At 47.4% G+C, this 118,590-nt stretch overlaps 11 protein-coding genes and 1 long non-coding RNA gene across 22 annotated transcripts; 7 read left to right on the top strand and 5 right to left on the bottom strand.

Annotated features, from left to right (window-relative positions):
* Positions 1-1,249: 1,249 nt before the first annotated feature.
* On the top strand, positions 1,250-14,150 carry D2HGDH (D-2-hydroxyglutarate dehydrogenase). Of its 2 annotated transcripts, XM_086754544.1 has the most exons (10): positions 1,263-1,382; positions 1,617-2,017; positions 2,603-2,660; positions 4,158-4,297; positions 4,971-5,164; positions 5,930-6,098; positions 7,092-7,235; positions 7,653-7,795; positions 8,591-8,756; positions 9,957-14,150. In XM_086754544.1, the coding sequence occupies exons 2-10, from the start codon at positions 1,624-1,626 to the stop codon at positions 10,214-10,216; spliced, it is 1,668 nt and encodes a 555-aa protein (XP_086610670.1). In that variant the 5' UTR covers positions 1,263-1,382; positions 1,617-1,623; the 3' UTR covers positions 10,217-14,150. The 2 variants fall into 2 exon arrangements, with proteins under 2 accessions (XP_086610671.1, XP_086610670.1); XM_086754545.1 differs by lacking the exon at positions 7,092-7,235 and having other exon boundaries at positions 1,250-2,017.
* A 1,821-nt stretch (positions 14,151-15,971) lies between these two features.
* On the top strand, positions 15,972-23,167 carry GAL3ST2 (galactose-3-O-sulfotransferase 2). The gene is made up of 4 exons (XM_086754551.1): positions 15,972-16,080; positions 19,906-19,992; positions 20,312-20,591; positions 20,683-23,167. Exons 1-4 carry the CDS (start codon positions 16,055-16,057, stop codon positions 21,511-21,513), a joined length of 1,224 nt encoding a protein of 407 aa, XP_086610677.1. The 5' UTR covers positions 15,972-16,054; the 3' UTR covers positions 21,514-23,167.
* Positions 23,168-23,554: 387 nt separating this feature from the next.
* Positions 23,555-27,064, top strand: NEU4 (neuraminidase 4). The gene is made up of 4 exons (XM_086754759.1): positions 23,555-23,635; positions 24,119-24,324; positions 24,542-24,797; positions 25,074-27,064. The coding sequence occupies exons 2-4, from the start codon at positions 24,124-24,126 to the stop codon at positions 26,123-26,125; spliced, it is 1,509 nt and encodes a 502-aa protein (XP_086610885.1). The 5' UTR covers positions 23,555-23,635; positions 24,119-24,123; the 3' UTR covers positions 26,126-27,064.
* On the bottom strand, positions 27,038-33,158 carry TM4SF19 (transmembrane 4 L six family member 19). 2 transcript variants are annotated; one of them, XM_086754760.1, is made up of 6 exons: positions 33,074-33,158; positions 31,009-32,174; positions 28,929-29,112; positions 28,739-28,816; positions 28,008-28,192; positions 27,038-27,702 (listed from the first exon to the last, which is right to left on the bottom strand). In XM_086754760.1, the coding sequence occupies exons 2-6, from the start codon at positions 31,071-31,073 to the stop codon at positions 27,516-27,518; spliced, it is 699 nt and encodes a 232-aa protein (XP_086610886.1). In that variant the 5' UTR covers positions 31,074-32,174; positions 33,074-33,158; the 3' UTR covers positions 27,038-27,515. The 2 variants fall into 2 exon arrangements, with proteins under 2 accessions (XP_086610886.1, XP_086610887.1); XM_086754761.1 differs by lacking the exon at positions 33,074-33,158 and having other exon boundaries at positions 31,009-32,193.
* Positions 33,159-35,359: 2,201 nt separating this feature from the next.
* On the bottom strand, positions 35,360-64,661 carry UBXN7 (UBX domain protein 7). 2 transcript variants are annotated; one of them, XM_086754393.1, is made up of 12 exons: positions 64,541-64,618; positions 61,517-61,670; positions 61,200-61,347; positions 59,499-59,566; positions 56,935-57,000; positions 55,452-55,564; positions 49,842-49,988; positions 49,347-49,437; positions 48,068-48,195; positions 47,244-47,637; positions 46,423-46,502; positions 35,360-41,817 (listed from the first exon to the last, which is right to left on the bottom strand). In XM_086754393.1, the coding sequence occupies exons 2-12, from the start codon at positions 61,614-61,616 to the stop codon at positions 41,656-41,658; spliced, it is 1,497 nt and encodes a 498-aa protein (XP_086610519.1). In that variant the 5' UTR covers positions 61,617-61,670; positions 64,541-64,618; the 3' UTR covers positions 35,360-41,655. The 2 variants fall into 2 exon arrangements, with proteins under 2 accessions (XP_086610519.1, XP_086610520.1); XM_086754394.1 differs by lacking the exon at positions 61,517-61,670 and having other exon boundaries at positions 64,541-64,661.
* Positions 64,662-65,697: 1,036 nt separating this feature from the next.
* RNF168 (ring finger protein 168) lies at positions 65,698-74,405 on the bottom strand. 6 transcript variants are annotated; one of them, XM_086754870.1, is made up of 8 exons: positions 74,023-74,405; positions 73,514-73,624; positions 72,561-72,904; positions 71,585-71,661; positions 70,242-70,418; positions 69,458-69,582; positions 69,067-69,154; positions 65,698-68,417 (listed from the first exon to the last, which is right to left on the bottom strand). In XM_086754870.1, the coding sequence occupies exons 3-8, from the start codon at positions 72,859-72,861 to the stop codon at positions 67,353-67,355; spliced, it is 1,833 nt and encodes a 610-aa protein (XP_086610996.1). In that variant the 5' UTR covers positions 72,862-72,904; positions 73,514-73,624; positions 74,023-74,405; the 3' UTR covers positions 65,698-67,352. The 6 variants fall into 6 exon arrangements, with proteins under 6 accessions (XP_086610996.1, XP_086610998.1, XP_086611000.1 ...); XM_086754872.1 differs by lacking the exon at positions 73,514-73,624 and adding an exon at positions 73,245-73,468; XM_086754874.1 differs by lacking the exon at positions 73,514-73,624 and adding an exon at positions 73,320-73,468.
* A 6,511-nt stretch (positions 74,406-80,916) lies between these two features.
* WDR53 (WD repeat domain 53) lies at positions 80,917-87,067 on the bottom strand. Of its 3 annotated transcripts, none has more exons than XM_086754379.1 (3): positions 86,933-87,067; positions 84,571-85,062; positions 80,917-82,225 (listed from the first exon to the last, which is right to left on the bottom strand). In XM_086754379.1, exons 2-3 carry the CDS (start codon positions 85,045-85,047, stop codon positions 81,638-81,640), a joined length of 1,065 nt encoding a protein of 354 aa, XP_086610505.1. In that variant the 5' UTR covers positions 85,048-85,062; positions 86,933-87,067; the 3' UTR covers positions 80,917-81,637. The 3 variants fall into 3 exon arrangements, with proteins under 3 accessions (XP_086610505.1, XP_086610504.1, XP_086610506.1); XM_086754378.1 differs by lacking the exon at positions 86,933-87,067 and adding an exon at positions 86,325-86,466; XM_086754380.1 differs by lacking the exon at positions 86,933-87,067 and adding an exon at positions 86,427-86,466.
* Positions 86,785-92,215, top strand: FBXO45 (F-box protein 45). The gene is made up of 3 exons (XM_086754381.1): positions 86,785-87,100; positions 87,297-87,653; positions 89,624-92,215. The coding sequence occupies exons 1-3, from the start codon at positions 86,840-86,842 to the stop codon at positions 89,807-89,809; spliced, it is 804 nt and encodes a 267-aa protein (XP_086610507.1). The 5' UTR covers positions 86,785-86,839; the 3' UTR covers positions 89,810-92,215.
* A 5,842-nt stretch (positions 92,216-98,057) lies between these two features.
* On the top strand, positions 98,058-100,715 carry LOC147599683 (uncharacterized). The gene is made up of 5 exons (XR_015259395.1): positions 98,058-98,296; positions 98,604-98,779; positions 98,909-99,069; positions 99,635-99,718; positions 99,854-100,715. It is a non-coding gene; the product is annotated as an uncharacterized LOC147599683 (long non-coding RNA).
* A 2,231-nt stretch (positions 100,716-102,946) lies between these two features.
* On the top strand, positions 102,947-107,577 carry NRROS (negative regulator of reactive oxygen species). The gene is made up of 3 exons (XM_010119832.2): positions 102,947-103,049; positions 104,529-104,652; positions 104,902-107,577. Exons 2-3 carry the CDS (start codon positions 104,545-104,547, stop codon positions 106,867-106,869), a joined length of 2,076 nt encoding a protein of 691 aa, XP_010118134.2. The 5' UTR covers positions 102,947-103,049; positions 104,529-104,544; the 3' UTR covers positions 106,870-107,577.
* A 2,439-nt stretch (positions 107,578-110,016) lies between these two features.
* CEP19 (centrosomal protein 19) lies at positions 110,017-112,045 on the bottom strand. The gene is made up of 3 exons (XM_010119831.2): positions 111,839-112,045; positions 111,216-111,380; positions 110,017-110,917 (listed from the first exon to the last, which is right to left on the bottom strand). Exons 2-3 carry the CDS (start codon positions 111,343-111,345, stop codon positions 110,556-110,558), a joined length of 492 nt encoding a protein of 163 aa, XP_010118133.2. The 5' UTR covers positions 111,346-111,380; positions 111,839-112,045; the 3' UTR covers positions 110,017-110,555.
* A 150-nt stretch (positions 112,046-112,195) lies between these two features.
* PIGX (phosphatidylinositol glycan anchor biosynthesis class X) lies at positions 112,196-117,711 on the top strand. The gene is made up of 6 exons (XM_086754552.1): positions 112,196-112,392; positions 112,952-113,015; positions 113,446-113,587; positions 114,489-114,702; positions 115,938-116,038; positions 117,135-117,711. Exons 1-6 carry the CDS (start codon positions 112,338-112,340, stop codon positions 117,291-117,293), a joined length of 735 nt encoding a protein of 244 aa, XP_086610678.1. The 5' UTR covers positions 112,196-112,337; the 3' UTR covers positions 117,294-117,711.
* The last annotated feature ends 879 nt before the right edge of the window (positions 117,712-118,590 follow it).

The following is a 118,590-nucleotide window of genomic DNA, read 5'->3' as shown; positions in this document are numbered from 1 at the left end:
TTTAATTTTTTTTTTTTTTTCCCCTAAGGCTTTATTGGTAGTGGTAGCACCGTAGATTAATAAGCATCTGATTTGATATTATCTCAAAATTCCATTGCACCTCTCTGGAGGTCCTGCTGGAAACGTGCCCCCGGGGAAGCACGCAGCTGACTGCCCTCAGCTCAGAAGGGGCGCTCAGGTAGGACAGCAACATGCCGTTTGTTAGCAAGTGCTTTCGGGGGCTCTGAGGAGCACACGTTTTCCGTTTTAACCAGCAAAGCAACAAGAAAAATAGCTCTAGAAGTCGGCATCGGCCCTCGAAAGGAAAGATACTTCACTGGGAACAGTGACCAGCGTGAGGTACAGCACAGTCCTCTTCTTTGGGACATAACGTCTCTAATGAGCGGGACATCTGACATCCGATACCAGCAATAAACCGTCCCGCTGGGAACAGGGGCGCAGGGGCTCTGACTGCTCGGGAGCCTCTCCTGGCCGCTTACACCTGGCTTCAGAAACTTTTTTTAAAACTCCTTATAGACAGAAATACCAGTAGCCTTCATTTTTGCTGACTAAAGGATTTAAATCTTTCTCCTGGATTTTGAATGTACAGTGTTAAATATACTTTTCTGGAGAAGGGTGAACAAGACTGTGATCTGCGTAAAGGAATGTTCCACTAAAGATTGTCGAAAGCCCCGAATACCCTGCGGGGTTCAGCTTTATTTCAGCTCGTCCAAACTGGAGGTGAAACGACTTTAACCCGAGTGTTCTGTTTTTTAAAGGAATTGGATCTATGTTCCCTTTGTGAAGGGAAGAGAATATAAATCTTTTTATTGCGGGGAAGAAAAAAAAAATGAATGTAAAGTAAAAAATGTATATCTGTATTTTTGGATCATGCGATAGATAATGGATATATTGTTATAAATAAAGTATTTTTGGGAACAAAGGCGTGCTGGAGCGCGTTGTGTGGCGATTGCCGCGGGGGTGAGTGCCCGGTGCCCCGGCTCTGCTGCCGTAGCGGGCAGGGTGCGCGCTCCAGGAGGCTGTGGGCGCCGCACGGGAGGCGTGGGCCGGCGGATGGAGCCCCGCAAGGACACGCGTGGGCGGGCGGGCTCCAGGACCCCACGCGGTCCCGCGGGAGGGGCGGGGGGGTGCAGCGGCGGCCTCCTGCCGCAAGGAGGCGCTGCCGGCGCTGAGCGCATGCGCTGTGCGGGGTCGGCGGTGGCGGCCGAGCCCCTGGGCCAGAGCGCATGCGCTGTGCGGGGGTGGCGGAGCCCCTCGGCCAGGCCGCCTCGGGGTGCGCGGGCCCGGCCTCGGCGCTGCCTGCACCGGGACCGGTGTGGAGCTGGAGCCGCCCGGGCCCGGGAGCGCGGCGGGCGAGCCGGGTTTACCCCCGCTCCCGAGGGGTGCGTGAGCCTGCCGTGTCCCGGCGGGGGTGTGGCGGGTGGTGGCCAAAGGCCATGGGTGCACCGTCCGCCCCGCACCCGCAGGATATCGCCAGGCCCGGGGCTGTCACACACCGACGGCCCCAGTCCCGGCTCCCCGCGAACGGCGAGAGCTCCTGAGCTGCTTCCTCCGGGAGAGGGAGCCGCGGGGCCCGGGCAGCGAGCTTGCACACGAGCCAGGCCTGTCCCTGTCAGGGTGACCATGGGCATTTGCTCTGCGGGCCCCCGCCGCGCCGTGCGGAGTCGCTGGGCGCCGCTGAGATGGCTGACGGGCCTCCGCGGGCGGATCTCGGCACAGCACGGCGGCCCTTCCGCCCCGGGGACGCTTCAGCGGAGGAAACCAGCGGGTGCACCCGCAAGTGCGGTTCCCGGGCCGTGGGGTGTGAGGGCTCAGGGCAGGAGAGCGTTCCCCGCAGCCGCCTCCGGCTCCCGGGAGGTCATGCTGACCAGCGAGCGCTACGGAGTGCGGCGGCTGCCCTTCTCCCCTGTGTCCGACAGCGACGTGGCTTTCTTTGAGAGCGTGATGCCAGGTAGAGTCATCACAAATCCGGAGGAACTGAAAGCGTTTAATGTGGACTGGCTTAAATCAGTCCGAGGTAAGCGAGGTTGTTTATTTTTCAGGTGTGGTAAAACCTCCTCTCCGCCTCCGTTAATGCACCAAAATGAAACGTCTGCCAAAGAAAATCCCATCTCTGCTTGTAGCAGACCATGTCTTTACAGACAGCAAAAGGAGTTTTCCTCGTAGAAAGTCCCCCTTTGGGAATTGCCTAATTTCTGGTAATCCTTCTGACTTGCATTTAAAAAAAACAAAACAAAAATACTGAGCCCTGTTAGCTTACCAGTTAACTTTTTCCTGAAACAAATAAGTTTTTACTATTTGGCTGAAGTTCAGAAAACAAGAATTGTGAATTTTCTGTTGATTTAGTAAAAGATTTCATGAAAATTTAGAACCTTTCCCATTGCCTCCACTGGCAACCAAGTCTGTGTATACATGCAAAATTTTTACAGTGCTTTAAGGGAAAGCCCGCTATTGAAAATGTTTGGTTTAGAACTGGTTAAGATTACTCTGCTTCACAGTGGAGGGAGCATTGCTATTTCAGAAATTGTGCTTTACTGCCTTTTTCTTTCTGACCTGCATAGAGCCTGCAACTTGCCTTCAGAGTCCCTTGCTTTCCTTGCAGGCTGTAGCAAGCTGATGTTGAAGCCGCAGACAACAGCAGAGGTGTCTCAAGTTCTCAGGTAACCTGCACCTTTTCTGCTGGGCTTTGTGGTGAGGAAACTCGGTTTATTCTGGGAGGATCCGGCAAGTGGAGGGAACACCTAGATGTTCAGGCACAACTACTCAAGCACTGGAATTACTGAAACTGTTTTCTTCTTAACTTTGTGTCTTGTGGTTGAGCTCCCGTGGCTTCACCTGTCCCTTCTGCTCTTTAAATCCTGACTGCCCTTGGGCTCACTGCTTATTTTTCATTCCAGCTGCCCCAGGACAGGAGGTGCTGCACGCTGTTGCTAGCCTGGGGGTATGCATGTGCTGGTGGGGAGGCAGTGTCCCTCATTTGAAAAAAAGAACTAGAGGTTCCTAGGGAGGAATATTTTCACACAGAGCGCTGAAGTTTTTCAAGGCAGAAAGGGGCTTGAACTTGGGTCTTGTATTTCCCAGGCCCAGTGCTCTCTCTGGCCCTCCAGCTTTTCAGGGGTGATGGTGTCCTGTCAGTATTGGGCAGAAACGAAGGCCAAACTCTTGTTTTACAAAACAAAATTCATCTTTCCTGGCAAGACCACCTTGCAAAGGCTAAGTGGGCAGCAGCAAACTTCTCAAATCAATATTAAGCAGGTGGATTCAGTATTGATGGCTTTTCTACTCTACTAAATTGTCCAGATTAGACACTGTACCGGTGCTCAAGAGGAGCAGTTGTGTTGAAGGATTCAGGAGGGTCCATCTGAAAAGGTGAAGAAGGTTCGGCCAAAATCAGGCAGTTTGAGGAGCTGATATTTTGTCCACTAAATCAGTAAGAACCCTTTCCTGGCTCCAGTTGGGCTTCAGTATGCAGGGTTGCTGTTTGGCTGAAGAGCTACAAGCTTGCACACACCTGCTCCTAGCTCTGATAAAGCAGATGCAGAGAGCACAGTAAAGGCAGGGCTTCTGAAGTAACCTTGTGCCATCTGTTGTGCGAGAACTTCTGTGAGATGGGAGAGGATGTGATGAGTGGTGCTTTGCAGGGATGTGGCAGGCTGGAAGGTGAAGCAGCTGAAGCAGAGGTGCCCATGCTTCATTGCTTACAGGACATTAATTTACTGGGGGGACGAGGAGGGCAGTAATGTCTTAAACGTTACCCACCACTGCCGGAGGTCATCTGTCAGAGCCCACTGAGGAAGTCAAGTTGTTAACAGAGCCTGCGACGTAAATAGCTTGTGTATAGACAGAATGAGCTGTGATTTCCAGGCAGATGTTGCGTGGCACGTCTGTTGATATGCACAAGGGTAACTCCAAGCATTCATTCCTTTGCTCAGTGTTGGGGTGCGTTTTGTGAGGAGTTGTGCTTTCTCCCTTCTGCAGTGAAAATGTCCCTTTGTATCAAGTTACTCTTTAGGCTAAATGCTGCTTAATGTTAAGGAGCGTTGAGCACTGTCACGACAGTAGATGTTCATGTGGAGGTGAAGCTGTTTTGGTAGGCTAGGGGGAAAAATCTTAAGGCCTTAAGATACACAAGACTTTGGAAACCTTTTTCTTTCCAGGTACTGCTATGAGAGGAACCTGGCGGTGAACCCACAGGGGGGTAACACAGGCCTTGTTGGAGGCAGCGTTCCTGTCTTCGATGAGATCATTCTTTCCACTGCTCTCATGAACCGGATCATCAGCTTTGACAAGGTGTCTGGTAAATATCATAGAGACGTGAGGGACGGAAACGAGCCCCTGGCCGTACACCAGCCATTTTCCTGGGAGCTGGTGACTGCAGGATCAGCAAGGTTCGGCCCAGCAGCATCATACGGGGTGTCAGAGGTTTGTTTCATCCAGGCTCCTGCTGCTGATGTTATAGATTATAACAGTAGCAGATGTAAAAATACAGCTGGTGGCAGAAAGAGAGAAGAGAGACATGGACATCCTGTTGCCTCTTTGTAGATCTAGATGAGAAACCCAGGTGGAGAAGAATGCCAGTGTTGAAGAAGGCATTTGGCAACTACAGTAGCAGAGGGAAAGGAGGGATGAGGACAACTTATAGGTTGTTTGCATTTGGAAAAACCAGGCTGGTTTGAGTATTTCAGTTCTGAAAACAGAGAGGGAACAACAGGCAGAGATACACTTCATGTCACTGTGTTTTACCAGGCGACAGTTATGGATGACCAGATGTTAAGGTGATGGCAAAGTTCCCCTCGGCTTGAAGAGGGGTTGGACAATGCCCTATAGCATGTGTGGACTTCTTGTGCGTTTAAATCAACCCCAGAAAGTTTTGGAGGAACAGATGGTTGCATCTGCTTGTACTTATCCCGCCTCTTTAGCAGGCACCTTCTTCTTGGGCATCAGCTTGTAGCAGGATGTTTGTGTTTCAGGAATCCTTGTGTGCCAAGCTGGCTGCATCTTAGAGAAACTCAACGAGTACTTGGAGGAGCAGGGCTTTATCATGCCACTGGACTTGGGAGCGAAAGGTAGCTGTCACATCGGTGGTAACGTGGCCACAAATGCTGGAGGCTTACGGCTCTTGAGATACGGCTCTCTCCGAGGGACAGTGCTGGGACTGGAAGTGGTAAGGCGAGTACCTGGCAGTTCCCTTCTGTGTTGAAACCTCTGCTTCTTACCCTGTTCCCTGCTGTTCTAGCCCTTAGCTATCCATTATGCAGACAAGTTCCTTTCCAGGCTTCCACTCTTAACTTTTCCTCCTATGGCTCTTTTGAGAAGGGTCAACAAGTGTTTTTAGTGGTTCTAAAAGATTTTAGGGCTTGGGAGCAGATTACTAATAGGAAATAAATTGAGTAGGTAACAAAAGCCCGGTTTAGTTTTATTGCGTAGCCCAGAAAGAAGAGCTTTTGACTCAGGTTTCGTCTGTAGTGTCAAAACAGCCTTTAATAATATATCTTAGAGACATTCAGTCTTGATTTAAGGCTGAAGTGGTGGAGGGCTTACTTCATTCTGCATAACTGTGTTCACTGTTTCAAATAGTGTTCGTTGTTTCTGTTGAATAATGGGAGCAAGGGCTGCAGAGAATGCCTGGCCTCCACCACTGATAAGGAAAGCAGAGCAAGTTCGTTCTTCTGTTACTTGTCGTTCTGGAACATGTACCAACAGCACTGTAAAAAAAAAAGAAGCAGAAAAATTTGGAGGAAGCCTCAGGTAGGATATAGAGGGGAGGGAGAGCTGGGAATGGAGGAACAGTCATGAGACTGCGGGAACGGGCTTCTGCTGGTGTCTGTTGCTCAAGGGCAGTGGCGGCCTTTCATCAGCTGGGTAGCAGAGAAGCTTATGACAGCAGATTTCTATGTAGGTGCTTTGACTGGGTCCCGTATTCCCACAGGTGCTGGCTGATGGCTCGGCTCTGGACTGCTTGGCGTCTCTGCGCAAAGATAACACTGGCTATGATTTGAAGCAGCTTTTCATCGGATCCGAGGGGACCTTGGGAGTTATCACGGCTGTCTCCATACTCTGTCCTCAGAAACCTAAGGCTGTCAATCTGGCATTCCTAGGTAAGAGCTGATATTAATAATTTCACACCTGAATTCAGAGTCCGGGAAAGGGATAGGAATGGAGAGAAGAAAGCACTGGTCAGCCTGCTGAGCTAGATTACGAGCTTGTTTCTGAGAAATAGTGTGGTGCTGTATGTTAAAACACCTGTGCAGGTATTTTATATCTGTGGTATAAATGTGTGAAATACCTGCAAGAGCAGGTTGCTCTGCAAGGGAAGGGGGGCCGGGAGCTTAGCAGGGTGAAGACGCAGGCAGGGCAACACCCTCACTGATGAAGGCTCGATCTGACAGTACTGGAGCGAGGTCAGCAGGGCAAGTCTGGTGACAGTAGGCAGAGACAGCTGCAATCCAGCGGTCACCAGGTGAGTACGCAGTGACAAGGTCAGGCTGGGAAGTCAGGTCTACAGGTCAGGATCTGGATCAGCAATGTACCTGGCCAGGCACAGCTGCTTAAAAGCTGCTTCTGAGTCTGCTTTTTAGCAGAGTTGTTTGTGGGGAGCCTTCACTGACACTTTTTTTCTCAAAAATGTCCACGGCCAGTAAGGGCTTCTCAGACAGCTTCCTTGTGTCAGACGTGGCCTTGAGAGCAGAGAGCTAGACTGCTAGGAGGGGAAGAGCAGGCTCGAAGTGCTGACAGACCTGTGGAATGTGTGCAGTTGACCCCAGAATTTACCTGAACTCTCACAGTGACCTTCTTGCCTGTGCTGAGAGCTGAGGGTGGGGCAGACATTTTGGTATCAGCTGTCTTAGAGCGTTCAAGAGGTCCTTGCCACAGCAAAGACTAATTGCCATGTCCTCGTGCTGTTCTGCTCTGAAACCTTCCCCAGGTCAAACCATTACAGGAACTGCTAATCTAAACCCACGCAGGGTAGCAGTTTACATTTTCTGGAGATGGGAAAGATGACTTGAAGCCTAATAGATGTTTAAAAACTCCTTACAATGTTTTGGGGTGCTGTTTTTTGTTCCTGATTCTTCTCTGTGTTCTCTGTGAAGGGTGTCAGAGTTTCGCTAAGGTTCTGGAAACATTTACAACCTGCAGAGCCATGCTGGGAGAGATTCTGTCTGCCTATGAGTTCATGGATGAGAAGTGCATGAAATTGGTTGAGAGACATCTCAAGTTGTCCAACCCAGTGGCAGGTACCAGTGTCATTTGTGCTGTAGAAAGAGGCATTGTACTGCTTGGGGATTTTTAGCCTGGTTTTATATACGTGTCAGTGAGCCTGTGGACATCCCTCATTATTTTTGTACCAATTGTATTCAATTCCAAACGCGTTTAGTGGAAGTGTTTAAAGATAAGACTTTTTTCTACTTGTTCCCACAAAACTGCTAGTTTTCTGAAAAGCGGTGGCTACGTAAAAGGTAGAGCATATAAGTGAAGTGCCCTGCAGATAAAAGATTGTCACTTGAGCTGCCCTTCTGCATGGCATCAGGGAATCTGGGCAGTACAGCAACCTCTTGAAGTGTGCCAAGCTTGGGAAGAGCTCCAGGACCTGCCCTGAATTCCTGTACTTTCACCCTAGAGCATCTGCTTATTCTGTTCTCCCTCACTTTCAGGCAGCCCTTTTTATGTTTTAATTGAAACTTCGGGCTCCAACTCGACCCATGATGAAGAAAAATTGAACAAGTTCCTAGAACAGACCATGACTTCTGGTTTGGTCACCGATGGAACTGTGGCAACAGATTCTAAGAAAATAAAGGCAAGTAATTGTTTCCTCTTGCACAAATCTCTTTGATGTGCTTCTCGACTTGGATTTGTATTTTTATTAGGGAAATGTTCAGACTGATGTTTGGTGTGAATGTCCTTGAGAGATCTGGTAGCTTATTTGGCATATTGAGTAAGAACACTAGAGAGAGCACTGCTGATTTTTCTCAGAAAGCCCAAGTGTTTGGTGTTTCAGTGGATGTCTTCTCTTTTTAAAAGATCAGAATAATGAATTATATCTTTCAGTAGTGGCTGGGGTAGGATCCAAACTGCCTGAAAATTATCAAAGCCAGAAGCTGGGTTTTCAGCGAGGCCAGGAGCGAGCAAAGTCCTGTAGGCCAGCGTGACAGTGCGTTAGAGCCACAGACTGTGGTCCCGGGCAGCAAGACAGACACACAGTGTCTCAGTGAGAGGGGAATGATTTGTGTCTGCCCAGTGAACATTATTCTTTTACACTGACCCATGTTTCTTCTAGCCTCTGTTCCCACACCGGCCCTTCCAGTGCTGAATGGGAGGAGGCACATCCCCACTTCTTGGGAAACCCAAAACAGGACTGGAGAGAATGCCCAGTTTTATGTTCTTTCTGTCCGGGGTACTGTCAAGCTTGAAGAGTTGGTGTAGCACGTTACTGTACGATGCTGCCAAGAAAGTGGTGTTAGTAGCTTCCAAGAGGCAGAAGATACCGAGAGAAATCCCTACCTGCAAAGAATCAGGGCTCTTTTTCTCTCCATGTCCCAAAGCACTGAACCCCAGAGGTACTTGGTTTATTTGTATTTCTTCACTTCATCAGATGCTGTGGAGCCTGCGGGAGAGGATCACAGAGGCCCTCACTCACGATGGCTGTGTCTACAAGTACGACATCTCCCTCCCTGTGGGAAAGCTCTATGATCTCGTGACTGACATGAGGGCTCGGCTGGGCCAGAGTGCCAAAAACGTGGTGGGCTACGGCCACTTAGGTGAGTGTAGGTGCTGGGAAAGGAAGTGATTGCTTTTTTGTGCTCTGGGTTTCCCTGTGCAACCTCCTAGGAGTTTTAAAGGTTGTTTTTAGATTAGTGAGAGGCATAGACTGAAGAGCTGAGAGCTGTTAGGAGGATGCATAAGGATCTTCGTGTTTGAGTGTCATTGCTTTCAGACTGTGTTCCGTGTGTTAATGGCAGGTTACCAGCCAGCCAGCCACTGAACTGGTCACTTGTATCTTCTTGCTCTGTACTTTCTATTTAACTATGTAGGTTGTTTAATTGGACCATCAGTTTGATTAATGTACTTAGACACATTTGGTAGATAAACACTTTATTGTCCAAAGATTTATTGGAAATCAATTTTGTCCGAGCCATTAACCCACCAAAAGAGAGAGATAAAAGATATGCGCAGGAAGGCCAGTGCTTCTGTCAGAATGCTTTGAAACTAATTTGATTTTACAAGCAGGTAAATCGGTAGCTTAGCGGAGCTGTTCTGTTTGGGGAAAAAAAAAAAAAAAGAACGTAACACTCTTCAGCACACTTGATTTGAGATGATTTGAAAGACATGGAAAGACAAGACTGCATAACAAAGGCTGCCTCTGGTAGCTCTTGGTGTTGAGGATTGAGCTGCGTACTGTGCGGGTTTGCTGGGATGCAGGAAGAGGTTCTGGCGTGAGAATGACTTTGCGTGTTCTGTCTTCCGAATACCCAGCAACTATGTGCTTAATCAAATACCGTCACACACAAGTGGCAAAAGGAGAAATTGTTCCGTTTGCTTTATTTCTGTTGACACAGTGCCAGAGTGCATGTCCAGCACTGCACAAACATAATAGGGAGAGAGAAAGTGATGAAGGGCTGTATTAAATCTAATGATCATTATGAAATACCACTGAGGAAGACTTTGGCATGCCATCGTGGTAGTGGGACAATAATTAATGCAGCACAGTTATTTGATTTGAAAGTAGCTTAACTCAGACGACTTCCTCAAATATCATACTGAAAGCACGGAAAAACAAAGATCCTGTTTGGATTATTTGTGCGTGGAGAAGCTGATGTTTGTAGAAGGACAGTGAACTTGTCCCTTTCCGCGCAGTCTGGAGACTGACAAAGGCACCGTTGTTTGAGTATGTGGAGGAGGCAGTAATGAGGGCCACTGAGTTTTTCTTACAGACCAACCTCTGAAATGTTTTCTTTCAGGAGATGGAAACTTGCACTTGAACATCACGGCGGATTCCTATAGCCATGCCTTGCTGGATGCCATTGAGCCCTTTGTGTATGAGTGGACTGCAAGATGCAATGGCAGCATCAGTGCAGAGCACGGACTTGGCTTCAAGAAGAAGCAGTTCATTCAGTACAGCAAACCCAATGAGGCAATCTTTCTAATGCAGCGTTTCAAAGCCATGTTAGACCCCAAAGGGATCCTCAATCCGTACAAGATGCTGCCCTCCCATTCTTGAGAGCCGCATGCCCTGAGAAGCGAGCAGATGCCATCACGCGAGGATGGCGTCTCTAGCTTGGTAACTGCACTTTAGCCATAAACAAACTGGTGGATCAGGCAAGCACATGGAATGCTCCTTGTTTTATTTCCTTACTGTGATGGAACAAGTAAAGGAATGTGGTTCCTCTTTTCAGGAGTGCCTGGTCTTTCTGAAAAAGAGCCTGTTAGTGGTTTTGACTGTGTGGGTTTCCTATTTAATACGAACACTGAAACCAGCCATGCAGATACTACGTGTGGATATTCCAGTTCTCTTTCCCCTTAGTTTGCTCTGATTTGTTAGTGAAGTGACACCAGCCACAGGAGGCATTTTCTCACTTGAGGTGTGCAAGTCAAGCATCAGAGGCACAGGAGAAGAACCTGTGGATGCTATACCACTGTCTCCAAGTGAAAATGGTGCTCTTCATCACTTGTTTTGATCTAATACGCTTGTCCAAAAGCCCACAACAGCATGAGGTTATGGCCTCTGTAGTGATGCCCCTGCAGGCTGTCCCCAGTGGCCATAAGTGTTGTCCGATGTACAGCACACAGATACAGGACCGGCCAGAGAAGAGAGGGTGCCTGGAGACCTGACTTCTGGGTAATAGCGATTGGAGGGGAAATGCCAGAAGCCAGGCTGAGGGAAGGGATCCCGGGATGCCTGGCAAGGTCAGGCTTTAGGCAAGCCTTTATTTCCTGCCTCCTTGTCTTCCCTGATCCCCTCCTGCAGAGGGCAAGAGCCATTATCCTGATGATTTAGAGGGAACTGTAAAATCTCTATCCCTCCCAGCCAGGAAACTAGACGAGGCTGGGTGGAGGTAATGACAGTGGTGGTGAAATCGCCCAGGTATTTCTCTGCACTGTGCATGTGGAGCATTAGGGCAAAAGAGATTTCTGCGCGTACCAGTACTAATTTATTTTCCTGAGGTGTCCCCTTACCCTGGCGTAGGTGGTTCTGACGCTGCCCAGCCAGAGGGCAGACTGGTGCCCACACCCAGCGCCCTGCTCCAGTAACGCCAGGCGCAAGCACAGACTGCGGGAGGAGCGGCTGGAGAGCAGCCCTGCAGAAAGGGACCTGGGGGTGCTGGGGGGCAGCAGGCTCGGTGGGAGCCAGCAGTGTGCCCTGCAGCCAAGGGGGCAAACCGCATCCCGGGGTGCATCCAACACAGCAGGAGCAGCCGGTCAAGAGAGGGGATCATCCCGCTGTGTTCAGCGTTGGTGCGGCCTCACCGCGAGTGCTGGGTGCAGATCTGGGCCCCACGGTTTGAGAAGCATGTGAAGGTGCTTGAATGTGTCCAGAGGAGGACAAAAAAGCTGGTGAAGGGCTGGAAGAAACATCCTGTAAGGAGTGGCTGAGAGCTTTGGGTTTGTCTAGTTTGGACAAAAGGAGGCTGAGGAGCGACCTCATTGCTCTCTACAGCTTCCTGAGGAGGAGATGTAGAGAAGGAGGTGCTGAGCTCTTCTCCCTGGGATCCAGTGACAGGACACATGGGGATGGCCCAAAGCTGCACTGGGGGAGGTTTAGACTGGACATGAGGAGGCATTTCTTTACCAAGAAGGTGGTCAAACACTGGAACAGGCTTCCTAGAGAGGTGGTCAATGCCCCAGGCCTGTCAGTGTTTAAGAGGCCTTTGGACAGTGCCCTTAATACCATGCTTTAACTTTTGGTCAGCCCTGAGCTGGACAGGTCATCAGCTGGACCAGATGATCATTGTGGGTCCAGTCCAACTGGACTATTCTATTCTAAGATGGGGAGTTTTGGGGGGGAGTTAAATTTTTTTTTGCTACAGCCTGTCTCTGCTTTGAGATGACAGGAGAGATTGTCATTTGGAGTTTGGTGTACAAAACCACATTGCCCCCCTTCTGTGGTCAAAGGGCAAGCCAAGCCATCTGCTAGTGAGTCATCTTCTGGTCTACTTAGTGTTTGCCAGTCACATCCGTATTTACCAATAAAGCTGCTCTTAACCCCGGCTCTATTATATCCCAATGAAGCAGGTGATTGGGAAAAGCCCAGGGATTTGCCAAAGGTAAATCCTGTCATGCTGACCTGACCACCTTCTCCAGCAAAGTAACATTTCCTGTCAACGTGCGGAGAGCGGAGGATGGTGTTTGCCTGGATGTCAGCAAAGCGTTCAACACTCTTTCCCACAGCCTTCTCCTGGGCAAGGTGGCAAGACACAGACCAGATGGATGGTGCACGAGATGAGCAGGGAACTGGCTCTCAGGCTGTGCTCAGAGGGTGGTGGTCGGTGGGTTTGGGTTTACTGGTTTGGGAGGCCTCCCTGGACTCCATCAGACTAGGAAAGGTGGTTGTCTTACGCAGTAGCTGTCTTCTCCAAGAGCTGCTTTTCAATAATTTCTGCTCTTCCACAGTGCAGTGAACTAGATGTTCCATCCAGAGGCTTTTTCTTAGAATAAAATAATGCTACAGAGTCTTTTTTCTGATGTTTTTAACCAGAACACCGTCTCTGCAAGGATGCAAGCTGTTTAATTGCGTTAAGGGTGACGCTTACGCTCAGCGCTGTGTTGTAGCACCCTTCACGGTGCAATTCTAAGGTCACAACTCTCTCAGCTTGGCCAGGTGGATGCTCCTAACAGAAACACCTCCCTGTGTTATGTGGCCTGTGGTGCCAATATCTAGGCCTGCCCTCTGGTCTCCTCCCACTCCCTCTTTCTCTCCGCTGTCAGTGTGCTCCCCACCTCTCCCTTCGTTCCTTGGGACCACCCAGAGAGGAGCGGATCATCTTCTGGGGTTAAGCAGAGTGAACAATGCCGTCATTAGCAAAGAGGAGACGGACTGTGAAACCCCGTCAGCCTGTGCTGTTTGTGTATCAGGTGATGCAAAAATATGGAAAGTCCACGATGTCGTTAGAGAAGAAACACACGGGGTTTGCTTTCTGCCAAGTTAAGCTGATGCAGCTCGTTCTTTCCGGATCAGGCTATTTATATTCTCTGCCTTTTTCCTACGCTACTCTTTCTCTTTCCCCCACCCCCCCCCTCCAAACCTCTGACCATAATTGTTTAAAATACAGGCTTTACACGTGAATGGTTCTTTTTGGGAAGCGGAACTTTCCATGCTGCTTTTTTTCAGCTACATATGGAGAGCGTGCTAGGGAGAGAGTCGGGGCTTGCAGATAACCTAGCGCAGTGGCCAGGGAAATTCTGGCGCAGCTACGTTTACCCATCTTTTTTACACATGAAGATCCTTAAGCTCAATGTAAGTGTGCCGTTTCAGCTAAACAACAGAGCGGTTACTCTGAGGGAAGAGAAGTGAGGAGTTGTTGTAGGGTTACATTATAGTATCTTTCCTAGACCTTAAACACCAGCGTTACCCTTCTCTTCCAAGTTCTCAGTGATCCTTTCAAATACTGGTTTACTGCTGTATATAGGAGGGAGAGACAGGGTGGGTACGTATTATGGGTGTGGGGGTTATTTTTTTTAAAGAATCATTGTGGTTGGAATTTCTTGTCCAAAATTGTATTTTTTTTCTGGGATAGACTTGAATATTGGAATGACGTGGATGCTCAGCACCTTGAAGCAGTAGTCTTCTGGCACAGTGAGGAAGCACTTGGCTCTGTACTGGGTTTGGCTGGAATAGAGTTTATTTCCTTCATAGTAGCTGGTATGGTGCTGTGTTTTGGATCTGTGACCGGGGCTGATAGCACAGGGATGTTGTAGCTGTGGCTGAGCAGTGCTTGCACAGTGTCAAGGTCTTTTCTGCTTCTCACCCTGAGTAGGCTGAGCTTGTGCAAGAAACTGGGAGGGGACGCAGCTGGGACAGCTGACCTAAGGGATATCCCACACCATTACGGTGTCCGTCTTCCAGTCACCGCTGTGCGCGATGGAGCTCTGCTTTCCTGGGGATCGCTGAACGCCTGCCTGCAATGGGAAGCAGTGAATGAATTCCTTTCGCTTTGCTTGCGCGTGCAGCTTTTGCTTTACCTGTTAAACTGCCGTTTATATCAACCTGCAAGTTTTTGCACTTTTACCCTTTCAATTCTCCCCCCCCCGGCATCCTGCAGCGGGGATGTGAGCGAGCGGCTCCATGGGGCCGAGCTGCCTGCCCGGGCTGACCCACAACGCTCTCCCCGAAGCAGGCAGGCACACGAAGCAGAGGCAGCGTGGAGCTGTTACTGCAGCATCCTGCCCAGCTAACTAACTCCGTGTCAGCTGGCTGACCTTTGCTGCCCCCGGTCCCAGAGCAGCCCAGCCTCACGTGAAACCAAGTATTTATGTATGGCAGGGTATTTTTCTGCGTAACCAGACCTGACGATTCGTGTACGACACCCCAGGAGAGAGCAATGAATCAATTGTAAAAGCGTAAAGAATGGTCTTTTGTGATTCTTGGGCTCTGCCGCCTTCTGAACAAGAAATCGCACAGCTGACGTGTATAATGTAACAGGAGAAAGAAACCTGTTAAACGTGACCCCCCCTGCCAGCAGCAACCGACGCTGTGCCCAGAGCAACCCTAGAAATTCTTCGTAAAACAGCAAGTTGGCTCATGTTCTACTAAGAAAAGAAAAGCAACCCTATACCTTGCTAGTCTCTGGATCTTGATGAGCACCGGACTAGGAGCTGTGATTTTAAAAGAAATGCTGTATATTTGGGCGCTCTGAAGACTTAGCAACGTAGGTGAAGGACACCAGAATGCTGAGGACTTGGCTCTTGGTGTGGCAGATTTGGGCCGCCAGCATACAGGGTTTAGAAAGGTGGCCCCGTGGGTGGGGAGGGAAAGGGGATCGTGTCAGGAGCTGCGTGGGAAGTGGCATGGCCGTAAAAGACCAAAAGCTACAGCTTAATCCTTTTCCAGGCTGGGAGATGTGAATAAACTTTTTGTGGCCCAAATGAGGAGAGCATCGACTTCATCCTCAGTGTGGGGAACGGGGAGATCATTCCACCTCCAGACTCGCAGGGTCAATCCTGCTCTCCTGGAGCAGTTTGCAGCCATCGAACTCAGTTTGTGACGTGCTGGTGTACAGGAGACGTGGTGGAATCTCAAGTTCCTGTGTAATGCGAGCTGTAATGGATGTTAGGAACACCAGAAAGTCACTTTGTAGACAAACCATAAAACAGCACCCATTCAGGGGCAGGAGATCTCTCTCCCAAGCCCTAGATGCAGCTAAGTACCTAGGCTCTTAACCTCTGACTACAACAATGGCATTTCACTGGGATGGAATTTGAAGTCTAAATATTTTAAGTGGAATTCTCCATAGGTGAACACCCTTCTTGTTTTGCTGTTGTCCCTAATTTCCTGTGGCCGAACGTGTCTGGCAGGGGTTTACAGTCCTGAGGCACCGAGCCAGGAGCAGGGGAAAGGCACGGCAGGTACTGACCACCGCACCAAGTGACGCGGCGGTGGGCAGGGAGGGGGCACTGAACAAACAATGTGACAGCGTGCAGGGCCACGAAGGGGCCGATGATGCTCTCCTCCAGCCCCTCGCCAGCACAGCACCCTGCCCCAATCCTGCTGTGAGCCCCCTACGCCTCCCTCCCACAGCCAGGAGAGAAGGGGGCCCCCACTAAGGGGTGCCCACTAAATTCTTAATTCCCTGAAAAACTGGTGCAAACCCCATCTCCCCTGGCAGCTCTTTGTACCTGTGTTAATTTCATGCCATACCAGAGTTTTTCATGGCTTATTGATTAACTTTCACCACCCCTGGGAACACCTAGCCACTCCCTTTGTCCTCACCTATCCCAGCCATTTATAGCAGCGACGGGATGCTAGAAATAGAGCCGCGCACACCGAGAGAGCCGTAGAGGACAGGAGTAGTGGAGTTGATTTGCAGAGGAGATAGCGTCTAGCTCGTAGCGGCGAGGCGGCATGAAAAGCCCTGGGTGCACTTCAAGGTAAGGGGAGAGGGAGGAGAACACTACGAGCGCAGGATTAAGACGCGGTTTGTAGAAAGGTCTGGTTCAGGCAATCCCTGTAAATTGTTAATAACCTGTAGAGTTAGTCACTGTTTGCTCCGGGGTGGAGGTTAATTTCGCCATGACTGTTTCTTTCCTGTATTCCAAGTCTTTTAATTTGAAAGAACCTTGTTAGGTCAACACAGAGGTGTGTTGTTTTCAGCTTAAGCCAAATGACAACAGAAGGTTGTCCCAAACCTTAAAGCATCCGTAGCCACACATCCAAGTCTGACCTGAGAGACAGTTTTCTGTGCTTTCTTCCTGTCTGGGAGATGGCGTGGCGCAGATCGGAAAGGCGAGTGGAGCCTCCAGCGCCGGCCCTGCTGTCAGCTCCGCAAGTTTTTGGCTCCTTAGGAGAATGTTGTGTCTTAGCAATCCGCTCCCAAGTGACTCCCCAAAGGGATCCCTGGCTGGCTGCACGTCTTGTGTGCTTGAGTAACTTCTGTGCGACGTTGGAATCATGGCTTTCTCTCTTGAACCGTGTTTTGCCAAGGACTGTATTAATGGGGTAAGAAAGTAGATGGTGGCCCTGATCGTGCCCTGCAGCTCTCAGCTACGTTGCACTTCACACACACCAGGTGAAATGTTTTCTCCCTGTCATGCGAGAAAGGAAGAAATTGCTGCAGCCACGATCCTGTGCATCATGCCCTCCATGCTCCCGTTAATACGCCGGATGGTTACAAAATCCCTCTGCTTACAACTGAAACTGTTTGTATAAAAGATCGGCTCTGTCTTCTGTGACACCAGGTACTTGCTCAGCTTGCCTTCAGCCTGTCGACACGTACAGATCTGGAAGTGGCTTGCTCGGAGGCTTGCAGTCTTGTGACAAAGGGTTTTGTGTGACACTAAGGAGCAGTTTTTAAGAGCAGTGCTGGCTTTCACAGAGGTGGACCAGGGCAGTGGGTGCAGGACGGATGGTGAAACCCCATGTGCAGGTTCGCAGGACGTGCTGAAGCCAGTGACAGCCCCTGTGAGTGCGGCTGCGGGTGGCCAGGCCCCAGGGGCGATGGGGACAGGACTCCCTGCGGTGACCAGGCAGGGGGCTCAGCTACACAAGTGCACCAACCAGCACCCCACGTACCTGCAGCCCCTCCTCTTATGCTCCCCCGGTCTCTGTTTTACTGCACTCTTCCCTGGGGATCACCTCGGTCCCTGCCCTTGGCCCTTCCCCTGCACACCTCCATTGCTCGCCTTTGCTGGGCTGAGGGGCAGCGGGGTAAAGGCCGCTGCAGTCTTCTCCCTGTCCCCACTCCCAGCTCCATCCCTGAGCTGGAAGGCAGATCTCTTTCCATCCATACATCGCGAGGCAGGGAAACAAGCACCATGGCACAAGGTAGCATCGTTTGGCACCCTTGGGACGAGAAGTGCATCATTTCTGCATGGGGACTGGCACCTCCATGGCCCCCGTGCTGCAGAAGTCAGTCACTCTTGCTCCTTAAAACAGGTCTGCTGGGAGCATCCAGTTACATCAGAGATGGGCTCGGTGTGCTCCACATGTATGAAGACTTGGACGCGGGACAACACCATGTCATCTCTTATTAAAGTAAACAAAATATCGTGGGGTGTCTTTGAAGTGAAAGATGTAGAGGTCTACAGAGCCTATCTTCCTGCAGTAGAAGGGACTGCTAATCCTTCTTGAGCATCTTGTGATCCTGATCTATCTTCAGGATTGGTTTAGGTGTATGCTGATTTGTTTGCCCCATAAAACATCAATCTATCCGAGTTGCCATTTTGGAGACACCACCCAAAAAAAATGCATGGACCATTATTGCATGCATTAAACTCCACAGAAAAGGTGCAGAAGGAGGATGTCGCCGGGCTGGCTTAGGAAGGACTTCCAGACAGGCAGAGAGATGTGTTTTGGAAAACCATCACGCCGACGTCAGCTTCACTTTACACGAAAGCCCAAGAAAATAGGGAAGGGCTGCATTTGACAGAGGTGAGCCTGCTTGCTGCCTCTGGGCCCCTCCGCATTCCTTCTGTCTCATCTCTACTTACATACACAGAGCGAACAAAGGAAAGGGGATTGTCTCACCCCCATCCTCCTAACAGGTCTGGGACCAAAAAATTAAGCAATACTGATGAAAGATTGCCTGTAGTTACATCTTGAAACTCTTCATGCAGAAGCTGTGCTGCAAATTCATGTTGGAGGTTGGTACCAGCTGCGGCTGCAGGTCTTCCCTGCCTTTGGGTTGGGCTCTTCCACCCAAGTATTTCCCACTTCGACTGAGGTGTCGTGGGACCAGGAAAGTGCTCTAGTGCAAAGCAAAGCTTGAAGCAAAAGTGGTTTTGGGCAGGTTTGCATGGCAAACAAAGCCAAACGGCTTTTCTGCAGTGCCGTCATGGTGTTGCAACATTGCCGCCCATCTCCACGCTTCCACTGTGTTTACAATTGGCTTGTAGCTCCTCACTCATAGCTAAGGCAGCTGGCTATGATAGCTCTGTTTTTATGTGCAGCTCTTCATGTTCTGTTGGACTTTGCTCCCATCCTTTCTCCAGTTTTCCATGGCCGGATCCAGGAACTGGAAGGAGCCATTTGGTGTCTTTCAGGTGACACAAGCTGGAGGCTATGAAAGCCACCACCCTGTTCAGCAGGACCATGTTTGAGGACCCCTTGGCCAGAAGGACAGTAGAAAGGACCATGAGGTCCAGCCTGCAGCAAGCCATGTGCCCCCATCGACCCTCAGACTGGGTGGGCTTGGAGCCTTCCTTACTTGCTTGGGAGAGCGGGAACCTCAAGTGTGACCGCCCTGTGCTGTGAATTGGACTGTATCTTCTCAAAACAACTTAAAGCCCAAGCCAGATCTGCTGCATTTTGAAAGTGGTGGCTGAAAACATGGAATTCACACTGAGTTAAAAAGCTTTTAGGATCAGAGAAGTCAGATCAAGCTTGGTGATGAAAAGTTCCTTTTTGGTGGGCATCGGGCCTTCAAAAGATCCTGTACGTGTCCCAGCTAGAATGCACTGCTGGTGTTAAATGGTGGTCGCCTAGTCAGTGCTGGAAAAGACTCACCCCTCATCATTATCCAGGCAAAGCATGGGGGATACGTGTGGTGCTTGGTCCAAAAGGCTGCCTCTGAGCTCGGGCGATTTGAAGTCTGGCAAAGGTGAGAAGATCTGAGGAAAAGGAGACCCGGGTGACGCTGAGCACGAGAGCTGGGCTGGGAGGAGGAGCTGTCGCAGCGGGGAAGCAGTCCTCTTGTTTGAAAGCAGGGTGTAATTAGTCTGTTACAGGTGCTGTTGGGTTATTAATTGGTTTTCTGTAGTAAAAAATCTCAGTTATATTGAAAAAAAAATCAGGTTACTGTTTCTTTGAGATCTCCATCTTCTGGAGTGATGTGCTTACAGGAGCCACTGGTATTTCTTACCAGGAAATCCCGGTACCCCTACAAAGGGCTCATTTTCTAGTGAATAAACTAGGCGTCTGAATAGTGAATAAGCTCTAAAGCCCCAGAAAAGCAAAAGAAAAGCAAAGTAAAAGGCAACAGAGTGTAGCGGGAGGCTGTCGGAAGAGCTTAGCAAGCTCTGCCTGTGTCCTGCCAAAGGCCAAAACCAAGAGAGCGAAAGTGCGATTTCCCACTGTCCTGCTTCTGACGCCAGAGCTGCTGACCCGGCTCGGGGAGCCAACAGTGGCTGGCACCAGGGAGACGTAAAATTGGGCTCCCGGTGACAAAAATCCCTGAAGGCAATATGCAAAGTTTGGTGGTTCACCTTCAGGGAAGGACTGTCGGATAAAAATCCACTGACACTCTGCTTTCTTTCCAGGCACATCAAATGTCTCATCTTTTTCAACCTTTGCCTGGGGCTTGTCTTCCTGTCGGGATTCTTCCACATGAAGAATAAAAATTATGTGTAAGTGAAGCAGAAGCCAAGTTGCATGACTTTGTCTGCCCAGGGCAGCAAGGATCTGACCTGTGACACGTGATTTGACTCTCATGGGGTTTAGGCTAATATTGGAAGGGCAGCAGCTGAAAGTTGGGCCCTAGATCCACATTTGGGCAGGCAAGGGATCGAATTAGCCAAAGGGATGAGGTTTGTTTGGGTTGGTGCCTTGCACCAGCTGCTGGTGTGGTAACAGAAGAAGAACCTGCTGCTGATGGGCTTTGTCAGGTCTCAGAGATGGGGTATGGCACCAGAGAGGTTGGTTTTCCCATCTGTTGCCTTCCTGCAGAATCATGAAGAGCCACAAGCCACTGCTGATACCTTCCACGCCTTGCCATGCCAAGACTAACGTCATGTTCCTGAAGACCCACAAGACAGCCAGCAGCACTGTCTTGAACATCATGTTCAGGTTTACGGAGAGGTACAACCTCACTGTCGCCCTCCCAGCTGACCAGCTCGTCCACCTGGGCTACCCGAAGACCTTTTTGGCCCACTTTGTGGAGGAATTTGAAGCCATAGGACAAAACTACAACATCATGTGCAACCACCTGCGATTTAAACTCTCAGAGGTAAGAAAGAGCTATGGCACCTGTGGAGAAACCTGGTTGAATGAGCAGCGCCTCCAGACTAACAGCCTCTCTTCTTCCTCCCTGCAAATAGGTGGAAAAGGTGATGGCAGCAAACACCTTCTACTTCTCCATCCTGAGGAACCCCATTCCTCTGATGGAGTCTTCCTATGTCTACTACAAGGATGATGTCCCTGCCTTCAGAAACTCCAAGGACGTGAATGAGTACCTGTCATCACCCATGAAGTATTACCATCTGGCAGATCATGAGCAAAATATCTATGCCAGGAATATCATGTGGTTTGACTTTGGCTATGATAACAATGCAGAGGACAACAAAAAGTACATCCAGACAGTCTTGAAGGAGATTGAACAAAACTTCCACCTGATCTTGATAGCAGACTACTTTGATGAGTCCATGATCCTCTTGAAGCACACTTTGTGCTGGGATCTGGATGATGTGGTTTACTTTAAGCTCAATTCCAGAAGCCAGGAAACTGTCCAGACCCTGACTCCGGAAAGCAAGGAGCAGATAAAAGCATGGTGCTCGCTGGACTGGAAGCTCTACCTGCACTTCAACCAGAGCTTCTGGAGGAGAATTGAGGAGACCATAGGACTCGAGGAGCTGGAGAAGGAGGTGAATCGCCTGCGAATGAGACAGAAGGAGCTCATGGAGACCTGTCTCTCTGACAAGGAGGGAGTGGGGAAGGATCACATCAAGAACAAGGCTCTCCTGCCTTTCCAGTCAGGGGCTGCAAATATCCTTGGATACAATCTCAAACAAGACTTGGACAACAGGACCCTGAGAACCTGCCAGAAAATGGTTCTCCCAGAGCTCCAGTACACGTCCCATCTTTATGCTCTTCAACACCCACACAAGAAAAGGAAGCAGTTAGGCTTGCCCTTGCTGTGGACCAGTTTCTAGGAGAAGATGCAACTCCCAGCTCCCAATTAGGGCATGTGACAACCCACTGTGGTTTCCTGCTGCTTTGCATCACCCCATGTCTGGCACATGACTCTTGTGCATGAGTGGGAGGTGTGGGGGGCTTTGTTCGGGACCACTGAGCTGATGGTGGGTCCCTTTTTGAGGACCTTGAGCCAAAGGCTCTGCATTGGCTGGATCTTGCGTGATCCCTGCTCCCAGGCCGGGGGACGGTCCGCTGCTGCTGAGCGCTGGGCAGGCTTTCAGCTGGCTTAGACATTCCTGCCTCTTAATCATTAATCACGGGCTTAATCATTTTGTTTGCAGTTGACTTTATTTGATAGCCATCATTATGACCAGGCTTGTCACAGCTCACTAGAGCAAGTCCTGGGTTTTGGCGTTTAAGGGAAAAAAGAGGAGAGGGAAGGAAACAAGGAGGAGAGCGTGACAAGGGGACGCAGCACTCAAAGGAGTAGGAGAGATGCTGGGTCTCGCACCCAGCAGCATCCACGCTTGGTGACGTCTAACCACCGTACGATGCCAGGGCTGCTGGCGGATGGGCGTCCCGAGCATTGTGCCCAAAGCTGGGTGTGTGGGCTGGCAGCCTTTCCCCACTGGCACGTATGTCCCTCTCATGCGTGTTATGAGGTGTGGGGGGCCTCTGCACCACTTGAGACCCCTTGGTGCTCCTCTGGGAGGGCCCATTTTGTGATTTCACCCCTCTCTTTTGGGCAAGAGTCCACGTTCCCTGGGTGTGGATGGTCCCTTGGGGCTCGACATCCCTGAAGCCCTTTATAAGCAGGGGCTTTGTTTGGGCTCCCCCTTGCTGTGTTGGCCAAACTCCCCAATGCCGATTAGCAGAGGGGTGTAGGGAGGCGCGGCTGTGGTTCCTTTAGGGCATAACCTCATTATTGAAGGAGGTAATTAAACCTGCCTGGGACATCTTTGCTCGTTTGCCTGCTCCCCGCTGCCATGCCGGTGCTGGGAAGATTCATCAGGAGGACGGCAGCACCGAGCCCAACAGCTTTGGCGTCACCGCGTTAATGATTGCCCATCCCTGGTTTCCAATGTGCCTGCCATCCCCATGGAGCAATATTTCAATGCTTAGCCAGCATCTCCTTGCTCACGCCAGTCTGGGATCGGATAGTGCGGCTGGGATGATGGATCCAGGGTCACCTGGCTTGCAGCTTCGCCTTGGGGGTGAAGCAGCCCCGCACCATCTTGGCCCAGGAAGCGGGAGGGATGCTGTTGGAAAGGAGCGGAGCTGGGATTTTCCTTGGCTGTGTTTAAACCCGGCAGGGAGCCAAGAAAACCAGCTGAGGCAAGAGTTAACTTCCTGCAGTTCAACCTGTGCTGCTCCGCAGCCCGGGCAACAGGAGCAGCGTGGACATTAACAGCACCTCCCTGGTTTTCTGCTCCAGCAACCCTCGCTAAAATTAACCGGGCTGGGGACGCCTTTGTAACCAGCCAGGGCGGAGGAGACGGCGGCCACGCGTGTTCACCCTGGGGGCCTTTCCCAGGCAAATCTGCAGCCGGATGCTGGGCTTTTGCCTTGGAGTTTCTGACCCGTGATCGATCGTATGAATTTCGTCAGTCCCCTTTAGCTAAGCAGATGCCAGGGCTGGAATATAAGCATAAAAATAATTTCTTATCAGCTGACCTGTGTGCGAGTGGGAGTCCTGGGACCCTCCGGACCGGAGCCCCCAGGCTGGGAAGGACCATGGTGAACGTGGGCTGCAGCACCTGGGTGGGGAGGTCTGGTCTCTTGCAGCCTGCGGGAGGAGGGAAACTGAGGCAGGAGATGCAGACACCCCCGCCACGACTCCCTTTGCGCTCCCTCCCGGGGGTCCGGGCAAGGCGGCTCGGCAGCCGGGGGGCCCCTGGTTCTGCCTGGGCTGATAATGGTGCCTTTGTGCCGCTCAGGAGCGGCTGCTGCTGACTCAGCGCTTTTTTCCAGCCACTGGGAGCCCCGTGACCCTTCGGTGGGGGGACCCTGCAAGGGGCGGGGGGGTGGCAGTGAGGCAGCGAGGCAACGGGCTCTACAGAACAGCGGTGGCTGCGGAAGCCGGCGTTCCCCCGCGGTGGGGACGTGGGACGGAGGGAACACCCAGCTGAGTGAGACCTGGTGAGTGCCTTTGCTTTCTCCGGGGGGTGTTCGATCAGCAGCAGCTCCCAATTAAAATGCGGGTGAAAGTCTCCTTTGGCCACTCCGGCAGGATGCCCGGGACACGCAGCCTGGGGGCAGCCGACTGGCCTCAATTTACCAGGAATTCCTTTTGAAGACCGTCTTGAAGATGGATTTAATTTTATTTCAGGGTAGCCCAGGTCAGCCTCTTTGGTGTTACTCAAAATCGTCTCCCACCTTTGAGCGGCGGTGCCTCGCCACCGCGGCAGCTCACGCTCAGCTCCTCTCAACTCCAGCCCTGCCTGTAGCAACCTGCCCTCCAGCCCACGCACCCCCGGGGCTCCCCAAACCCAAGCCCACCAGATAAATCCCAAACCCCTCCAGAACGACCCAGCTCCAGGCTTGCACCCTTGGCCATGCCCAGAAGCTGCTTCCCCCTCCTCCGTCAACCCCCCGGGGTGCGGGTCCATCTTTCTGTCGCAGACGCCATGGGCTCCCGCCACTTCCCCGCCCGGACCGTGCTCTTCGAGAAGGAGTCCAACGGCGTCACGTACCGCGTGCCCGCCCTGCTCTACCTGCCCTGCGTGGCCAAGCTGCTGGCTTTTGCGGAGGAGCGGCTGAGCGCCGACGATGCCCACGCCAACCTGCTGGTGCTGCGCCGCGGCACTGTCTACGGGAGCTACGTGGAGGTGAGATGAGAGACGCTCCCAGTGCTGGGGGGACACGCTGGGCTGGGGGAGCACGCTGGGCTGGAAGCACGGAAACAGTCGATGGTTATCCTCCACTGCTTGTGCATGGCACAGCTGAGCTCCTGGAGGCACCTGGATGGAGAGGTGAGGCAGGAGTGGGTGAAAGCAGGTGGTCTTCACCCCGCTCCATCCTCTCCTCCTCCTCCACCCCGCGCAGTGGGAAGACATGCGCGTGCTGGAGACGGCGACGCTGCAGCACCACCGGTCGATGAACCCCTGCCCACTCTACGACGAGTTCACTGGCACCCTCTTCCTTTTCTTCATCACTGTGCTGGGCAGGACACCCGAAGCCTACCAGATCGTCACCGGCCAAAACGTCACCCGCCTCTGCTGTGTCACCAGTGCTGACCAGGGCCTGAGCTGGAGCACGGCCAGGGACCTGACGCAGCAGGTCATTGGCGGGGCCATCAAAGGTAGCCCACCAGAGAGGGGCAAGGAGGGGGCGGGACAGCCAGCAGGAGGGTGCACCTGGGTTTTGGCCTCCTGGAGCCACTTGTGGTGTGGCTGGAGGTGGCCTTGGGGTAGGAAGCCCACGAGCATCAACAACAGCACTGGGCTCTGCTGCCCTCCCACCCCACCACCTTGCTTGGCTACGCTAGGGGGGATGCTCTGGAGACCCTTCCACTTTGGGAAGGGCTGGGGCACCACAGAGGCCGCTCTTCACCCCCTACCCCATCTCTGCTCCCCAGACTGGGCGACGTTTGCGCTGGGCCCTGGGCACGGGATCCAGCTGCGGTCTGGCCGGCTGCTGGTGCCTGCCTACAGCTACCACATCGACTGCAAGGAGTGCTTCGGGCAGCTCTGCAAGACCACCCCTCACTCCTTCGCCTTCTACAGCGACGACCACGGCCGGGGCTGGCGCTTCGGGGAGTTCATTCCCAACCTGCAGACGGGCGAGTGCCAGCTGGTCTCGGTGGATGAGGAGGACGGCTCCAATGTCCTCTACTGCAACGCCCGCAGCCCCTTGGGCTTCAGGGTCCAGGCGCTGAGCACGGACGACGGGGCTGTCTTCCACGGCGGGCAGCTGGTCCAGCGGCTGGTCGAGCCCCCCCATGGCTGTCACGGCAGTGTCATTGGCTTTCCCGCACCTTTTGTGTATGTCCCCAGCACCCCCCAGGACCCTGTGTTATCCCTTAGGGGCTCAGCTCGTCAGCTGCTCCCTGGGATGCTCCCTGAGTTTCGGTACCTGCCCACCCAGCAGGCAGCGGGTGATGAGCTGCCCACTGAAGCCACCACCAGCCACCACCAGCCAGCCGAGCCCAAGGAGGACTGTCTTACCCCAGGGCATCTCAGCCATGCTGGTGGTGTCACCTCCATCCGAGGGGACCCCACGGCGACACCCAACCCAGCTGCCTTCTTCCAAGCACCGACCTGGGTCCTCTACTCCCACCCCACCAGCTCCATGTCACGGGTCAACATGGGGGTTCACCTGAGCACCTACCCCAGGGACGTGGAGAGCTGGACCGAGCCATGGGTCATCTACGAGGGCCCAAGCGCTTACTCAGACCTGGCTTACATGGAGCTGCCCCACAACGAGGCCTCCATCTCCGGTGGCCCAGCCATCGCGTTTGCCTGCCTCTATGAGAACGGGACACGGTCGCCCTACGAGCAGATCTCTCTCAGCATGTTCACCCTGCACGATGTGCTCCAGAATATCCCCCTGACAGCCACTGTGTCCCAGCGGAATGGCAACCCCCCACATTGCGGGAAGCAAGGGCGAAGGAGCTGCCTCATCTCCTAGTTCCCCTCCCAGGTGAGCTCCCCCCACTCCCCCAGTGCCAGACCCCAGGGCACCAACCTAGAGCTTGGCGCGCTGGGGTTCTCACAGCACAGGATCCTGCCACTGGCCAGCACAACCACATCACACAGAAGGCGTGGACTACGGTCCCAAAACCTGGGTTTTTCTCATTTTTTATTGCTATTTTTTTTAATTATGTAGTTGGTCGGGCATGGAGGCTTGTGCTACCGGCCCAGCTCCGGCTCCCCGTGATGGCCACCCCATGAAATACATAATGGGGGGCAACAGCAGCAGTGCAGAGGAGAAATGTGGGGTGCAGGGCGTGATGCGCTGGCTCTGCCCTACCTGGTTCAATGGCTCTGCTCTGAAGGTTTTCCTCCCATTGTCACAGCTATTTACATTCGGGTTTTTTTTTATTGCTCCTTTGTAATGATCTTGTTCAAGCCAACTCCTCTTTTTCTCAACGGTCTCTCCAAAATCAGCCACTTACTGTTTAATCTAGCTGATCCATTTCGGGGAGGGTTTTTTTAGGCTACCATGGCCATTGCTATTTTCCTCTGAACTTTGTCAGTTTTGGGGCAAACGTCCTCCCAGCACAGGCAGGTTCAGCCTAGTACCCACGCTCAGTCGCTGTATCCCCACGCAGGGATGGGGATGTGCTGCAGCCGGTGACGCCCCCTGCGAGTGCAGCGGCGGGTGGTGCGACAGGGTCCTGGGCCGGTGGGGATGAGCAGCTGCTCCTGCCCTGTGTGTATGAGTGAGCTTTGGGGGGAACTACACCTCATTTCCAGCACTGCCTCCTTCAGCACGACTCCATCCACGTCCCCCAGTCTCAGACGGAGCCTGGCTTGGCTCCTCCACTCTCCTTCATCCCTCCTGCCCTGCGTGGGAGAGAAACACCAGCACACGCTGCCCTAAATACAGCTTGGCTAACAAAAATAAGTTAATGTTCCAGCTCTTATCTCTACAAACACTACCGTGTCACATTTTGCACTGGGGTGGGTGGAGGCTGATGAGAAGCGGCCGGGAAGCCGTTGGGCTCAACATTGGGATGCCAAGAGCCAGGTCCCCACCTCCATCGCTCGCGTGGCTGGTTTCCAACCCCAGACAGCTGCCAGCACCAAAGGCACCTGCTCCACGCTGGAGTAAGAGGTATCACCCAGGCAAAGGGCTCTGCGCAGAGGCAGAGCTTTGCACGCTGACCCCGCGCCCATCGCTTCTACATCTCGTGTGGGCTGGGGTGTCTGTCCCCCATGCGAGAGTCTGTCTGTCTTGCACCGGGCTGGAATCACAGCTTGTACCGTATCCCCGCCGTGGCATTTGCCACTGGCCAAAGGAGACCCGGGGACAACGCCTTCTCCAAGTGCCAGTGTCCTGGCACTGTAGCAGGTCCCTACTTCCCCTCGCAAAAGCCGCAGAGGCACCCGAGGCAGCCGTTGAGGATCTGGAGGGAGGCCAGCACCATCTCAGCGGCACTGATGAGCAGCAGGATGGAGAAGAGGACGACGTTCCAGGCCACGATGCCCACCGGCTCCAAGCAGATGCTCCAGGTGCGGCGATCGTGCAAGTAGTTCTCTATGCTGTGTGACAAGGAGAGGGGGAGATGCAAGATGCTGCCCTGCGGCGGGTCAGGAATCGCATCGCTTTCCACCATGGAAGTGTGCCCCAGCCACCCCATCCTTCATCCCGAGGATGAGGGGGGTCAGCAGCGCCCTGGGGATAGGAAGCACCACGTAGAAAGACATGGAAGGCGAGGATCTCTTAAGGTACCAGGGTCTTGCATCACCACCAGCAAGCCCACTTTCCCCACCCACCAGAAATAACACTGAATTGGTCAGCAACAAGCAGCTGAGGCGGCACCAGAGACTCAACCCCGCTGCCTCACCTGGTGTCAGGCTTCTGCCCGCTGGCATCCAGGAAGGGGTAACCCCAGAGGGTGCCGTGCCCGGGGCCATGCTCGGAGGCATTGTAGAAGCAGAGGGGTCCGTTGGTCAAACCCACCCCAGAGAGGACGAAGCAGGCGGCAGCGCCCAGGAGCGCCAGCTTGGAGAGCACAGCGGAGATGAAAGCCTGTGGGCAGCACCCGGGGAGGGTGGTGGAGGGGATTGAAAGTTAGGCACGCTCCAAAACACCACTGCACATGGTTGTTGGAGTTCGCTAAGGGAGCAAAACTCCCCTCCTCTTCACCCCAGGGGATCCAGCCCACACAGAGCCTGGTGGGGCAGAGCCCATGCCAAGCCATGTCCTCCAGTGAGGTGGCACTGTGCAGCATCCCACTGCAGGGCCACGGGAGATGTGGCACCCTGCCACGAGCCAAGACAGGAGAGGGGGTACCCTATCACATCCCACCACAGGATGAGGGGAGAAGGGAATCTGTGCCATGACCCACCACAGAGCCACGGGAGAGGTGGCACCCTGCCACAACTCGCCACAGGAGAGGGGCCACCCACCACATCCCACCGTGAGGCCGTGGGAGAAGAGGATCCATGCCACATCCCATGTCCCACCCCATGGGCGAGGTGGCACCCTGCCACGTCCCACCCTGGCGCCACCCGCCACACCCCACCATGTGCCGCTCGGGACTGTTTTGGCACAGGGGTCCCAGCGCTGCCTTACATTGCGACGGGTGCCGCAGTCGGAGCAGCCAGCGCAGCGCCAGCCCACCGCCGTGATGTGGGTCGCTGCCAGCAGCACCTACGGGGAGGAAAAAGCAGCTGGAGCACAAAGAGGAGCCGCCTGCTCCATCCCTTCCCTCCCTGCTCCACAGACACGTGAGGAAGGACACGATACAAAAAACGGTACTTACGGTGATGCCGCCTCCCCAGACGCCCGGCATGACCTTGGCGTGCTTGCTGATGTGCCCCTCTACCAGGTATCTCGACACCCCACCGGGGAAGAGCAGGAGGACGTTGGCTGCCACAGAGAGCGTGCCCAGCACCAGCAGACAGGGACCCACGATCCGGCTGCACGTCCCCACGCACATGGCCACCCTGCACAGGGATGGAGAGGAAGAGGAGGAGAGGAAGGGGCTGCCTTCAGCCCTGCAATGACCCATGGCTCCCCCACCCCAAGCCCATCTCACAGCCGCGGGTGGACAGGGGTTTACTGGTTCATGCTTTTGAGTCCGCAGCACTGGCCCTTACTTGAGAGCAATTTCCAGTGGAAACCCTGTTTTGCCCACACACATTATTTTAATTAAAAATAAATTCACAGTTAATACCCATCTACTGCCGCTGAACAGTTTTTTTTGAGGCTGAGCTATGTTACTGTGGAAGGAGCAGCCCAGCTTCAGACCTGCTAATATTTCTTTGCCACATGGGCAAGGGAGTTTGAGATGACGGCAGGTCCCACATTGAGCTGGGCTTAAAAACCGTGCACCCCACAGGGTCAGCTCCTCCAAAATGTTCCTGCAGGAAGGAGACGAACCACTGTGGCTCGGTTTGGCTTTGAGTGCTTACACCGAGCGGGAGGGAGCCAGGAAAGGGGCAAAGTCCTTGGACAAGGACTTGTGAAAGCACATCGATCTCCAGTCAAATCCAACAGCAGTTCCATCCTCATCACGCGCTAGTCCTACCATAGGTCTTAACATGCTGAAACCAACTGAAGTTAATTAAGAAAAGCTTATCAGCTATCCTTGGGCAAGCCATCCAGCTCTGCTGGCAAGTTAAGTTATCAGTTTACCTAGAAAACGCCTGCCCATCTCCAGGTGATACTTTATCAAAAATAAGTTTTCTACCTTCTGTTCCTGCAGCACAGGGGATGTCCATCAGTTGCTCTGGGACCACTGAAAACAACTGGATGTGCTGTTGCCCTGCCTTCCCACGTTCCTTCTGCCCTGCCTTCATTTTTGCTTCAGGGTGTTTTTATGCATTTTTCCCCCCCTTTCCTGGTCACTCGCAACCCATTTTGCACAAGCTCCCTGAATCGAGCCGCTTCTCACGCTGACTAATTTATTTCAGGCTCACTCTGGCTTTGCAAAAGCAGAAGCGAACAGGGGCTGTGTGGTGGTTTCCGTGGGAAGAACTGGCTCAGCCCCCCTCGTGCACAGCGTCAGCAATGGGGAGGAGCGGCTCAGGCTGTGCATCCAGCCCCTGCACAACCTGAGAGGATGGGGACACCAGCCCAATGGGGCTTCACATCGCTGTGACCTGCTGGACACCAGCCATGCCAGCCCTGACGAGCTGCTGGGGCCAGGAAGGGCTGAACGTGGAGGAACAGGGCTGCAAAACCGTGCTGCACAGAGGAGACGCAAGCCAAGAAGACCAAGGTGGACCACCAGCTCCACCCGTCCTGGAGCTTCACCTCCCCTCTGCTTTCTGTCCTCCCTGCCTTGGTTATAAGGAATTCAGGGCCTCTCACCCTCCCTGCGGTCCCACCTGCACTTCAGGAATTTTGCGTGGTTGTTCCCCAAGAGCTACAAGCACCCAGTGCTGAGTCCCACCTCCCCACTTTGGAGAACCTTCCAGAATAGCTCTTCCTCCTCTGGAGCTCACAGCATGGACTGCTTTCACCAGCCAGAGGCTTTTGTGATCTTCTGCAAGTCTTCCCTTAACCTCCCCAAGGACTGTCCTTCCCCTTCACCCCTGCCCTCTTCTTGAGGAAGGCAGGAGGTCTCCTTTCCCCTGGAAGCTCTCCATGGCTTGCTGTCCCCCCCAGCGCTCCCCTTTAGCAAGAAGCAAGTTTGCATTAGCTGCTTTCTTCTACCTCAGCTGATACAGACAGACAAACCCCCCTGTAAGGAGAGACAAAGCAGAAGTGCAGCCGAACCAGTGCCTGTTAGGACGTTTGAAAGAAAGACTCCCTTCCTGCCGGCACGTCTCCACGGCAAAAAGCGAGGAGATTCAAGAAAAGCCCAGGGAACCCGTCCTCCTGCTTTTCCGGCTTACCTGGGAGCAATGCCACGTGCAACCAGCAGCATCCACCACTCAGACGAGCCCTGTCCTGGAGGCATCACCCATGGGTGACTATTTATGGTGTCCCAGCGTGTGCTCCACGTCTTCCTCCTCCACCCCGAGGTCCACCCACCGCACCAGTCATGATCCTTTCCTCTCCCACACAACCGGTGGCTCAGAGGGAAGAATGACTGTCCTGTCTGAATGAGGCAGCCTCTGCCGGCATTGCGGCTGGACCGTCTCTTCTGTTATGCCCCCTTTCACTGGCAGAAGCCATGAGTCCACCAAAACACACAAAACTTCAGATTTTAAGGCTTCTACCGCGTCTGCCCTAAACACCTTGACCATTGCCTGAGTAGCGAACTCTGTTTCTCCTGGAACGACTTGCAATGACTATGTAGGGAGAACATTTTCCTCCCTTCTCTGCAACCCACTCAAACGCCGTGGTTCTGTCACCATGAGTCCAAATCCTTCACCAAGGGCTTCTTCCATCATGTTTCACCTTATTTCCCTCGTTGTGCAAGAACATTGTGCGTGGATGCCGAATGGTTCGGGTTTGCCTCTTCTCATTTTTATTCGCAGGAGGGAGCATGCTAATATTTTAATAAAAGCTTTTAAATATTATTGTGGCTCAGCTAATTCCTGCCCTTTGCTTCCTTGCAGATGGCCCACCTTTTCCTCTAGGTGTTGAGCATACCCCCATTACATATATATCTCACACCTTGGTGAGAACATTGAGAGAGAAAGGTTATTTCTCGAGATCTTAATTGTCTCAGGTCATCAGACAGCAGCGTTTCAAAGTCCTATCCAAGGTGCCTGTGGCTGCCAGTTCGTATGAAATGGGGACGCTCCTCTTCTCTCCCCAGAAAAAAGGTCTGACAGTAGTAGCTCCAGGATGGGAACAGGATGAGGAGAACATAACCTCCATATCTGAGGACAGGAGGTAGGAAAGATGTAGTACAAAAAATGGGAAAAATTGAGGGTTTTTTTTTTCTGGTAGGAGAGTTGTAGGCAGCACAAGAAAATAAGAATTTCTCATGGGCTCTGCAGGCAAAAGGAAGAATCTTCCCAAAGAAGAGTTTGGAGAAGGTTCATATTCCTCACACGCTCATCATGAGGACCTGAGGGACATCAGCTGCTTGGGACGTAGGCTTCCCCATCTGCAACAGGCACAGGAGACGAAACGTAAGTACAGCTATCTTATAGCCCTGACACAGTCTTGCTCTGATACTGTAAACTAAAAAAAAAAAAAAAAAAAGGCAACTAGAGTGGTATCTTCTGGTTTATAAGCCAACTTGCTCTACCTAGGGTAAGGCACACAAGTAGTGTTTGCCAATACTTTTCAAAGTGGCTTTTCCTGCTTTCAAATCGATGAGCACAGGACTGCTGAGCATATAACACCTGCTCCAAGTACAGCATGCCACTGTTTGTTGGAAGAAATGAAAAATGGTGTTGGAGTCCTTGAGTCCACATGGGAAAAGATGAATGGGTGAGGCTGGGTATACGTCAGTCAATTCCATTTTTCTAGAAAAAAGCTGAGAGGAGCAGATTGTCTGAATAAACATAGTTCCTCTAAAGGAAAATCAGAGTTTGCACCAGCACGTAAAACCCTGTTTGATTCTTAAATAAGATGAATTGGTCTCTAAAAAGCAGGCAGCAGCAAAGGCGAAATACGTGGGACATGTAGGATAGCAGACTGCGGAGAATAATCCAATTTTTCCTTCCTCTCTTTTTTTTACTTTGAAAGAGAGGAAACATTTTTCACTCTACTGGAAGAAAATGTTGCAACCTCATCTTGTGCCCCTTTCTACGTCACAGCAATATGAGCTTCCTACGTTGCCACACACATGATCTGGTCAATCATCTCCCACAGAAAACCTCACGCCATTCAGCCTGAAGCATCAGGGTGAATCTTTTCCCCAAGATCACTGTTCTTCCCCTTAGGCCTGCTCCAGCCTGATTCTGCAATAGTGATGATAATAAAAGGCTAATTTTAGCCCTGCACAGCTTCCCCAGCACCGTGAGCAGCTGCATGCCTGTTTCTCGCATGGGAACTTACTTTTGAAAGCGTCAGCACAGCAATTACGGGCAAGTAACTTGCTGTCAAGTCACAAAGCCACGGCACTGCCAAACGTGGTCCCAAGCAAAGCGATTCTGGCTCAGCAAGGTCCTCCTGCTAACTCCTTCTCTGACACCGGATCGCAGCTGAAGAGATGCCGGCCATCTTCATCCTAGTTATTTTGTGTCGCTTTATCCCATCACGCTCTCCCATCCACGGTTTATAGCTCACTTTCAGGAACGGGTCTTTCTGAACTTCAAGGTCTGTAAGCTTTTTATAACCACTGTGTCCACTCTCCTAATCATGCTTCCCTACTCTTTGCTTCACCAAACTCCTCTGGGACTGTGGAAATTGCATGGCAGGTTGGGTTTCAAGAGTGGTTTGGCTTCAAGGAGAACCAAAGAGCCTGAGTTGAGTTTGAATTGGTGAGATTAAAACATTCTGTGCCAAACCAACCCCCACCTCGATCCTGTCCAGACGATGCACAGCACAGATCGGTGCTCTCTCTCACTCCTCTCAGTAGCATCTGCAAATCTATTTCTGCCACTAGCTAGCTAAGACTTCTCTGAACTGAGGTGTGGGCACCTTCACTGCCAATGGTGATCCCGTTAGACAAGCCCCACAGGGAGTCTGTGGCTAGAACTCAGGCTGAAGAAATACCAACACGATGCTGCTAGACAATATGGCATTTGCTTTAGCTTCCTTATGAATTTCACCTGATTCAATACTTCAGACAAGATAAACCAACCCAGTTGAAAGTTGGAAGGAGTCTGCAGAAAGCAAAAATAAATAAATGAAAAATAAGAGGTATCTTGAGTCTATCCTGTAGTTCCTTGACCAGCAGACTGTGATGAAAAAAAATATTTCCCACTCAGTTGGAATGGGAAATATTTTCCTAAGCTGCATGAAGAGACTAGGCTGTTTTCCAGCCTTGAGAAGCACACAACAAAGTCTTCGTAACAGAAACTGGAACTGTCAAGTTAACACAGCGAGGAGAGGCACACATGCCGAAAACTAAAGAGAAAGTCACTTCCAAGATACCCCTGGAAAGGTGGCTGGCGCAACAGCCGCCTCCTGGGCTCCTCCAGAGGCCAGTGCTTGCCAGGAGGGTGTTAACCATGGAACTTGGACAGCCTCCCTCGGGAAAGCGTTGGGATTGGGTAAACCAAGCCAAGCACATTTGCCCTACTCTCCAAGGCATGCTGGAAATGAGTCATGATGAACACTGGCTGAAGGTTTTGGCATGACTGTTGGCACAGTCAGTCACCCTATTCCATACCCCTTTGGAGAGTTCAAACAGGGCAAGGCTTGGGGCAGTGTCTGAAATTACTGTTTCAGTGGAGACTCACCTACAGTCAGGAACACGAGAATGACCCAAGATCAGTTTCTTAAGCGTTTGTTTCCCCACTGTACCTGCTAAGCACTTGTCCAGAAGGGACTCTGCTCACCAGTATTTCATGCGAGGCCGTTACAGGAACGTCCCAAGGAGCCCAAAAGACAATTGCAGAAGTTAGAGGTTCTGTCTTGATAACACCTATACCAGGAGAACATTGATGGTTCAGAATAGAAAGCTTCATTTTCTCTGCTTTTCCATTGGGAAGGACGGAAAATCCTAGCCCTACCTCTTTCTGTTCCTTTACATAAGGGTTTTTTTCCTATCAAGATACCAAAAGCTTGTCTCACTTCAAGATTTTGCGGCCTCTAGAATGGGCTGAAGCTTTCTTGGTCTAAGCAAGCAGTTCTCTGTAATCAATCCCTTATCAGCAGGAACCGGATGCTTTCTGCTGAAGTCAGTGACCTGGTTGTATTTATTATCAGACAGCATAGTGCAAATGAGCTTCAAATTCAGGCAAGCCCTGCCCTTGCTTGCTAGGCAGACCTGGAGCTAGTATCTAAAATAACACACATTCGGGCTTTTTCAGCTGAGCTGCAGCTTCTGCTACTTCTTTTGTAAAGAGACTCAAGGCCAACGGAAGCACAGCCAGGATAGGAAAATCATAAACTTCCCATAGGCTCAACAGAAGATACGACACCCAGACCTGTTCTGCCGAGTCAAGATTCACAGACCAGGACGCAAAGGAAAAAAAAAGCACCCAGTCTGACAGTTTTACTAAAAAGTCAGATACACAGATATAGGGAACTCTGCTTGATTTTTTTCCTTCTACCCCAAATAACCTTAAGGAAAAAAACTCAGAAACTCTCCACGTAATGCAGGGACAGACTTTCATTAGAACTAAAACAACAAAAAAGCCCCAAACCCAAAAACCAAGAGATTAAGAAAGCTACTGAAAACAGTTCATTTTATTTCCAGGATCAAATATTACAATAGGACATTTACATATATTTATAAAAAAAATGCAGCAGTTGTGTATATAGATCAGAGGTTTCCTTGAGTTTGGTCCCTCCCAGCACAGTGAGCTGAAATCTTCAGAATGAATCCTCTCCCTCCTCCCATGTGAAGTTGCCATTGCTGAGGAAGAAAGTGACTACCATAAAAACTGACAGGCAAAGTCATAATTTTGAAACTGTAAGTTCACCAATTAGGGGAAACAGTCTCATTTCTAAAAATCATCTATTCTATAGTCTGGTGTCTCTGATGAGGCACCACGTCTCCGAGCTGAGTTTTACCCAGATGTTCTCTGTATAAATCTGTTCTATGAAATAGCACCTCGCCCCACTGCTCCACGTACTTTTACTATCTATCCCTCTATACCTTAAAGTTTCAGCACCATTTAACAACAGTTACAAAATGACTTCTCTCTGTACTGCAGACACTCACAGTAATTAAAGACAGTGACCAACTCCCGACCTTCGGCAATCACCCATAATACACCCACATCAAACAAAAGATAAAACTGAGGCAAGTAGAGGCACAGATGTTGTGCCGCATTCTCCAATTAAAAACACGAGAGTGTGTGTGCATATATATGTATATACATATGGCTATATTTACGGGGAGTGAGCAGACACTAAACATCTCATGGACAATAGGAGACTGGATTGCAAGTCATCCTGTACAACACCACAACAAGAGTATCCATTAACCTCGCTGGTTCTGGAGCAGACAGCAAATTATAACCAAACGCGGTAAGATCTTGGGCTCCGACAGCGAAAACCTTAGCAAGACTCTCTGCAGAACGCCAAGCAACACATCCCAACAGCTGGTCATCAAACATGTTCAGATCAACTCCAAACACACAACTGCGGGCATTTCCAACAACACAGATGGCCAATATAAGGTTGAAAACATTAGCTTTGCTTCACCTTTAAAACAGTAGCTATTCCATTTACAGAAAATCATTTCTGTTAAAATAAATAAATAGAAAAGGCTGAGGAAAGCAGAGGCTGCATTCAAATCCATTAAAACAGCTGGACAAGGCACATCCAGTCTTTATGGGACTGAGACTTTGAACTTCACCCATCTAACACACATCTCTGCTACCCCTCCCCCTCTTGGAATACAGACTATCTATTTTTCACTAACTTGACTAAAAAGGGATTACACAAGAAGAAAGTAGTGACATTTACTAAAAACTAAGAAGGGATAAAAACTAAGTGATAAGTTCCTGAAGTGACATGCGTCTTCCCATTCACACGGATGTTCCCACACAGGTCTCTACGTTACATTTCTTCTCATGGTTTAGAAAAAAAACATAAACATCACATTTTGTGCATCTCTGCAGTGTTTGATACCTGACAAAACACAGCCCAGGTGATGCCCTGCCCCCAAAAGAAAACTGCTTTCATTTTAGCTCTTGTTGCTCTTCAATCCCTGCAAACAAGCTTGGTGCCCCGGCACGAATGGACTCCAAAAGCCAGGATTCAGCATCCCAGCGTCCTGGCGGCTCCCAGGGGCGAGGAGCACATCCTCAGATCTGGCTGTCACTAGCTGCCCGCACAAGCTGCAAACTGCATGTCATGCCCTCTACTACAGGGCAGCTGTGTTCACAGACCTCCTGCACAGAGACAAAACTTTAAATTTTTGAGGATGCTGGCTTTTCTTTCTAGTTCTTCAAAGAAACTTTTCCTCTTAGCCACCAGGAACTGAAGTATACTTAATGAAAAAGTTTTCAATAGTCCAAAAGCGTATCAAACAGCAACGCACACAATTACGTGGAAGTTTTCTAAAAAGTGTGTTTGAGAAATCGGGCCCTTCAGCAGTGAGGTTTATTTATTAAAATACATACTAACACCAGCTACCAGTTTCTGCAAGGGTACAAACCATAGCACCAGCAAAAGTGGGAGCTAGCGTAAGCTGGTGCAGAGGAGTATATAAATTTGGTAGTCTTTAAAAAATGCATCTACAGAAGTAGTGGCCCATGTGAAACGCGAGCTGTTTGCAGCAGCGAACAACGGACATGCTTTACAGACAAGAGGTGTTATTCTCCTGTAATAGCAAGGCAGCAGATCTAGCGAGCTCTGGAAAGTACGCCGCTGCAAAAATTGCTGTTTAAATATACTTAGGAACAATGGTACCTTTGGGTGCCTTTTTATAGACAACTATATTTCACAAGGCTGTTACGCACATGCATGCACATTCTTTTAATAGTGATGTCGTCAACCTATCTGATTTATCAGGAAGGGCAACATACTTCAGTCCACGAACGTCAGAAATGTAAAAATCACAGACCTTAATTCAAAGCTTAACGGAAATAACGCAAGTACGCCCAGGAATGTTTGGCACAGCCTTTATCTGCTCTTCTTATGTCAGCAGGTAATGCTGTGAGGTCGATGCTGGTCAACCAGCTTGACTTAAGAGCATGTATCACCAGGAAGACCTGGAATTCTTCTCCAGGCCTCTGAAGGATCACGAGTGAGAAGCCAACAGTAAACACATCAACAGCACCTGGCAGGGAAAGCCAGCGCACACTTTGCCTTCTGTTTCTGAATACCAGTTGTGACTGTGACTAGTAGCTGCAATCAGACACTACATTTCAAACCAGAGCATTGTTAGATGAAGAGCACACGCAAAGGAAACTTCTCCGCAAGCAACAAGAAGCTACAGCATGAAACACATTAGCTCTGTTTAGTCTGCTACCCAGAAAGACTTCCACTGTCTACATGCTCTTCTGCTCCTCCAAACCCATGACAGTCCTTGCAACACAACACACAAATTATGGCCAAGTAACACCCAGCAGAAACCACAAACCACAGCCTTTGAAGGATTTTTTTCCTTCATCTTTCATATTTCAAGATGTTATTTTGCAAACGGAGACTGTAGGCATTTTTCCCAACCCTGTCAAAAGCAATCTGAACTTCAGATTTAACATCTAGAAGCTATTGTGGCAAAGGCTTTTTATAAACACAACCCAACTGGCTTACACCTTCACTGCTACAAGCTGTCACAGGCATAACTCGGTTAATGTTTTCAGCCACGTTCCTCAGGCCAGCAACACACATTCCTCCAAACTCTAGAAGGCTTCAACTTGAAGACCTGAAGAGGTTGTATCCTGGTTGGCGCTGTTTCTTAACAGCTTTCAGCCACCACAGCACAGCAGATTGATGCGAGTGCTGCAGCACTGCACTGTTTTTATTTGGGTTGGGAAAAAGGGGGAAAAAGGGGAGATGAATGAAGGGAGAGAAGAGCCACATGCAGGGATGTATGTTTCTTAAAAAAAATTTTCTCTGCCTCAAAGACCAAAGCAAAAGAAAACTGAAAGAAAGAGCACATCATGCCAGAAATACAAAGCAAAAGAAAATAAACAGGCTCATAATTTCTGGGAAGAGAACAAACTACTAGGAACTGCGAGACAGGAGAAAAATCTCATTTTCAATGTAAATAATTTTCACATTCTTCTTTCCTTGTTAGGGTATAAAAATATTAATATTTTTCTAAATAAAACCCCAAGAAAGAATAAAACTACATCAGAGCATAAGCACTCCTAGTCCCACTACACCAGCAGGCAAAACCATTCACCATGCTTCAGATGCACGTTTCTTGATGGTTTAAAAATAAACCCGCGGCAGCCAAGTCTGCTTCCTCATGAGAGAGGGGACTTAGCATTAGAAAAACAACAAAAAGCTAATTAACCTAGGGCGCTCTCAGTTTTGTTTTTGATAGCAAGATGCTGAGTGTAAGGGGCAGGGAGGAAGAAGAGGAGCTACCCATAAAACTAGAAAAGTTGATGTGGAAGAGTGTTCCAAGAGTGGATGCAAACCCAAGCCCGTCCAAAATGATTCAACCCTCCACCAGCAAACACAGCCCACCAAAAGCAACTCACAAGAGGAATTGGTGGAACCACGAAGGCTCCCTGCCTTACACTGGCGGGAACAGGCAAGCCAGCAGGAAAGGTCAATGTGCTCCCATCCCAGCCTGCCTGTGGGACACGAAAGGACTATCCACACACGGGCTGCGTGTAGATACAACACACTGTGTCCTGTTGGCAGCCTGCCTTAATTTTCTTGTGGCTAACCACAGAAGAAGAGGTAATGACTTTCAAGACAACAAACCTCAGAGTGAGTTACTCCAGCTAGACAGCTGAAGCTACTTCAGGAAGCATCAGACCTACAGAGAAAGTTTCCTTCTGTCCCGCTCTCTCGTACATCCAAGTCTGAGTTATGAATGCGGATATCCTAGAAACACAAAGGATCCTTCAGTCTAGAGGTGCCACCGCTGCTTCACAGGCCAAACATCACCATCCTCCCCTCCTCTGCTGGCCTTGCAATTCACTTTCTAATGCTAGGAAGCAGCCTCCACGACAGGGTCTCTTTACAAACCAAAACTGACATGCAATGTCACGTCAACCGTTGATCAGGAAACTGCGATCGGATTTTCCTGATACTGCTTCTTGCAGTGGAATGCAAAATAGCTTTTATGTAGAAGGGAAATAAATCTATACAACTGTATGATTACATGTAAAACCTCAATTACGAGCAAAAACCAGTTGTGAGCTAGTATTATCATGGGGAATGCAAGACATTGTCTGCGGTTTCCTACATTTAAAGATCCCAAAGTATGCAGGCTGGTATGAAATTAAAGGCAAAATATCTTGAAAAGTTTTAGTCTACAGTAAATTTGTGACTACTGAAGTATTTTTCCTTAACAAGAATAATTATCTGACAGTTGCAGAAAAAGTTAGCAGTTATGGTACATCTCACACGCCTGGTTCCTCACTGATGAAGGGCACGCTAAACAGAGTTCTTCATTGTAAATACACAAATTTGATATCCACCTTAAGGACGGCTTGTTAGTTAACTTTTATCCTGCTGTAATACCTACTGTAACAAAAACTGATCAACAGCTCGATGTCTAAAGAAGACACTGGAAAAATAGGGCACTCGGCACAGCCCAGTGTATTCACAGGATATGCCTGCAAGACTTCTGGGGCCAGCTTCCAGAGCTGAAAAGAAAGCCTGAACAAAGGAGTAGCTTTCCGTACAGCCTTCCAGGTTTAGAGATAAGTGACAGTAGATGAACATGAAAATAGACTAAAAAGCAGCCTAGAGCATTAAAGCCACCAGGCTGTGAAGTCTTTTATAAAACATTAATTAATTCCACAGTCTGACAAGGCTGTCTGTGTTTTTAATTAATAAGGAAAACCTGCCTAGGACTTGCTGTCCTGCTCAGCTGCAGCCAGTGCTCTAAAACCCCTGCAAAGCTAGTCACTCCTGGGGAAAACAAAACAAAACACCATGCAAAGGAAAAAAAAAAAAAGTCAACTGTCAAGTTTTTATGACAGTTGTTTTCCAGAGAGTCCAAGATCTTTACAGTATCCTGCCACCTTCCATCATCATTTGCAAAATCCTGAGAGACAGTAAGAAGTAGACATTTAGGGAATGTTGGGCAGAGAACAAATGGAAACTCCAACTCCTTCTACCAAGGAGTCAGTTCTGCTCCAGCAGTGGACATGCAGCTTTCCCTCTGGGCCAAGCAATTTCATATAGAATACAGATACGCTTGGGGTTTTTTTGGTTAGTTGGTTCTTTTGTTGTTTTGGTTTTTTTTCCCCACTATGTCCACTGGCAGCATTTAAAGCAGGAGGAAAGCATGCATGCAATCTAGAAGCCTTTAAATTAGACGGAGGCAAAAGTATCTCACCACAGCTCAACCCAGCTCCTTCCCAAAACCCAAGTTTTCGCAGAGTGCTAGATAAGTGACCTAGGCAAGAAGGCTGTAAGGTTAACGGAGGCTGTTCGTGTAGAGAATCCAAACAAAGGAAAGACTGTACTGAAGATTACACTCTCTCCTTAGAGAGATGACTCAGTGCCTTATCACACTCTATTTTCAAAAATAAATTAAACAAAACAGATTTAAGAATAGCAGCGAGAAGAGTATGTGTATTATGGCCACTCCAAGCCCCAGCATACTGGATACACAGATGACCGTTTTACTTTATTCCATTAAAACAAAGGAAAGATGTTGTTCCCAGTGCTCTCTGCAAGGCCCAGGCTGAGGAAAAAAACAAAACTCCGAACAAACTCATTTGGTCACTAGAGGAGGAGAAGGGAAGAAGAGAGAGAAGGGTCAACCAGCTGCCTGCCCAATTTCAGCACTGCAATCTTGTGACCCTCAACTGCATATTTAGTTAGTGTCCCAGGCAAAGAGGGAGGGGAGGAAGGCTGGGAGAACTCAGGCCACAGTGCTAATTCCTTTCCTGCACAAAGACAGTCTCTTGAGGACACAGGCCTGCCTCCTGTAACGTGGTCTCATAGTCCAGGTGAGACAGTTTCCTTCGAGGAAAGTTGGTGAGGAGTTCAAAGCGTTCATTGGGGTATCCTTTTGCCTGGACATGTTTCACAAGAGCCTGGAGAGAAAGAAAGGCAAAGAACTGTCATATAATTAAAAACAACATAAAAGAATGTAAAAAAAGATCCCTTTTTCCTTAAAAAAAAAAAGAAGTTTGTAATCACAGACAAAGGAAATCTTTAAATTTTGCAAACAGTATAGACCTTGTTTTACTTCAATGTCTAATGTGACCCACTCATGGTAAGCACAATCATAAAAACTAATTACCAAGTGATCTCTCACTTAACTGATTCTTTAAACAGAAGCCATACATAATAGCACATTAATTCCAGCAAGCTGAATTCCGTATCACACATTCAAATCACAGTAAAATAAGATTTGAAAAAAAAAAAAAAAAAAAAAAAATCTCCTTAGGTACCCCAAAACAGAAAACAGAAGCCCCCTCACTTGTTTATCAGGTATCACCCTAACATTAAACCTAAAAGCCATCAAAGAAGGATTTTTGTCAGGTAACATTTACAAAAATAAATGCAGTACTTTTACTAAATATTTAATTTTCTTCCTTGTCTTCAAGAAGCGTGAGGATTTGTGGATTTTTTTGTCTCTTTTTTTGAAGCTCTTTTCAATTCATTGACTTCTCTGTCTACAATAGCAATGGGGCAGGACAGAGAGGTCACTGAGATAAGGAGTACCAGCCTCACAACCCAGCAAGCACAGATATCAAGAAAAGCTAATGTCCATGCTACAGTGAGAGAGATTTCCCAAGTTCATCAGGAAACACAGGAGGTGAGAGCATAAAGTACAAATAGGCAGGGATAGAGAAACAGAGATTGGCACAACAGTAGGGGATACAGCAACAGAGCAAGACTCAGGCAGAATGAAAAGTCATAGCTTTTTAAAGAGGGGGAAAAGACAGTATGTAATAAAACAGAAAGGATGAAGAAATAAGGGGGTCCCAACCATACTGTTCGCACAGTTTTGGACAGCAACTTACGCCGGTATATTAAGTGCAAGGAGGTAAGCTAGCAGAATTAAGCTTCTACTAGTAGCTAATTATTCCACCAGCTTCCTCTTGCTATTTAGTTGCCACTTCAAGACCACAGCAACCCAGCACACAGATAAAAGTGGTGGCAAACAAGCACCTGGCAGTTACTGCCGCAGCTCACAGGCAAGAGGCTCAGGAGATCACTTAGGAGGCTGTTCATTTTAGTGTCTGTGTTTCAGCAGGAAAGCTGTCAGTCACACTGTGCAGACGCGACACAGGACATGGTCTCCCACAGCAGCCTGCAGCATTCTTCCTAATATTTCAGGGGCATCAATGCAGGTGGAGCACAAAGTCAAGGAGCTGCAGGAAGAGATCAGGATGTTCTGCTGCATCAGGGAAGATGAGCAGGGAAGCAGTAGGATGCTGGCAGCAACACTGCAAGGGCAAGAACTGAGGCCTCATGGTGCAGACAGAATGGGATGACCAGAAGCAAGACTCAAACACACAGAGGACAGCAACTTGAAGGACAAGGCACCTTGAAGACTCATGACCTCTGGCAGCAAAACAGCAACTCTCCCCTTATTTGGAAAAATTAAGAACAACAACAACAAAAAAAAATCAGTTGAAAAAAACAATACAAAGTCTTGGCAACAAATGGAGAGGACAAACAAGTTCCACTGGAAGACACAACTGGACCCACTGGTCCTACACAACAGGTCAAAACCAGCAGGGAGACCCAGCAGTACACACTGGTGGCGGGGACTCAGGCACCCAACTGCTGACTTAACTCCGAGTCTTTGAAGCCTGCTGTTTGCCCAGAGACAAGATCCAGGATTTCACGGAGAGACTGTCAAAACTCATCAGGAAAGCTCAACATGTGTCTGCAGTGCACCCTTGCAGCAGCGACAGCAAACCTGGGCTCCATCAACAAGAGTATTGCTGGCAGATCAAGGGATGCTGTTATGCCACTCTGCTGGGCCACACCTGGAATGCTGTGTTGTTTTGGTCTCTCCACATTCACAAGGGACAAGGAAAAACTGGAGAGGATCCAGTGGAGGGCCATCAAAATGACCAGACTACAAGATACACATTGGTACATGAAGAAAGGTTGAAGGACTTGGATTTGTTCAGCCTAGAAACGCAAAGACTTGGTGGGAATATCATCGCAGTCTTCCAGTATAGAGAAGATGAAGGCATTTCTTTCACAAAGATGCACAGTGACAAGAGACAACACACACAAGTTGCTCCAGAGGAAATTTCATCTGGATGTAGGGAAGGAATTTTTTACTGTGAGAGAAATTAAACTTTGGAGTAAGCTGCCCGAGAGTCTGGTCATGTTCCCTGCTGGAAGTATTCTAAAACCAGCTTGAGAGGGCCCTGGATAACCTCTTCTACAGCCCTGCTTTCGACAGAGGGTTAGACCAGATGATTTCCAGGGATCCTTTTCAACTTGCACTTTTCCAAGATTTGATGACTGCAGAACAGCCAGGGAAGTACCTGCATGGAGATTTCTTCCAAATTCATCAAAACCCACACACAAACCTTTGGTACGAGGAGACTGTCGCCCCAACCTGCTCTTTTACCTGGACCGTTCTCTAACAGGCTTTGCAGATGACAATGCCTGTGTCTGATGAGGAATACAAGTTAAGTGGGCTTGACTTCTTTTTCAGGTAACAAGGATGATGAAAATTCCTTTACAAAATACTACATTTAAAAATTCAGTAAAGTTTACTGCCCACATCTTCCCCTGACCTCTTTCGTGCACACTTTACAACACTTAGTAGACAACAAGTTATTCAGGCAACCTGTCAGCGATGCAGATGAAGGGCTGATCTGCTGAAGAGTGAAAGCAGCTACTGAATTGCACACAATGAGCAATTACTTCTATACAAAGGCAGTGTTCCCTTTTTTTTTTTTCCCCTGGGGGATAAAAAAAGGGTTATGGTAATACTGAAAGCATAAGCACATCCTGGAGACAACAGTGTCTAAAGAAGTCACTCCTGATCGATAACAATGCAATGATTAAAAAAAAAAAATTTAAAAAACAGGCAGTGTTGAGTGTTTGTGAGAGAGCAACACTGTATCATCAGTTAAAACTTCCAAAGTACAGCTGTCTCCTTAAACAATTTATTTTTAGAGTTCTGGACACCATTAAAATAGAAGTAACTAAGGGCTGAAAAAAATCAGCACGGAAATGATGCTCACAAAGAAATATCTGAGACTCAATGTTGATCAGACTGAAATGGCTTTAAAAGATCACATGACACAAAAGCTGCCTGTTCAACTCTGCAATAAAAAGGTATCTTTACCCACAAACCTCAAGTCACTTAAATTCCTCTGCTGACTATAGAGCAGGCAGCAGCAAAGGAAATCACATACCGAGATTAACATCCTTTAACTACCGCAGTCCATAAAAGGAGTCACACCGGAAGTAATTATCAGGAACATATCAATATTACACCTATGTATCACCGAAATAAACTAAGTGTCCAAAAGTGCTAAATGTTGAATAATACCTGCAACTTTATTTAACAGACTGCTTTCAAAAAGCACTTAGGATATAAAAGAGTACTTGGAAAAAAATATTATACACCGACGAATGCTCAGACAAAGCAAGAATGAAGGTCTAAAAGCAATGCTCTGCCAGTGTTCCTCCGCCTTTATATCTCAGTCCCAGGACTCCATGTGTAGCACTGCAGGCAGTCTACAACCTTATGCTTACACTTGGTTTTGAGAGATGGCAGTATAACAGAGAGAACTTTTTTTTCCCCTTTTGTTTTCCCTTTTGCTAAGGATGAGAATATGAGCTTGAGATACCGTAAACTTCCAGAGTGCTGCAGTCTTGGTTATAGTCTCATTTTCTGTAAGAGAGGTGATACTTTTCTTCTAAATCTGCAAGAAATCCTTCTGAAGAGGTGTGATTTTGCCTTCCCTAAGACTTCAAAACAGAGCTTTTAGGTTCATTACATTAAAGCAAGCTTAACTGGCCACTGTGTCACAAAAACTCATGACTAACAGGAATATATCGACCTCTTTGGTGGTCTGGAAGCTGATGCTTCCAGATAAGCACCTGCAAAATTTCGATAGCACACCATCCACATTGACTTCTCCAAGGTAACTAAGCCTAAAGCACTGTTGAGACATGCACCTGAAGCACAGTAATTAAATAATATCGTCACAAATTTCTTTTGGGAGAACTTCCTCCGAAGTCTGCTCTGTCATCCATGTGCAGAAGGAAGTGTGCAAGTATGGTGAAAGAGATGGAGAAAAAGAATGAAGAGTTTTGCCTTGGATTTTACCATTATCTGACCATGGGCAATGACTGAACTTCTCCATTTAGGAAAAAAAAAACATAAGCGAGTGAGCTGAGAGTATTTTACAGTAATTTAACGATTAATGCAAAAGCCATTTTAGAAAGGAAACTAGCAGTTTTGGGACTTCAGAAGACACTGGAGTGTACAGGCAACCCAAGCAGCAATGGAAACATACAGAGCCAGCAGAGACTGTTCATCGGAAGAGAGGAATGATACAGAAGAAACAACAGAATTATAGTGCAAGCGCTCCCTGGATTTATCACTTTCACTAGATTCATTTTCAATAGTGCCACCCCAGGATAAGAAATTCTACAGTTTCAACTCTCCTGTACTCAAAACAAGGATTCCGATTAACTCCACTCACCAGAAGTTTAGCTTGTTCAGGCAGTGAAATTTGTTCCCTCTTTCCATCTGGATACCTTAGCATCAGCTGTGCCTTTGGTCCTAGCATAAAGGAAGTTACTACAAGTTAACAAACAACAAGGAAGCTGAATTGAGCTCTTTTGTAGATTTTAGGCGGCATGATTTACTGCACAGCAGGGTTAAGGACTGGAGACAAATACAAGGCTCCAATCTATGAAGCTATACTTCTACCACATGTGTTTAAAATCTACATATCAAACTGAGGACTGTTTCAAGAGTTAATAGTAGTGAGTTAAAACAGTCAGCATTCCCAGAGAAAAGCACGCTGTGCTACCTCTGCCTCTGAGACCACCTCACTCTGCCGCATCCCAGCTCAGGCACCCCAGGGAGGAACAGAGACTCCAGGGACTCCTTTGTATCAGCCAAAGTTTCATTACTAAAAACTCAGTCCAGACCTGTCAAGGCACCCAAACTGACTGCGCACGAGGTGGAGCTGATGTTATGCTGCTTCTCTCCACCATACTGGTAGAAGCCCTGCCATATGCACCTGCGTTACACCAATGCGTACTTAATTCATGGACAAGATCTCAAACTAAGGAACTCGTGACTAACATGACTTAGCAGTTTGTGGCATCACTATGCCAAAGTGCTGCCGCTGGCAAGGCGAATCGCTCAAACATCTGGTGTCAAGGAGGAAGTAAGACAGAAGACTTAGCTTTTCAAAACAAGGGATGAAACCATACTTGTCAGCGTACTAAGATTTTCAGGGGAAAAAAGAAAACAAAACATAGGTCACAAAAAAAAAAAAAAGTGGCAACTTACCATTCACATCGCGGCGCTGAAATTTAATTTCAGGCTTGTCAGTTGACTCCTCCGGTATCCCTGCATCAATGCAGGGCAGTACTCTGTGATTTGATGTTGTCCCAGGCTCAGTCCTTGCAGGGGGCTCAGGTTGAGACCTCCGGCTCTCCTCTTTTTTATACCCCAAGTCCTTGTGTGGAGACTTCCTTAACTTGGCAGGAATCTCTGATTCCTCCTCCTCCTCAGATCCACAAACTGAAATAAACTCTTCGCTTCCAGAAAAAAGCTCTGATTCTGACTCCTCATCTGACCGACTCTCCTGCTTGGCCTGTGAGGAATCAAAATGCGTCTCCTGTAACGAGGCTTTGATAGCAGCTTCCAACTGGCTGTCCTCGCTGGCATCAATGAGACTCTCCTGTTGAATACAGACATAACTCAATTACACAAAAATTGCTTTTAAATGTGTACTGAAAATCAAGAGAACATCAGTCTTCCAAAGAGAAGTTGCTAAAACTGTCAGGAACAAACAGCATGGATAGCTAGTCCCGCTACAACTACTTAATGACTTCTCCTTGGAGCTTCACATGGAGTGACACATTTTCCTTCCCCACATGCACAATTCTGTGACTGCTAAATCCAAAACAAATGTCCAAAGCACAAACTGCACAACAAAAATAGTTATCGTGGGAGAAGGCATTCCCAGGTGCACCATATTTTTGCATGCTCTTGCACTAACTCATTAAGGCTGTTCATACTACTGAACGGGAAATCAGTCCAGCTGGATAAAGACAGGCTGGCATTTTCCTTCCCGTTCCTCCAGTCCTCCTAGAGGGCCTCATACTTACTGAGCGGGAGCATTTCTGGGGAGGGCTAGTAGAATGGCCATCCAGCTGTCCATGCTCACTCAGGAACCCAGTTACTTGGTCCAAGAAAGAAGTCACATCTAGCTGGTGCCACTCCACCAGTTTCTGGCCTAGGGAACAAAAGATGTCACAAAACACAATTCCAGCAAAAAAATTGCAGCTTAGTGGTCAAACACACCAATTCACTGCTGTGCATGCACTCTGCAAGAGTCCGTATTTGTGGAACTGCAGCTTCCTACAGGCTACCACCTGATCACTGCACAGCTTCCTCCTTCCACCCCCTTGAGAAGGTCTCAATCATGTGCAGATATATATACAGACCCTGTTTATTTCTTTTCTTTTCTTTTTATCTATGGGAACATGTGCCCGGAATGGTGAATTAGGCATCAAAATGAAAAAAAGCCAAACCACTAAGTTTATAAAGAAGCATTTCTACATTCTTGTCTGCTTTTATTCTACACCTTGGCAAACAGCATTTACTTCCATAAGTAAAGTGCTAAGAAAAGTCCCCTAACTTCAGTTGCAACACTAAAAAAAAAAAAAAGAAAAAAATTGTTTTGAGTGGTTTAAGTAGCAAAAAAATCTCAGCTCTGATTACAGACACAATTACTTCAGTCCTAAGAAGCAGGAGATCAGACAATTAATATAGTTGCATTATATGATGGTAAAAGAAGAGATGGAGTTGGAATACCAAAAAAGTAACAATTTCAAAAGAGCTGGAGGGGGAACAGAAGTTTGATTGCGCAGTTTAAAAAACCCAAAACCAAACAACAAAACTAAAGCCAAAATAGTATTTCAAAACTAAGATACAATTTAGTAATTCATCTCTCAGTCTCACAAAGCTGCTGTGCAAGGAGCAGGAAGCAGATTCATGTAATGCTTACAAATATTGTGGTTTATTCATCACATCAGTCCAAGCAGCTTTTAAAAGGACACTTTAAAAAATTAAAAAAAAAAAATCATTTCAGAATTTTACCACCAGGTGGTACTATCTTTACTTTCCAAGCAAAGTGCTAGCTAAGCCATACCAAATGTGATAACCAAATACACAAAATTTCAGCAAGCTTTGGGAGTTTTATGCCCAAAACATATTGCTTCACTTCTTCAGGGACAATAAGGTCTCTCAGAGAGCAAAAAAATGTAACTGAGACTCCTCAGGTGAATGTAACACATACTGCGAAAGATGGTATTCTAGCCTACAGCTGCCAGTCCTTCTCACGGGATATATGAACTGCAGGTAACCAACTGTCACTTATCTTACCTGTCCTGGGATCCAGGATGGAGACATAAGGGAAGTCTGCTAATTTATAAAACTGTATATACCTTTGTCCTTCCTCACTGTCATGGTATACCTACAAAACACCATGTTGGCAGCAGATTACTGGGTGCAGAGGGAACACAAACAAACCGTATCTTGAAAAATGTAAAAAGTTTTTCTCTATTTTACAGTACAAAATGGTACGTACATTTTACAAATGGTACATACAGTTCTCAGTAACTCTGACAAGCTGAAAATATGCCTCTAACGCTCCACATATGAGAAGCTGTGTGGTAACATACTGAAAGCACAAGTGAAAGGCAGTTTCTGCATTCAAATGCATATCCATGAACTACGTCTCCATGAATTACTGCATCTTTTCTGCAAGTTCACCAAGAGAACTGCAACAGTAGCATTTTATTTTAAGAAGTCTATTTTTTTCACTGCCCCATCTACCAGGACACCAAGTTACCTGCACAGCCCCATTAAATTTCTCACCTGCCAAAAAATGAAATGTTCCCGGATTACATTCTTCACAGTCTCATTGCTCCAGACATCGCGGTTGAGACACTGACAGGCAAAATCTTGCACGTTCTGAATGTTTATCATGAGCCATTTGTTCTGCATCTGACCACACTCCTTGGCCTGTAAGCAGAGACCAAAGCTCCATTAGCATTAGATAAAACTGAAGAGCCAGACATAACCAAAGCCAACAATGATCAGTGATGGCTTCTAACATTGTCAGATTTTTCACCATAACCCCTTCACAGTGAGAAAGATGGACAGTGCTAGTGAAAAGGCATCCACAAAACAGAAGGCAGGGATGAAAGACCTGCTTTAAATGAGACTGATTGAATTACAGAATCACATTGACAAACAGAGCTGCTGGATTTCAACAAGCTAAGCACAGGGTGGGAAAAGCAACTTGGGGGAAACACAAGGACACTGAATAAAGTATTTGTTCAGGAAAGAGTGTAGTCAGTCACACTGATCTGACAACAGAGGAAAGACCTGCTCGTTCTAAAAATAAAGCTGTGGATCACCTTCTATTTAAGTAGGCTGCATAATTGACAGAGGACTTGCATTAATTCAACAGGACCCCCTCTCTGCGCATTTTCTTTTTTCTCTCCAAGTTTTGAGTTACTCTATTACTGTGCAACTGCCGAATTAGACATCCTTTTTGGTGCTCGTTATCCGGACTGCAAGTGGGGAGGAAGACATGAAGGCACAGGAAGAAATCTTACTGGTTTGAGTCACAAAGCTGGCATTGTCTGATTGCTTGGTTGCAAGTTAATAGTAGGAGTTTGATCAAGAATGTAATTCTGATCGCTGAACTGTCATACCTGTTGAAAAAAAGAGGGCTATATCAACAGCAGGAATGCTCTTACCGCCTGGAAAGACTGCAACTAGCATGTGAACTCCCTTTCCTTTTAAAAGAGAGAAAAAAGTATTTCCTGCTGGTAATGAACTTAACAGCAAATTCAAGGAATTAAGATGTTATGCAAGATTTTGCTGTTCAGGGCAATATTTTGTTCCCCAAACCAGAGTTTTTACTTTTAAAATTAATTTTAGCCAGTGCACTTTCAAATAGTCAGCCTAGCCAATGTGTGATAGACAGGTGAAGCCCACACAATGAAAGCAGGTCTTTCATTCTTCACTTCATAAAGTGAAGAATCTCAGCCTACAAAATTAATCCGCATGGTCAAGCGACCTGCAGAGCCAATTTTTATTTTGCTTAAAGGAAAAAAAAAAAGGAATGTAGAAGCATGGCACAGTCCTCCTGTTCTCACGAGAGACTCACACTAACTACTTACCACTAGTATTACAGTGTCAGAATCCAGTATTTGCTCACCAGGAGAGAAAAGCAGGGCAGGTGATACCTAAGTAACTGGTAAGGGTCTTAAAATATAGTCATTATGCTTTTATTTAAAAGACTTGTTTTAAGCTAACTGTGGATTTTGAGAACTAATTCTAAGAAACTAGTTTAAGATGAGGTCTAGAGGTACTGCCCAAGTTTAAAGGGAACAAAAATCCTTACGTTATTTGAGTCCATTGGATTGCATTCCTATGTAATCCATGTTGGATTAAAAGAACAAACTCAAAAATACATAACGAGGAAGTTAGAAAGTGCATCTCACTCTTCTACACCTACTTTGCATATTTTTCAGTATCACTGAAAACCCGGCTCTACCTCTCCTCCGAGCAGCTAAGATCCTCAAAAGGATGCAAGCAGGAAATTCCACACAGAACATTTGCAAATACGAGTTTTCACTTGTAGAGCAGGTACAGCTTTTGCAACTACTTTTAACTTCCTTCTAAAAATAAGCTTCACATTTAACATTTAACAAAGGACACAGCTACATTGCTACCACCTCACACACACACAACTCTGCTCTTACACAGTTACTGAGGTTTTTCTGAGGGGGTGGAAGGAAAAGAGTGCAGAGGAGGAGGCAGGGTAAGAAATGCTGTGTGTTTGGAGATTACATGGGCAGGTCATGGCAGTGACAAAAGAAGAAGGGAAAGTTCAAAAGCTGTTTTACATATCTCAAAAGCTATGTCACATGGCTTTAGAGCCCCCATTTCTCCTCCTCCTTCAAGGTATAAAGGCCAGCGCCAGGCACTTAAAGAGCACACAGATAGGGTAAGTACACAATAACCACTCCTTGCAAGCATCTCTGTCCCAGCTTTCAGCAATCACCAGAGTAGGGAATTTCAAACGCAGAGGGAGTGAATCTCAGATACAGGGCCAAACACAAAAATACAATACAAAACCAATCTGCCCTAAGTTTACCTTTACCCTTTCTACTCATTCACATTTTTCACCACTAAGACCAGTTATAGCAACAAACCAGCACCCTGACTGGACAGTATGTGAAAGAAGTCTTGTTTTACACTCAGAACTGGATCTCACTGGATAACCTCTAGCTCTTGCACTACTAAAAATAACAAGTTTTCATCTCATTTGACTTTTCTGAACCATGTATGGTTTATAAATGTTGTGGCGGTTCTTCCTTGCTCAGCTTTGTTGAAAAGCACTGCTCCTTTAAGTCAGCAGAGAGAAACAAGGAAGCGGACCCAGCATCTCATGACCTTACAGACATCTGCTAATCAAGTGTGATTCAGTTTGGAAGACAACAGGTGACAGAAAGTCAAAGCACAAGATTATCTAACAAGAAATATCCTATCTGTGCTACACTTACACTTCTTGCCCGGACCAGGGCATATATCCTCTCAGCAGCCAGTCATTCCTGTGCCAAAGGTGCATCTGCAGGCCATGCTTATGCAAGCGGCCAGTCTAGGACCAGTACCCAAACATAACTGCGCTATTTGAGTACAATGACTAGATTAGCTTCCAAACTATTGCTGCTTGCTACACACAAAGAAAAACTTCAGTATCAGTTGTAAAGCAGGGAGCAGCAAGAAAAGGTTTAACTTGTCAAATGAGGAAACTTCATACAGATAGACTTGAAACTCTGCAACATTACATACAGATACTTCACAGAAGTACTGAAATCCTAATCAGTGCTAAGCACAGAACTGCAGGCACCAGAACTATCTCCTCCCTAAACAAGAAATGTAAACATAGCTCACATAATACGCATGAATAAAAGAACACCTGCAATTCTTGAAAGCAGTCTTTGAGATTAGAACAAAACTATGCTGTTCTTTACAACCAATGTTTGGTGTGCGATTTATTTATTTATTATACTCCAGTGATTTATTCCTAGTAGATTCTACATTAAGGAGATAACTCTGTATCATAATACACATTAAAGCCCAATATTACAGTCAGGAAATGACAGTTAAAAGTCCCTTGTGCAATCTTAACTGACTCTTACAAGCCTAATCATATAACCATGCAACAGCACTCAAACATAGACTTTTAGTGATACTGTGTATTTAAGCTCTGGAAGTTTCTCTGAAATTTTCTAATAGGACAAAAAGGCAATTCAGGTTAACATCTCTCTGGCCCATCACTCATTTGCCTCTGGTTTATATAGCCCCATTCCACCAGCCACTAGGTAACTAACCGTTACAGGCTCAGCAGTCGTGTTCAAAAAGCCTGCAGGATCAAAATGAAGTCTTGTACAGATTTTCTGTATCAAATCTTTTTCACCACATTTCTATGGTGTAATTAATTTAATAATACAATTAACTGTACAGGTATAGTAATCGTAAGTTGTTCTGTACATGAAGCACACATTACTTTTTAACAGATGGCAAACTGAAAAAAAAAAGTCATTCAACACTTGAAAATTTCTCTTCAGTGAAAGTCAACTCTCATCTACTCTTAAAAGCTTGTATTACTGAGTTAAATGAAATGGCAACTTCTGGCACCTTACTGATAAAAAAGTTTCTTTGTAATTGAAGAAAAATCAAGTTTCTTGGCAAAAACCAAAGAGAACAAAATAACTAAATCTACCTACCATCAAAATCAACCTTAAGAGTACCTGAAGAGGAGCAAGAAAAGATTAAGCAAAGATACATGAAAACCTTAGTAAGACCAGAAAGCACCACTCTTGCCAAGATTGAATAAAGTCATAAATCCTACACGATTCTATGATAAACGTATGCAGCACAACACTGGCAGACTCTTCTTGAACACCTGTCCAGAGGTTAGAACACATCACACACCAATAATAAGAAGAAAACTCCAATCAGATTAACACTAAACTACAAGAGCATCAAAATGACAGTATTTAGTCTTTGGTACTTTGGAATGCGATAAACATCTCTGATTTACTATACAGTTTATGTATGTTTATCTAAGCATACAGAGAAGGAAGAAGCTAATAGCAGCCTGCTGGACATTAAATTTTGACAGACTGGTTACTGGATTTTCAGGAGGCCCAACATTGTTGCAAGCTGAAGCAGAACAGCAGTCTACAGGCAAAAAGGTAAAATGGAAGGGGTAATGGTCAACAAATTGAGAAGCTTAAGATTTTTATCGCAATGAAGTTGAAGAGCATCAGTTTGAAATGAAGGGTATCCCACGGGACAAGGAACTGTACAAGAACACAAGAAGGTGAATACCAATACCAGAAAGTGTACATGTTTAAGTTACTGCAAAGAACAGGGCCAGGTGTGTATATACAAACTGCCCCCTCCCTTTTTTTTTCTTTCTAATTTACAAGACTGAAAAAGAATGCAGAGACTTTAGGACAACCAAATCAGTTATTTCATCTTCTGAAACTACTTTTGACTGTGGTGGATGCCACAATCAACACTGCTAAGGTCTTGTGCTAAGGCACAAGAAAAGACTAGCACACATCTCAAATTCTACAGCAGAGGTCAGAGTGCACTCGCTGACTGTGTACATTCGCTGGCTGTTTTCACGTGAATTCCCTTTACTCTTGCCTTCAGCCACATGTTCGCTTGGTTCACAAACAGCTCTGAATCACAGGCCCAGCAGGTATCATCAGCTGGAGGACCTGACACAACTTTGTTTGAAGTAAACCCAAGGCAGGGATGCCACAGCCCCAACTACTTGAGTCTGCTCATCTGCTTCCATGGCACCAAATTACTCGCTGAGGCAGACACAGCTATTCTCCATCAGCATCCTTTCAAACCTGGAATTTTGTCAGAAGATTAAACATACAGAGGGCACCATCAGAACACTGGAATTAGTGACAAGCCAACTGATCCCTGGTGATCTGAGAAGCATAAAAAGAGAGATGAGGGCAACAGGATGAGAGCTGGAGGCTCAATAGAGGCACGCAGCACTTCTCCAAAAATTCTCCAGCAGTGCTCTAGTATTTTTGCGTGGCAGTAGAGGCAAATGTCAAAAGAATGTAAATAATATTTTTGTTCAGCTCATGGAGTCAGATCTCCAGCACTGTTTGCAGCACTGAAGTCTTTCACCAAGTGTGACTTGCCACACTGACACTGAAACATAAACAGTGTGGTCTACCATCATTAGTTAAGTCCTTCAACAAGTCACCAACAATTCCAGACTAAGTCCATCGAATATTTATCACTATATGGGCCTTTGTAACTTTCTGATCATCCAACAATGATCATCCAACATGCTAGCAGCCTAACACAAAGCTCCCTCACTGTACACCATCATCACATAAGGAACTGCACCAAAATTTCAAAACTTACCGTTTCAAAGCTCCCTTTGTGCATCAGATCAATGGGAGGCCTGAAGAGGTCTGCTAGAGTAGTGAGTTTCTTATCTACTGCCCCTCCATTTCGTAGTTCCTGTTCTTGTCGAACTGCACAGCCCCAAGAGGAAAGGAAGCTGAATTAGACAAAATACTCACAAGAAGGATTTATTATAGGCTATACACTCCTACACAAAACTGCGGCACGAGAGTCACAAAGTTAGACCACGCTGAATAAGGTTAGCTGCTATGTAAGGTGAACCCCACTCACCCTAGCTATCCCAAGCACTGCACATTTATTTCACTTCTAAAAAACATCTTAATAAATTTAAGTATCAGCAGAGGTGGTCATATGCCAGTATTTGAAAACAAACGAACAAAACCAAACAAACAAAAAAGCTGCAATTTGTCCCCAGTGATGCTCTTCAAATGGGAAACTGAGCTAGATTGTAGCATCTTAACTTTTACTCAATATCCCATGACCAAACACTTCCCAGCAGTGAAAAGAGTTGTTAATGGGCACAGCATACAAACAATTTTTGAGCAGACACTGCATCTCCACACAGGAAAAAAAGCATCCTGGTGGAGCAGGCCTAGGAACATGGAAATAATCCTGACTTCCATGGCCAGGGACGCTTTTTCAGAGATAGCCAGGTAGTGATATTCATCTATGAAGTTCTACCAAAAAGCATGATAAAGTTTCATCATAAGCCCCTAAATGGTTTTAAATATCGTGCATCTCTAAATGTCTTATAACAAAGCGGAGATGATGAGAAAAAATTTAAGGCTATGATGATCCTGTAAATGGTGTATTTTCATTTACACAGCTGCCAGTGGCTTCAGTACTCGATAAGTCCATTATTACTGGAAAAACCCGACCAAACCCATCAGGGGAAAGAATGTAATTACGAACACTTATTTTCAGTTTGGCATCCAAGAGCACCTAACTATGTGGGAACCTGGTCCATGGTTAGACCTCCTGAACACTCCTGCAACATCAGCAATAACTACACAACTCTGACTCAGCTGTGAAACATCTGGTGTCCTGCTGTCAAAGAGTCATATTCTGTGAAACTTAATGGCTTAAATAACAGCCAATGCTTTGTCATTTGGAGATTCTGTATATGAATAGATAGACAGTGGTAAACGACAATTAAATTCATAAGAACCTTGTGTGTGGCCAAGGAAGAAGCATCATGTGTCTATTAATCAGTACTTTTCCTTCAGCCACCCCAGAAAAATAAACTAACAGCCTTAACTGGACCACAAATGTGGAAGAGATGTGTCAGCAACTACAACAATGAAAAACTTAACAACGTTATTGAAAAAAAAAATTGCTATACCATAGGCAATTTTAAAACCATTTAATTACTGAAAGCTGTCATAGCCTACAACAGAAACTATTTTTCTATTTTTCAATCTTACTTGCATAAAAAAAAAAAAAAAAAGAACCTCTCGCTTACTGATCTGTAGACACTTACTGGTTTCTGTTTGAAAATCCCGAAAGCCATCAAATATTGAGCGTGCAGGTCTGCGTCTTTTAGGAGCTTTTTTAAAAAAGAAAAAGATATTTCAATAATTATTTCCAAAGTACACTATCAAAATAATTACATATTAGAACTTTCCATCACATGTGTAGGACAACAGACTAAGAACCCAAAACATCCATGATGTGGGAGTAAGGTCATTAGGAAGGGCTGGAGGAGGACGGAAATCGGTAGTCTGTCAGAAACATTTCCTAACACATCCTACCTCCAGCAAACCTTACCCCAGAAACAAAACATCTATAAACAATACACAAACGGTTAAAGTTATCCCCTTCTGATGGGCTCACCAAGCACTCCAAAGCCCCATCAGTACGTAGTGGCTGTGCTGTCACAGTATCAACATGTCACGATTCCGGTCAAGATTTTTACAAAAGATCTTCAAGCAGATTAAAAACTTAAAATAATATTTTTGAAGAACATAATTTTGGGATAATATTTTATTTATTAGTAACCACATTCATTTTTTCCACAAAGCATTTCTACTCTTTTCCAATCTTTTATCTGGATCCTGTCCCAGCTTCTCGGCTGGACTGGCAACAGCCATGCTCTTCCATTGGATGCAGTCTCACTATCTGCAAGGAAACCTTCAGAAGAGCTGATGTGCAGCTGGGCAGAGACAGTGGCCCAGGCAGATAACTGGAATAGCATCTAAAAGTACCACTGAAGTCCTATGGTACAGCACAACTGCTGCACTTGGGATGCAAAACAGAACTGCCTGCCAAGACTTACTCCAACTATTCATCTGCATTACTATTAACTGAAAGCAGAACAATTTTAAGATAGAACTTCCAAAGTGTAATTGTTACAAGACAGAACAAATTAAACAAAGTAACACAAATACAGCATATATCTATCAGAAAACTGTAGTAAGAAAAATCCATTTACTGTGAAAAAGCATGACCTATGCACAGGTCACAAAGCAAGTACCTCTAAAACTTAATTTTAGAGACCTTTCTGGTTTTGCATCCTGTTGTGGTTTAACCCCAGTCAGCAACCTAGTACCATCCAGCTGCTCACTCACCCTCCCCAGGGGGACTGGGGAAAGAATCAGAAAGAAAGGAAAACTCATGGGTTGAGATAAAGATCATTTGCTAGGATAGCAAAGGAAAATATGATGATGATGATGATAATAATAATAAACAAATGCATAATTTCTCACTACTTGATGACCTGACGACTGATACAGCCCATGCCAAGCAGTGATCGCGTAACAGAACCAATAGCAATCTCAGAATAATCCCGAGAGAAAGAGAGCTGCTCACTGGCCAACCCCTCTTACATACTGAGTATGGTGCGTATGGTATGGAATACTTCCTTTGGCCAGTCTGCATCACCTGTACTGGTTTTATCTCTTCTAGCTTCTTGCACCTGCACATTAGCGAAACGCAGGAAGCTGAGGAAGTCCTTGATCTCTTAGCAACAACTGATAAGTTCAGTGTATTATCAACATTCTTCACATACCAAATCCCATACTAATTCCAAAACAGCATCTACTGGGAAGAAAACTAGCTCCATCCCAGCCGAAACCAGGACAAACCATTAGCAGCATCTTTCACCTTCTGACACACCAAGGGCACAAATAATGATATATAGTTCTTGTTCCTGTCAACAGGAGGACGACACTGCCTCAGAAGGCTAGAGGAATAAAGTCTAAAAAGAGAGTGCCTTAGATCTCCATACAGATATGGACACTATACAGAAGGAGAGGATAATGCACCAGTTAACCCAGTCCTGCTACAGAAGTTCCACGCCTGTGCTGCTGTAAAAGAACCACTACAGCAGAGGTTTGAGACTGAGGTTTTAAGATTCAGAACATTAGCGTATTACTTGAGTACTAAACAGTGTTTTAGACAAGCACCTGAAAGAAAATAGCACTTCCATCACTTGCTTCCTTAGAGCAAAAAAATGTTGCAAAAGCAAAAGTGATACACAGCTTCAGAAAACAAACAAGAAAACAAGCTGCACGGTGCAGTTTAAAGAGCAAATTAAATTTCAAATTGAGAAAGGGAGAAAATGATGAGTAACAATACAGTTTAGCCCTTCTTTCTAATCCATCATCTCCCTGAGAAGCATGCATTTGTCCTCTTCATTTTCACTCACCAGTCAAAGCTCAAGCTTTTGTCCCACCCTCTTGAACAGTTTAACAGCAGTATCACATGGTTCTAAGCCCCTAGAATGCAGATGTATACTTATCATAGCTAATTGGCTGTTGCTGCACAAAGTCTCATGAAACTGGAATTAGCAAATTGATACCACTGGGAATGTAGCACCTCTAATGTGCGAGGTTTTCAATAACACGGGTGTATTTCCAAGTATGCAATCATGTTACATGGCAGTAGAGTTGCAGAAGGAAAAAAAAAAAATCAAACAAACAATAAGAATACATGCAGTGTTTTCTTCATATTTGGCAAGTTCTGTTTTTGTTTTGTCACTTAGCCTACATCAGGGTAAAGAAAACAAAAAAAAAAAACCAAACCAAAATAAGAACACAAACCTACCTCCAAACAAGGGCTCAGGCTCTACTAAAATTTCTTGTTTTTGAGGAATTGGAGCTCGTACTTCATCCCTATCAAAGAGGGGGAAGAAAAAAAAAAATCAGAGAGATTATAATATTAGAAGTAGTATATAGACCACACCCGATTGTGCTCCAAAGGCTCCTGCAACTTGAACTAGCCAAGCATGCTCCTGCACCGTTGCACAAAGTCAAGAGATATGGGGTCAACAGGCACCTCAAGAGATCATCCATCCCCACCTATGGCACTGAAGCAAGACTTAGTACACTCTGCGTTAAGATCTGGCATGGATGACCTTTCTAAGTCTTGACAAAAGATTACACAGATCCCAGGCTTTGTCAATCTACTATTCAAACATTTTTTTCTTCTTCAATAACTGTCTTAAATCTTGGAAAAGTTTCTTCAAACTTAGCAAAGGCTGTTAATTAATCTGCTTGCCACCCTCCTTCCCCTGGTTATCTACACAGAGGGGGAAAAAAAAAAATTATCTTCCTTTGAAGAACTCTTTGTAGTTGTAAACTGTGCAAACTATGTGGCTCTTGACCACACAGGTTTCAAAAAGTAACTCATCACATCAGCAAGATGCGCTAACCTTGTTATTAACAACATCTTTGCTGTTATGAAGTTATTTATTCTCCGTTTTGTATCTGCATATTTATTGTTCTCTCCTTCTAGAAGTAACACTAAGCTGAGCAGCACCTAGATGGTGTCAAGTATAAAAAAGTATTCCAATAAAAACTTGAATCTTAAGTCACTGATGTGCCAGAAGCTGCCTAGAAAGAACTTTAACACCTATAGATACAGAATTTTAACTTCATTACCCGTCAAAGGCTCAAGCAGGATGGCACTTGACACCAATTATGAAGGTAAGTACTAAATAGCTGTTTACATTTATATATGTGCTTCAGAAGTATGAGTGGCAAGAATTTTCTCTAAAAGTTAGTTGTCTTTTTCCTAAAGTGGGAGACTTTCATAAAGACGAAAGCATGGCTAGGTTTAATTTAGAACATTTAATTAATGTGACTTATACCAATTAGCTTCCACTCAAAACATTCAATTTCTCCCAAGCAGACAAACTAACAGTCAGCACTGCAAGACTCTACCACACTCAAGTGGAACAACTCTTTTATTGGCATCTGATGTGTAAGACACTCGTGCAGACTTTATAGTGGCACACTATCTACTATTTCTCTGCACACTAGCGTACATGATCTAGCCTTTCCAGTGCCAAAGCTGGGTACACTTAAAATAACACAATCAAACCCTTACAAACTGGACTAAGGTCACTACATTTATAAGAACCAAAACCACCAAACTCTCTAACTGCCAAATTAATGTAAAGCAAGATGACTGGAACAATTTTAAAGTAAGAATCTCTTACTACTGCATCTCCAATTTAACATCTTGAGCTCTGCTTTCAAAAAATGGTATGTGTAAGCTACAGACAACTTCAGAGGTACATGCAAGAGAGACTAACTTATGCTGGTCTACATACCAACTTAGGTAACAAGAACTTAGCCAGAACAATACTGGAGCAATCAATTTAACAAGATCATTAAAGAAGCACATATTACAGTGAGTTGATAGCAGGTTAGACGTGACAATTGTCTCATTGGTTCTGCCTTACACTATTAAATTCTTAAGACAGACTACTCATTTATACAGACACGTTCTTCGGGTACATACTCAGTGTGTGGTCGAACAGCAGACACTCCTGCAGAACTGGTGCTAGGCTCCTCTGCTATGCCTCCACCATCCAGAAACATGGTGACAGCCATCTCCAGATTGTTGTTGCATGCTTCAAGCATGTGCTTTCCCACACTTTCACTGGCACCTGTAACGCCAAAGAAAATTTAAAGCATTATTAAGAAAGTATTTTGATCGGAAGCGCTAGGAACAGCTAATCAGCAAGCTTTCTCTCTCAAAGCATTAATAATTAGAAAGAACAGTTCATTAGTTGCCATTTATCTCTAATGTACAACTATGAAATGAGATAAACATACATATCTCACAGGGGAAGGGAATGCCCACGTACAGGACAGCCAGACTTCTTCCTTTCATCGAGAGAAAACTTAGTTGAAGCCATCTGAAGGGTTTTACCATGGTTTTTCTTTTTTTCTAGAGGTCAGACCTTTTCCTGGTACAATTTTCCAAACACTAGTAGGCATACACAAAAAAAAAAATGAAAATCTGACTTAACATTTTAACAGGGAGAATACTAAATCACCTGCTAGAGTTTCCTACCCACTTGTAACAGATACGTAGAGATGGAAGATACTCCATTTTACAGATTGCACTAAAAGGCAAAAAACAAACCAGCAGAAGCTCAGTTCACACAAGAGAGGAAAAAAAAAAAAAGCCAAGAGAGAGAAAGTAGTACTTGTCTACACAGTTATTTGTATAATGACTAACATTTATTAAAATCTCTCCTAAGCGCAACTAAATTCAGTCTTTTTCTTGCTGCTCAGGATGAAACAGAAGTTCTTAGCATCACTTGTAACTCCTTTCACAGAGGGTCAGCCCCTACATCCAGACTTCTCAAATACAACACCATCAACAGAAGCACTTCCGATGGAAGCTCTCCTGCACCCAACCCTTTAAATGTCTACTTACTACAGCTTCTGTCTCTATAGGTGGTGGACTGTCAAAGATTTTTTTTTCATATGGGAAGGCTGGTAGAGAGAAAGAGTGGCAAAATGCAGCTGAGCCAGTTTGGGAGTAGCTTTTGGATCTGTAGTAATTCCTACTAGATTCACTGCAAGTCACCAAAATGAAGAAAACACTTTCCCCAGCATCAGAACCGCAGATAACATCAGTCTGGGCAAAACACATCTGGGCATTTCTCAAATTTTCTGGAAAGACTCCAGAAACTCTAGTTCGAGCAGAGAATACACTTTGAAACTGTCAAGATACATCAGTTCTAAATGACCTACACTATTACATTAAATCATGGAGAGAACCAACCTGAGTGAGGGCTCTGGTTTTCCAAAACATCAGTCTGCCACAACAAGCGTACTGGGATGGCTGTCAGCTGTATTTTAAGGCCTTAACTAAGGTGAAGAAAGTGCAAAACAAAAACTACTGACAGTTCAAAAAATTATATGACAGCATCAAGTTCACGTTCCTCAAACTAACTGCTCTTTGGCATTGTTCAGGAGCTCATTTCAAGGTCAGCTGTAGCAACTAAAAAACACCTGGATAGTCTGGAATACACACACCACCCTACAACCTCACCATGAAGTCATGCAAAGTCATTTATTTAGAAGAACTAGAAGAAAAACTATATTCAACTCTCTGCTATTTAGAAATACCAACATAGAAAGTGCTTGTATTGACTCTTCATCACTCCTAAGGAAGCTGTCATCATATGAATCTTTACAGTGCTTGTGTTGGCAAACAGAAAACATTAAGTATTTGTTAAGTCTCACAGCAAATCTCAAAGAGATGGAGCTACATTTTCTTAGCAATACTGTTCTGGATGAGAGCGCCAAAGAAACACAATTCTGCCATCTGGATAAAAGAAACACAATCAAGGACTACTTCTCCTCATTCCTCACTGTCACCTAAGCTAGAAACAAACTGCTGGAGAGTATTCATTCAGCCTTTTCCCCACACACAGGAGTGATTTCATACACTTAAAACTCGAAGTTGAAAGCTGCTACCACAAACCACTGAGAGTGTGTGCTCCTGAGCACCTGTCAGATCAGGCCAGTATCAGCAAGACAAGCTCTGTAACAACACACTTTTAGATATAACCTTAAATTGTGTTAAGATGGAAAAACAAAACTTCAAAACTCTACTTTAATAGCGGATGGGTTAAGCCCAGCAGGTTCTTTTTTTCTCCTTTGTGAAAGTGTAAGACAGGTGCTCTTATGCTGAACATAAACCATCTGTATAAGCACAAAACGCTGTTAGGAACAGCAACTAGTATGACCCGCCCTGTTCTGGTTCATTTTTGTATCAAACATCTCAGGGTCTACTGGGAAAGCTAATAGAAGGCACACAGGGGTACATACTACAATGAAAACGTATTTACTGCAGTTCTTTTTATTCAAGAGGGTTTATTCTAAAAGGCTTCTTTAAGGATAGCTGAGCTATCAGTAATTTCCCAGGGTGCCCTCCCGTCATGCTCACAGCCTGCTAAACAGCCTCAGCATCCCTGATCAGGACTCGAGTGCCTCCAAGCCTGAGCAGAGGGATACAACCTGAAATTGAGCTGGTTAGAGTAACCGAACTACAACCAGTTTCACTTTACATCAACTAAAAAGCAAAAAATGTTTTATTAACCACTCCTTCAGTGTTTGATACGCAGTGCCGTAAGCAAGGGAGAACTATAGTGAAGCAGATTAAACACGAAGTGGGTCAAGTGCTGAAAGTACACAAGCTAAAGCAGGCATCGTCACCTGCTACAAACTTCAATTTAAAAACGATTCGCTGTTTTTATTAGCCAACTAAATTCTCAGTCAGTCCACCGAATCTTAAGAGATTTTTTTTTTTTTTTTTTTAAACACGAACTCGGGGGTCAGCTCCTGTCTCTCTTGGCCGTCAGCTTTATTTGCAGGAGCACGACGCGGTTCCCGGGGCAGAGCAGACCGGACGGCCAGGAGGGAGGACACACACCCGCACAACCGAGAGCCGCTAAAACGGAAAGTGATCCCACGAAACACGGAGCAGTGACATCGCGGGTGCCCGGCCCGGGCCTCGGGCACCACCGGCCGCGGCAGGCCGGGCCCCGCAGCGCGCCCGCTGACAGGCCCGGGCGTCGCCAGCGCCTCTCGCCTCCGGGGAGGCCACGGCGGCGGCGAGAGGGCTTCCCGGGAGACGAGGTGAGCGCGCCCGCCGCCGCCGCTCCGCCTCGTCCCGCGCGGCGCCTCACGCCCGGCCTCCCCCCTCCGGCCCGGCCCGGCCCGCCGTGGCGGCCGCCCCCTGACGCGGGGCGGGGGCCGGACGGGAGCCGCCCGTTAAGCACGCAGCGGCGACGGCGGCAGCGACAGCCTCGGCTGGGCCCCGGCTTCCGTGTGCCTCACCCGTGATGGCGGTGAACTGCTGGATTAACCCCTTCAGCGCCGAGGAGGCCGCCGAGCCCCCGTGGGCCGCCATCTTGCAGCTGCCGCACAACAACACGCACGCCGCCGAGCCGCGCGCTCCGCGCAGGCGCGACGCCCGCCCTCGTCCTTCCTCTGCTGGCGGCCGGGCGGGGCGGAACCGGAGTTGCCATGGCAACGCGGCCGGCCCCGCCCTGTCGTCACGACTACCCGGAGAGGCGGGGGTCACTATGGCAACGCGGTCAGCCCCGCCCCGTCACCACCACGGCCCGGAGAGGCGGGAGTTGCCATGGCAGCACGGCTCGTCCCGCCACCTCAGCGGCCTCCGCCGGTTTTCTATCGCCATGGCCGCTGGCAAAGGGCTTCGCCCCTGCATCTCAGCCCCTCCGCTGTCACTAACCACGGGACTGGAGGGCGAAGCAAGGGCTCCGGCAGGCCTCGGCCTTCAGGCGGAAGCGTGTGCAGGGGCCGCAGGTGCTGCAAGGGAGGAGGCAGGACCTGAGGTGGCCAAGAAGCAACTCCAAAGCCAGCGCTGCAGTACTGGAGTATAAGGATGGCCGATCTGAGCAACATACAGCACCTAACCAGGGTCAGAATTTGTAAGATACGCAAGATTTCTTAGATATGAGCACACCGCATCCCAAAACACTGAGATTCAGACTCTTTCCTAAACTTTAGGGTTTCGCAGCAGGCGGCTGCAGGGGTGACCTGTGTGGGAAGGGGCCAGGAATTGCCCTGCACCACTCCAAAACATTTACAACCTGCTCTGAAATCCTAAACAACCCGTTACAACAAAATTACAATAAAACGGAAGAGGAGAGTGAGAACGGGCAGCAGTCAGTGGGAGATGCAATCTGGGAAGGTGGAGCTCCATGCCAGAGCAGGGACCACCCTTCAACCAAGTTAAAAATAAACATCAGACTTCAGAAAGTGACTGTAAAATCAGGCTGAACAGAGACTTAAAAAATGAAGTCTTTCTCCTCATCTGTTTTGAAAACAGTTTACGTCTTGCAGGCCTATAACTGGAAAGGCTGAGTGTCACCAGCATAAAACCAGTATTTCTGTCTTAAAGAACACTTTAATTAATGAAGGATTACACTTAACTGCCTGGATAACACAGAAAACAACCTGCACAAAGGTAAGGATTAACAGAAGCAGATTTATACTGAAGGAAGGCTTCAAGCACAATGGTTGAGGCAGCAAAAGGATAAGTTAATGATTTGCAACTGGTCACCTGCTGTAACTTTCTCTAAAAGCATCTTAGATCATTTATTTATGAGAAATCCACCATTAACAGAGACATACCCACAAATGAAAAAACCAATTCACATTCTTGGCTTGGTGTCCTGTTCATGCTTATAATAAAATGTCAGTTTAGTTTTGTTTTTAACTTAAAACATCAGAAGATATGGCTTTGAAGTATTTTGTTACAAATTTCCCAGAACCAAGTTAAAGCCTATAGATCATCAATAAGGTTCCCAAAAAGTCCACATTTAAAACACTTGCAAACTTTGGCAACTAGCACACACACTTCAGCAAGGTAGATTGGTACTTTGCTCTCTTTCAAACATGTACAGTGGAAAAGTATCTAATTACAAGCAAAGAAAGGCCAAAAGATGGTTTCATAACAGCAATAGCTAAAACAAATCTAGCAAGAATACTTCCTCTGCTGAGCAGCAGCTGGCCAACTCCTTACCAGCCTCAACTTCCTATAGGCCTCAGCTTCCCCACGTCTAAATCGTAGCTCTTTTGAACGATACCTGTTTTAAACCCAACTGGAAGACAGCATTCGGTACCCCCTCTAAAACTGCTGGGGTACAGTTATAGCTAGGCCGGGTAGTTAAGTGAATCTTTAATTATAGCTATATCACTACTGACAACTCCAATTTTCAGTTGCTTTTCCCCATCTTGGTTTAACTTTCTCCATCACAACTGTCTTCTGGACAAACTATTTTTTTTTATATTTTGTGGTTTTAATCAGACTCAAACCAGCTTGAGTATGAAAATTAAATAGCACTAAATATAGGTAATATTATCATACAAGATTAAAGTTGCAGAACACTAGCAATAAGAAAACAAAAGTATCTTTTTCCTAATGACAGTGAGAGTCAGACCTGCAGAAGTTACCTCTATGAACAGAGGTAAATACAAGCCCACAACCCTTCAGAGATGCTACTGGCATCTCTGAAAGATCCTTGGCTTCGGCAGCAGGAGCATGACCTGTTTTTCCTCTCTTTATCTAAGAAAGGGGTCAGTATACGAGAGGGAAAGAGCACATCTGCAAGACTGGCTGTCTGGTTATACTCGTTAACTGCCGTGCGAACAATGCAATTCAACAAACAGCCTAAATCCCAATAACATGCTTCCATATAACAAAACCGTGGCTGCACCAAGTGAAGCTTCAACCTTGCAGTCGGCAGACAACTGGAAACACAAACTCATTTTTTCACTTTTTTCCTCCATGGAATATATATCCTTTCCATAAAAGGCTCCAAATTCTGATTTTAAGATAAGACCATCACTTATTTCTGTTTTTAAACACTAACAGTATTCACATTCAAAATTATGCAAATGGAAGTGCTAGAAAATAAGCTGTAGTCAAGAAAAGACAAATTGAATTTTTTTCAAGTCTGGGGGTGTACGCTATTAAACCTTCTCAGAACACACAGCTTCGTGACCCGAAGTGATCCCCCTCAAAACCAACAACTGTTTACAGGAAGCTTTGCCTAACACAGGAGAAAACATTGCCATGGTTTTAATTCTCATTCTACCACGTGTCTGTGGTTCTGTTGATCTACTCCGCAACAGAGCTTTTAAACATCTGAAGGATTGTCTTTTGCTTATTCTTAGCGAGTGAACAAATATCATTTGGGTCACTGGTATTAACCACACAATTCAAAACTTTTCCTCCCTTCATGCTGGGCAATTTCATTCGGACTGTGGTAGGGGACTGCCAGTTTTCATCGCAAGAACCTCTCCGAGTTTTGCGGTGATTTGTTTCAGCCTGTTTTTTTTGAATCTTGGAGTCTTTTGCCGTCTTAGAACTTCCCTTTCTAGCAGGAGAGTCTTTTACAGGCTGAAGTGGTTTGGTACGAAGAAGGTACTCATCTGGAGAGCCCTTTTGTCGATTAAGTGTCCTTTCCTCCTTGTTTAGCTGTTTTTGTAGCTCCAGAGCCAGAAGTCTGTCCTGCTCCTCTTGCATACGCCTTTCATAAAACTCCTGCTCAAAAGCTTTCTGCATTTGCAAATTAAAATCATTTATCTGCTCCCCTTGGTCCTCTAAACTTCCTGGAAATGTTCTTCTCCTTTTATCAAGCACACACAAGTCAATCACTGCTTCAGATGCTGGCTCCAGCAACTTCCTTTTTGGAGTCTCCTTAGTGTTCTGCAGTCTCTCTGGTTTCTCCTCATCTGAGCATCTAGCCACCCTCACATCACACATTACACTTTCGCTGTCAGACATCACAGAATTTGTTGCTGACTGAATAGGGGTGCAAGTTTCATCAGAGATTTCATGGTTTACGCTTTCTGCATGTGTTAAATTGCCACTGTCTGACTCAGTTCCATCATGATCTCCTTTGGATCCATGAAGACCTGTTCTAGACCATTCTCCTTTTGCAATTCCACCAAGCGCATCTGGAACTTCATCTCCTAGACAATTTGGTCCCGGTGTTTTTTCCTGCTTCACAGCGGTGGTTTCCCCTGAAGCTGAGGCACTGAAATAGTTCATGCATGATTCCAGAAACAAATCCTTAGCACTGGCATCTTTAACCACACCGGTCAGCTGTGGAGACAGTGTTGGCATTTCCTCTTGCTCATCTTGCCACACGGAACTGCTGCCTTCATTGCTATTAGTCTCCTGAAGAAAAGGGAGAGACCACCAATAAAATAAATTTATCAAAAGCCAACAGGTATGAATCAAATGTAAATCTCACTTCTCCCAGCTGCACTTCTCATAACTACTCCGGGATACTAACTTGGACTCTTCTCTTTTAAAAAAAACATTAAATTGTTTAATAATAATGAAAATATTTGAAACAACCTACAGAAGCCTAGCTAAAGGACACAACTGCAGCATTCTCCTTTTAACTTCAAAACAACTGTTCAAGGTATTAGCCTGCTCATCTTCTTCTGAAGCCTAACAGGAAAGATCAGACTGACACGACACATGGAACGCTGAAAATCAGGGCGCAACCTCCTCCAGTGAGCTCCAAAACCGTTGTTTTAGTTTTACACACTATCGGCTGCAACCCAGCGCTCGCTGAAGACATTTAGGTGCAAGGTAACTACCAAAGTAAGCTGTAGGTGTGCATCTGTGGACTGTCAAGCACTGTTTCTTCCCTTTCAACTTTGGGGAATCACGAACACCAAAGATAGTTCAAGAAGGGCGAGATAAACCGCCCAGTGCCGATGCACAACGGGAATATAGGATTGGCAATCCTGTAGACAAGGGGAAAATAACCCATCATTACCAACACTGAGATTTATTAAAAAATTACTCTGGTTACCACAGAGTCAGAGTCACTCCTTTCTCCTTCTGTTCTTCTAGAGAATGATGCTGATCCCAACGTATGATGAAGCTTCGGAGACAGATACCTTAAAGAGTAAGGAAAAAAAATACATCCTTTAAACTTTTTTTTTAATTGAATTGTCAGTCTTTTGCACTAATCAAGATCCGTAGGTTAATTTCGACAAAGAGAAACAACAAGAGAAACACAAGTGTTTCCCTTCTCCTCCATATCACCCTATGAGGAGAAGTTTTAACACTCAACAGTTTACATTCGCTTCAAATTATCCAGAGAAGTTGGACTACAGGATTCCAAGGAAGCAAATAGAGCAGAGGGACACTATACCAAGAAACAGACCAATAATTAAAGAAGAAAAACTTGAATTACTTACTTCTGGATGTCTCCAGAGTTGTTTGGTTTGTTCTTCATCTTGCACAGATTAGCTGGGGATGTTTCAGATGAGAGACTGCCTGCTGGTGAAAGACTGCTCAGCACGTGTCCTTTGGAACAGTCATTCTTCGATGACAAGTGAAAATAGCATTATAGAAAACAAAACACAACACAAACGGGAGAAAAACCAGAGAACTACTTTGCTTCTGTAGCAGAATTAGTTCCTTTTGTCAAAAGAATTCTAGAACTGTAAGTAATGCATAGACACGGAATAAGCAACATGCTCCATACACTTTCCTGGATCTGGCATTAAGAGACAAGACGTTTTGCTCAAGTAAGTACAGTTTCAAAAACCAACCAACCAACCAAAACTCCAAAACAAATTAACAAAATAAACACAACAAAAAACCCCAAAACATAATATATTTTTTTTTTCAGTACAGGTTACAAATTTATATTTCTTCCAAAGAAGTATTCTTAAAATCATGTGGAAAATGAAGTATTCAGAAGCAAACTAACGTTTTAAAATGTTGTGCAACTAAAATATCCAGCATGCATCTCAAGTTCATAGTATACAGGCAGAAGTATTTGGGGTATTTCACCCTCCTACTGGTTCTTCAAAAAATAATAGTCAATCAAGGATCTAAAGTACTGGAGGCTAATAACAGCTTCCAACTACAATTAAAATAAATTTAAATTATTCAACATTTTAACTTTCCTCTGAAAAGTCCAAGATGCTTGCCCTATATCAACATTTTCTATTGCCCCTCTTGATCTTAACTCACCAGACTGTTACTCAGCTGCCAGGCCAACTCCTCATCTTGCTTCAGCTGTTTCTCCATCTCCCTCCGTCTCTCCTCTGCCAATCTCTTTTCCTCCTCCTCTTCTGCTAGAAGCCGTTGGATGTATTCCTCACTTGCCTTGTTCTCCTCTTGTTCATGTGCTCGCCTTTCTGCCTCCACCTAAAAAAAAGATTTTTTTTAAAGGTTACTATTGTAGGACCACACTTCACAGCAGAATCTCTTGGATGACGATTCTTAAATGTGAACGATCCACTATTCACAAAGACACTGCACACTTCAAAGTCAGCACTTAATTACACACAACCGCCCAAAGACGTAAGAATCAAACTGATACTGTGTGTAGAGTCTTCAGTTTTATAACAGCGACGTAGCTTGCGGTTTCTGTAAGACTACACCACTAACCATGCTAGCGCACAAGGTTAAAATTCATTCACTCATCTTTGAAAATGTTAGTAGCAAAAACTAAGATATCCAAATACACGGATCACAGAGAAACACAAGATTCATTGTAAGGCTGGACGACAGGTAGACCACAGCGTTTGCTCAATCTCCAACTATAATTCCTACTACTACCGTGTCTGAATTGGAGGAAGAAGGATCCTTTTGATTCTCAGACAAACATTAAGATTTCTGAAAAATATTTTCTAATTTTCAAATGAACACAGATAACACAGGGAGTGAGCAATAGGAAAGGAAATGCTGCATGTTCATTACCCAAGTTAAATCTAATTGTGGTATGTTACTTAGGGAGGGAAATCCAGAAGGCAAGTACAAGACCAAAGCCAAAACAATTTAAAATTTTTGTATTTGCTAGTCCAAAATACTTTATGTGCACCTGAGGATGCACATAAAGGCATTTGAGTATATGTGGGCAGGGATGCAGACAGTGAAAAGTGACACTCCAACCCTGAAATAACTCTTCTGCAGAGTTTTGGGAAACGCAAGGCATTAACCAAGAGACCTGCCTGGACATTCTGCTGTGTCTGCACCCCTGCGCGCTTCCTAGCCTGCAAAGCACACCTACTTCAGGGACAAGACAGCATATGTTACTGGACTGACTGAAAGCGTGAGATAGGAGATAGACATCAATCAGCACAAGAAAACTTGAGAAATGTTGCCTTATGTCAAACATAAGGAAGTCTCTCCTCTTCCACAAAGGATAAAAAACTAATGTGTGCTTCAGGAATGAATAGTGTGCTCTTGCAGCAGCAAGAACCTTTTATGTATCTTTCTTTTTCATTCAGCATGATTACAGCTGTTTGTGGAAACAATTAAAGTAACTACATACAAAGCATTTATGCTTTTAACTATATTTTTAGACTTACCTTGCTAATCTCTGCTTCGTATTCCTGCCTCAGTTCCCCAGGCTTGCTCAGCCGGTGTTGCGGATGGGGGACACAGACTAAATGAGAGGAAGGAAAAAAAAAAAAAGAAGTGAGGAACAAAGCAAGATCATGACAGTCAACAACGAAAGATTTTAACAAAAGCTCACTTCCATACCCTGTCACAGGAATGATTTCACTTAAATCAAGAGCTATGGAAAAAACCACTTTGTGTTACCAAGGAACAAAATAAAAAAGCACTGTTACAGAGCGGCAAGAACAGCCAGCGTTTTCCAAGCACTGTAGATAAAGCAAACACGAATGCTGAGTATAACTTAAGCCTTTCGCTTTTTCTGGTTAAAAAGACTTCATAATACTGCAAGTGGAACAACATGTCATAGAGCTAACCTACCAATTAGCCCCCCTCAACGGAGCTTACAACATAATAAAACCCAAAATCCTTCTTCAAAGAGTTAATCAGATTTCACTCCCTCTTCTCTGACACCACAATTTTAGGCTCAGAGAATCCTGCATAGACTGCAGCCCTGGAATTTCTAACCGAACTAATTAATAACATTTAAGAGTTGAAAAACTTTTAACCATTTCACTTACTTGACACTGAAAAACACACACATGCAAATACTCCACTGACATTTTACAGCTGAAGGCATACCAGTAATTAATTACTGCCTTTGCCAGGCTAGGCAGCCATATACCAATGCTTTGTGCAAAACATTAACACCTATCCACTTCAACCATCAGACAGTGTAACTCACCCTCTACACTACAAACAAAAATGCACAGACAGCCACTGCTTTGCTTCACAAGCTGCTCTCACAGGCGAGCTCTGACACGGCGTTTTCTAGCAGTAACGCTGTCTGCCTACGCACAGGTTCTTATTTCACAACATCCAAAGTCCACCAACAGTAATTACTTTGGTAAAGCAGAGATATCCCAGGACAAGTAACGTTTAACTTACCTTCCTCTTCCAAATCCTGTCCGTTAATTCTACGCTCGCACTCCTTCGGGTAATTCTTCTGAATCTTTTCCCACAGTTCCCAGTTGACAAGAGTATTTCTGCGGGCATTGTATCGTGCCCAAGAAGAGACTCGACGCCGACAAAAAGGACAACAAAGGCTGGCCTTTTCAACAGTCAGCTGGAAACAAGAATTACAGAGGGTATGGTTGCATGGCAGCGTCACCGGCTCCACAAAGATCTCCATGCAAATCTGGCAGAGGCAGTCAGACAAGGAAAGTGGAGCCTTCGATTTCTTCGACATACTGACTTAAAGTAGAGGAACGAGACTAGTACAACGACAAGACCTGAAAGAAAAGAGAAATATATATTTTTACTTCCCATAATTAATATAAAATAAAATAGAAAATGCTCAGTTTTACAGCTACTTTATGAAAACATTAGTGGATTTAGGAAGTCTGCTTCAGTAGTTACTTTTGCTCACGATCCGAGAGATTCTCAGCTTACAGAGGAAGATGCAGGTTTTTCAGAAGTCATGCAGAAACTCTAACAGGTTTTCCTACCGCAGTTTCCTGTCAGTTTTAACAGGATAGCTTCAGGAACAGCAAGGAGGTGGTAAGGAGAGGGGAGAAAGAAGCGGAGAGTTCTTCCAGCATTGACTCTGGATTAGTGATGAGTTATGCTCACATCTGGTGGATATGTTACCACAGTTATCTTAACCTTCCACTCAGTCAATTCAGTAGAAGTCAATTCAGATTTAACCTTCCATTCAATTTTTCAGCAGGTGTGTGTCCTTCAAAAGCCACTTCAGGTATAGACTTGGTTCCACCCTGTTCTGAAGGTGAAATATCACATCCCTGTGCATCAGAGGAGGAGCTTCTTCCTTGTTCATTCATTTGCTTAAGCTGAGACTAAAAAGTCAAAATACTTTTTGTTAATATAAGCAAAGAACTAACCAATGCACTCAACACTTCAGTATCTTCTTGTACAGCTTAAAATGGTGGAGATCATCCAGCCTTTCTACCACCAACCCTCCTGACAGGATTTCTCCACTTGGCCCAGAAATACTGTGGAACATAAAACACACACACAGGAAAAAAAAAAAGGATCAAAATACTGGTTTTTAAATTACAGGGACTTAGGAAAATTCTTACAAGCTTCTCAAACACAGCCACCCTCACAGAGACAGAAGGTCCTTCTGAGAGAAAGGCTGCATTTCAGTCACACAGGAACTCGACATGGAGACAAATACACTTTAAGTTGGGTTTTATTGTTTCTGCTCTTCCTTTGTGGGTAAAACAAATCCTTTAATTTAAAAAAAAAACAAAACCACACACACACACAAAAAAAAAAAAAGCATGGAAACACTCAGTTTTGCAGGCGGTTTGCTGAAAAGACCTAGTAAGTCCATGTACACCTGCTCTGGACGAATTTCAATTTGTTTATCGATCGAAATAACGCTTACCAAGCCCCCAAGGTGCGGACACCCCGAGAAGGAGCGGGCAGGACGGGGGGGCAGCCCCAGATACCACCGCCGGGGCCCGGCACGGCGGGACGCCGCTAAGGGCGCGCCTGGCGGGAAGAGGCCGAGCCTGGCGCGAAGAAGCTGGGCCCGGCAGCCGCCCCTCGCCCCCGCCTCAGCCCCGCGACCCCCGGCCCCGGAGCGGTCAAAGCAAGAAGTCTGCACCCACCGAGCAGCAGCTCCGCGGCGGGGGCGCGGCGGCCCTCAGGCCCGGCGGCAGGCACGGCCCCGGCCTCCCGTAATGGCCGCCGCCGAGGCGCTCCCCGGCCGCCCCGCCTCGGCCTTCTCCCGCGGCCCGGCCTCTCGCTCCTCCTCCTCCTCCTCCTCCTCCTCCTCCTCCGAGGCGAACCCGCCTGGAAACAGAGATCGAGAGGCGTCAGGCGGGGAAAGGCGGGCCCGCCCCGGGGCTAACGGCTCTGCTCCGCCTCAGCCAGCCCTCCGGAGCCTGCGGCGGGCCCGAGGTCGCGCGTCCGCTTCCCCGCGGTGCTGCAGTTGTATTGCCCCAACAGTATTTCAGCCATAAATAATTACCGGTGGATCTTGCCGAAAGGAGCCTGACTAAAGCCTGTTTCCTCGGGTGTGCAAAAAGCAAGAGCTGCTGCAGGAACTCGTGATCAGCAGATGGGAAGACTATAAATACGTGTGTTAACAGAGCCTAGCCTGGGTGCTAAAAATGTGAATCTTCTGGCATTATTTGCCAGTAATCGCAGTGAAATGTTTGGTTTTGTTTTGGTTTTTTTTTTCCTTCACTTACTGTGGGACAGTTACACAAACAGGCTTGATGTCCGTGGGATCTTGGAAGCAGCATGGCTGTTTTTAAACCACATAAATATTTCATAGACTGTGGTTCTTTTTTTTTTTTAAAGAAACAGCTATCAAAGGAAACATACATTTCCTCCTATTGCCCATTTCTGCAGTAAATCGCAATCTCGCCCGGGAAAGGTAAATACATCAGTTCGGGTTGTACGGCCTCGTGTTGGAGTGCGCCCACAGTCACACCAGTGTCACCTGCGCGTGCAGGACAAGGGCTGACCCATCCCTCCCTTGTGCTCACCTCTCCTCCGGCCCCCGCGTCCAAGGGGCATCCTGGCTCATCTCCTTCTCCAGCATCTCGGCCTGCAGCTCAAACTTCTGCGCCAGTTTCTGCAAGCTGGAGTCCAGCTCTGTGAACCGAGCCTCTACGGTTTGCAGCTTGGTTTCTACTCTGAGGGATGGAAAACAAGGGCATTTCATAAGGACTTGGGCATCAACTGGCGGTGCTTTCTGCCATACAGTGGGTTACACTTACATTGCAATGTGAACGGCTCCAGACCCCATTCGTTGGCTCCTCCCAAGCTGTATGAGAACATTCACCACTAGAAATGACATTTTTTTGACATGGCCCAGGTCTTTTTGGCCTTTCCATGGTGCAGAGGTCTTATAACTTGTAAGTACAGATGCAAGATTTGTATTTAGACATGTCTGCAGGTCTCAACCCTTTGCATTAACATTAGTGGTGCAGTCTTTTTCTCTAATACATTTTGAGCTGATTTAGACTTTTACTTGTAGTGTCACAACCTTTAGAACCATTTTCATCTGACATCAAACAGAACTTCTCATTCCTCCCCAGATTCAAAATGATGCAAATAATAAACAAGGCACCCGCAGTGTTTCTATTCTCTGGTCAGCCTGTCCTGCTGTGGTTTTCCTTTTTCTAGGACTGTCCTTCCACAGAACAACTGTGTGATAAGAACTGCTTAGTAAAACATCAGTAAGAAAAGTGCTTCATAGCTGGTATTTATTAGCTGCTTTTTCATTACTTAGGATCTGCTGTGGTTTTCCTTATTTAAAAAAAAAAAAAAAAGGAAAAAAAAGTGCATCTTTGTAGTCTCTTAAATAAAATCCTAAATATGTTTTTTGAAGGTTGAGCTACTCTACACCACTTTTGCTTAAGAAAACTGCATGGCTTAAAAGACCTTGCTGTGTCTAGGGACAAAGTATGAGGGGAATGCAAGTATTTATGCTTTGTACCTGGTTGCTGCTTTTTACTCAAGGAGCAGGGTACCCTAGGCTTCTATCCTTTTGGGAGTGGTTTTCATAAAAACAGTTTTCTCTAAATTTACCTCAGTTAGCTGATTTACATCAAGGTGTGTTCTTGAGAATCCTGAGGATCTCAAAGCTATCAAAATATGAATCATTCAAAGTTCCTTCCTAAATACTGAACAAATACCTTGGTACTATGTACCTAAGAAGTGATTTAGTAGCAGAGCATCAGCTACTCCTCATATGTTTTTCTGATTTTTCTTTGCATTTTACTGGCAGAACTTCGGGCTGTGTCAGTTGAATGAAAACTATGCCATTGTTAAATTTTATTACGGGCAAGACCCTACATTTTTTCCTTTAGTCCCTCTTTCTTCATCCCCAGTTTGCTCCACTGCTTCTGTTACTATCATCATTGTATTGTTCCAAAGTTTAGGGAAGCGTACTCTGAATTGTGACCTTCCTGTGTTAAACACTGTATTAAGGTCTTTACTTTGTTTATTGTGGCTCTATTTCATTTATCTTTGGCTGGACTTTTTTATAAGGACAAAATATACAGTAGCTTTCAAGTGATGACATTAAAAAAAAAAAAAGCATCTCCCCCAAACAAAAAAAAAACCAGAGGTTAATTTTAGATTGTATATATAAACAGCAAATTTAATAATTTACGAATAGTTTTCCTTTCTTTCGCACATACTCCACAGTATTTTAAAGCCTGTCAGTTGCAAGAAAAGGACCAAGAACACCATTGCTTCACTAACAGTAGCTCCCTCTCTACCTGCCTTCCTCTTCTCCTGCTTCGGGTATTGTCTGCAGTTGGCCTGCATGAGGAGAAAATAAAAAGGCATCTACAGTGGCATATTTTTCTAAGTCTCCCTGACCTTAGTTCATTATCTGTGTGGCAGCTTCTGCAGATCCTTGTCTAACAATTTTCTGTTGTTTCCTGAGGCTAGGAGACTTCCTTTGCAATCTTTTGAAAGCTTCTTACATCCTGATCTTAATTTGGGAGGTCTTCTCTTGCTTCAGCAAGATTTTTATTTCTCAGAGCCTCCTGTCTCCTGCTGAGTCACAGGAGAGATTTTGAAACTGGGCATAGTTGTTACTGGGTGTTGGATTTCAACTAATTATCATCCCTCATATTGCACATCATTCCTGGACTGATTTTTTTTTTGGGGGGAGGAGGTTCCCCCATTTAAATGTATGTATGTGTGTAGGCTTGCCATGAGAATTTTAGGACTAAAATAGAATTTTAACTGGAAAATTGAGCTTGTGTGATGTGGAGATGTTAATAAGAACTGGAAGAGTTGATGTGTCATGACTGGCTCAAGTCTGTCAACACAGAGAGAGCAAGTGTGTAAGCTGAGGTGAGGTGGGTCCATATTTGTTGTGAATAAGTTTCAGGTCCACTTCACACCTATAGCTGCATAAGCAGAGAACAACAATCTAATATGATAACACCATGTGGTAGCACAGAAACTCCAATAGTAGCAGTTTTAGCAATAACATAGTGCAAGCACTCTTTTAAAGAGAGGGGGGAATTGCCAGAAAATGAGTATATTCTTCAAGGTTTGCTGAGTGGATAATGAGCGCTGTCCTGCGGGAAATACTTGCCTGGGAATCGCTCCCTGTTCGCAGCTTTTTATCGAGGTAAATAAGCTTTCTAATGGCCCATTCTTGCGAGCCTTCTCTTCTACAAATAATACTAAAGTTATCAAAGATCTCATCATTAACGCTGCTGTCAGTGCTGTGGTTGTTTTTCAGGAGCCTTTTGTCTAATGCTTTATATTTGATCCGTTTTGTCTTCCCAGCACTTTTTTGAGATGGGGCATATTGCCTGTCTGTAAATTACTCTTGTGCATTTTTAAGCATCTGTAGCAAACATTTCAGCATTTGCCAGTTTTGGCTCTAAAAATGTCTGTGCGGTTACACCGTGGTACGATCAATTCTCCATAACTAATCTTCTGCAGCTTTGTGTAAATTCTAATAGGTGCTGCTGTCTCCTGATCCAAGTTCTGAATGAAATGAGGATGAATGGATTAAACCTTCTGCTTTAATTTCAGTCGCAAACTCTAAATGCTTTCTCTGTTAATGTAAGTGAAGTTAGCACTGAGTTGGTGACCTCTAATGTCTGTCTAGCGTACGCACAAACCACATCCCCATTCTTTACCAGGAAGCTTTTGAAGTTTTCTCTCCTTGTGAGGATATAGAAGACACTCGCAAGATTTGCAGTAAGAGATCTAGCACTCCTGCTTTTCTGAAAGTGTGACTGTATGCGTAACCTTATTTCCGCTATTCAGGCATTTACAGAAAATGAGATTTTTCATTACTTTAGAGCTGTCACATGGGTTTAATTTTCCAGGCCGAAGCAGAGCCCCCACGCTTCTCCACAGCTCTTCCTGTGCACTCACTTCATGGTACCAGTTAGATGCACACTTCTTCTATCGGTTTCCCACAGACTTAATTTTCACTTTTTCTTTCAGGAGTGGTTCCCATGTTTTTGTTTCTCTCTCTGGTCAGGTCTCTAATTTTTTTTTTTTCTCCAGTTACCGTTGTGTGAATCAGAGTCATAAAAGCCATTGATGAACAATGTTAGTATCTTGACCAGAGGAGCAGTTTCTTACCAAGCCTACCAGCTAGTGTTAGTCTATAATAATGAATTTCGTAAACAGAAGTACTGCATTCCATCAGCTGTAATACTCTCCATACACAGTAACCATTTTTACTACAGGTAAACCAGAGTTACATATATGACACCTAAGTTGGCTGATAAATTTCTTGGTTGATACCATTTGCACAGTACCTTTAAATGTAGTGTATGAAAATCCATATGTGAAAAACCACCGAGAGGGAACACTGTTTCACCTGTCTCTAACTGTGGAGAATTTCACATCCTTTTCCAGCTCTTTTTCCTGAAGAGCTGTGCTCATGGCTTGTATTTGATCTTGTGATTGTTGTCTGCCCAGCTGGTTAGAGACACCATCTACCAGCAACGGTGCTGTCGCACTGCAGCTGAACGTGTGGACTGGTGCCAGCAGGGGCAGCTTGGGCCAGATTATTTTACACGAAGCCAATGAGCCTGTCAGTCAAGCGTTCCTCTTCTGAGTACACGCTTTGAAAATGGAAGGTGAATCAGCGTCACCTACATCCCAATTCCTCAGCAACACTGACTTTCTTTTTTTAAACTTATAAGAAAGGTCCATTCCCGAGGTTTTTTTTTTTGTTAGTGATAACCATTTACTTCCTATCTTTGAACCCACCAAACTCTGAGGCATTTTCCCCACATTCAGAAGTTCATCCCAAATCTCCCATTTACAACAGGACTGGAGCAGAGCGCAAACCTGAATTTCCCGTTACCCATAATCGCCCAGCAGCGCCTCATGCAGTGACAGGCCTTTGCTTATGGAGCAGTTGCGCAAATCCGGCAGCAAACTGCCAGGACTAGCAGCTTGCAGGCTGACCAGAATGGCGTTCGCAAAAGCGTGCAACTTGTGGCACTGTCCCACTTCCCTCCCCAGCAAGTAAAGGAGAAACAGAAGATTCACGAGCCGCTTCCTTCCCATGTACACACAATGTGTACTTACATCGTGTTACCCATGAAAATTTCCAAGGAAGTGTAGGTTTGTTGCACTAACAGATAGCGTTGTCTCCTCTCCCCTGCCCAGTCCCTTACACCCCTCGTCCTTCCCTGTCCCTTAGCGCAGTGCTCGCACAACCCTTCAGTGACCTGTTTAACGTCTCGTTCAGGGAGCGCAGAGAGATGCTGGCTTTAGCCATCTTCCTGGAGAACACGAAGAGAAGAAATAAAAGCCGGAGTGGGCTCGATCCTCCCTCCTGAAGCAGGCAGCTACAACAGGGACAGGGGATCTGACTCCTGCCAGAGGTTGTTTGTACCGAGGCTTTTTATAGACTGTATTTCCAAATATAGGTCAAAGATACACAGATACATGCTCATCAACATATCACATATGGAACTACACATCCAGATTGCTCCCTCTGACCCACTGGTTCTGTCTGTCTTCACACATAAAATAAATTTAGAGGTGATATGACAGGGAGTACCTACATTATTCTGCTATTTTTGGTTGTGTTTTGGCTTCATTTTGCTGTCCTGCTCACCAGTTAGTGTCTTGGGCCAAAGTCTCCTGCTGTTAAAGGCTGTACAAACAGATTCCTTTTTTTTTTTTTTTTTTTAAGGTATGACGGTAAAATCAGATTCAGATGAGAATGAATTGTATTAAGTTGCACGGAGCTGCTTTGAGAATGAAGGATAGCAAAACCAAGATGTTTGGAATCTCTTCCATAAAGGATGGACAGCTAGCACAACTGGCTAATGCGTTTCAGGAGCTGGATACGCAAAATAAGAGCTGGAATTTTTTTCATCAAAAAGAAAAAAAGAAGGTGGATAATGTGCATCTGGTAACAGCACAGCTAGTGAAACAAACAGCACAAACCCCGCATCAGTGAAGCAGGTCTTCAGCCAGTACCAGGCGTTCAGTTTTGTGAAAACGACAACCTGAAAAAAAACCCAACTTTTTTTCCTCTTAACTATTTGCCCATTCCATGGGCATGAATAGAACACATCAAGAGCTGCAGCATTCCCACTTAGTTAGATTCTCCCCACGTTCACCTTGCAAATTAAAAGATGCTTCTAGCAAGCTGCTGTGTTTCTAAAGCTTTGGGAAGACAGTAGAAGTATTTGGGTAAGGAGGAGCCATGCATTTGGCCCTTTATGTTCCCCCCGTGATGGGGGATACAATACCCTTATTGACACCATTTTGTGTAAGTTTGGCTCATTAGAATGAGTATAAGCACATGGGATTAGTGAGAGAGAAAGCATTTATTAAGACACGTGTAATAGTTATTTTCCCTGGGATAGACAACTAAGTGCATAAGACAGCTGACCCATTAAACAGATGTTAACATTTTCCCCTGCTCTTTCACTCACTGCAGTGTGAAAAAATCCAATTGACAATGACAGTTAAAGTAATTTGATTACTCATTAGTTGGTGCTTCTCTAGTCTTACATGCAGCTGCTGACAAACTAATGAAGAGTACATTTCCACTATGGCCAATTTAAGCTAACTGTGACACAGTTTAATAGGGAGAGTAATGTAAAGCACTGCCATAGTTCAAAACGCAAGGAGCTCAGACAGCGACATCTCTGTTAGGGCTGCATCCTCATTTAGCATTGTGGGTGTCCCCATTAGTGTGAATTTCTTCCTCCAATCTTAATTATGTCAGCTTAGTCATGAACTAATATTACCCCTAAGTCTACTGAAACCCGTTTCACTTGAATTCAAGAAGCAAACTGCCACCCTGCAAAAAACAGCTGCTGTGAATACTAACAGCCGTTGGAAATGTAACGCGAGGCCAGTTACATCATGAGTACTCGTGTGAGTACACAGCAAACCCCTTGCCCTTCCGAAGGACGCAGCAGGTTTCACTGTGCAGTTCACTGTCAGCGGATGTGACTGGATTCATTTCAAACGCTCTGAGAAGTGGTTTTTTCCCCCACAAATTTCTTTAAACATCTCAGTGTCTAAGATTCTAGCAATGGATATACAGATATAGAGCTACTCTGATCAGCAACTAATACTCTCTTGGAGCCTTTGATCTCCACGCATGCGATCCAGTTCACCTTCTCTCCGTGCTCAATAGTTAGCTTTGGTAAAACTCCACCATGTTCATTTGAAGCCGTTTTGTTGAGCTTCCCATCTTTTCTCATGGAAGCAGGTGCTTGGGCCTTCCTTCTGTGCAGAGATTTTGCTGGACTTTTCTGCTGCTTTCCAGTGTCACTGCTGACATCCCAGAGCAACACTTTCCCATCATTTCCTCCAGTCAACAACCAGTACGCTCCTGGCATAAAGAGGACCTGCGATACCCCCAAGCTGTGACCTTGAAACTCCAGCTCACGTTCAAACTTTACACCGGTGACTCTGAATATTCTGACTTTACCGTCTTGAGCTCCGCAGCCAAAGATGTTGCCGCACGATGCGACAGACAGGGAATGTGCAAGCGGCGGGTTGAAGAACTGGCCAGCTGCCTGTGGACTATCTTCCTCCGTTTCACACTCCTGCAGGTTTGTGGTCCACAAGGGGCGAGCTTTCTGCAGGTTCCACAGCATAACCTTGAAAAAAAAAGCACCAATCAATAATTTGTTCATTTTACGTAAAATCAGATCTTTCACAAAACAAAAAACACAACGTATTTCTTACTCTAACAGAAAGGCTATACATGAGTGCAAGAGATGTAAGATGCGTTGTGAGGAGTGGTTGAACTTCACCTGATAAATTCGGCAAATCTTTACGGCACGCTTTCCAAACCCTCATACTGCCCTATGCACCAGAGTTAATGACTCAGGCGTTAGACCATGAAATGGATGCAAAAGCTGTTCTAAATGCTTTTGCATTCATCTCAGCAGTAGTAATCATGACATACTGCACATCAATTATTTAAAAGGAGGGATGCAGAAACGCTAGCAGTAAATAGAGATCATTATCATTCTAAATTTTAGTTCTGTCTCTGCTATGTACTTGTCCTAAAATAATCAGTTCCATGAATGCGTTTGAAAGATGGAACAGCAAAATGCAAATAGTAGTTCAGGCTCTCATTTTCAAACAGACATATATGGGTTTTTTTTTAATATCCAGTGAGTAGATCTGCTTTGTGCTATTACCGTATTGAGACAGGGCACGCTTTCCCTGATGAGGTGGGGAGGAGGTTGTGCTTTTAGACTTGCTCTTAAAATGCCACCCATCCTCAAGCCCCTCAAGAAGCAATGACTGTGCCTTCAAATTAATCCTGCGTCTCTCATACAGCAATTCAAGGACTACAGATTTATACTGTGCCAGTTAAAAATATTTTTCTCAGTACTTCTGTAGGATCTGAATTGATGATAAGCATTTTCAAGGCCAACAGATATGAAAGCACAAGTCCGTCTAATACAGTACTAGTGTGCTGTTTACTTTTTTAATCAAAGGTTTAATTTGTTATTAATAAAAATATTCCTCCACTAGTAATCTCTGGTAGAAAGTATAGGAGTCTTTAAATTTGGGCCACAAAAGAGTTGTCACACTGGCTCTGTGTTACTGGAATCCAAATCACATTGACATCTAAAATATGTTGGTTCCTGTCACTTTTCCATTTTAGCGACTGCTGTTGCTGCTACATTAAAACTACTTTGCTACCGATGAATGGGAAGACATTCCACGATGACTGTGCAGAGCAGAGTAAATCAGAGAGGCTGGGTCCTACTGCTTAAGGCAAATACTCCCATTTTTACCAGACAGCACTGCAACAGTTTTATTAATTCATCAAGTGCTAACAAGTTTTCTGCCAACTAAGTATTTTCTGTCCTCACAGCATTTTCCATGCTTCCATGACACTTCTGAAAAAACACCAGCAACAGAAATTTCAGTTCTCATCAGCTACGGCCTCACTGAGGGTTTGACACACAAGCCCAGAACATGTTTTGATGCTCACAGAGCTCGTAACTTATCCAAAAAAGAATTTGGAAAATTTCTGAAAATTTGGCAAAGTCTAAAGCTGGCAGACTTCCATCAATCAGCCCCCGTTTGCATATATATAGTTACTGAATTTGTATGATCCATGGCTTTAATATGGAAAAAGAGCACTTACACTAAGTATCAAAATGTATTTGTTCTAATGGGTGTTGATGAACTTTGGTTTTAAGAACATACAGTGAAACTGCTCAAGACTCTCAAAGCAAACTTCACCCTAAACCGCCAGAACCACAGAAACCTTTGTGGAAGTGATAGTTTTAATCTTGGGCTAAACCAGGAATGTGGTCAGATCTCACCCACTGGAAAGAAATTACTGAAAAACAGCTGTTCTGGGTGGCCAGCCCTGGCAACCTAACTCAAGACTCCATTAACTCCTAGCACAGTTTTTCTCACAATGCTTCCACAAGTGGCGTGCAAAGGACAAAGTTTCCTCCTGATGAGGACAGAGAAGCGTAAAAGGCAAAGAACATTTAACGCTTCCAAGAGGTTAATGAGAACAAAGCATAAATTATAAAAATGACTTGTCCTTACAGTGATATGTACCACTTGGAAAGATACTTATCTACCTGTAGTAAAGTATTCTTGCTAGCATCCTGCCTGGTTCAAGCATTTTGCATTTTCCTAACTATCATCTGCAGCCATAACTGATTGCTAGGGCTAACTTCTGCTTTTAGGTCCAACAGGGGGCTAATGCGTGTGCTTTGTACCGTATTCTGATCTCCCCTCGACCTGCTCACTTTAGGTTGTAAATACTAAGGAAGATAAAAACAGGGAGAGGAACTGCCGAGTAGAAAATGGCACAAACAGCCTCAACACTTAGTTTCTCTGCCAAAACTACTTTACAGGCTGTACACCCTCAGTCTTGGAGAAAGTCTGCTGGCGCCTCGCTGCCCAGGTGGGTAGTTACTGTTTCACTTCTCCAATAACCATCTACTTGTATGCAAATCACCTGCATGTCCAGTCCACAGGAAACAAGGCTTTGAGGCCTCTGAGGTCGAAAGACAACAGAGGAACAGATGTTTGAGTGTCTCAAGGACCGGCTGACTTTCTTGCTTTCCAAGTCCATAACCTTTATTGTCCCCGAGTCATCTGCCGCAGCCAAGAAACTGTCGGTCTCGTTCACTGAGAGGCAGTTGATCTCTTCCTCATTCACACGGAAGCGTTCAACGGGCTCCTTGAGGGATCGGACATCCAGCAAACTGATGGTTTCTCCATGAGAAGTGTACAGCGTGGTGGGACGATGAGGAGAGAACACCACGGAGGTGACGTCGTCTGCCTTCGGGAGCTGGAGCTGTCCTGCTGGAGTGCCTCTTCCATCCCAGAGCGTGAGCTCACCTTGCTCTGCACCTGAAGCCACCAGCCCTTCTGTGTTTACATTCAAGCACAATATAGAGGACGAATGTCCACCAGTCCATTTGACTGCCATGTTTCAGGGACACCTCTGAAACAAACAAACAAACAAAAAACCTGACTTGAGCTGGTGTTGGTCACATTACAGCGGAAAGCTTATTGAAGCAGCAAGATCATCCCATTGACTGTAATGCAAATGACTTGAAACTCTAGCGTGCAGTTAAAGTAGGCACCTCTACAGATCAGTACCCAAATGAAGCTTTGGCTCAAATAGCATCAGCATCGGCCACAACAGCGTGGAAAGGCAGCGGTGCTGGCACGCGTACCCGTGCAGTAGAGCTGCTGCTCTGATGTGGCTGCCTAGGTGAGAGCTGCTTCCTCAGCGCACAAGGACATAGCGTGCCTGACAAAACAGGGGCACGGATCCTAATGGGATGTACTGGAAAGGAGCAAGCGGTGGACAGCAAACTGTTGAAGTCCATCTGCAGAGAAGTCCCATTATTTCAGTCTGGGTAGGAGCAGATGCAGACATCCGTCTTTCATCCAGCTGCCAAAGTGCAGGGGCTCAGCACCTAACATCAATTCGTAAAGCAGTCTCGCAACACCTGGAGCAAGAAACTTGCGCCGGTGAGAGCAGGATAAACTGACTAATGCTGCAAGCGACTGCCTTAATTACGGTTTAAAAGCACACATTTGTGTGAATAAATCTTAAACTATTGTGCATATATGTACTTAGTGTTCCCAAAGTGACGGTAATTTTCTTGTGACTGGTAAACACTGTAACAAACAGATAAACAATGGCATCTTTTTAAAATAAGCGTTACCAGTGTAAGGCAGGTAGTTACGAGGTTTGCAAAGCATTCAATTGGGCCTCAAAGTGCATCCATCCAGCTCACCATGCTCCGGGCCCTTTCCTTGGCGTGACCGCCCACAGCAGCCTGTGCAACAGGACTGTTTAGGAACCAAATCAGCAGAAAATGAAGCAAGTGGGGCAGGAGAAGCGAGCAGCACAAAAGCATAACAAGTTCTGGAGAGACCAGCGTGCTGCGAGGAAAAGCAGAACCAACGCCGGGGCAGGGGCGCAGGCGGCAACGCGGGACGGAGCTGCGGCTGTCCCGGCAGCAGCTTCAGTGCCCGCGGCGCTGCCTTGACGCCTGCGGCTTTACGGCGAAATTGGGCAATAAAGGGTTTTCGTTTGGGTTTTTTTTTTTTTTTTTTTTTTTTACCATGTTATGTTTTGCATGTGATGTTTGTTCAGCCTGGTCTAAAGAGCAGCTAGAATTCATTCACCCCACCAGGAAAACGTCAGTCTTGCCGAGCAAACAAAACCACAGAAAGCGCCAGACAGCTTACCCGCAACCCGGGCGCGCAGCCCGCGGCCAGCCGCTCCCCGCACTCCGGGAACCCAGGGAACTTTTTCCCGGCTGCCCCCTCCCGTCCCGCAGCCCCTCGCACCCCTAGGCCCAACTCTCGCCTTTTAGGAAGACAAACCGCGCCGGCGAAACCGGTTCCTTTACGGGAGCCGAGGCGAGGGGGCGGCGGCGGGCCCGCACCGGATCACCGGCAGCAGCGGCGTGGGGAGGGGGTCGGCGCCGCCGCCTCGCCTCACCTCCGCCGGCCGCTCCTGCGCATGCGCGCCGGGCGGGGCGGGCTGCCCGCGGCTGTGATGGCGGCGCCGGGCGCGCGCGCCCCCTCGCCGTGAGGGGCCTTGGGCGGGCTGCGGCGGCGGCGGCGGCGGCGGGCGGGGGGAGAGCAGAGCGCTCGGCCCGGGGCCCGCCGCCACCGCTGTCGCCGGCGAGGGGAGAGGAGCAGCGCGGCCCCCGCGACCCGGCCCGCCGCCCGCGGGGCGCGTCTCGGGGAGGGAGGCGATGGCGGCGGGCCCCGGCGGTGGGGGAGCGGCGGCGGCAGGAGGCCCGGGCTGGCGGTTACCGGGGCGGGTGCTGGAGCTGGTCTTCTCCTACCTGGAGCTGCGGGAGCTGAGGAGCTGCGCGCTGGTGTGTAAGCTGTGGCACCGCGTCCTGCACGGCGACGAGAACAGCGAGGTGTGGCGCAGCTTGGCGGCCCGCTGCTTGGCGGAGGAGGCCCTGCGCACCGACATCCTCTGCAACGTGCCCACCTACAAGGGCAAGGTGAGCCCCGGGCCCCCCCCCCCAGCCCCTCAGGGACACCCCTCCCCAGTCCCTCAGCACTCCCCCAGCCCCTCTGGGACACCCCCCCGGCCGCTGGGCCCACCCGCCGTTGGAAACCAAGGCGAGGGCCTGAAAAACATGTCAGGATTTTATCTTCCACCTCCCCCCCTCCGCCCTCCTTCTTCTCCTCCCCTAGGTCCGTGCCTTCCACCACGCCTTCAGCACCAACGACTGCTCGCGGAACGTCTACATCAAGAAGAACGGCTTCACGCTGCACCGCAACCCTATCGCCCAGAGCACGGACGGAGCGCGGACCAAGATCGGCTTCAGTGAGGGCCGCCACGCCTGGGAGGTGTGGTGGGAAGGCCCGCTGGGCACCGTGGCCGTCATCGGCATTGCCACGAAGCGGGCAGCCATGCAGTGCCAGGGTTACGTGGCCTTGCTGGGGAGCGATGACCAGAGTTGGGGCTGGAACCTGGTGGACAATAACTTGCTGCATAACGGAGAGGTGAATGGCAGTTTCCCCCAGTGCAATAACGCGCCCAAATACCAGGTGAGTGGGACTTGGCACGAGCTGGAAGCTCCAAGGTGTCTGACAGCAGCTGGCTGTCAAGAGCCTCCCTTGCGTGTCCTGGCTGTCTGCTGAATTGGTCCTTAATGTGCACCTTAAGGTCCCTCTGCCTTCCCTGCAGAAGGCAAATGATTCCGTGTAGTGAGGCCTTTCCTCCTTCACTTACTGCGTCTTCGGGCTATACCTGTGTGTGATGTTCAGCGCACCTGACCCTCAGTTGTTTCTACATTTTTATCTCAAATGCTGAGTGCGAAGCATGTACCACGGGTGTCTGTTTAGATGCCGTGTTGCTTTTTGAAGGAAAAGCTGACAAGACTGTTGTAGCCTTCTGAAGTAATGACTTGCCCCATAGCAAGGTGAATGTCTGTGGTATTTTACCCCTTTGTTGTATGGCAGTGTGAGCTGAGGTTAGCACTTGGGTAAGAGTCTTCCTGCAAAAACCTGCAGCAGTGCTGAGTGCGGCTTGTTTGCTCGCTGGCAGCGTTCCCGTAGGTGACATCCCTTGGCTGGGATGTTGGGATGTGATGTTCAGATAATTTTGGTTTATTAAAGAGCAAATGCCGTTCCGCCTTTTTGTCCCCTTTGTTCTTCTGGCTGCTCGCACAACTGCATTTTGAGTGCTGGAATTCTTCGCTTTACAACTTAAGCTTTATGCACTATAATTTCCATCTTGTAATGCTATGGCATTGTTACGAGTATTTCAGTTCTGGGTGAAGATTTCTGTAGTAACTTGGATCTGATATTCCGAAATTCTGTGTAAAAGTTCACTGCCAAGCACTTAACTCTGTCTGAAGGTTATTCCTGCTGATTTTGGGAATAATATCTAAAATTACTGTAATTAAAGAGATTTAGATCTCTTTCCATTTGCCTGTTCCCTAGCATGCAAATTGGGTTGGCGCTTTCCAGACTTGACCCTTTGTGGTCGCTTTCTGCTGTCCTTGTCTAGGCTTTTCTGCAGTAACAGAGTGAGGAAAGGCTTTGAAGCTGAGCGTCCCCAGCTCGTGTGGGGACTCAAGGGTGAACGTGGTTGCTACTTTCTCTGTAAAAATTGGTGGGAGCTCGAATCAGTGAGTATAGTATAGTATAAGTATAACATACTTAAAGGAAACATGTGTGTGTTAGTGTTGGTTGCAAGAAAAATGTGTTGGCTGGAAGAAATCCCCAGCACTGGGGCTGGCGGGTGAAAAATCAGAAGTTTGTGCAGCATCCTGCTGTGTTTGCTGCTGGTGACTGGGACTTCTAGTTATGTCTAAAATAACGTGTACTGGATAAATGCAGGGAGCACTGTGCATGCCTAGATCTGAGTCTCTTGCTGTGATCGGTGTTGGTTTCACTCGTGTGTGTTTGTGTATATATATTAGGTTTTTCACACTTATTTTGCCTGAGCTTTGCACTGGAATTTCCCTCTGCCTTAGTGAGGGAATACCTCTGTCAGCGACAGCACCTGCGTAGTAGTGTGTTCTGATATATTTTGTGTGTGGCACTTACCTTTCTAAAGCAAGTTCATTGTCTTTAAAATTGCTCTTTGCAGAGCGATTCCTGCTCAGCGATAGCAACAGCTGAATACAGAGTTCAGGTAACTTGGAGGCTATTACAAAGTTGCCAAAACTTTGCAGTATTCCGAAGCATGCACGTGATATGTCATATGCTCACTCTTGGTGCTCTTGCAGGGTTCAGGTGAGAAGGGTTCCATTTATTGTGTAGGTGGTTAGGTGCAGGCTGCCCGCTGGAAACAGGCACCAGAGGTACTCAGCATTTGAGCGAAATTGAGAAATTCCCGTCATAAACGTAATGCAATCAGGAGAAACAGGAAAGCCTTGCTTTAAAATTACCTGCTGCGTTATACGTGGGCTGTGCTTTATTTTTGTATCTGCATTTAAATGTGCTGACTCTTTCTATGTATTTTTTTTTTTTAATTTTATTTTATTCCCCTCTCCTGTCTCTGTTTCCAGATAGGTGAAAGGATTCGAGTTATCCTGGACATGGAAGACAAAACATTAGCCTTTGAGAGGGGCTATGAATTCTTGGGAGTTGCCTTCAGAGGACTGCCAAAAGTTTGCCTGTATCCAGCAGTGTCTGCTGTGTATGGTAACACAGAAGTGACTTTGGTCTACCTGGGAAAACCTCTGGATGGATGACGTGGATCGTTTCGTTGGGACGTCGAGATGTGGATGACTGGGAGGAGAAATCTGCATGTTGGTTAGAGGGAAATGTGTATTAGAGGAAAAACAAAAAAGTGTGGGTGTGTGTCCAAGAACCATCGAGGGAATCACACAGAGTTTTGAAACGGAGGACCAGCCATACTTCAGGAATTGTGTTACATTTCCTCTTTCTACCAGGCCAGAAAAATCCTCAGGGTTGCAGTTGGTTGAGTGGGAAGCTGACACATGCATGTTGCAACAGATTTCATTGCTAAGACGGCAGTGCGTGACCTCAGATATTTAAGAAAGGATTTGATATAAAACTGCTTGAGGAAATTAACCTGAGATTTGTAAGTAGCGTGTTTTGTGAAAGACTCCCATTTTAAAACTGCTTGTTCCTTCCCTTCCCTCCTCTGGGCCAATGTCGGTGCCGGAGGAGAGCGAGTCTGGTTGGGTTTTATTTACAATTTTTAACGTACTGAGAGGCATGGTCTGTCTGGACTGCCCTTCTCTAGTATAATGATACAAAATGTGTGCAGCTATTTTTAAGTGTATTTTAAGGATTGTATATATAGAACACGTTGAAAAGAACAGTTAAAAGAAAGGGTTTGCTTTATTCTAACTGGGACATAATTTCTTAAAGGGAAAAAAAAAGCCCCACTACGTGGCATCAGAAAATATACCTCAGACAGGTATATAGCGTTCATGTAAGCATACTACTTCTGTTGTATTGTAAAGCATTTTGGGGTGCTCTTGTGGAGTACGGTGCTACAGTGGGTCATTTTCTGTGAAAGTTTCCATAGCTTTAGCAACAGTTTTCTTCTCTGTAGGAAAAGCAAAACGTTTTCCCCACGAATTTCCTTTAGCCAAAATTTGCAGATGCCTTTAGGAGAGGAAGATGAAGCATGATGGGGAGCTTGTCTTCCTTTCAACATGAAAAATACAAACTTCTAAAGCATTCTTACACTTTCTAATCACTGTTGCAAAGTGTTTCAAAATAATGAGGAAGGAGCATTCAGTTTCTTAATCCAGACCTTGTTTTCGGCTTAAATGGCTTAATGAGGCTTTAAGGCTTGGCTGAACCTTTCTTTAATTAAATAAAATACCCCGCTACCCGAATATTCACCTGCCTGTTTTCAGTCAGGACAAGCAAAACTCTCACCAACCCATTGATGGGGATTCTGGATTGAGTTCAATATTTGGGCTTTTCACTTGCTCTGGTTTTCTAAAAACCGTGCACAAACCCTCCTGGTGTGTTGGCATGCTGGCATACGCAGGCCAAAGCTGAGGGGTGTAGTAAGGAGGGACTTTCTGGTGAAACCGCTTTCCTCTAAGGTCGAAAGGTCTGTTAGGAGCCCAGAAGGGCTCCTTTTAATGGGACATTACAATCTGTAAGCCCTATGGCTAGCTCCTGGCTCTCCTTTCTTCTTGGTTGGTGTTTCCCGGAGCTGTCTGAACTATTTCCGAGTTGGGCATGCTTTTCAGAGAGGGAAGAAGAAATGTCTACACAACCTCTTTTTGCTTTATTTGCGCTACGGAATGTGAATTGCTTAATATTGGACACTGGCAATTCTCTGAGCACCGAAGAGAGAGGAATTCCTCTTAGGCTGTTGCTCAGTTTCCCCCTCCATTACTCGAGTAATACGAGGAGAGCGGTGCAAGCAGGCGAGCGAGGCTCCTAGTCTGCTGCTGGCAAGCTGTCCTTGGAGTGCTTTTTACATAGTAGGTAACCAAGTTCTGCACTGGAACAGAGTATGTACGTTATTACCATTTAAAAGGATTTAGAAGTATTTATTTGTTTTATTTGTTGTTTATTGCTTAAAGGCAATATTGAGGTCTGTTCCTCTTGGCTGCGTTAAAGAAACAAAGTAAGCAGTGAGAAATGAAGATGTTTTAAGTGGTGCTGAGAACAACCAAATAAATGAAGTGAGATGGGCATACGAGTACCTTTTGGAAAAATCTGTTACAAGCATTGACTGTACTGGACTGTAAAGTGTATATCTGCATAGCAGAACCATGGGGCATGAAGTGGGGGAAAAAAGAAAAAAAAAAAAACCAACCTGTCCAATTTCAGAAGATAAATTTGTCCCTGAGATGAATGTATTCTCAGTGCAGTCCTGAAAGATGTCACCTCTGTGCTCATTCATGAATCCAATTAGATACAAGTAAACCCTGAGAACTTCTGAGGAGGAGTTTTATTCACTAATTAGGATTGATTTCCATTCTTCAGACTGCGTCTTACCCTTTAAATAATTACACTTTAAATTAGAAATGCTGAAAGCTGAACATTCCTTAAGGGTGGGTTTAGGGGGACTCACTTATTTAAGATTATAACTTATTCCTGGAGACCAATGCTGGCTGTACAAAATATTAAAATAAACTCTGCTATAATTCAGAAGGATACATTGGTGTGGATTGCTGTAATGACATCTGTGGCGTGGTGACAGGAAAAATGGAGTAGCAGTTTGGTGTACGAAGAAGATGGAGGTGTTGGGGCTGTGTGATTTGCTGGGTGATTGCTGGAAAAGAGAGAATCTGATGAGTGGTTAACGAGGACTTGGAAACTCGGTGGTCTAATAGCTGTGCTTGGGAAATTGCATCCTCCAAAACAGGGATGCTCACATGCGTGACGCTGTGGGGAAAAGGGTTTCCTGACTGCTGGAGGTCTCTTGATTCGAACTGAGATGTTGTGCTCACTGCTGTGGGTGCCCTGCTGTGCTGAGGTGCCTCCTTCCCAGGTCAGCTTCTTGGCTTCTCCTGGTTTCTTTAGCTTTCCGTATGGAAGTTCAATATTTCATGGTGCTTTTAGGAAGAGGTAGGTGATTTTAGGAAAAAGTACGAGACTCTGTTGTGGTTGTGAGCTCTGAGGCACTTCCCAAACTCTCTCCATCAAGACTTTGCTTTTAAGCAATACGCTTTTGGCTAACATCTCTGTGAGCTTCTGAGGAGCAAAGAGGTTTGATGGTGGCTCACCAAAAGTGTAGAATCACTTATTCTAGCCTGAGGTACTTCACAGTCAGCCAAACAGCTGCTTGAAGGATTTTCCCTACCCTGACTAGTGATTTGGTCAGGAAGAACATCAGCTGTTCATAGCTCCCATAACAGAAATCAGTCAGATTCACAGGCTTCAGAATCCCGCAGGACATCCAGAGTTTTTTTTATAAGTGAGCGTTTTGTCTATCATTTGAATAAAAGTCAGAATTTCTTGTGGTTTAAGTGTGCTGTGAAATCTGTTGGGAGCTTAATGGTTGTCTGATCTGGTCTCATTTCTATGTCTGAGGAAGTGAAGAGCTCAGTATGGCCATTTGCTTCGGGACAGAGCCTGTTCTTGGCTGTGGTGGTAGCTTGTGTTGGCCTGCAGTCAATCGTGTGACTTCGTTTTCCATAAGAGGACAGAGGTGCTGCTGGAATTAAGTAATAAATCAAAATGTCATGGGAAGCCCACCCTGGTAGGGATATTTTCTTGAAAATGTTTTTTTCCCCGCTTAAAATGCAGTGGTGAGTCTGCATTTCTGGGAGTCTCGTGTGTGCCTTCTAGCAAATAGCATGTGGTTTTGGTACTTTTGGCTGTGTTTCAGGGGACAGAACTAGCCAGGAGCAGATGGCCCTGGTCCTGTAGGCTGAACTTCTGCTGCCTTGGATGTGGCTGGATTCTTCTCTGCCTGCCTCTGAATCCGATAGCAAGTTGGAACATACTAGCTTTTCTCTCTGCTTACCAATGATCTACATTTTTAAACTTCCTTAACATGCGGGTGTGTTTTCCAGATGGCTGCCTCTATTTTTTTTTTTTTTTTTTTTTTTTCCATTTTCACTGGGATGATGACAGCAGCGATGAATTAAAATAACGCTCAGCCTGATAACAGTTGGATCATACAAAACTTATTTTCTCTAAGTATTTGAGAGGTAACCTGCCCTTGGTTATTCCTGAACTTGTCTATTTCAATACTGACGTGTCAGTTCTAGCTAAACCTTTATACCTTACAAGTATCTTCCGACGCTGGCAGGAGCGCAGCTGTAAGTGCTATATGTGCTGCTCTTCTCTGGAACAGTGCCAGCTCTTGCACAATACGGATAATTTGGTGAAATCTGTAGCCATGTGATGGTTTAGCCCAAATCACCACACAGTTTCTCGCTCACTCTCCCCCTCCCCAGGGGGATGGGGGAGAGAATTGGGAAGGAAGGAGAACTCGTGGGTTGAGATGAAGACAGTTTACTAAAATAAAAGGGAAAACTACAATAATAAGAGAATATAAGGATATTAAAAATATACAAAGTGAACAATATATGTTTTCTCACCACCCGATGTCCCAATGACCGATACAGCCTGTCCCGAGCAGCGATCACAGAAACAAAACCGAGCAGCAAGCAAAGGAGCAAAAGGGAGCCAGCAAGGTAGAGGGAACGATGCCAGCAAAACGAGGAGCAAAGATGGATGCCAGGAAGGCAGATACCCATCCTGGCCTGCCCCCACTTATATACTGAGCATGACGTTTATGGCATGGAATCCTCTCTTTGGCCAGTTTGGATCAATTATGCTGTCTGTCTTTCTCCCAGCTTCCTGCATCTGCAAATTAGCGAGACTTGGAAAGCAGGACGGTGTCCTTGGTCTCATTCACAACAACTGGTATCATCAGGGTGTTTATGAACATTCTTCACACACAAAATCCAAAACATACCAGCTACTGAGAGGAAAAATTAACTCCATCCCTGCCAAAACCAGGACAAGCCAGAAAACTGCATTATTGAAATCTGCCCTAGGATTCTTTCTACATTTAGAAAACAGGTTTTTAAATGGTTGGGAGTATGACGTGTTCGATTTCTGTAAGTGATAGTAGACCACCTCCCACTAAGGTATAATTCGATTGAAAGGAAAATTAATTAAGTGGTAAATAAATACAGAACGCTTTTCCTGAAGTGCTGCTGAACCTGCGAATTTATCAGTTAAGCAGCTTTTTTCACACTGCTGTATGGTGCCGTACGTGTTGTGTGACTTCCCAATCAATTCTCACACCTCCCCACAAGAGGGCAAAGTTAACAGCGCTGGGGGAGCTTGGACTTTGAATTTCCTGAGTGGTGTGCAAAATAAATGTTTAATGTGGAACCTTCTCTGTTAGCATTTCCTTCTTGCTCTTAAAAAAAAAAAAAAAAAAAAAAAAACCAAACAAAAAAACCTCAACAAAACAGATGATCATGGAGAAGTGGATAATGGACATAAAATTTTTACAATTATTTGAACCCTTGATCCAGAAGCTTGGCTGAGCAAATCTTTGCAGTTCAGAAAATTATTTTCAGTGACAGTGAACTGAGCTGAGATGCCGCGATTACCTTAAAAGACAGGAAGGGACTTCAGAGGCTCAGACGAAATGTCACTGGTGCCATGGGATGGGAGAACGTACCTGTAGTCAGCACTCATCAGTCTACTTTTTCCCAGACTTGCTTTTCTTCCCCTTGGGCATTTGTGATCAGGAAATAGTGATGTCATAAAAAAAGAAAATAATTTAAAAATATATACCAATGTGGTTGAAAAGGGATTTTAAAATAAAACTCATTGTATATTGCAAGTGTTGTTTATTCTTCTGCAATTTTACCAGCTCAACAAACAAGAGTGTCGTTTTCCTTCCACGCCTGCTCTTGCAGATTTGTTGTGAGCTGGCTGGAGCTGTTTCATGTTTGCTTGATTTATTTGTCTCTTTAATCTGCATTGTTCTACCTATGTTAAAAGCTATATATATTGACCTGCAGGCAATGTCTGAATGGGGAAAAGCGTGAAGGTATAACCTTGCCTTGTATTTTGTGTAGTGTCTGATCTTCTTGAGAGCTCCCGGTGTCCGCAGCTAAACCTGCGGCAGTTTTACTCAGAAACAGCAGGAGCCGTGCGTGTGAACGAGTGACCAGCCCGCAACGCGTGACCTTTAAAAGCTACAGTGGTTTATTGCTCAGGACGGGCACTATAACCCCAAATGTTTCGCTGTATCTTTTGCGAAGTGATATATATATATTTTTTAAAAAAAATTCATTGGGCTTTCTTGAACTTCTGATTTCAGCCTGTGAGCGTGCTCTCGTTTGCACAGTGCAGCCTGTGCGTCTTTAGAGGCACGCTACAAAGCCAGGGACAGATGTGAGAACAGCTGTCGTACAACAGCTTGAATGCAACAGCTACAAAATGGCATTCTTCTGCAAACCCTCGAGCTCGGTTACCTACCTGCAGCAAGGCACACTGGCGTCCTTCCTTCCTGATGCCTTCGTTTAAAGCAGTCCATTAGCTTCGGTTTGCAGCAGGTGAGTTGAAAACTGAGGCAATTCAAAACCTTCTCAATATCGGGAAGCACAGACCTGTCTTCAGCTCAAGCAGGTGAGTGCGTGCTGTGTGTACGACCTTCCCTAGGCTCTCCATAGCTCGATAAGGCGTTAAGTCTGAGAGCGAGCGGGATCTGGACTGTTTTGCATCCGCAAAACCTCCATGGCACGGGATTACATGTAACAAACTGCTGGCTGCAGCTTCGGCTGCAAGAAAGGCTTTGGTGACTAGAGACTGAAAGCCTGTAGGCGAGTTATTAAACCGAGGTGATGGAGTTCTTTTGCTTCCTTAGCATCCTACACTTTGAATAAGTAAGCCATATCCAATCGCTTTTAAATAGTAATTTGGGAGAGTAATGCTGCGCCAGCTTCAATGTGTGACTTAATAATTACAAAGTGCTGGACAACCTGCCAGTAAAGGAAATGGATGTTGACCAAAATGCTTTTTGTTTGATACTCCAAATACTGCAGTGGTTAAAGCTTTTCAGCCTCTATGTCTGCCACTTCTGAATCACCTTTTTGAGTTTTTTGTTGACTTTTTTTTTTTTTTTTTTGATTGGTTGGTATTTTTTGGTGCTCAGGTGACAGAGAAGGCTTTTCTCACACCGGATCCCATCTGAGGGGGATGTCTGCGAGGTCTTGTGCAACAGCAGTGTGCTCGAGGGTAGGATCTCACGCTTTGTAAATGGCCAACAGATCTTCTCTCAGCTTTAGCACACAGTTTTGTCTCATTCCTGGAAAAATAATTGACGCATGCAGACCTGAAGCAGGGTTGAAACAAACATTAGTGGGACTCAGGAGAGTGTGCAGTATGGAAATAAGTTGGTTTTAAGCATCGATCTGTGGCCTGGTGGTCTCACACTACCGTGCTGTGTGTCTCTGGGACACGGCTTGTCTTTACTGGCAGACTGTTGGCTGCTCTTCTCGGATGGAAAATGGAGTAGAGGAGGGGAAGATCCACTTTACTAATCAATGCATCTGTGTGAACTGCCCCCCCCTCTTGCATTCCTGTGTTAGTTCAGATCTCAAATTGAAAGGTGAAAGCCTGCTTTGTGTCTCTCCCAGATGTGGGGGATGAGGTTTCCGATAAAGCAATCATGTCACCTTTGTGTTACAATTTGTTGAAAAATACCACAGAAACTTATATCCTGGTGTTTTTTTTCAGTTTTCTTAGGCGAGAGCAAGGAACGTGTCCTATGTGCAAGAGTGTGCTCCAGTCCTGAAACCCTACAGACTGGCTTTTCTCTGTCACTTGTCGCAAAAGTATCACGCTAGAAAGGAGGGCTGCTGAGCCCCAAGGCTGAAGACCAGGGAGAGGAAGACTTTGGAGTGTGAACACTCCAGCTTGCTTCCAGCCCTGATTGCAGTCCGCTTTGAGAAGAGTTGCTTGTGAGACAACGCCACGTAGCAGGGATGTTGGCTCTCTTGGCCAGAGGAGAAAGCTGGGTGGGCTGTGCTTAGCTCTGTAAGGAGCCAAGATAGTTTCACTTCCCTTCACATTAATGACACAATTACTCACTTCTCTTAAGCGGAACGGCAGCAGGAAGGGAGTAAGTGTTGCGAGTTGTTTTTCTCGCCACAATTTGCATTGCTGAATGATGTCACAGCAGTGACTTGCCCTTACCTTGTTCTGGTGACTTAGAGCCTCCGGTCCTGACAGTTTTATGCTAAAAGCCTTGGTAAATGTGCTGGAGTAGATAAGTTGGGTGTTTTTATTGCTTTTATTGCTTTATTTTATTGTACAGTACAAAACGGAGATCAGTTTATCCACATCTGGTAACCCTGTGGGAAAAACTTGGGCAACACCTTCAGATTTAGGTCCCACCAAAGACCAGACTGTAGATCTAAGCAAGCTGGCCATGGGGTTTTCCAGCTCTTGAGGAGATCTGGGAAGAAAGGTCGGTTGTCTTCTCTGGCTCCGGGCACTTGCTTCTCCTGCAGATGCATTGCAAGGAGTTCTCTAGAGCATCTGGACTTCCAGTAGTGTCTGTCTCGGATGTTGAGTCGTAAGGATGCACTTGGCTTCCAGTTGCTACAGAAACACAAAGCTCTGCTACTTCAACACGTGATGCGTCCTGCTGTATGCTCTGCTCCAAAGACCTTGTGGTCTGGATGCTCGGCTGCTCTCTGAGGAGGAGGTTCGCTTCAGTGTGGTGGCGGATCCCTCAAACCTCCGGCCTGGGAAAGGTGGGTGGGTGAAGGCTACAAGAGGTGGCAGGAAGCTGGCCGCAGGGTGGGCTTGGCCGCGCGTGTGGGTGAGCAGAGGGGGAAGTGAGATCACTTCTGTGGCTCTCCCTTCTGCGGCTCGCTTCCTCCTTATTTACATCTCACACGCTGTCAGATGTGAGAGAAGGAAGAGCGGGGACGGCAGGGACGGAGCTGCCTGTGCTGGACCTGCTTGAGGGAGGGGAATGGGGAGCAGCCTTGCCCCCCAGTGTGGGGGTCCGGGAACTGGCTGTGGCCAAGCTGCTGACCAGCTCTCCTCCCCACACAGGGCTGCACTCTCAGAAACGTGGTTTTGCTTTCTACTATGACCTACTTCTGCCTTTCTTCTGAGCTCTGTAGAGGACACTTGCACTTCTTGGAGACTGAAGTGTCAAAGGGAGGATCTGAAAATTGCTGTTGTGGGCTCCTGGTTGATGTCTGGCCAAATGTCCTCCAAGCCCAAAGGTGCCATTTTCCCAGTCGCTCATCCTGGAAGCTCACCTGGGACCCTGTCGGCTTGTTGTGTGTTGTCAGTCTGGTGGGGTTATTTCCTTCCCCCTCCTCCCCGAGGTCACGCAGCCCCGATGTCTGCAGGTGTCAGCAACCAGCGTGTCACTGCAAAGGCAAGTGAGCAAGCCCTGCGCTCTGCTCAGAACAACCCAGAATTGATTCTGAGTTCAAAGAAGTCTTCTCTCTCCGTCAGAAAGCCTGGCAAAGCTAGGAGGGTCCTGATGGCCGAAAAAGGGAGAGGAAAGGTGAGCTTGGCTGTGGATAAATGGGGAATCGGAGAGCGAGCCAGGAGCGTGGGCTGCTGCTGGAAAGGGAGCGGGAGCCGGGCGGAGGAGTCAGCCTGGAGGAGGATGCTCTGGCTACAGAGGTTCACGAGCCGCTGTGAAACCAGAGCCTGAAGCTTTAGTGTAGTGACCAAGCATGGCTAGGTAAATGACCAAGCAGGTTGTTTGACTACAGCTGGTGGGGGGGGGAATAAATTTCAAGCTGATTATAAATTGGTAATTTTTGTCTCTTGGTTTCCTCTGCATCAAATACATTTGAGGGAAGCTGTGCTTCTTGCAGAGCTCCAGTTCCAGTGCAGCGCTGGGGCTGTAGAGATGCCCGTGCACATCAATGCATCTGTGCCATCCTGGGACTGCGCATGCCCTTTGTTATTCCCTGGGGATAAACTGGGTGGATTCCTGTTGAGAAATTCAGGCAGGCAAACTTCCAGAGCTGTAGTTTAAAATTTAGCCATCCAGCTGGCCATTTTAGCTTTTCCTTTTTGGCCACATAATGAATTACCTGTTTTCTTTTTTATATTGATAGTTCATCTTAAATTAGAGGCAACTACCATGACTGGCAGCTTCTGATGTGGTAGATCTTCAGCTTCCCTTGTTTTATCCAGAGCAGGTGATTAAATTAAATAACTTCTTCACTTGTGTCTTCTTGATATGTTTGCACTTGATGTGCACGCTTCAGCCAAGCACCAAATGAAAACTTGATGTGGGTTTTAAAGACAAATTTTGGATTTTCTTTAGTTTTCAGAGTTGTTGCTGACCACAGTGCCTGGGAATGAACAGCTGGAGGGAGATGCTGGTCTTCACCCTGTGCCCACTCCTCCCTTTCTGATGACGTCCAACAGGCGAGACACTGCTGCGACAGTCAGTTGCTCGAGCCTAACTAACATTTTCTGTTACTTTGCAGTTCCCATCAGCCTGGAGATCATGGTGTTCCTTCCCAGGCTCGTTTCCCAGAGCAGCTGGTTTTTCTCCCTGTTCCTTTTCCCTCAGCAGGAGCCGGAGGCTTTCCAGGGACGCTTTGCACCATCCTCCCTTGCATTCTCTCCAGTTCTCCAATGCAGCAGGAGCAGAGGAAGCCCATGGAGAAACATTTCTGTTTCGCTTTGCCCCGACTCAGCCAATGCCCTGATCCTGCTGGTGTGTGAACCGTGAGTGACCTTTCTCTTCGTGCTTCCACTCTGGAATAAATCACATTTCCTGCAGGAAAACAAGGGGCACGCCAAGGTGCAGCGATGGGGTTGCCGTTTGCTGGCACAGTTTCTGCTTTCCCATGGGGTCCTGCGCTGGGTGCAGCAGTCCAGGGAGAACCAGGAGGCTGCCCTCTCGTTGCAACTTTTCTCTTGGTTTGTGCTTGACAGTTTGAGGGTTGTTAAGGGAAAAAGACGGTTTGGAGGGAAGAGGAGGTGGGAGGAATAGAGGAAGCTCTCTGGGTGTAAAACCATATGGGGATTCCCAGTCCCCTCCTACAGCCACAGGAGTTGCAGCTGCATGTGTGGACACCTCTCCAAGCGACTGAATCTCCTTCAGTTTAATCCACCTACACCGTTGAGCTGGACTGGAGCTTCGTTTCAGGAAGAGCTGATCAGACCAACAGCTCCTGGAAGCTCAATCCCTATGTCCTTACTGTGCTATTAAAAAATAAATTAAAAAAATCTCAACACACACATCCCTTGCTGGGAGGGTTGGGTGGGGGCAGAATGCTGCTTGAGAGGAAGAGGAGGGGAGCAAGCAGTGGCTTTGAGATGTTTTCAGAACCATCTGGCTGCAGGATGTGGGGAAAGTGTGAAATGCAACGCTGCCGCCAGCTGCCCCAGAGCAGAGCCGGTGGCCGCTCCGCGGGGAGCAGCCCTCACGTGTGGCTGCATTCTGGGGAGAAGAGGGTGGGCAAAGGGTGGCTGGGTGGCACGGGGGCTCTCCCATCCTGCGGTGCCCCGTCAGTGAGCACTTTCGCTGCTGGGGAAAGGGGCTTACGCTGGCTTGGCTTTGGCCAGCCAAAGCGATGGGCTGGGGATGAAGCACATTGTTTTTTCTCCCAGCTCCTCCTGCGCTACAGGGAGGAAGCTGGTTTGACTCGTGGGGCACCGCACAAAGGAATCGCATTGGAAGGTCTCCCAGGAGCCTCCGGATCAGCCAAGAGTGGGGCATCGTCACAGGTGAGGAGTTTTACTCCTTCAGGACTTCCCAGCCCCGAGGTGAATCTCTGCTGGCTCCTGCCTCTCCAAGCATCAGATGAGTGATTTTGGTGCAGACTGGGCTCGTGGCGGGGTTTTGGGGATGAGGAGCGGGTTTGTAATTGTCAGCCTGGCTCAGCCCTTCATGTGACCTTGAGCAATGCCATGGGAATATTGCCCCACTGCGGAGTTTCTGCCATCTGCTCCGGTTCATTTGGAGGAGGAGTGCTTCTCTCTTTTCCTTCTTGATTTTTATACTTCAAACTTCCTTGAAAATTGAGGAAATGAAACCACAGGGCTTTTTTTTTTTGTGAGTGACATGGGAGAGCTCAGTCTTCTTCCAGAGAAGAAATGAAATTTAGGGTGAAGGCAGAAAAAAATACCTCCCCAGTCATTTGTGCTGGCTATACAGGAGTTTGGGGGCTGCTTGGTCTGGTGGGTGGGGGTGACCCACGCTGTGATGTCCCTTGGAGGGCTGCTTGGCATGCTGTGATAACATGGTTCATCTCCCAGCTGCTGCAGAAGGCCCCGTTGGTGCCGGTGCCTGGGATGTAGAGCACAAGATTTTGTAGGGTGATACCTGCTGATCCCACCACACAGGGTCCTGTTGCAGGGCTGAATCCTTTCTCCATAGTTTTGAACCCTTTCCCAGCTGGGTAAATCCAGGCAAACCATTTTCCCCTCAGCAGCTGGGTTTGCTGAGGATTTGGGGGTGCATGAGAACCCTGGGAGAGGGGAGACATGGGGTGGGAAGGGAGATGGAGAGCAGGGGTAGTTGGGGATGAGGAGGAAGGGGTCTCCCTGTTCATACTGCCTTGGAATGTGGACTTTTGTCTTCCTCTGCCTTGGCAGTTGTGGGGAAAAGCCATTTACTCTGGCTTTCACATAGGGATCAGCACTTGGGAGGTCCCTGCATCTGGATGAGTCTGACTTGCGCTCTGGGCGCTGGGTTTTCTGAAATCCCGAGCAGCCCTAGGAGACCCAAAGGTCTGTGGGCAGTGGCATCCGAGCATCCCGAATCTCACCTAGACAGCACGAGGGGCTGGGCGTTGCGTTCCCACCGTGGGGACTCAGCACCTGAGGACATGTTCAACCCTGGCTCGGGATGCAGCAGGAAATACCAGCACCTTCTTCCCGTGCGGGAAGCGCGCTCCTGGGCTCCCGGAGAAGGCTCTCTGCTGGGTGCTGGAGGCAATCGAGGGACCAGAGGGATACAATGGGAGTAGGTACCATGCAGCGGAGCGCTGCCCAGCTGCTGGCTTTCCTTCATCCCTGGCAGGGTTGGTGCCGTGGCGTTGAAGACAAGAAACCCCCAGGTCACCAGCTCTGCTGCCTGGAACCCCGTGAGAGTTTTGCTGCCGATGCCAAGAGTCACGGTGCAAGGGTTGTCCGCGGCACTGGCTTGTCCCCGGGAGCAGTGGGAGAACCAGGAGCTGCGTGACCCTTGGCAGGGTCCGCTTCCCCCTGGCATCGCCCTGGCATGGCCCCCGTGGTTTCTCCTTGCTGGGGAGCCGTTTGCAAGTGCATGACCTGGGTTGTAAGTGCTGAGATCAGTAAGCGAAGTGCCTGGCCGCGCTCGCTGCCTCCATGTGACTGCAGTTTCCGTTAGCTCTTTCCGCAAAGGCTATATTAGTGCTAAGCGAGAAAACGGGTGGGAGAGAAACCCAGCGGGTTGCACCTACTCTTGGCCCCAGGAGCCCTCCGAGTGCAGCTGGAGGGACCGCCGGATGCAGGATGAGTTGCGGAGAACTCCGCGCGCCGTCCTACGCGGTGAGTAACTGCCCCCCGATACCTCTGCTTGGGGGAAAAAACCCTGCCGGGGGTTTTTGGGGAGCCCTTTTCGCCTCCTTGAAGACTCATGGCAGCCATTCATCGCTAGTGCTCATGCCCGCAAGAACCGCAGCTGCGTGGGCCCGTGCCGGGGCTGGCTGGTGCCGTGGGGAGCACCCTGGGTGCTCCCAAATCTCTTGCATGTGGGCTCCCGTGTGCGGCTGCGGGCAGGGGTTTCCTGCCCGTGCTGCTGCCCACTCTCCGGGCCGGGCCAGCACCGTCCCCGCAGCCCCGGGGAGGAGTGAGGGAGGATGGACGCACCTCTGATGTTGGGGGAGGCCAACGCTGGGAGGCAAAGAAAGGCTGAGCTGGGTGAAGGCAAGCGTGAGTTTCTGCAGAGGGGTTCAGGGTCTGAAGGTGAGCAGGAGCCAAAGCCCCTGTTTTTTGGGCATAGCGAGGACACAGCAGGGTCCCTCTCCTGCCACCGTGCCTGGGTGCAAGGCGCTGGTGGAGACTGAGGGCTTGGGAGGGCACAAGCTGCCGTTTGTCAGCTCCAGCGCAGAGAAGGGGGACTTCCTCTCCATCCCCACCAGATTAACAAATGCTGCTTTGATAAGACACCGCCTTAATGCTTCTGGCTGTCCCAAGGAAGGAGACAACCCAGGACATGTCCCCTGCTCCCTCTGCTGTGAGGCTCCAGCTACTCGGGCTGCCAAAAATAACCCCCCATTTCTTCTTCAAGCACTGGCAGTTATGAAAACGCTGCATGCTGAGCCCTCACCAAGACCTCGCTGCTCATTTGCCTGAGGTTCAGCTTTTCCCCAGATGCAAATGCCGTCAGCTCTGGTTCCACCAAGGTAGTAATGGGGCATCTCGCGCTGGAAAGCCTCTGCTTCCCCAGGAGGACCTCTGGCAGGGACGGGTGCTGGAAGGGACTTGGTGGCGGCTGGGTCGGTGTCCCCCAGGGGAGCGTTCGGCACTGGAGAGAGGGGGACGTGAGCCCTGGCCGGGGGGGAAGCCTCTGCTCAAGGGTTGCAGTTCAGTGGCGTTTGCGAGCAGCTGTGCAGCGATGACGGTGCCTTTCCCACGTGCGCTGCCCTGTGCAGGGACCAGGCTGCCACCTCCCCGTACCTTCTCTTCTCCTGCTCTCCAGGCTTTCCTTGGTGGAACCCCATGAGGGCTCCTGCTGGGAGGGTGGGCTTTGTGCTGGGGCTCTTTGCTGTTTCTCCACGGGCAGCTCATGGTGGCCCAGGTGTTGTGGGGCATGGTGGCCACCACTGGGTCATGCTGGGAGCCTGTCACCTCTGGATGCTCCTGGGAGCAACGACAGGAGCTGTGCGCTTGCCTGCAGGCAGCAGCCATGGGCAGGAGGCCAGCCGCGCACAAGGATCAGTGCTGTCATGATGGGCTTGCTGGCAAGATTTGGGCCTTTCAGCATGAGCAGTCTGCAGCTTTTCACCCCTGTCTACATCTCTGCAGGAGTGCCACTGCTGAGATGGAGGCCCAGCTCCCTGGTTTCTCCCTGCTTCTGGTCCTCCTGGCAGCGGGATGGGGAAGCAAGGTGGTCACAGCCTGGGCAACGTCTCCTGGCGGCTGTGAGCTCGTAAGTCCTCTATTGCAAACCCTCACCCTTCTGATTGCTTGGTCTTGCCCTGCAAAGCCCAGGCACCTCAGCATCTCCAGACCTTCCCCCTCCCAGCTACAGGCTTAGGTAAGGAGTGGACAGGGGTATTGAGGCTCTAACCATGGAGCCACCTCCTCCATCCTCACCCTGCTCCCTAAATTTCTCCCTTCTCATCTCCCGCACCTCCTGTCTCTTAGAGCAGCATTATGTAGCCACTTCTTGCTTTAGGTGCAGAGCACCGTGGACTGCACTGGGAGATGGCTGAGCTCTGTCCCCGGAAATCTTCGAGGTGAGACCGAGGAGCTGTTGCTTGATGACAACACTATCCAGGCTCTGGGTAATGCCTCTCTGCACTCCTACCACCAGCTGCGGCATCTCAGCTTGACCAAGAATCGGCTGGAGCTCATCGAGCCTGGTGCCTTCCTCAGCAGCCAAGGCCTTCATGTGCTCTCCTTGGCAGACAACCTCCTCTTCACCAACTACTCACTGACAGCAGCTGCCTTTTCTGCTCTGCCGGCCTTGAGGACACTGGATCTAGCTGGAAACCGCCTCACTGAGGACATGGTATCGGTTTTGGTCTGGAACCTGTCTTCCTTGGAGTCTTTGTCTGTGGCCAGGAACATCATCATGAGGCTGGACTCGTCCGTCTTCCCGAACCTGACACAACTGTTGGAGCTGAACTTGGAGAAGAACTATATCTTTGAGATTGACCAAGCTTTTGAAGGGCTGAAGAGGCTACAGAGGCTCAACATAGCTTACAACTACCTCCCGTGCATAGTGGAGTTTGGCCTGACCCAGCTCAGGGTGCTCAACGTCAGCAACAACATCATCGAGTGGTTTCTGGCCCTGGAAAGTGATGACCTCTTTGAGCTGGAGGTGCTAGACCTGTCCCACAACCGCCTCCTCTTCTTCCCTGTGTTGCCCCGGCAAAGCAAGCTGCACTCCTTGCTGCTGAAGGACAACGAGATGAGCTTCTACCAGCGCCTCCCCAATGGCACATCCTTGGCAAATGTCACGGTGCAGTTCCTGCTTATTGATGGCAACTCCACCAACATCACGACAGTCAGCCTCTGGGATGAGATCTGCCACAGCAACCTCTCCTCCCTGCGCTTCCTGGACATGAGCCAGAACCAGGTCTGGTACCTGCCAGAGGGCTTCCTGGCCCAGATGCCCTCCCTGACCCACCTGAAGCTCAACCAGAACTGCCTGGAGATGTTTCACTTGTCAGAGGGGGACCCCTTAGCCATGCTGACGGAGCTGGACCTCAGCCAGAACCAGCTGGCAGAGCTAGGGGCAGAGGCGGATGCTGGAGATGTCCTGCCCAACCTGCAGCTCTTCAACCTCAGCACCAACAGGCTGCGGGTGCTTCCTCCTGGGGTTTTCACCTACACCAGGAAGATCGCTACTGTGGACCTCAGCCGTAACCGGGTCAGCCTCTGTCCCCAGCCAGCTGTCGCAGGTGAGGCGGAGAGTCCCCCCTGTGTGGACATCAGGGGTATTGAGACCCTGACTCATCTCTCCTTGGCCGGCTGTGGTCTGCAGGGACTGGGCGGCCACCCCTTCCAAGGGACGTCACTGATGCATTTGGACCTTTCTGACAACCATCAGGCTCTGTCTGGGCAGCTGGAGTGGCTGCAGGACATTGCTCTGACGCTGCAGGTGTTGTCTCTGAGGAACACCAGCCTCTCCTCCACCACCGTGGACTTCTCTGCCTTTAACAGCCTCGTGCACTTGGACCTGTCGGGGAACTCCTTGACCGCCCTCCCCACCTCGCTGAGCATCCTGGAACTGCGCAGCCTGGACCTGCGGGACAACTGCCTCCCAGCTCTCCCGCTGGATGTGGCGCGGACACCACTGGGGAGGAGCCTACGGGAGGTCTCCCTCAGCCGAAACCCCTACAACTGCTGCACGCTGGGCTGGTGGGACGCCCTGCAGCGGGTCGAGGGGTTGCACATCCCCGACAGGCAGGAGGTGACCTGCAGATACGACTCCCGCACGCTGAGCCCCAGGGCGCTGCCCGATCCCGTGGTGCGGAGCTGCCGCTGGCAGACAGCCAACCTGGCGCTCCTCTACCTGGTGCTGGCTCTGCCCACCTGTCTGACGCTGCTGGTGGCCTTTGCTGTCACCTTCCTCATGCTCAAGCAAAAGCTGCTGAAAATGGTGAAAAGCCGATGCGGGGTGTCCAGCCCTTACTGATGGCTGAGGAGGAGGAAGGGCTCGGTGAATGTGAGCGGGTTGTCAGGATTACAGGTGATAATCCCTCCAAGGTGGGCAAGATGGAGACTTGCTGGATTGGAGGACCAGGGCGTGCTGGAAGAGCTGCTGTTCCTGTTATGGGTGCCCTAAGGGTACCCAAAGGGTGCCGGGCTGTGGCCGGTACTGGAGCCTGGGGCTGTGCTGAGCATCCTCAAGGGACACATCTTCAGCAGAAACCTTCAGCTGATGTTGGTGAGAGCCAAGCAGACGTGACACTGAACACCTCTTGGCCAAAGGGGCACGGACAGTTGCCCCCCAGTGCTGCTTTTTGCCCCCATTCAGGTAGTTCCTTTTATTTATTCGACCCTGTAGCCAACTCTCTGCTGCAAAACTTCCTCCAGCTCTGCAGCCAGCCTCCACAAATTGTCCTGGGCTGGAGCAAGCATTGCCTGGATGCTGCAGAGAAGGGCTGCAACTTCCTGCGCTGCTCTTGCTGGCACCGGCAGGCTCGCGGGCAGCTCTGGGCATGCACCTACGTGCGTGTGCTAATAAGGCAGGCAGCGTCAGCAGGGCTGAAAAACACATTTTGGGGTGTCGTTGCTTGGTTAAGTCATGATCCTGGCTAGAAGAGCCCATTAAAAACAGCCCAAGTTGCAATGATGTCAAATATTGACTAAAAGACAGGAGAATAAATTATCTCAGCGGTGATATCAATTTATTTTCCTCCAGCAACTGCCGGATTAAACAGATGCACTGGAGATAAAATAAGAGAAAGCCTCCCTCCTTGTTGCGCAAGCCCTGCTCTTGTGGGCTGTTGGCTCTGGCAGCGTGGGGGGGTTTCCTCCACCCAGCCCCGGTCGCAGCACGTACTGGCTCTCCCGTACCAGCAGCGTGCTACCTGGGGAAGTGCCGCTTCGTTCCTTGGGGGGTTACTGTGGGTGGAAATGAGAAGTGGTGGTGGTGGCCCTGCTGAGAGCTAGAGCAGCTTTATTCCTGCGGTGCCATCAGGATGCCTCCAGTGAAACGCGTGTCTGAGTTTAATGGGAACACAGGGTGCGGGGAAGCAAATGGTGGCGCAGGCTGGGAGGTGGACTGGTGCGTCCCCGCCTGGGTTTGGAGATGCTGCTGGGCAGCCATCGGGTGAGGATGGGCTGTGGCAGAGTGGAGGGGCCAAAACGGAGCTGCAGTGAGTGCAAGGGGGGTCACTGGCGAGCCTCGCATGGCTGATTGCTGTGGCTGGAAAACACGGTGTAGGTTGGACCACGCTGGACCATCCGGCAGCACCGCTGGGGTCGAGCGCTGGCAAGGATCTGGAAACCCAGCTGTCAAATCTGCCTCAGAAAACGGCTGCTTTCTGGCCCTATTTTAGACCGAAATAGCCAAAACCAAATCAGGCCGCAGCTGGGGAATCCCTCAACCTATTTCAGCCACTCTTTTGCCCGTAAGCCGCAAGCCTGAAGGACAAAAATTACCTATAAATACGTCCCTGCAATGTCCTTCGGTGGGTCAGCACCGAGTACCGCAGCTGCGTTTCAGTGTCTTCCCACTGGCAGGGTGGGCAGGGTGCCCCTCTGTGCACCCCACTTTCCTGGGGCCATTTCTCCCCACAGTGGGTGCCGGGCGCGGCCTTGGAGGGTGGATGTGTGCACTTCCTCCACCGCTGTGGCCGCTCTTTTTGGCAGGGGGATGCGGGGTGCAGCCGTGGGCGTGCATGTAGGTAGGAACCCATGCGCCTGGCACTGCCCGGGTGTGGATAAATTGTCGGCGTTGTTGCTCGTGTCGAGCTGATGAGGGGCATACTCAACGCTCCTCCATCACAGGAGGTGTTGGCAGCTTTGCCCAGGCACAGGGGCATGGTGCTGGGAAAGCCGAGACACACCCAGAAGTGGGACCTGTAAGGGATGTCAGGGAAACAAGATGAGCTTCTGCTTTTAGAGTGGTGACACCCTTACAAAGCTGCTGTTCATCAGCTTTGCACGGTCACAGAGATCAGGGGAGATCCTCAGTGGCTGGAGGAAGCCAAATGTCATACCCATCGTCAGTGATGGCCAAAAGGACATCCTGGGGAGCAACAGGGCAATCACCCTCATGTGGGAAAACCACGGAGTGTGCTGTCTTGGAGCACGTTTCTAGAAGAGAGTGGCTGGGAGCAGTCAGCATGGATTGACCGAGGGTGAGTCATGCCTGACCAACCTGCTTGCCTCTCACGAGGAAACGGCTGGACTTGTAGGCAAGAGGAGAGCAGCAGGTATGATTTACTTCAGTGTCAGCAAAGCTTTCAGTACTGCATTCCACAACGTTCTTGCATCCAAGTGAGGACGTAATGGTCTGGATGGGTGGGCAACCAGCTAGGTAGAAACCAGTTGGCTGACCAAGCACAGAAGGTTGCAGTTAGTAGGATATGCTCTACCAGGAGGCTGGTGAGAAGACACATATGGCAGGGGTCTGTCTGGGATCTGTCTTGTTTGATGTCTTTGTCCATGACCTGGAGGAGGCCATGGAGCACCTTTGTGTCAAGCTCACAGATGAGCCCAAATTGGGAGGACCAGTTGCTACTGGGTAGGGCTGCCACCCTGAAGGACCCAGCTGGAGGAATGGGCCAGCAGGAACCTCATGATCCAGGGAGATGATTACTTCTCCTCAACTCGGCGCTCATTAGACCTGATGGCCAAGGAGGGGGAGCAGGCTCCACCCCCCGAGCCCCATGGGGATGAAGCCAAGTGCAGGCTGGCCTGACTGTGGGGCAGGCTGGGTATGGATGAGAGGTCCCCACGGGTCCCCTCCCACCCAAACGGGAGATCTTTATATGCTGTTACATTGCAATTTGTGGCTGGAAACAGACTTCAGTGTGAGAAGTACAATATTCATTTGCAGACATTAATTTCTCAGTGACCATCAAAACACAACCTGGAGGACCTTTGCTGTAGCTTTACTCGCCACATCAGGTTCCCCAACATTATTCAGAGTGAGCTGGGAACTGTAGTCGGAGGAGGCAGCAGGGGTAAAGGTTTTGTTTTACTCTAAGACCACCCCATGCCTTTGTGAGTTTCTACCCCATTACTTTTTGGGGGATAGTTTAAGCACGTTTTCCCAGAACTGAGCACTTACTGAAAAAGCATCATCTAGGAAGGAAAACACCTCACTTCATCAGCTTGAAATAACTGTATTTTCAAAAACTTACTTTCTAGATATTCAGTTTCTTAAATTATAAGGATTTATATTTGTGTAAGCTGAAGCTGGGGATAATAAATACCATACACACAGAAAAAAAGCTTTAGCACTGCTTTCAAGACATAAAGCTTTAACGCTTCATTTTCGGACAAAGCTGAACAGAAATCACAGCGAGGCATGCTGGTGAGGCTTTCAGCCAAAGCTGACGGAAATGCAAATGAATGAAGGAGTACATAACTTAAAATTATTTAGGCACTTATACAAGGGAAAAGACTAAAAACATTAAGTTAAGCTGCCCGATTTCCATTTCATCACGTCTGGCTTCTTCAACAAAGTTCACTTAAACTTGGAATTGCTGTAGCGCCTCAGGCTTTGGGTTCTCCGTAGCCAAGGTAGCGCGCATCAATGTCATGAACCGAAAATGATGCAGCAGAATACCTACGCTGACACCGTTCTCTCTGCTAGGACGTGAGATTTGTCTCTCAACTGCCCATCCAAGACATCTTTGTCCGGAATCAGATTTCTTCACCTGACTCCACGTCCCAGCCACAAGACTCCAGCTGCTCGTCCTGTGGAAACTCAACCTCGATGTCATAGATGAAATCTGGGTCGTCCTTCTTCTTCCTGTTCTTTTCAAAGAGCTCATCCATTATGCTCTTCCTTTTGGCTAGTTCCTTGTCATCTAGTTTGTTCATATCCTCTTCCGGGTCAATGGTCTCTTCCTGCTGAAACTTTTCCAAGCTCTCAGCCAGGCTCTCTCCTCCCAGATGACCTTTCAGCAAACTGTACAGCTTCTTCAGCTGCCGCAGCGAGACCCCTTCTAGGTAAGCCTTGTGCCGGGGGTTATTCTTCAGCTGCTCAGCAGCCAAGCTGCAGTCTAAAGAGAAGGTCACCATGAAGAATTACAGCTGCAAGTAAATCACTTCCCATAGAACAGATCCTCTTCTCCTAAACCCTCACAAGCGAGACCTCCAGACTTAGCAGAGCCGCTGCTCAGTAGAAGAGTAGCCCTGGGCTCCTCAGGGGAGATACTGTTACCCCAAAACAACCCTTTGCACTCCCTGCATGCTGATGAGATGCTACCCAGCGGTTACCAAAAACGCTGTTACCAACTATCTGTTCCTCTCACTGTGTGCGGAGGAGACTTGGGGAATGCTACAAGTAACGCACCACACCTGAGAACTTGGAGAAATTTCTGACAGGCATGATGCGCTGGCGAGTCTTATCCGTGCTGTCGTCTTTGTAGATCAGGATAATGGAGGGAGGCTGAAAGCAGATGCCACACTTCTTTGCAAGGTAAGTCATCACGGCTGTCCTCAGCCTCAGTGAGTCAAAGCTCACTGAAAAAAAAAACAGGAAAAGAAAAAAGGGAAAGAAAGCGTGAGTGTCTCTTGGTGCTGTCCTTTTTATCAGGGTTAGGGTGACCTAAGTTCAGCAAAAACACGCAGCCAGGGCGTAAGTCTCTCCAATTTCAGTGGAACTTGAACATGTCCCTGCATGCTCCGTGAGCTGGGTGCCAGGGGGCAGAGCGACTCCCAGCTGCTAGTTTACGCTTTTGTCACTACCTGGGCTTTGAGTCGGGATTATGTATCACACACAAGTTAATTTTTTTGTCTACCTGCTAAGTAAAGTACGACACAGTCAAATGATACCTAAAAGACGGAAGTTTTAATATTTATTCCTTTTTCGAAGTAAAAAATGTTACAAAATAGTAAATCAATGTATTACAGTTTCTTCACAAACACCGCTTGCTGCATGTTACATCCATTGCTCTGAAAAGCCAGAATTGTTTACCTACCAACCCTTTTTCTGCTCTAACCACCAGGCCCCTCGCCCCTTCCCCTTTGCCGTGGAAAAGCCGCTTTTCTGTTGCTTGTTTCCGCCAGACGAGCAAACCCTCGGGGTCGTGCGCCGCCCAGGCCTAAACTCTGAGAGAGAAGGGAAGCGGGGCAGGATCGGGCTCATCTTTCCCGCGGCGGCGGCCCGGGCCTGGCCCGCTCCCCCGGACGCCTGCCCTGCGCTGTTGCCATGGTTACAGCCCCGCCGCCGGGCCCTTGCACCAAGGGCCCCTCTGCGCTGTCCACGTCAGAGCCTGAAGGACGCGGAGGCGGCTGGCCGGTCCCTGCTGCTGTAAAGCCGCGCACCGGGTCGGGACAGCGGCGAAGTTGAAGCGCCGGCGCAGCATTTAGCGGTGGATTTCGCCGGCGCCGCGGAGCGAGGGTCAGTAAGCCCAACGGGATCAGGCGGGTCCCGTGGGCGCCCGGACCGGGAGTGAGGCCGTGCGGAGCGGGCCCGCCATGGCGGGCCGCGGGCTGCTCCGCGCTGGGCTGTCCGCGCTCCTCTGCGTCCTCCGTAAGTGCGGGCCTGGCCGCGGGGGAACCGCTCGCTGTTGGCCTGGCGGGGGGAAGCCGGGCCCCCCGGCGGCCCCGGGCCCGCGCAGAAGCGGTGGGGTTGCACTGCGGGCTCGGGCGGGCCGCGGTGCTGGGCGATTAGGGCTGGCCGGGCGGTCTGTCAGTAAATACCGGTGCGGGGCAAGTGCCTTCGGGCAGCCCGTGCCCACCGCGGCCGCTTAACGCACGCATGAGTGAGCACCGGGGAGCCGGTTGTGCTGACAGCAAAGGCTTCCGGCCAACTTTTCCGGGTTTTCGTCTTGAAAATATTTACCCCTCTGTGGAGCTGCGTGCACCTGCTTGTTTGTAGGGCTGGGTTCTGGATTTGGGGAGCACGGCTCGGTCAGTGATCCAAGAAACCTCCGCTGCTGTGAAATACTGTTTCTCTTCTGCTGTGAAAGGCTTTGCAGATAATGTGTTCGTAGACGATATGACTTTGCTTGTTGAAGCTGTCTGCCCCTGTGATAACTACATGTGCTGTGCTGTAAATGCCGTCACTCGTTCGTTCTGTCTTATCTTAGATGTGCAGGCTGCTTGTCAGGATGCCACTGTCACGCAGGAGCTTCTGAAAGAGGGGTTTCACAGGTGAGTTCTCACCCTGGCACTGTATCAGAATAACACACCGGCTCATTTTACGTGCGAAGAAGCTTCTCTTCTAATTCGTGCACAGCTGTATCTGCTCACTGAGCTGTGATCTGTGGGCATGGCTAGGCACTAGGAATGTATTAGTGCGACCAAATAATTAACAGTTACAAGCGATAGTGGAGGAAGGACAGGAGGCCCCTTTCTAAGATCTGTGTGGAGGCTGCTGGTAGTTCTGAGAAGTTAACAAAGAAGTGAAACTTCATTTTGGTCATGGGTGTGGAGTTAGGGTGAACTACATTCCTCATTGGAGAAAGACAGCACAGCTCAACAGGGAACTGTTTTCTGAATTTGCAGCACGTAGTACGAGAGCTGCATCTCATCTCTGCGCGTTCGAGAGTATAAATGCTTCGCTTCTGTTGCTTGTTTGAAGAGACCTGCTGGTGAAGGTGGAGCTCAGTCTAATGGGGGACGATGCAGGAGGATGCACAGTGGCAGCTAGAACTCATCTTCCACCAGGAATCTACGTGGATCCCTACGAGCTGGCGTCACTGCAGCAGCACAATTTAACAAAGGTAACAACCACAGAATGAAGACATCTGTCAGTTACTCAGATAAGGACTAGTACTCTCAGGAAGTTGTCATCTCTGGTCCCTATCTGGGTTGTTGAACCAAGGTGATTAATTCCTTTTCCTGGAAGGAGACACAGCTCAGTATAATCTTTGTGACATCTCACTGTATCTCTCAGCTTGATCAGCATCGCTGGGTGCGGGGCATTTTTTGTTGGCGCTGCTGATATTTCTACACAGAGGCGTGCGTACTGGGGAGCCGCTGCTACTCTGCTCAGCCCCAGATGAGCAGCTGTGATAAAAGGTTAACCCCGACAAAAGAGGTGGTGGTGAGCTCGAAGTAGTGTGCTGCGCGTTCGGACTGGGTAGCTTCACGGCTTCATTTTCATCACAGCTTTCTGTGTTGCTTTCCGGTGTTTGCTTCGCATTTTGGGTAGAGATGTGCTAAGCCTGTGGCTTTAAGGTAATCTCCTTAGGCACTTAATTCAGTTAAAACATACAAATGCAAAGACTCTGGGCAATTTCTGTTGGGATGCTTGCAAGTGCTGGTATGGCCTTGCTTATATGCGTCATTAAGTTTTGCCTCTTAGGTCTGGCTGTAGGCATGGCTGCGCTGTAAACTTTTCACACGTAAGAAGGACTCATTGAAGAGGGACTTGAAAAATTATTTTGGAACAGCTTAAGGACAGAATTTCCAACTTGATCTTCCTGACCATGAAATCGAGCCCAGTGTTAGAAAATAGAACAAGGAAAATAGTTTTCCCTTCTGGTGCTGCAGTAGGTTACCACAGCACACAGTGGCCTCTTAAATCATGCACAAAATGTTCATACTTTTTTTTTTGTTCCTGCATCCCTCCCTTCTGTCAATTCTGATCGCAACCACATCTGTATCTTTCTCCACTTGCAGGCAATGTTAATTCCTGATGTCACTGATGTGGAGGCTCCTGAGTACTTAGCCACAGATACTCTTGTTCTCCTGTACATGGAACCCGACCCTCGGTGTTCTCACTGTTTTAGAGCTGCCTTGCCTGTGCACGGGCGGTACCACCGGCCGTCAGAAGAGAGTGAGGAAGCGTTGGTTGTTCTGAAGAGCCCAGAAGTACTGGCTTGCTGCTGTGACAGTGAGATTCTTGTTACATGTTTTTTTTGGGGAGAGAGGAATAACCATGGGCAATCCGAAGCTTGGAATTGGTTCTGTATTTGTCTTCTGGAGATGGAGCTCTCAGCAGTCGTGTGAATGTGAGGGGAAGGTAGTGGCCCTGATAAAGACCACGTTGTCTTTCTCTTTGAATGCTACTGCTGCTGCCTCACCAAGGCAGATTAACTGTCAACAGACTTCTTGGTATTGTGCTGCTGCTGTTGTAGCCTCATACTGAAAGCGTTGGCAGTCTGCAGGCCCTGCCTTGTTAAAGGCCAGCTGCTCAGACCGCATTTTCAGTGTTTCTCTTGGCAGCTGAAGCCATGCATGGCATGTTTAACATTCACTATTTAGAGTAATCAAAGTATTCTGGTGGCTTCTAACACTTTCTTCTTGTATTCCCTCTGTGTAAGGGAGGAACGTAGAAAACTGTGCCTGAAGGTTAGAATGGTTGGAGTCTCAGACTCCTGAGAAACAAGAACCTGATATCCACTGACAATGAACATTTTAAGTTACATGAAAAATTAAATCCTCCAGTTTTGCTACAAATTTTATTTCCTTTCACAAAATCATTCTTGCTAGCTGCCAAGTCAAACGTGCTAGTGATTCTCAGCTCCTTTATCTTCACTTGCGCATTATTAGAGCAATGATTTTCTGGGGTAAACTTAGGGGCAGGGAAGACTGCCTGGTCAATTAAAGAAGGGGTGTAAAATCTTTCTGGTTTTCTGCTACATGTACTACTTATGAGCAGGAAAATTATTTATTATTCATATGAAAGCATTTAAAGTACCGGAGGGGAGTTCTTGTATGTGCCAACGGGAGGTGAACAAGGAGAAATGGAAGAATGACTTTTGTCATGCTTTAGGGGAAGAGAAATTATAACTGTATGGCTAAAGTTGAGGGGTGCACAGGGCAGTGATTAATTCTTTGCCCTGTTAAGGACAGAAGGGCCGAGATACCACACGGGTGAGAGTCTTTCTTCGGTACCTGCTGTATCAGGAAGGGAAGACTTGCGAAGTTCATTAAAAGGACTGCGCAGCACCACTTTCACTGTGCAGGTTATCTGGCACGTTTCTGTCAGTGCTGTTTCACCTGTTGGTTTTTAGGGAAGATTCTCTCAAGCTGTTGAGGAGGAAAGATACTTCATTTGGAAAAGTCTTGCAGGCCACATTGCTTCATTCTGTCTGGATCCTACTGATGCATTAACATCTTCTGTAGATCGCCTGTCAACAGAGTGTTGGAAGCCTGCTGAAGTGGAAGCTCCTTGTTCAGGCAAAACCATCAGACCCTGTCAGTGGTACAGCATAACGCACAAACCTGTGAGTTCTTATTTCTGGTGGGAATTCTTGGTTCTTTTTTTTAATAATTGATGCCTTTTTTTCTGGAATTGGCAACTTCCATAGCACAGCAACTAATCAGTAAAAGACTAGCTGTGTGATTTCCCGTTAGGGATGCTGCCATCTTTCTTTCTGACCAGCTTTTAATGGGTGTTATCCCACCCTTCTGACATGCTTGTAGTCACTCTGTGCTCTTCTAGTCCTTTATGGGGCTGCTCTCCTCACCTTTTCTTTCCTTAAAAGTTTACTTGTAATTCTAGGGTATAATTTGCACTGGTCAGATTAAGGAAAGCCTTTACAACATAGGTACTTCAGAGAAGTAGTGAAGTGGAAAACTCCTTCATGGTCTAACTAAAGGAGGAGTAAAACCCCAAAGATTGAAGGGTTAACATTTAAAAAAGGCAACTTCTGTTTGTTGGGTTGCTATCTGATTGGCTAAGTATCTAGGAAAAGGTGAAACTTCTTTATTCTGTGTTCAAAACAAGGAAAGTCAGATCTTTGTTGTGGTCAATGGCTGTCTTTGATACTTGAAACGGTTGCAGTAGCATAGAGATTCAGAAATAAGACTGATCTGTCTCATAATAAATCTGTTGGTTTTGTAACATGCCTGCCTTCCTATATTTAAGATACCTGCAGACGTCTGGGATATCTGCAGCTCTTGTCCAAAAACATTTTGGAGTTTCCTGCATCACAGAGAAACCAAATAGTTGTTTGCCTTGGAGAACACTGACTTCTCAGTGATCTGTGAAATGCTCATTCTGAGAGCTTCTCTCCGTGCTGTATTATGTGCATATCCTCAGTGGCAAGCCTACTGTAAGAACAAAGGTACAGAGGATAGAAATGGCTACCATCTAAAATAGTAGCAGATAAATTTATTGAGCTTTGGACCACAAGAGCGGCTGACGCTCTGTTTGCTGTAAATTGAAAGGTGATGTCTCAGCTCAGTTTTGATTTTGAATCCCAGAAGAAGCCTTAGCAAAGGGCTAGTCAAATAGCGATCTGGCTGTTGATACTCTGAGTTCTGATCAAGGAGAAATAGCTTGTTAAATGCTTATAATTCATTTATTTTTCTTTGTAGGTGTATGAGGAATTGATTCTGCAGGTTCCAGTGGGGCTCAGGCAACATAGTTCCTTAGTATGTGTCATAACTCTTCTTGCCACGGTGCTCTGTTCCAGTCTGATTCTTGCAGCCGTATGCAAATACGGACACTTGTCCCCGCTGACCTGCTCAGAATAAAGAAGTACGGAATGACTGACCTCCATCCAGCAAAACTGACTGACTGTTGTGTCAGCTTCCTAAACGAATCCTACTCCACTGCGATTTATGTCTTGGTAATGCACGAGAGTCCCATAATGAGTTTTCGTTCCCTTGGCCTAATTCTTAGAAGACCTTTCACACACCAGAAGACTGTTGTGGTGTGCTGTCAATAGACAAAGCGGATGGAGGGTAGGAATAGCGCTGCAAAAAGCTGGAAGGACTGCCACCGTCTCGGTTTCTGATTCCCTCCCCCTGGCCTGGAGCCTGCTTCGAATACAGTGCTGCCCCTTGCAGGGGTGTTTGTATTTCTTTAATTTAATCCAGTAGACTCAGGGATTGGTTATTAAGGGTATTTAAAAGTATTGTCTGTCATTAAAGTTTCTGAACTTTAAGCTTGTTTACGCTGTCCAGATGGGTTACATGTGAATTTGTGGAGAGACATTCTGTGTTTACCTGGGACAGGAGAAGGCTTAAATAATCTCTGCCATTCTAATAACTGGGAGGAATTAGCTGCTTTTGGTCAAATTAAAGCTGAAAGAGTTTAGAAAATTTGAAAGAAATTTCACCCTATTTCAGAAGTGGAAAGAATAACCCTTGGAAGGAGAGCTGGTGAAAAAATACTAACTAGAAGTAAATATTTAGAAGACTTGCTTTCAGCCATCAGAACAGCTGATAAATACAAGGAAATGGAGGGGAAATTACTTAATGGAAAACCTGAGTTGCTCTGGATTGACAGCTCTCCGTTGCTGTTGCTGATTGTCAGTAGGTGGCATTGTGAGCTTACGGTACCTGCTGGAGACTTAGTGGAGAAAACACATTTTATTCTCTGTAAGGTGAGACTACGTTAGTAACAGCAGGTGATTTGGGGGAGTGCGTGTGTGAGGAGGATGAATGAAAATTTTGGTTTTCAAATTCTGTCCTCCTTTTGAGTGCTCTGTGTGCAGCCGAGACCTCTGATCAGCAGAATTGGCCTTTCATCGCTGTCCAGCTGTAGCCTCAGGATCCCTGGGGCATCTTTCTGCTTCTGCCGGAATTCAATGGAGAGCTCGTCTTGTGACTTCGCCCACGACAGGTTGGCAAGTGCTCTGACACTGGGCTCTTGTTCTCCCTCGACTGTGCTGAATGATGATGGCTGCGCCAGTACTTCATCCGCTACCTCAGAGGAGTCATGCACTGCATCTGTTTGGGGGAAGGGAGAAATTAAAAGAGAACAATTGCAGAGAGATTCGGCGGCCTGTTTAACCGCATCAGCGCAGCAGGGCTGTGGAGCAGTATT

The sequence above is a fragment of the Chlamydotis macqueenii genome, chromosome 9 (genome assembly GCF_036417535.1).
Source record: "Chlamydotis macqueenii isolate bChlMac1 chromosome 9, bChlMac1.mat, whole genome shotgun sequence".
Lineage (NCBI taxonomy): Eukaryota > Metazoa > Chordata > Aves > Otidiformes > Otididae > Chlamydotis > Chlamydotis macqueenii.
This window is presented reverse-complemented; position numbering and strand designations above follow the sequence as displayed.

Excerpts from the sequence above, each read along its gene's own strand:
- NEU4 (XM_086754759.1), top strand. The coding sequence starts at position 24,124 with ATGGGCTCCCGCCACTTCCCCGCCCGGACCGTGCTCTTCGAGAAGGAG. Across the intron at positions 24,325-24,541 it reads TCTACGGGAGCTACGTGGAG|TGGGAAGACATGCGCGTGCT; the intron begins GTGAGATGAGAG and ends CACCCCGCGCAG. Across the intron at positions 24,798-25,073 it reads CATTGGCGGGGCCATCAAAG|ACTGGGCGACGTTTGCGCTG; the intron begins GTAGCCCACCAG and ends TCTGCTCCCCAG.
- UBXN7 (XM_086754393.1), bottom strand. The coding sequence starts at position 61,616 with ATGGTAAAACCCTTCAGATGGCTTCAACTAAGTTTTCTCTCGATGAAA. Across the intron at positions 61,348-61,516 it reads TCCCTTCCCCTGTGAGATAT|GTGCCAGTGAAAGTGTGGGA; the intron begins GTATGTTTATCT and ends TTGGCGTTACAG. Across the intron at positions 55,565-56,934 it reads GGATTTTCAAACAGAAACCA|TTCGACAAGAACAGGAACTA; the intron begins GTAAGTGTCTAC and ends GGGGCTGTGCAG.
- NRROS (XM_010119832.2), top strand. The coding sequence starts at position 104,545 with ATGGAGGCCCAGCTCCCTGGTTTCTCCCTGCTTCTGGTCCTCCTGGCA. Across the intron at positions 104,653-104,901 it reads CTCCTGGCGGCTGTGAGCTC|GTGCAGAGCACCGTGGACTG; the intron begins GTAAGTCCTCTA and ends TTCTTGCTTTAG.
- D2HGDH (XM_086754544.1), top strand. The coding sequence starts at position 1,624 with ATGGGCATTTGCTCTGCGGGCCCCCGCCGCGCCGTGCGGAGTCGCTGG. Across the intron at positions 4,298-4,970 it reads CAGCTTTGACAAGGTGTCTG|GAATCCTTGTGTGCCAAGCT; the intron begins GTAAATATCATA and ends TTTGTGTTTCAG. Across the intron at positions 5,165-5,929 it reads CAGTGCTGGGACTGGAAGTG|GTGCTGGCTGATGGCTCGGC; the intron begins GTAAGGCGAGTA and ends GTATTCCCACAG.
- GAL3ST2 (XM_086754551.1), top strand. The coding sequence starts at position 16,055 with ATGAAAAGCCCTGGGTGCACTTCAAG. Across the intron at positions 19,993-20,311 it reads ATGAAGAATAAAAATTATGT|AATCATGAAGAGCCACAAGC; the intron begins GTAAGTGAAGCA and ends GCCTTCCTGCAG. Across the intron at positions 20,592-20,682 it reads TGCGATTTAAACTCTCAGAG|GTGGAAAAGGTGATGGCAGC; the intron begins GTAAGAAAGAGC and ends CCCTGCAAATAG.
- PIGX (XM_086754552.1), top strand. The coding sequence starts at position 112,338 with ATGGCGGGCCGCGGGCTGCTCCGCGCTGGGCTGTCCGCGCTCCTCTGC. Across the intron at positions 112,393-112,951 it reads CGCGCTCCTCTGCGTCCTCC|ATGTGCAGGCTGCTTGTCAG; the intron begins GTAAGTGCGGGC and ends GTCTTATCTTAG. Across the intron at positions 114,703-115,937 it reads ACTGGCTTGCTGCTGTGACA|ATCGCCTGTCAACAGAGTGT; the intron begins GTGAGATTCTTG and ends CATCTTCTGTAG.
- RNF168 (XM_086754870.1), bottom strand. The coding sequence starts at position 72,861 with ATGTCGAAGAAATCGAAGGCTCCACTTTCCTTGTCTGACTGCCTCTGC. Across the intron at positions 69,583-70,241 it reads GGCAGCTGAGTAACAGTCTG|AATGACTGTTCCAAAGGACA; the intron begins GTGAGTTAAGAT and ends TTGTCATCGAAG. Across the intron at positions 69,155-69,457 it reads AACTCTGGAGACATCCAGAA|GTATCTGTCTCCGAAGCTTC; the intron begins GTAAGTAATTCA and ends TTACTCTTTAAG.
- TM4SF19 (XM_086754760.1), bottom strand. The coding sequence starts at position 31,073 with ATGCCTCCAGGACAGGGCTCGTCTGAGTGGTGGATGCTGCTGGTTGCA. Across the intron at positions 29,113-31,008 it reads GCACGTGGCATTGCTCCCAG|GGTGGCCATGTGCGTGGGGA; the intron begins GTAAGCCGGAAA and ends ATCCCTGTGCAG. Across the intron at positions 27,703-28,007 it reads GGGCAGAAGCCTGACACCAG|CATAGAGAACTACTTGCACG; the intron begins GTGAGGCAGCGG and ends CTTGTCACACAG.
- CEP19 (XM_010119831.2), bottom strand. The coding sequence starts at position 111,345 with ATGACTTACCTTGCAAAGAAGTGTGGCATCTGCTTTCAGCCTCCCTCC. Across the intron at positions 110,918-111,215 it reads AAATTTCTCCAAGTTCTCAG|ACTGCAGCTTGGCTGCTGAG; the intron begins GTGTGGTGCGTT and ends CCTTCTCTTTAG.
- WDR53 (XM_086754379.1), bottom strand. The coding sequence starts at position 85,047 with ATGGCAGTCAAATGGACTGGTGGACATTCGTCCTCTATATTGTGCTTG. Across the intron at positions 82,226-84,570 it reads CCTGTGGACTGGACATGCAG|GTTATGCTGTGGAACCTGCA; the intron begins GTGATTTGCATA and ends TTTTTTTTCAAG.
- FBXO45 (XM_086754381.1), top strand. The coding sequence starts at position 86,840 with ATGGCGGCGGGCCCCGGCGGTGGGGGAGCGGCGGCGGCAGGAGGCCCG. Across the intron at positions 87,101-87,296 it reads TGCCCACCTACAAGGGCAAG|GTCCGTGCCTTCCACCACGC; the intron begins GTGAGCCCCGGG and ends CTCCTCCCCTAG. Across the intron at positions 87,654-89,623 it reads ATAACGCGCCCAAATACCAG|ATAGGTGAAAGGATTCGAGT; the intron begins GTGAGTGGGACT and ends CTCTGTTTCCAG.